The sequence below is a fragment of the Myotis daubentonii genome, chromosome X (assembly GCF_963259705.1).
Source record: "Myotis daubentonii chromosome X, mMyoDau2.1, whole genome shotgun sequence".
NCBI classification, from domain to species: Eukaryota; Metazoa; Chordata; class Mammalia; order Chiroptera; family Vespertilionidae; genus Myotis; species Myotis daubentonii.
In genome coordinates, this window is record NC_081861.1 from 9,342,986 (window position 1) to 9,487,164 (window position 144,179).

Sequence of the window (144,179 nt, forward strand, 5' to 3'; positions counted from 1 at the left end):
TAAGACCCATTAACATCAATGGATCTTCCAGACAGAAAATCAACAAGGAAACAGCTACCTTAAATGACGCACTAGATCAGATAGATTTAATTGATATCTTCAGAGCATTTCACCACAAAGCAGCAGAATATACATTCTTTTCAAGTGCACATGAACATTTTCTAGGGTAGACCACATGTTAGGACAGAAAACAAGCCTCAATAATTTTAAGAAGATTGAAATCATATCAAGCCACTTTTCTGACCATAATGGTATGAAACTAGAAATCAACCACAAGAAAAACACTGGAAAACACACAAATTTGGTGAGGCTAAAAACATGTTACTAAACAATGAATGAGTTAATAATGAGATCAAGGAAAAAAAATCAAAAGATAACTTGAAACAAATGAAAAAGAGAACACAAAACCCCCAAATCTATGGGACACAGTGAAAGCAGTCCTATGAGGGAAATGCATAGCATTATAGGCCTATCAAAAAAAACAAAACAACAAGAAAAATCTTAAAGAAACAAACTTTATACTAGAAAAACACAACAAAGCCCAAAGTGAGCAGAAGAAAGGAAATAATAAAAATCAGAGCAGAAATAAAATAGTCTTTAAAAAAAACACAATGAATAAGATAAGTAAAATCAAGAGTTGTTTCAGTGGTCGGCAAACTCATTAGTCAACAGAGCCAAATATCAACAGTACAACGATTGAACTTTCTTTTGAAAATCAAAATTTTTAAACTTAAACTATATAGGTGGGTACATTGTTATTAACTTAATTAGGGTACTCCTAAGGCTTAGGAAGAGCCACACTCAAGGGGCCAGAGAGCCGCATGTGGCTCATGAGCCGCAGTTTGCTGACCACAGCTTGGCTCAGTGGATAGCGTGTCAGTCAGCCTATGGACCTAAGGGTCCAGGGTTTGATTCAGGTCAAGGGCATGTACCTCCATTGCAGGCTCCTCCCCAGCCTGGGCCCTGGTCGGGGCTCGTGCAGGAGGCAACCAATCCATGTATTTCTCTCACATCTATATTTCTCTGTCTTTCCCTCTCTCTTCCACTCTCTTTACTAGTAAAATCAATGGAAAAATATCCTCAGGTGAGGATTTAAAAAAAAAAAAAAAGAAGACTTGGTTCTTTGAAAAGATAAACAAGATTGATAAACATTTATCCAGACTCATCAAGATAAAAGGAGAGAGAACCCAAATAAATAAAATCAGAAATGAAAGAGGAGCAGTAACAACTGACTCTACAGAAATTCAAAGGATTATAAGAAAATATTACGAAAAACTAAATGCTAACAAACAGACAATCTGGATGAAGTGGATAAATTCGTAAAACTATACAGTCTTCCAAAATTGAATCAGAAAAAAAAATCAGAAAATCTGAATGGACAGATTATAGCTAATGAAATTGAAGCAGCAATTTTTTAAAAAAAACCCCACAACAAACAAAGTTCTGGACGTGGCTTCACAGGTGAATTTTATCAAATATTCAAAGAAGAACTAACATCTATCTTTCTCAAACTATTTCAAAGTATTCAAGAGGGAGGAACACACCCAAGCTCATTTTATGAGGCCAGCATTATCCTAATTCCAAAACCAGATAAAGACACTACAAAGAAAGAGAATTATAGGCCATTATCCCTGATGAACATAGATGCTAAAATGCTCCACAAAATATTAGCAAAATAGATCCAACAATACATCAAAAAGGTCACACACCATGACCAAGTGAGCTTTATTCCTGGGATGCAAGGTTGGTACAATATCCACAAATCAATTAACGTGACATAAACAAAATGAAGGAGAAAAATTACACGATCATATCAATAGATGCAGAAAAAGCACTTGATAAAATCCACCACCTAATTATCAGAAAACAAAACTAAGTAAGTAATCCCATTTACAATTGCATCAAAGAAAAAATAAAACACCTAGGAATAAATTTAACAAAGAATGTAAAAGACCTGTACTCAGAAAATTATAAGACACTGAAGGAAAAAATTGAGGAAGATACAAATATTCATGGATAGGAAGAAATAACATGATTAAAATGTTCATCCTACCCAAAGCAATCTATAGATTTAATGCATTTCCTATCAAGATAAAAATGGCGTATTTCACAGAATTAGAACAAATATTACAAAAATTTATATGGAACCACAAAAGACCCTGAATAGCAACAGAAATCTTGAGAAAGAATAACCAAGTTGGAGGTATCATGTCACCTGATGTCAAACCATATTACAAGGCCATAGGAATCAAAACAGCATGGTACTGGCATAAAATCAGACATGGAGATCAATGGAACAGAATAGAGAGCCCAGAAATACACTCATGCCTGTATGGTCAATTAATATTTGACAAAGGAGTCAAGAACATACAATGGAATAAAGATTGTCTGTTCAATAAATGGTGTTGGGAAAATTGGACAGATACATGCAAAAATGAAATTAGACAACTTCTTACACCATACACAAGAATAAACGCAAAAAGGATTAAAGACTTAAATGTAAGACCTGAAGCTATAAAAGTTCTAGAAGAAAACATAGGCAGTAACATCTTTGACATAACTCTTCATAATATTTTTTCTGATATATCTCCTTGAGCAAGGAAAACAAAAGAAAAAAATTAACAAATGGGACTACATCAAACTAGACAAAAAACCAATCAATCCAATTAAAAAATGGGCAAAGGACCTAAATAAATACTTCTCCAAAGAGGACATGCAGATGACCAATAGACATATGAAAAGCTGCTCAATGTCACTAATCATCAGAGAAATGCAAATTAACACCACATTGAGATTCACCTCACACCTGGCAGAATGGCTATCATCAACAAATCAACAAATAAGTGTTGGTGAGGATGTGGAGAAAAGGCGACCCTTGTGCACTGTTGTTGGAAATGTAGACTGGTGCAGCCACTGTGGAAAATAGTATGGAGGCTTCTCAAAAAAAATAAAAATGGAACTGCCTTATGACCTCATGATCCACTTCTGGAAATATATCTGAAGAAACCTGAAACACTGATTAGAAATAATAAATGCACCCCTCTGTTCATTGTAGCATTATTTGCAACAGCTAAGACTTGGAAGCAGCCCAAGTGCCCATCAGTAGATGAGTGGATAAAAAAGCTGCTGTGCATTTACACAATGGAATACTACTCAGCCATAAAAAAGAAGGAAATCTTACCTTTAGCAATAGCATGGATGGACCTAGGAAGTATTGTGCCAAGTGAAATAAGCCAGTCATAGAAAGACAAATATCATATGATTTCACTTAAATGTGGAATCTAATGAACAAAATAAGTTAACAAACAAAATTTAAACAGACTCATAGATACAGAGAACAGACTGACAGCTGTTAGGAGGGAGGGAGTTTGAGAGGCTGGGTGAAAAAAAGTGAAGGGACTAAGCAAAAAAAAAAATACAATAACTCATAGATGCATACAAGAGTATGGTGATTACCAGAGGGAAAGAGGGGTGGGGTGGTAAAAGCGGGAAAAGGGGGGATAAATGGTGACGGAAGGAGACGTGACTGAGTGTTGAACACACAATACGGCATACAGATGATGTATTATAGAACTGTACACCTTGAACCTATATAATTTTATTAATCAATGTCACCCCAGTAAATTTTAAGAAGTTATCTGACATTTAAAAGGAGATGACTGTTAATTAATTCAAGAGCTAATCTTAAACTCTGACAGGCTGAACAATGGAAAAATCCAGGATTATTATCTTGGTGTAAACATAATGTGATTGAGTTGAAAACCACAACAAAAGAGAGATTTCAGCTGTATACAAGTATCTGTATGCACATGTATTTAATGTAGCCAAACTTTCAGAAGGCATCATTAAATTAAATAAATATTATTTCCTTTCTTTAAAAAAAAAAAAGCACAATAGTTTTAGCCATAGTTCCTGGGTCAAAACCAGACACAGAAAGCCTTAAGTAATTTACCAAAGGCCCATAGCACATGGTGTAGCAAAGTATAATCCTTTGGATGAAATTCATCAAGGCTGTCTCCTCCTATTTTATATTGTCTTGTGTGCTTTTATATTTATTTTTTTAAAATTCAATGTTGCTTCTGGACTTTTAGGTTATGCTCTAGCCTTTTATGCAGTAATTGCCCTTTACTCTCTCGGTTCCAATCTCCATTCTGTTTATTTGATGTTCTCTTGAAATAGATTTCAATGTTCCTACTGTTAATGCTTGATACCACAACCACATTTGACCCTTCTTTTAGAACTACAGACATTCTGATTTCTCTGTACACATGCTATTTTATGCAGCTCATCCTAGGATCTTGTGGAAATTGTTGTTGGGCAAAGTACAATCACTCCATTGGCAGTGTAGCTATTAGCAAGGAGCTTTTTGAGTTATATTTTCTAGGAAAATCATAGATCTCTAAAACATGGCCTCTAACAACCCAATTTTTTCATTGCCTCTTAATTGTTACCTGAAAGGCAGCCCTGCCTGAGGCAGGTCAGGATTATAAGTGCCCATCACTGTATTTTTAGGCTTCTTGATTCCCGTAAGTTGCTTGTCTCTGTACCTCCCCCATACAAAAGAAGGCATTTCAAGATGAAATTATTACTAAGTAGATTTTTCTTAACTAGCTTGCAATGTGACATATAGAAATACCTAGCTTATTCATGGCTTGTTCTTAATTTGTTAACATGGCTCAGATAAGAGGAATAAAGGAGTGCTTTGTTAAATAAATATATTTTTGTATTTAAAAATAACTTTCAAATAAATACTTAAAAATTGTTGGCAAAATGAATGATGAATTAGGAATGTGTATTATACTTTCAAAATAAGGAAGACACAAGAGGTCCATTTTATAAATGGTACAGAATTCCATTTTTACCAAATAAACAAGTAGCCAGATGTATGGCTCTTAGGGGAATAGAAGTGGCCCCCTCTGGAAATTTCTAATATCTGGGATGGACAGGACAGGAATGGGTCTGGGTAATCCGTTCTGGGGCCCTGGAGTTCAGGAAATGTGTTCCTTGCAGTTACAGATCATTCTGAGGACACTAGATCCTCAAATAAACTACTTCCTCAGATTAGCCACATCAGAAAGCCCCTTCCCTTCTTTCTGGCTTTTATAGCAGCAGCTCTTCCTAATAGGCAGCCCTCCCCCCCCCTGGCTTCCTGTACATACTGCCTTTCAGAAGAGACATCCTTTTTTGACTCCCTCTCCCCACCCCCACCACATCCCCCCCCCCCGCCCCGCCCTCCGCTCTAACCTATGATAGGCCTCAGGAATGGTCCCAAAGAAACTGTGGGCTAATTCAGTCCTAAGGCCATGCAGATTGAGTATAAGAAGTCCAGAGATCCCATTACTTTTATATATTTTTAAAGAACTTTCTCAGTGAGGGCAAAAAGAAAGAAAAGAATGATCTCTGTCCTCAACTCCTAATTTCTTTGATCGTCATTAAGGCCAAGTTCAGTTTAAAGGTACGTACAACCCACCCAAGTGTTAAGCCTTGATGCATGTTACCAGGCAGACACAACACAGAAATGATTGTTATTAAAATAAAAACAACTTTTATTATGTTGTTTTAGAGACTCAGCCTCACATATGTGTTTTACATTAATTCCCTCAAGTATAACATTCCTTTGTATTTGTGCACAACCTCAGACGTTAAAAAATGCTTCTGCTTTAATGACTCTCACAACATCTCTAGCCTTTATTATCTCCATTTTACATATGAGAAAAGCAAAGGTCCAGGGAGGCCACAGAGGAGAGAAAGAAGCAACATGGTATAAAGGCAAGACCTCTGGCATAGGAGTTAGAACACTTGAATTCCCATACTCCTAACTGTCCCTAACTCACTGTGTGTTTATGAGCAAGTCACTTTCCCTCTCTGAGCTTCAGTGTCTGCATTTATAGAATGAGATGATTGGGCTTTCTCCACGCTGTTTCAGTATTACAATCACCTGGGGGCTTTAAGAAACTCCATTCCTCGGCTCCACCTCCAAAGATTCTGATTTCATTTGAGGAGACTGTGATTTGCACAACACCACACTGACTCAGAAGATGCCAATCCGAGGAAAGTCACAAATCCAGTCTGGTATTTCTCTCTGAAGGAGAGAAACCTTGTCATTTAGTATAAGATCCAAATACTGTGGGGGCATGTCCTAGAAGGGAGTTTGAAAGGCTGAGAGTGTTAGCAGGCATATTCTAACTTTGAACCTCTAGGGGTGAGCTCAAGGGCCCCATTCCATCCACCTCTCTCTCTCTCCCTCTCATGTGCAAACACACACACACACACACACACACACACACACACACACACACACACACACACACACAGAATCATTCCAGTGGAAGTGCTGTAGGAATTTGGAAAAAAAAAAAGAGTGCTGATATAAGTCAAGGACAAAATGGAGTTCAAGGATACAACTGCACTGAGAGGTTAGTGGAATGGAGTTTTAGGTGAGAGAAACAAACTGATTTCTTTCACATGGCTATCTTTTCTTAACTTTTGTTTTTCTTCCTGGACCCACATTTACCCACTACTTTTTTTCCTCTCTCTTTCCATCAATAGAGCTTATATATTAAGATGGGCTTGGAGGCTTTTTCTTCTTGGGAGGTCTTCACTCCCATTGGAAGGGGACCTTTTAGAAGAAAATTCACAGTAAAATTGTTTAAGCCAACTCATCTCTGGTATTATAAAAATAGTGGTTTTCCCCTACTATTTCCCTTTTACTGTTTCTTTTTGTTCATCAGAGTGGCAAAATTTTGAAGGCTAAGCTTAAAGTGTAGGCCTAGGATAAAAGGGACATAGACTTCAAAATGAGCCTCAGGATGCATTTATGATTCACCTCAGCTTGTCACAATAGGAGAACATACAGGTGACTTGAGGTTAAAGCCCTGTATTAATAAAACTTCGGTGTTTGCCTGAGAAACTGTATCTGTTTTTGTTTTTTTACCCTTAGTAACTAGCAACAGCAGTGTTAGTCACTTCTATGACTTGGGGGCTTCCTGATTCTTGTCATCTGTGTCTCTTACCATCAGAGATATGACCATTATCTGGTACAGTCACTTAAAAGAATTGCTTGAATAGTTGGAGAATGACAACTCATGGGTCAGGATTATCCCCTTCTTCTCCAGAGGCCTGGTCATCAAACACATTTGGGAGCAACACATATAACTTTGTAATGACAGCAAGATCCCTGAACAATGAGCAGTGTCATTCCAAAGATGTCCTTTGAAGGGCTATGTGTCTTGTCCATCCTGGTCTTTGAAAGATGCAGCACTGCTAGTGTTGTGATAAATTTGAGGGTCAAGATAAGGATACCGGCCTAGATTAGGATAAAGGGAACAAGGATTTCACTCTTATCAAACCTTAGGCCAGAGGTTCAAAAGGGGTACTAATGAGCGCATGTGATCCAGCCCAAGTTACCAGAGTAGAAGACTAATTTAGGGTTCAGAGGCTGAGAATTTTGGCTACATTCACAACTAATAAAAAGTCTAGTGGATTACTACAAAGGTTTTGATCTGAGAAACTAGAAGTTGGGAACTGGAATTAAAGGAGAGAGGAGAGGCCGAAAAGGTCAGGCTTAAGGAGAGAAAGATCAAGAGCTTGGTTTGAACACGTTATGTTTGAAATCTCTATAGATATCATAGTAGGGATGCGAAGTAGGCAGCTGAATATATGAGTGGGAAGTACAGGGGAGCAGTCAGGCTGGAGATATAACTTTGAGTCATCATGTAAATGGTGCCCAAAAGCAGATTCCAAGGATCAGTCCATGGGGTACTTGAATATGAAAAGGTGAGGGAGATGAGGGGATCCCGCAAAGAATACAGAGAAGGAGCAGACAGTGAAGTGGGAGGAAAACCAGCAGAGTCAGTTATCCTGGAAGCCAAGTGGTAAAAGTGCTTTTTAGGAGGACAGTGTAGGCAATTGTGTCAAATGCTGCTTGTAGGTCAGGTACAATGCGAACTGAGAAGTAATCAATAGACTCACTAAATGGAGGTCACTGGAGTACAGTTTTGGTAGATTGTTTGAAATGATAGCATGATTTCATTATTCACCTTGGAAATTTTTCAGAATTCCCTTATGCTAATCGTTTCCTTTTTTAATAATATATTTTTTATTGATTTCAGAGAGGAAGGGAGAGGGAGAGAGAGATAGAAACATCAATGATGAGAGAGAATCATTGATCGGCTGCCTCCTGCACGCCCCTGACTGGGGATCGAGCCTGCAACCCGGGCATGTGCCCTGACCAGGAATCAAACCGTGACCTCCATGTTCATAGGTCAATGCTCAACCTCTGAGCCACACCAGCCATGCTCACTTTTTCTTATATGAAAAAAGGAATTAAGCCAGTGGTATGCATTCAGTGTTTTTTTTTTGTTTGTTTGTTTGTTTTTATGATTTGACCATAGATATGAAACCACATCAATGGGGTGTTTTTTTAATCAACTAGATACTTGACTTCAGGTAAGAATTCCCTGTAGGGCACAGGGAATTATTGTGTATGAGAATAAAAGATAGTATAACTCTTAGCATGTGTCTAGGCTCCCCCTCTGAGAGCATGCCCCAGCCTTTCCCCTCCCTCTTCTTCCCCCATCGGCAATGTGCATCTCCTAAACTCTAAGAGTCCCCACAGACTTGCAACTAAGGGAGCAGTGGGCAGAGGGCACTCATCCCAGGCTAACCCCCTGAACCTGTCCTGAAGACCTCCTTTTCTCAGACTTCTCAGTGAGCCAAAGCAGCCCAGCCTAGGATCACTTCTTTCCTATAACATTTTTAGGGAACCAGAGCAGGCCCACCTAGTCTCTCTCCTCTTGCTTCTTCTATCCTAGGCCCTTCCTTGTTTCACTGTCCCTAGCTTTAATAAATGTACTCTCAAAATCACCCGTGTTGTGAATTTTTTCCTGCACCAAGTCAAGAATCCACACACTACAGGCCAGCCGGAGGCAGACGTGCTCCAGGCCGGGTTCCTATCGGTAGCACTAATAGCCTAAGCCCTGCCCTCGCTGAACTTCAGTTTTTTCACCTGTATAAGTGGGAAGACTCGACTGGATGTTGTCAGAGGGCTTGTCTAAATGTAATATTCTGAGAGTGCAGGTTAAGAATTAGATGAGGCTGAGAGGAGAAACATGAAATGTGAACAGTGAAGGCTGAGGAAATGGATTGATCTGTAAAATTAGTGTTTGGTCTGATAGCAACAAACCCCATGATCTACTTCTAAGTTTCTTTGAATTTTATAAACCTCCCAGTAGTTAAAATAGTAGGAACTTGGTACACCCTCCCATCATCCAGATGTGAGAGAAAAAAGATTGTGTCTATAGGGTACCATCACAATTAGTTGAAATATAAAAAATTCAGTCAACCAACATAGTATTTTATTTCCATGTTACAAAATAACTTGTTTAACCATTTTTTCCTGAATTTATTAACTTGACCAGTTTTTCTGTTATTGTGCTGATGGAGCCTAAATGAACATATGTGAATTGCTGTACTGTACATGCATTGGCTTAGACATGCTTTTTGAAGAGCTCAGTACAATAAAGTTTCTTTTTATACTAAGAAGGCTATCTGGAGACCTTTTTACTCCTCTAGTTGTACTAGAACTTAATTTCCATGTAGAAGGAAGCCCTTCAAAGCATGTCAGAGAACACATATATTCAGAAAGGCAAATTTAGTACATTTCTGAGCACCACAATAAAGCCTTATGTTCTTTAAAGATATAGTAGGTTATCTCTAAGTCATTTTGAATGAATGTGATCAAAGACATAAGGAGAAAGCACCAGCCTAGTGTGCACTTTAAGTTCATGTGTCTCCCTCTATCCACACACTTGCCTTGCTGTCGGTAGTGGAGCCACAGTGCTATCCCATTGCTCCTGAGGCAGGAGAAGCCATGGTAAATGCTTGGGCACCCACACATGCGCTACCCAGAAGTAAAGGGGAAATGATATCCCACGTGGGAAGTATTTGAGTAATGGAATGGGAGATATGAGATAAATTCTTCTTCTTTCCTTCCTCAGATGGGCTGTGGAGATGTAGTAGGCCTGTCACATGAGCTTGAGAAATTAGCTTATCATGAAACAGATTGTGGCCAACATAGTAATACACTCCTTTAAGTTTGTCCTCTTTCCTTCCCTACCTCACTACTATTTCTCCCTACTCCTACTTCCCTGGGTATTGCATGAAAGCTTTTGCTCTAAACTCTAAGAAACTCAGACAAAGACATCTGGATATGGAATTAAGTCATAACTCCACCCAAACTCAGAACTACATGACTCTGGACAGGTTGTTTTCCTTTCTGTGCATCTTTTTCTCCAACTATAAAATGTTGATGTTGAAGCAGATGTTTTTACATCTACTGGCTCTGAAATAATGTCAGACTAGAAGATTGTCAGTGTGAGGGATGGGAAAGGTAGGGTATTATACTGCCCAATGGTCATCAGTGGATTGCTTACATTTGAATGAGAAAAATGCACTCAATGTTAATAGCTCCAACCAAACTCAAGTTTCAAAAAATAGTTTTAGTTCTACTTTCTGCAGAAAAATACCATTAGGTTTCCTGGGTCTATAAAGAGAAGGCCAACTAAACTATTACCCTCTCTGTCACAAGTGAAAATACTTCTCTACTAGCTCTACAACATAAGCTGTCTGAGAAATGGCAACTGACTGAAAGAATATTTTCAAAGGGAGTAGTGAAAAATTTTGTAATGTCACCACATCGGGAAGCAAGACAGCTAAGATATGATGTCCATAACTATTGCTTCACTCTTAACATAGGAGCACATTTGTTTCAGCTCTTAGGTTGGAGATGGACTGGAGTTAGGGAAATGACTATTCACCATTGGAGGCTTGTTATACCAGCAGAGTTTACATCATGCTCCAGACTCCTAGGAGTCAGACAGCATAGGTTCAAATCTTAGCTCAACCATGTACAAGCTTTGTTACCTTTTGTAAGTCACTTAGCTTCTCTTGTGTTCCAGTTTTCTCATCTGTAAAATGGCTATCATAACAGTATCTACATCATAGAATTATTGTGAGCATTAAATTAGCTAATATTGGTAATGTGCTTAAGATCATGCTTAGCACATAGTAAGCACTATGTACGTGTTCACTATATTTATTATAGCTATTGTGATGAAGGAAGATGGGCTGGAACCAAAGAAAAACTCTTGGCTAAAGCCATATGAAATGTATCAAGGGACCAATATGTAGAAAGCAGTAGAGTTAGGGGGTAACAGATGACTTAACTACAAAAAAATGCTAAGCAGGAAACACCCTCTAAATATTCTTGTTTATACAGTACATGACACAAAGTCGAAAAATAATGAAAACAGAGCCTCTCTGCAGGATTTAGAGTTCTTTCGTATATATTTTAAATATACATGTGCAATACATTAAAATATATAGAGATGTGTGAATATATATATTTACAAAGGTTATATATATATATATATATATATATATATATATATATATATAATCACAGAAGGGATACATATGCACACTCACTCACACGTCCGTGCGCGTACCCCAACAGGACCCATCTATACGTAAACCAGATGCAGTCCACATCAGGCCAACTTGGACACAAGTGAAAGCCCTGACTCAGCAGCAGATTGCAGATTGCAACTGCATTTGAGTAACCCTTCAGTTTCTTCTACCAAGTGTAAGGCCATTTAGAAACACACTGAGAAGAGCTCGTCTGGGTATATGGCAGAGCCCAGGGCCCCTCTGGCAGTGCACAATTTGCCTGAGTAAGGACTGCAGGATTGGGTTATCAAGGAGCTATCAAGGAGGAGGGACTTGCATTGCTTTGGGCCCTGAAACTAATAAGCAAACATCCATAGAATAACATTAGCTCCAGGAACAAAGCACTAGTGTCATAGAATCCTTATATATCTCAGCACTAAGCAAATATCAGGCAGAAGCGGAGAGAAGTGTGTGTTGCTACTCATCACCATCCAGCTTGACCCAGAGAACTGGGCACAGCTTTTAAAGGGTATATAAGTTCAAAGTTCAATCAGGCAAATTTATAAGATTAACAAAAAAGTACTTAAAAATTAAAGGATCTGAAAGCAACATAAGAGGTTACAGGTATTGGTTTGGGTTTATAAATTTTCCAAGAAGCCAAACCTTATATATGGCACCATTTGCAGCAATATCATTAACATTATTAATAATCATCATAACATATTTATATATACAAAAATAGAGCAAAGCAATTCTAGAAGAGGAGGTGAACATGAAGGCGTGGAGCTGTGCGCAACCCAAATGTCAGTACACTTCAGGAAGATTCAGAACCAACAATGACTGAGTGGCACATATTTCTATAGTACACATCCAACAGGGGGACATAGATGTTCCCTTCTTTTTCGTCCCCCTGTGTTTTATGACTATACATCTCTCCCTACCTCTCCACCCTGCGATACACATCCATGCACACTTTCAAAGAGATGATATATAAAGTTAGAGTCTGGAAGTCTTAAACTAAGTTGGAGCACCTTCATTTCAAGCAAGTGCCCTCAATCTCTGAATTCTGTAGTGTTGGAATCACTTACAGAGGGAAACTGCATCTAGTTCTTGCGTCTTTTAGCATCAGTCTTTCGGAGCCTGCCATCACCACCGCAGCCATTTTCTATCCAAAGGTATTCACAGCACAGGCTCTCGGCACTTTGAAAAAGAGAAGTCAGTTCTCTGTATCATACACCTTTTTTGTCTCAGTTTTCCACTGTTGCTGAAATTTAGGTTCTCAGGCAACTGTCATTGTAAAGTCAGGAGCAAGCACAGTGTGTGCAGCAAAAGGAGGCGCGATGGCAAAGATACAGCTTGGTTAGGGCTTCCTTAAATGTTCTTTTCTTTTCCACACAAGCTTCTACAAGGTGACAGAGCCAAAGGTGATGTCCACTGGGGGCAGCCCCAACACCTGGTAGTTAATTAGCTACCCACCTTGCACTGTATAAAGATCACCACACTAACTTGCCATGGTTCCTGAAAGTTGAATGGGAATGGCTTTCTGTCATTGTTAATAGAGCCCTCAGAGAAAAGTCCCATGACTTAACATGGAACAGGGTAGAGAAAATGGAACTAGGAGTCAGAAGGCCTGCATTCCAGTCCCAACTCTGCTATTAACTCAGTGTGTGGCCTTGAGCAAATTCCCTTCCTATCTCCAGGTCTCAGTTTTCCCATCTGTAAAATAAGGGCATTAAACTAGATTAACTGTTAAGATTCCTTCCAGCTCTACAGTTTTATGACTTTTGATGTCCATTATTAAGGCCTGAGCCATGCAGTCTCAGGGCAGTTAGCTTCTAAGAGAGAACAGACCTCTTTGATATCCTTTGCTTTGTTCATTTAGCTATAAAGCACGTCTGCCTTTGGCACTTGGGTCAGACATACAAAGTTATGAGCATCCTGATTTACTATCCTACTCAGCATGCTAGTGGAATCTGTCAGTACTATAAGTTCATTATTGGGAAAGGGAGTAAAACTCCAACCAATTAAACCTGGAAATGTAAGATACTTTTGCTTCATATGCTCACAAACCAGTTAAGTGTGGTTATGAGTGCACACACACGTCAGGATATAGACTATTGCTAGTGATCAGTCCGTTACAGTAATCCATTTCCCTTAATGAAAATTAGTAAATAGTATAGCATAGCAAAGTTTGGCGTCAAAGGAAACACCTACGGAAAAACAGCACTTTGGGACGTGTTAGAGAAAGAGGGACAGGTAGAGAGAGCAAAGACAGATCAAACAAGACAGAAATACAAGCAGAAAAAGGATTCGACTGAGAGAGAGAGAGGGAAGGGAGGAGTAAAAAAAAGGGAGGGAGAGAGAAGGAAAGGAGGGAAAGCAGAGTGGGTGAGAATGAAAGGGGAAGGAGTCCAGAACAGTGATGAAAGAAGAGGAGAGAGGAGAAAAAAGAAGACTAAAGAAGAGAAGGGCACTCAACAGGGAGAAAGGGTGAGATTCCCTGGAATAGTGAATGTTGTTCCACATGGGCCTGTGAAAACCATCTAGAAGAAAGCTTTCAAAGGCACAGTGGAAAGCAGAGTGACGCTCAGAGCCTGCATCGAGAGGCTTTGCATTGGGGAGCCCCTAAACCTCCACGTTGCTGGCTCTGCCAGTCCTCAGTGTTCAAATCTCACGCCGATATATCACCTGAATTTGTCATGACAGCCATAAGGGCTGAGATGGTGGGGTGCGAAAAGGTTGGAGAGGGGTGGGGTAGATACTTTGAGAAAGAACAAGGCATCCTGCACCAGGATGTACTTGGCCATTCCCCTGACACTGCAGGAACAAAATTGGTGAGGCCCTAGCTTTGGCTACTTTACTCCTCCTTCCCCTCTTCAAAGATGAGGCGTTTGCATTACTGATGGGGGCTAGAAGGAGAAAGCTCTGGATCCATTTGGTGAGGAGGTCATACAGACTTCTCCTGGGCCTTGGGGAAGGGCGCACTACCAGAAGAGATTTTTCTGCACACAGTGTTGGTGTGCCTCTTACAGCGGCAGCCTGGTCGCCGGAGGCTATCATAGCCCTGCTGGCAGAGATGGAGGCATCCACGGGTAGGCAGGTAGCAGCACAGGCAGGGTAAGAAGAGGGAGATGAGGCTCATGGCTGCCCAGCGGACAAAGCAGGAGCTAGGCCCACAGGAGCAGGGCTCATCAGCGCAGTTGTCTTCATCATCAGTGGAGCAGTGGTAGAAGAGGCCCTTAACACAGCAGAGACAAGTGCCATAATCGAGGAGGCTCTCGGCAGAGCAAAGGCAACGCTGGTTGCACAGCCAGCAGGAGGGGAGAGGGCGAGATGCTGTGCAGAGGACACATTTGCAGCGCCCACACTCCTCACAGATAAAGAGGTGCTCACTGGGGTGCATTGCAGATTGCTCATCTTCTCCCTTCAGAGCACCATCAACCTTCGGGTGGGCCCCTGTTCCAGGCTGGGTTCGGATGATGGACTGGCCTGAAGGTGAGGGCGTAATGCTGGCCAGGAGCCTTTGATCAGAGGCAGTGGTGCTATGGGACATCGAGCTGGCAATGCTAGATTGGCTCAGATGCTGAGGCAAGGGCTGCAATTGATGGCACTGGCTGAGACTGCGGGGGAGAGCAGTAGGCATGGTAGCCAAGGACCAATCAGATTTGTGGGTTTGCACAATCAGGGAAGGGCTGGAGAGGGCCTGTTTACAGGGGGCTGGAGGCCGGTCCACATAATCATTGCTAGCATGAGTAGAGCGCAGCTGTTCAATAGGCAGGATTTGTTGGAAGTCATCTGTCACTGCAGCATCCATTTTGCCTTGATTCTTGAGTTCTGAGTGGCTTTGGGTCAGGATGGCACTTACGGTGATAAAGAGCCCTTGTATTTACATAGACCTTAGGGAACATCAGAAAATCCTAGGAGAGAAGAAATAGAAACAATTAATGAGAACACACAGGCATGAGTACTTTGCAGGGAACCTATAAAGCTCAGGCCCTATCACCACCACTACCTTGGATCACTTTATGGTAGATTTCATGTCACATATTTATTCTGTAATGACCTCACCTACCTCTTTACAGGCAAGTCTGATCTTCCCATTCCGACTATAAAGCACTTTGGGAGCAAAGATCAGATCATTGATTTCTTTTGTGTTCCATCATATGACTAGGGTCACAGGAGCAGCTAGTTCATTCAGATGTTTGCTAACAGAGAAATCTAGGCCTTCAGCATCAAAATTCTAATAAAAACGGACCCTAATTTCAAACATAAAGGCCACTCCCTGAGGCAATGCTGATGTGATGTCAAAGAGAAAGCCTCAAAAGTCTTCTGTGAATTTTTATATATAAATTCTCCTTTCATTGAAATCTGTGAGAAGCATAAATAAACAAGTGAGAAATGACATTGCTTGATTCAATGGATAGAGGCAAGCAAGCAAGATGCAATGATGGCAGAGATGTGGCAGAGACGCAGAGGGCAGAGATTAGGCTATCTGCAGAATAACAGGAAAAAGGGCTTCCCAAGGGTGCAAGGATGCCAAGACTAATCATCCTGCAGCTCTCCTCATCTAATAGGCTGATTTAACTTATTGAGGAGGTAATTCTTTCTAAATGGGAGTGTGGCTCCAGAATCAAATTTTTTCTATATACATGGAAGTAATACTGGGGCTGAAAGAACCATACAAGATGATCCCCAAATTATTTTAAATATCACCTATGATTATACTTATTACCACCCCAAATCAAGTTTTATTGATGGGATTTACTTGGCAGAATTGGCTTGGGGTATTTTTCTCTATCTTTACCTTACACAATACAATAAACTGGCTTTCTTAAAGAACAGTTATGTTCTTATATCAGATTTAAGCTAAGAAAGCATGTGCTCTATCTCCATTTTACTACAATCCAGAATAATTGTTGGTTATTCCCTAAAGGATTTGATTGAGCCTAGTATTGTTAACGGTGACCATGAGGAAAACATTGTATACATAGCAGTTTACTGTAATGCACCACCGGAAGACTGAACAGCCAAAAAGGTGCACACAAGGAAAAAACACAAATCTAAGAGTCATCCTGGAGGCATTAAGACCTAGGAAACAACATCACGAACAAAGTACATATTTGAAATCCATCAGATTTCAGGCCGTCTCAAAATAGATTGATTACTCACACAACTGTATGGGATGGAAAGCTTGAATGAGTAATAGAATGAACAAGTGAAAGAGCATAGCGCTTGATTAGGCTTCCATAAGCAAGCAAACGTGATACTAAAATATGCCCAAAGTTCAATAACAGGAAAAATAAGGATGCAGTTCATAAAGGACTCCGTGGCTAATAATACGACCAGACTCATTGCCTTTTGAGGCTATATGCCCAAGCAAACCTGTTTAGTTGAATTTACATCTGTTCATTTTTTGAAAAGAAGATTTAATTTGGTTAAAAATAACTTTTCTGGCACATAACATCACAGAACCAGTGTGAGTATAATTTCACTGTTTAGCGAGTTCTTTCAGTGTTATTTAACGCAGCACGGAGAGTGCAGATAAACACTGTGGAGAGTCTAAGACAAATATCTATATAACTTTTGTCAAATCACTTGCTTTGCTTGGACCACAGTTTCACTATCCATATAATTATAGGGATGGACGAGGTGATTCTGAAGGACTGTGCCCCATTATTGTTTATGATTATATAACCACATCATTAGACAAAAGAATTATCTTCATCTATACCTTCTACACCTTCCATCCTTGAGGGAAAACTAAGCAGCATGGCCTTGTTTATATATCTGGACATTCAAAGGCAAAATGTCTCTTTTATTCACTTGGACTCACAGCCTCCTGAAGCCTCCCACCTCTACCTTTGTTGTATCTTTATTAAGCTTCATAATCTTAGCATTAGAAAAGAACAGGTAGTTTTCATTTGAATACTCAAATAAACAAGGACACATTGTTCAGCTGACTTGCAGGGTATGTGGATGTAGGAGCTTTGGTTTGGGAAGAATCTTTTGACAAACTTATAAGAAATAGATTTGTTCACCATATATCAGGCAAAGAAGGTGTTGGGCCCTTCAAATCCTTTACACTGTAAGAACCACATATACTCTGGATTCATTAGACTTGTTGGTTTCCCAAAGGAAACCAGATTCAAAACATACTGAAGATTCCAAGAATCAGTGACTCAAAGGAAGGCACACAAGGTCTCAAAGCTACAGGAAATTATCATATGGGATTCCAGGGATGTCACCAGGTATCTCAGAAACATGATCAGAAGGTTGAAAGCTAAGCTTAGGGGAATATAGGTCATAATAGAAATGACTCAGAACTATGTCCCAAAGGGATTCTGTCTGGGCAGAAGGGCATGTGGTGTTTAGGCTGAAAAGGTGTATTTGGGTATTGATTAGATTGCTGCAAGATTGAGGAGTTGAGATGATTGGTTAAATGATTAAAGGAAGCTTTGGGTATCAATCTGGGATGATGAGGCACTACTGTCTTGATTACAGGTAAGGGGATTGACAGGATACATTCAGAAGGTTTTTTTCTTGCTCTGTAAAATCTTTTTTTTAAGAATGGACCGTGGAAGATCTGCAATATGGTGGGCAGTAGGACCTGGGTAAATTCGGGGTGTTGAGTAGGATAAAACAGGATTGGATGACAATAAATTGTTTGCCATTCTGGACGTGCTGAATCCGATCTGGCTAACAGGATGAACTGAAATAGATACTGTAGGGGAAGGTAAGAGGGGGGAAAAGTGTTGAGAAATGAATAGGCAAGAGACTGTTTGCAGTACCTAGATTAGATGAAAAACTACGACTACATGCATGTTTATGATTTAGAAATCCACCCATTAAAGGCCCATTCATTGTGAGCAGCAACAGTTAAGAAACTGACTATGCTGTTAGTCAATTGCATTTTCTAGTAAATGAGAGACAGAATATACATATCACATATTATTAAGTAGGAGCCAAGGTGATTAAAAGTCTTGGCTGTACATTGATGGGATCTAGTGATTTCTGTCACGTAGTGCCTCTGCAGTAATGAATGATGCATTGTAAACCCACTCCCATCTCAGTCCCTCTGGCCAGGTGCTCAGAGCTTTCTCAACAGTTTTTCTGTAGCCCTGAAATTTGCTATGTTCAACCTAAACAGAAATTCCTTTTCTTATGTCAATTTAGGGACGAGAAAGCGAAATCCATTCAAGAAATCCTGCTTGTTAATGAAAGAAAAAAGTGTATTTTCTCCCTGGAACCTAAAATCTGCCATGTTGAGACTAAAGTTGAAAACTTTCCTATCTAAAGCCCTTCTAGGCTAACACCTTAAGACAGTCCTGATTTCTGTGATAAATCCTTTCTGATACAATATGATTCATCCTCAATTTCAAAGAAGAGGGGGGAAGAGAAGGAGAGCCTGGCTTCTGTTTGCTCCCACTCCCTTGGGTTCAATGCTGTTTTGTGCCTCACTGTGTAACGGCTCTGGGGTGTGTTGCCTTTTTCTGTGCTCTGCTGTTATATACACTCCTTCTCAGAATAACTGAAAGCAAACATAGGGGGAATTTCTGCTATGGCTTTATATGTTTTCTTAGTTCTACTGTTCCAAAGTCTGCTCTCTCAAAATCCCTCTCTGTGCAAAAGCATTTGCATCTCTATCACAGCACTCCCCCCTTACAAATACCAAGTTGTATATAGTTTACATTACTAACCTCTCAGCCACTGACTGGGCCTCCCTCCTACCGCATACATCTTGCTGGAGCTGCCAGGTTCTCACCACATTTAACTCTTAACTTGTCACTTTGCTCCCCTAGTCCTATTCATGACTCTAATCGTTTCATTAAGAATCACAGCGATTTCTTTCAAACCAGGGAGTCTTGCAGTTTTAAGCCCTTGCATTTGTAAAGATCTAGGTGTTTTAGTCATGAGCAATACAGGAAAATGGTAATATCAAATGCATCCACACACTTCTAATCCTGAAGAAAATGATAGTTGTTCATTTAAGAAGTAAAAAAATCTTCCTTTGGACCACAAATCATGTTATAGGAAGCATGAAACTTAAGATCTAGTCCTAGCTCTAGCTCTGCTTTGCTGTGTGACTATGGGCAAGTGACTTTTGTTCCAGGCCTCAGTTTCTTCATCTGCAAAACGAGGGGATATGAAAGGAAGGTTGTAAAAGCCCCTTCTTTTTCCGACGCTCTCAATTTTTTATGCTGGCTTTTTAGGTTGCGTTTCTCTGTCTCAAAGGTCTTTCATGAAGAATTAGTCTCCCTTCCTTTAAATTATTTCCTTTCTCACTACTCAGCTCCTCAACGCTGAATAAAATACCTCCAAATCCAAGTCACTCAGATCACTATCTTGATTGTTTCATAGCCAGAGAGACCAAAAACCAGAACACACACACACACACACACGCACACGCACACGCACATGCACACGCACACGCACGCACACACACACACACAAAATGTGCAGAATATTACAGTCAAGTCTTAGTAAATGTTTACTTAGAGGTACAGGGGGAAAGACTAATACTTCCTTGTGGATCAACTGTTAGCCTGTACCTTATTTGTATGCATGTATGCTGCTCACTTGTTGGGAACGTGATTTAACACCTGGTATATCTAAATTCATGTGATAGCCCATTAGGTTACAGTGAAGTTTTAATGCACCCAGTAAAGCAACAGTAGTTTGCATTTCAAAATAGATTTTCTGTTTAAGAGTTCAAGGTCTGTTTTCTGTTCGTCCGACTTGGTTTGCAGCATGCAGAGGTGATCATTATACTCAGAAGAATGGAGAGGACTGGAAATCACGGCCTTAGGTCCTATCGAACGCCCATTGGCTAACTAGACATGCTCACAGGTTCTCACTTTGGACAACATTTCCATATGCCACATAGAGACATGTGCCCATACCCCCCAGGCACGGATCCAGAGATTTCTAAATCATTGCTCTGACTCAATGTAAGTAGGGGGTTATGCCGTGTCAGCTTGCGCCATTTCTACCCAGGGCAAGGTGATGTGATGAAATCTGAACGATGCACAGCCCAGACTTGTGAACCAATAGCTGACTAGCCCCACGCTGACAGGATACCCGCTGGGCAGCCAGACTGGCCTCAGCATGGGCTCTCCCTATATCCTCAGTTTGCGTGGTTAGGCTGCGCTATAAGGGACCCAGGCAAGCATCAAAATGCATGGAAAGGTCAACAGGCTAGAAACGAAATTGACATTTGGCCACAAAAGGGTTATTTGGAAGTTCCATTTTGATTTATAAATATCCAGTAAGAATAGTGTTCTGCAGAAGCCGATTCATTTAAATCTCATTTAAATGGTTTTCATTTCATTTTACCCACGCGCTTGCGTTTGTGCTCGTGCACACGCGTGCACACACACACATACACACGAACACACACACACGCACACGCACACACAGACGATGGCTGGAATGAATGGCAATCTGTGCATAGAAAGAATTCTGGGGTCCTTAAGATCTAATCGGTATGGCTTACCTTGAGGAAAGGATCTATCCATGCTGAGAAAAGCAGAAGAATTAATGCCCCATCTGGCTCAAAAGACCTCTTCTGATTCTTTAGGCTTCTCCAACCTCTTTTCAGAAAGTCTTGAATGAAAACTCCTTCACCGGCAGTGGAGCCAGAAACAGAGATAGTTCTGTCTCGGTCTGGTCTTTCTGACACAGCAGAGAAAACGGAAAGGGAAAAAAAAACGGTGGTGGGGGGAGGAGAGTCAGACCTGTAGTGGCAGATACTTTGTATAGATTTTCCTTGCAGATCTAAATCTTGATGCACGTATTCCCCAAAGAAAGCTCAGCAGGGTAAGTTGTTCGCCTCCTCCTCCTCTTCTTTCTCCTCCTCCTTCTCCTATTTCTCCTCCTCCTCCTCCTCCGCCTCTTTCTCCTCCCCCTTCTCCCCCTCCTCCTCTTTCTTTTTCCCCTCCTCCTCCAGCGTTTTCCTTCCCCTCCTCTTCCCCTCCCCCTTCCCTCCTCCCCTTCCTCCTCCTTTACCTCCTCCCCCTCCTCTTCTGCCTCCGCCTCCACCTCCGCCTCTGTCTCCTCCAATCTGACAGATGAACCGAAGCTGCAGAAACTGCAGTTGTAGACACAGGGTATCTCAACAGAGCAATAGATACCGATAGTGTGTGATTATTTATATAGCGCAGGGTGTGTTGGTATATAATCTGCAGAGAGCAGGGGGGGTGGGGAGGGAGGCGAGATTGCAGCGCGTTCAGCTGAGCTAGCTGGCTGTTTTGTGAATGTAGATGATTTCTGGAGGTCTTGTGAATGGGTTAGAGGGGAGGAGGGGAGGGAAGGGATTTATTGCTCCTTGTTATAATTTCTTTCTCTCCCTCTCTCAGTGTCGTTTGTTTTCCCGGAGCTGTAGCTCTTAATGCTTGGCTAAGTGGCGTCATCCAGTTGAAATTGAATCGACCCATTAGAACTCCCCATAGGAATCTCTGTATCCGGTCCCTGGGTAATGACTGAAACAGGATTTAAAGGGGAATGGGGGCGGGGTGGAGAGTAACAATTTTAAGGAGGCCTTATTTAAATATCTCTGCCAACCACAGTCCTACAGAGCCACTCAGCCCTTGCTGAGTGATTGCAGCTTCAATCAGATGGAGACAGAGCTTCTCCTTTGTTTAAGGGTTTCTCCCACGTCTTTTCTACATTCATTCCCACTTTTTTCAGCGCTAATAAAGATTATCCATCCATCATCCATTGGGAAACCATTAACCAACCTACTTTCCCTTTCTGCCTTTAGTATGTCATATATTCAACAAATATGTTTGAGAGCCTTCCTTTGTGCTAGGTGTTGCGGATTCAGTAAGGAAGACAGAATCCCTGTTTCCAGGGGAGCCTCGTTGGGGCCGCCAGGCTTCTGAAAATAAAGCAGCTTTGGACATTTTCTCTGAAACCAAAGGACGGAGTTTTCTGTAAATTATCCTCAGTTCACCGTTTAATTCAATAGGAAGGGGTCTTCCTTCTGGGCACCCAGACAGAAGCACTTAGATGAAAACAAGCCTCATATTTAAAATAAAAGAGATCTGATTTCAAGTCCTGCTTCAATAGACAAGTAGCAGGAGCTTGACCATCAACATTCTTAGGATGCTTTGGTTATCCCATCGATAAAATTGAGAAGGTAAATGGTGACAGTTAAGAGTAAAACAAACCTGTGAGTCAGGAAACTCAGATTCTTAATCTTACTCTAATTCCTTGTGTGACCTTTGCAATTTACTTTACCTCTATCTAGTGCCTCAATTTCTACATACAGGAGGTGATCTGATTAGGTAATTGCTAAGATACCTTCTAGCTCTGACATTCTATTTACACCCTCTCAGGAGGGTAAAGAAAACACGAGATTAAAAACATGAATGCTTACATGGGTCTGCATGTGCATGTGAGTGCATGCGTGGCAAAGTTGTTCCACACTGTTTTGTTGATGTGTATGTGTGTGTGAATGTATATACAATGTACATATCCATTATGTGTGTGTGTGTGTGTGTGTGTAATTTCTAAACAAATCAGAATTTCCAGAGTCAAAAGATTTTCCTTTGTAAATTCTTCTCTTTTGTGGCTCAAACCTCTTCCTTACTCTTAACATTGACTTGAGCTTATCAAAATTATAAAAACTATTAAAGCTAATCTGTAAATTCATCCACACAAGAGGATAGATTTGCTGATATTTCATCCACCATTTTTTAGCGGGTATTGATTGTACATCAACTTTGTGCCAAGCACTGTACTTACTAGATTCAGGTCAAACAGACCAGGGTTCCAATTTTGTGTCTCACTTTATGAGCTGTCTGACTTTGAGCAACTCAATTCATCTCTCTCAACCTGTTTCTTCATCTTTAAAATGGAAGTACTTACATCATAGGATTATGCTAATTCCTATAGATTGAATACAGTCTTGCATTTAAAAGGTATATCATGTGTCTGGAATATAATAAGTGCTCAATGAACAGTAGATGTGAATATTAAGAACTTTTTCTCACCCTAATGTAGCCTATAGGAGAGGCAAGAGATTCTTTCTATTTGAAATTCCTTTGTTTTTTAAAGTCCAGCTTTAAATTTGAACAGATATGTGCTAAATATATCTTCCTTAAATATGGTTTATTTTCATGCTTTATTCCATTATATCAAAAACTTATTTCTAATTTCTAAAGCATTAAGTCTAAATTACTCTGCCTGTCAATCAAGTTATTCTCCAACTCTATACATTCCACTTCTCTCCTCTTAACATAAGACAGGTTGAATGTTTTGATAAATACCTGTACTGTTTTTGATCTGTGGCTGGGTGTCTGTGGATACAGAGAGCTGATTGTATGCATTGTTCTATTTCATTTTATATAGGGGACTTGATCATCTGTGGATTTTGGTATCTGTGGGAATTTCAGTAACCAAACTCCTCATTGATACTGAGGAACAACTTAAGTTTTGGGGGAGTCATAAGTTATACAAGGATTTTCAACTGTTCAGGGGGTCAGTGCATTGTTCAAGGGTCAAATGTATAATTAGATATTATTTATTAATACATAATTAATAAATGAATCCTTGCTCCCCAGGGGCTCATACTTTGGCAGGGAAGATAACAAATAGACAAATATAATAAAGAATAAGTGCAATGGAAAGAAGCAGAGAGAAAATACACCTCATCCAGTATTGAGGGGGTTATGGAATGCTTCCTAGAAAAGGTGACATTGAAATATAAATTTGAAGGATGAGAAGGACATTACAGCCAGTGGGAATAGCATGTGCAGAAGTCAAGAGGTAGCATAAAGGATGACAGGATGAACTGCAAATAGAACCATCACTGGATCTCCCAAACTCAGTATAATTCCTGGAAAAGAAAAGATACTCAAAAGAACAAATAAAAATGATTGCAAGCAGAGATAGCATAATGAACAAAGACACAAAGATGTGACAACAACATGTTTTGTAAACCATTCTAAGGAGGGTACCCTACACTCATAGCCTTAGCAAGTCAAGAGCAGAAATTTTCTCTAGAAGGCACCACCCACATGTTTTATTCATATTCCTGGAATGTACTAAGCTTATTTAGGTTTTCCTAAATTGTAGCAAGTGGAAATAGATTATATATGAAAAACCAAGTTTGTATGATAGTCCAATTCAGTGTCTAAAATAATCATTATCAGAATCTTCATCCATAAACCAAATCAAATATCAAATTCTCTCAGCCTATAATTACAACCAATTCTCTCTTATTTTGTCTGCATGAAACACGTATTCTGCACAAATTCTGAAAATATTTCCTTATTCTCTTTTTCCCAGAATAGAGCCCAAATACATTTGAGAGCCTGTAAGTTCCTATATGAGGCCAGTTCTATCCTTTCATTACTGTCTACTGGAGTCAAGAGTAGCTCTTTAGAAGTAACAGATGAGCCCTAGCCGATTTTGGATAAAGCGTGGGCCTGTGGACAGAAAGGTCCCAGGTTCGATTCCAGTCAAGGGCAAGTACCTAGTTTGCAGGCTTCTCCTTGGCCCGGGCCCTGGTCAGGGCACATGCAGGAGGCAACCAATCAATGTGTTTCTCTCATATCAATATTTTTCTCTCTCTTTCCCTCTCTTTTCCACTTTCTCTAAAAATCAATGGAAAAATATCCTCAGGTGAGGATAAAAAAGAAGAAGAAGTACCAGATGAAAATCTATGGGCATCCTGACTCAGCAGTGGTGATGCCAGAAGAAGTAAATAATGCCAAGGAAATGGAATTTCTTAACCAAAAACCTATAGGGCTGGTGATAATTATTTTCTTTTCCAAAGAAACTGGCAAACAATATAGGAGCAATATCATCAATAATAAGATCATGGTATAGAAAAGTCAGAGAGAAAAAAATGACCTGGGAGAGTATAGAATTGTAGACTGGAGGGACAATGTGGTCCTGTGGAAAGAAAGCTGCACTAAGAGTAAGGAACTGTAAATCCCAGTATCCTAACCTGCCGTGTGGGTTTGGAAGGTCATTTCTCATCTCTAGGCCCCATTTTTTTATCTGTAACATAGTATGCTTCAATGTAATTAAATAAAACAAACATTTACTGAGTACCTACTCAGTATCAGGCAATATATTTGATGTAAAGAAAGACACAGAGATGAATTGTGACATAATATGTCATCTACTAGGCCCTCAATACATACTGGTTGAATGAATGAATGAGTAGTCTTATCCTCTCATTACTCAGTCTAGTAGAATAACTATACATACAAACACATAAACTGCAATATAATTGATCATTAAATCAGATGACAGGTAATTGTGGCTTGAATGAAGATAGGGACAGTGTGGATAAAGAAAAGTGGATGATCAGTAGAATATAGAATCACCAAGACTTTGACCTATTAGATGTGGTGTGTTAATTGCATCATTTACTGAAATTTGGAGGGAACACTTAAAATACCTTTGAGTACATTGGGATTGAGATGCCTATGTAATATCTAAATGGTAATGCAGGTAATATTAAACACGGGTTTTGAGCTTAACAGAGGATATGGATCAAGAATAGAAATATGGGCACTCATAGTGTACAGATTTACGTCATGTGAATAGATGAGTCTAGTCAGAGAGAGTGTGCAGAATGTTAGAGTGACAGAAAGGTAGAAGTCAAAACCCCAGAGAGCGCAGGTATTTAAGGGATTGGCAGGAAAGAAGTCTATAACATAGACTGAGAAGGGATGACCATATATGAGTCAGGAGAATCATGAGTGTGTGGTATCTGGCAGCTAAGAAAGTATATTTGAAGTTGAATGATCAACTATCAATTGCAACAGATTGGTCAAGTGAGATACATAAAAGATATGAAGTATCTACTGGTTTGGCAATTTGGAGATTGCTAGTAAATTTGGTGGAGAGAATAGAATTGTACCTTTTAAGCAGTGATTCTCAACCAGGACTGCACATCAGCATCATATGTGAAATTTTATCAATCTACATATTGCTAAGCCTTACTTCCAGAGATTCTTACTCAGGAGATATTGGGTAAGACCCAGAGAATCTGCGTTTTCAAAGAATCCCATATGGCTCCTGAATGTACCATGCTTTCTCTTACCTCTAGATCCATTACAAGCACTATTTTCCTTGCCTGGAGTAATGGAAACTCCCAAATCTATATCTCTGGGCCAGACTTCCTAGCTTAACTCTAGACCCAAATATCCAACAGCCGATCAGAAATTCCCACCCATCATCTTCATTTATCCACCAAAGGTGATGTAGGGTAATGGGGATTGCTATTTTATGTATGGTGGTTATGGAAAGTCTCTCTCATTAGGTGTCATTTGAGCTGAGTCTCGAATAAACTATATGGGGACAGCAACTTCCACATGGAGGGAACAGTACATGCAAATCTCTGAGGCCAGCATGTGCTTGGCATGTTCTAGGAAGAACAAAGAGATTAGCATGTGTAGAGTGGAAGGAGTAAGGGGAGAAAATGAAACCAGCACAGAACTGGATCATGTGGAGTCTCATAGGCCATGTTAACAATTTTGCATTTAGAGAAGATATTGTAGGTTTTTGTCTAGAGGAGTGATGTAATATGATTGGTAATTTTAAAAAGATCACCGTGGCTGTCCTATGGAGTACGTATTTGGGAGAGGGACTTGGGGTGGAAGCAGAGAGAATAAGTAGGAGGTTATTGCAACAGGTCAGATGAGAGAGGAGTAACAGTGGGAGTGATGAGAAGATAGAATTGGAAGTTAGAATTCTGGAACTCTATTTATATTTTCTGCCATCAAAATACCTGTTTTTTTCTGATTTTTTTTTCCATTTCAGTGAAAAGCATCACCTATATTTTCCCAACACAAAATGTGTGTGTGTGTGTGTGTGTGTGTGTGTGTGTGTGTGTGTGTGTGTAAATGTCTCTGTCTTTTCTGAATGTATGTATACTGACTTTGGCCTGTCTGCATGCCCTAAGTTGCACAGGCATGCCATCACCACAGAACTTACCTCTAGGCCACTTATAGTGTGCCTCAAGTACGTATTTTTATATGGCCTGTCACACTTCCTACTGGGCCCCTGTGTCCACATTCATGTACCAAAAGTGTACCATGGTGGTGGTGAATATTTTATTGAGCATCTGGCCACATGGTGTTTAGATTCTGGTATTTACTTAGCGGAACATTTCCCTGCTTTACATATATACCAGCATACCCTTCACTTTTTTCAGCTATGCAACTTTTTTCTCCATCTTAATAACAAGGTTTAAAACAGCAATGAGATAAAGAGACAAAGCTGGGAATGGCAGGAGCTTTGAGGTCACTAATGTGTCCATGTTCCACACTCTCCTACAAGGGAGGACAGCCTGTTACAGGTGACAACAGCACAGAGGATTACATTCGGTTCTGGGAGCAGTTTATTTTCAGAACTGACATCCTACCCAGTACTAAATATAGCCAGTCTCTTCCTTTCAAACAAGGGTTTCTTTTCTGTTAAACTTCAATAAAGCTCTTAGCTCTGTATTACAAAGTCAGTCTCCCTCCCTCCTACCCTTTCCCCACCCCTCTCCACTACCTTTATGAAACTTATTATTGTTATACTCCCTCTCCCCAACCACCTACTTTCCTTTCTCTGGCCTCCTTGGTTTCTTCTCCTTCTAAATATCTCCTCTTTCCTAGTTCTCTCCTCTGATTTCTTGATGTACTTCACTATCCCTTCTGAGCACTTTCCTCTTCATGTCCCCAATTTTTAAAAACACAGTCTCTTACAAATGCCCTCCCCCAATAGGTGAAGAGAATACAGATGTCTTAAGATTAAAATGAGATATTTTATTTGTTTTTGAATCTCCCCAGGCTGAAGATAGCCATGTTTGTCTCCTTATGTGCCAACTGATTGTCATGTAATATTAATGACATGCCAGCATTTATTGAGCATTAACACTGTATTTTTCTAAGTATGTTATACATATAACCCTAATAAAAAAAATCCTCCAAGTAAGGAATGTCCTCCCCATTTTAGGATGGGACAATTGGGGCCAAGAGAGGTAATGGTAAGCTTCCTTAGGCCAAATAGTGACTATGCCATAAATGGAATTTGAACTTAGGCAGTCTGACTCCAGAGCTCACACCTTTAACTCCCATGCCATACTACTTCTCTATAGTAGGATTAGTGTCTATTGTATGCCTACTAAATAAACAGGGAGCAGAAGGGTAACAGCTTCTAAAATAGCTTTCAGCTGACTGAGAAGATTGTACTCTTGTTAACTTTGCTTTTACTAAAGCAAAATGTGAAGGTGAAAGAATTCAGAGAAACTGGGATAAAACATGAAAAGAACTAGAAAGGGTTTTTGCTTTCCCTTTTTCCTGCTTGGTTTGAACTATAATTCTGAGTTTTAGGCACTAATAATGTCTTCGTTCTTTAGTTAGACTATGTGAATTCATCAAGACCCAAACAATTTTTACAGTTATATTGCAAATTCTGCACCAATTACAGCGAATGAATGGTTATATTCATACAATGGATTACTACTTACCAATACAAATGACTTGTTTTAGTCTATTACTATTACTCAACAGTCAGTCCATGATTATTATTTGTAGAAAACTTCCTGAGCAACTTCTCTAAATCACACGTTTTTATACACTAGCTACTATGTGTTATCTGAAAATGAAATGAAGAAACCTAATTCATTTGCAATATCATCATAAAAGATAAAATACTTAGGTTTAAATTTAATAAAAGTGCAAGACTTGTCCAGTGAAAATTATAAAATGTTGAAAGAAATTAAAGAAGACCTAAATAAGTGGAAGAACATTCATGTTCATGAATTAGAGCAGTGTCAGGACAATTTAATGGGGGAACGAATAGTCTTTTGAACAAATAGTGACGGAACAACTGGATAGCTACAGACAAAAGAATGAAGTTGGACCTCTACTTCAAACCATATACACAAATTAACTCAAAATGGATCATAGACCCAATGAAGGATATGAGTAAAACTCTGTGACCTTGGATTAGGCAAAGTCTTCTTAGATATAATAACAAAAGCACACATGACAAAAAGAAGAAATAGATAAATTGTACTTCTTTAAAATTAAAACCTTTTTTGCTGCCAAACATATCATCAAGAAAATGAAACTACAACCAATAGAATGGGAGAAAATGTTCATAAGTCACATATCTGATTAGAAACTTGTTTCCACAATGGACAGAGAAACCTTCCAACTCAACAACACAAAAGCCACACAAATAACTGAATTGAAAAATGGGCAAAGGATTTGAATAAAGATTTATCCAAAGAAGACATAGAAATGGCCAGTGTGTGATGGAATATTACATGGTGGTAAAAAAGAAGGAAATCCTACCATTTGCAAGAGCATGGATGGATTTGGAGAGTATTATGCTAAGTGAAATAAGCCAGTAAGAGAAAAACCAGTATCATATGATTTCACTCATATGTGGAATGTAATGAACAAAATAAACTAACAAACAAAATAGAAACAGACTCACAGATACAGAGAACAGACTAACAGCTGTCAGAGGGGAGGGAGGTTTGGGGGGGGGTTATAGGTGAAGGAATTAAGCAAAAAATAAATAAAACCTCATAGACACAGACAACAGTATGGTGATTGCCAGAGGGAAAGTAGGGTAGAGGTAGGTAGAAGAGGGTAAACAGGAGATAAATGGTGATGGAAGGAAACTTGACTTGGGATGGTGAACACACGATACAATATACAGATGATATATTATAGAATTGTGCATCTGGAACCTATAAAATTTTATTAACCAATGTCACTCCAATAAATTCAATTAAATATTTTTTAAAAGCATGAAGGCAGTTAGACCTCTGGCATAAACATTATTTTTTTTAGCACTTTGCCATTGGCCTTTTAACTTTATTTATAATACTTCATGCTTTGCAAATGTTTTAAATTGTTAGGTAGTTAAACTGATCAATCTTTTCCATTATGAGATTGACATCTAGCTTTAGGCCATATCTCCCCATGTTTTCTTCTAGTACTTCTTATATTTTGATAATTTCATTTTTTCAATAAATCTCCAATGCATCTGAGTTTATTTTGGTGGAGGGATATGTTAGTAATCCAGCAGAGCTACCTCACAGGGATGTGTAGTTTATGCACTGTACAAAGGTGCCTTGGGGATATTTTCTTTGACTTTAAAGCTTAATTTTTTTTTTTTTACAAAGATCTGTCTAGGCACGTGTCATTCTTCCCATTATTCCCGCTTAATGGGCTCCTTAAATCTGAACACTGAAGTCATTCTTCAGTTTAAGGAAATTTTAGTTTAGTATTTCTTTTATTCCTTCTCCTCCCTCACATTCTTTTCTTCTTTTCTGTCTCTGTTTCTATCTTTGCATCTCCCTTCTCTTCCCTTCCCTTCCTTTTCTTTCTGGAACTTTCATTAAACAGACACGGAGTTTTTCATAAAGATCTCTATGGCTCGTAAGTTTTCTTACCTTTTGTTTGATGGTTTTTTTGTATTGAATCCTGGGAGAACGTATTCAATCTTCAACTAAGTTATTCTTGTTTTAGTGTACTGCTACTCACCCCTTTAGTAATGGGTAAATTTTTGGCAATTATGTTTTTCATTTCTAAAACCTCTATAGTAGACATTTGTCATATTTGTGTCTGACCAAAATATAATGAATAGCCTTTCTATAGTTGAGAAAATCTTACATTATAATTTTTACCTCTCAAATGTTGAAGTCAAAACTCACACTTCTAGTCTGTACTGAAACTAAGATGTAGAAATATGACTTAGGTCTACCAATCAGATGCCCTAACATGACACTTTGATTTGGAATTGAAGACATGCATAAAGTAATACTGTGTGGTTTTTATTTTTGCTGGAATAGGTGGTAGTGAAGGAACTTGGCTTTGGAGGATGGCAGAGATTGCAAGGTCAAGTTCTTAATTAAAGTAGTGGCATCAGTGCTGGCATCAGTAGCTGTTGCAGCAAAGTCAATTTCTTGGCATCTAATGCGGAGCAACAGTTTTTCTTATCAGGCAGATTCTGTGGCATTAGTCCTAGGCAATTGTTTCTGGAAAATGAGCTTTAAGATTGGTTTTCCAGCCTTTCCTTAATAAATAACTGCACCATGTACATAATCCCAATTTTAGCATCCCCTTTGCAAACCATTTCTTTCTATCTTTTCTGCTCACTGCTTCTAATGCCAGATTCCTAACATTTTCTTCACCCTACTGGGACCTCCAATCCATTAACCCTGCTACTTTTTACTGCTACTTGTCTTCTTATTTGACTTGGTATTTCATGGCACATCATTATAAGCACTCCCAGGCATATACCATTAATTCTTTTGCTGCTCTTTCCATTCATCTTACTCACCTGGGAAAACCCAAACCTGATTAAATTCAAGTCTCCATTTATTCTGTTCCCATATCAACTGGTTTGATCCATTTAATTTTAGTCTTCAAATTTATGGCCATTAACCTCAGAGGGCCTTTAGTGCTGCCTGGCAATGTTATGACATTTTATGCCCACTCCCTAGATGACTATTTTATACTATCTACTCTCTCCTTAATCCTCCAATATCTAATACATACTCCATTCTCACGCTCACCTGATGACCCCTTGTTAAGGTTACCAATGACTTCCATATTGCTAATTTCAAAGGTTAATTAACAGTCTTCATCATACTTGACCTGCCAGTATTTTAACTTTATTTTTATTGTTGACACTGTTACAGATGTCTCTATACTCTCCCTACCTCCATCCAGCCTCAGCACCCCCTTCCCTTGGGCCATCACCACACTATTGTCTGTGTCTGTGGGTTATGTATATATGTTCTCTGGCTATCCTCTCCTTGAAACACTTCTTTTAGTTGGCTTCCAGGACACCTCTTTATACTTCTTCTCCTATCTCACTGGTTATTTCTTCTCAGTATTCTTTGGTGATATTTTAGTATCCAGTTGCAAAATATTGAAGTAATGCAAGACTCAATCTTTGGTCCTCTTTTCTTCTCTACACTCATTCTTTAGCTGATCTCATCCAGTCTCATGACTTTAAATGCCTTCTATATATAGAGGACTCTCAAATTAATATCTATAGCCTAAGATCCCTCCCTTGAACTCCAGAATAATATATTCCACTGCTTACTCAACATCTCCACTTAGATGTTCAATAGACATCTCCTACTTAACATGTCAAAAAACTCAGCTCTTCTTTCTCCAACAAAATAAATTAGTTCTGCAATTTTTTTTATTAGAATAAATAGCTCCTTAGTTATTCTAGTTCTTCAGGCAAAAATCTTCGAGTTATCTTTGTTCTCTCTCTCTCTCTCTCTCTCTCTCTCTCTCTCTCTCTCTCTCTCCCCCTTTCATGCCCCAAATTCAATCCACTAGCAAATCCTGTCCATATTTCCTTTTAAATATATCCAGAGTCTGACCATAAATCCTTCTCCCCACTCCTAAGACCCTGCTCCAAGCCACAGTCATCTCATTCCTGTATCACTGTAGTAGCCTACTAACTGGTCTCTCCACTTTACCTTTGCCCTCTCTAGTCTATTGTCTACACAACCACCAGAGTGAAATTGTTAAAATGTAAGCCTGATTGCATCAGTCTTCTGCTCGTAACCCTACAATGGCTTTTCATACATCTTACTGAAATCCAAACTACAGTGGTCTACAAGATCCCATATAATTTAGCCTATTCTTGTCACTTTCTTTTTAACATCCACCATTCTTCCTCACTCACCCCACTGAAGCCACACTGGTCTCTTTACTATTAATAAAACAAACTCATAAATACAACAGAATGGTGGTTACCAGAGAGGAGGGGGGTAGGAGAGGGCAAAGAGGGTAAAGGGGATCAAATGCATGGTGACAAAAGAAGACTAGGCTTTGGGTGTGAGTACACAATAGAGTATGCAGATGTCATTTTATAAAGTTGTACACCTTAGACTTATAGAATATTATTAACCAGTGTTACTGCAATAAATTTAATAAAGTTTCTACAGATATTATAATTAAAATAGATACATATTTTTAAAACCTAGACACTCCTTTTGCTTGGAACATTCTTCCTCTATCCTCTTGGTTCATGTCATCACTTCCTTTAATTCCTAGTTCAAATATTATCTTTTTAGAGAGGCCTTCTCTGATCACACCAACTACAATAGCGTGCACGAGCGCACACACACACACACACACACACGCACATCCTTGTTATTTGCTGTCTCCTTTATTCAGCTTGATATCATTTCCTGAGTCATATAGTTCTTTATTGTCTCTTGTATCCTGGTGAAATATAAGCTCCTTAGGACAGGGATTTGTCTGTTTTGCTTTCTTCTGTATCCCCAAAATCTAAAAGACTAGTTGGCACATAGTAGCCACTCAATAAATATTTGCTTATGCTTAAGCTAGCCTGTATGAATTAGATTGCTTACAAATAAGAAACCTGCTTTCCTTTTTTGAACAGAAGATTTTTTTATTTTATGAATGTGAGATATTAATAATATAAGAGTATTATAAGTCTTTCTCTAAAACCTGTTTATCCATATTTATGAATTCTTTTTCTTTCTCTATTTACTATTTCCTTAGACTTAGTTATTGTGTTGGTTGAGTGTGGTGACCTTTCACGGTTTGTTTGTTTTTTACTTTTCACTAAATATTTGGTGATTCTTTATTACCTATTTATATTTACACATGAAGACCTAGATTTAAAAATGTCTGTGTCTTTCCCTGTCTGGGTGGCTCAGTTGGTTGGAGCATCATCCAGTGCACCAAAAGGGTTGCAGGTTCAATTCCCAGTGAGGGTGCATACAGGTGGCAACCAATCAATGTTTCTCTCTCACATCGATGTTTCTCTCTCCCTCTCCCTCTCTCTCTCTTTCTCCCTTCCTCTCTCTCTAAAATCAATGAATACATCTTCAGGTAAGGAATCAAAAATAAAAATAAATAAAAGCGTCTGTGTCTTGAATTCATATTCTCTGCGCATGTGAAAATTCTTTTTTTAAATATTTTTTCTTTATTGATTACTAGAAGCCTGGTGCATGAATTCGTGCATGGGTGGCATCCCTTGGCCTGGCCAGTGATCATGGCCTATCAGGGCGCCCGGCCAGCATGGGGGGAGGGGCTGCAGGAGGTTGGCTGTGGGAGCGCACTGACTACTAGGGGGCAGCTCCTGCATTGAGCATCTGTCCTGTGGTGGTCAGTGCCCGTCATAGCCACTGGTCGACTGGTCATTCGGGTCATTCTGTCATAATGGTCACTTAGGCTTTTATATACATATATAGAAGATATTACGTATGTGTCCTTGTCCCCCCAATCCCCCCCCCCACTCATGCCCTCACCCCTCTGGTATCTGTGTCCATTGGTTAGGCTTATATGCATGCATACAAGTCCTTTGGTTGATCTCTCCCCCTTACCCCCACCCTCCCCTACCTTCCCTCTGAGGTTTGACGGTCTGATCGATGCTTCTCTGAAAATTCTTGTTCTCGTGGCAGTTAATGCAGAATCGGATTGCTATATCCCTAGTTCATTGTACATAAGAGCAGGGTAAAACCAGAAAGTTCCCTCTTCATGGTAGATGGTGCTCTCCTAATTAGTCTTGAGTCCATGTAGCAGCCAGACATTTCCTAATGCCCAATCTGTTATTCAGCCTTCAATATCAGAATTCTTTTGTTTAAAGTCTTCATCCTGTATCAAACACCAGTGACGGGGAGGATTCATGTCACTGTTCCTCAGTCTTTTAATGAAATCTACCATCTGTCATCCTATGACCCATTCCCTTTCTCTTCTTGCTACCTCTGACTTAGGGTATTCCAAGGTTCTACTAGCAAAATTACTGTTTTTGGAGGTCTCTCTTTTGTCTGTGTGGCCACGCCATTACCTAAACACTATTTCTTATAATTACTTAACTATGAAAACATGATATTTGATACAACTACAAATATGTGCCAAACATACTTTTTCCATATGCTTATGATTAGCCAAGATTTCATCATTAAACTATTTTAAGTTTGATTTATAATTGGCAAGTGGCCTTATTGATATGCTCTGCATAACCAGGTGTTTGGTACCTCCTTAAGCATAGCCACCAATTTGTATTTAACATACACACATATCTGGTGCTTACCAGCAGCAGGGATGCTTGAACTAGCATGCCACTTGAACTATACTCAAAGGACTAAGTTGCCAAATGTAATCCTCATCCTTCCTTATTCAGCATGTGTTCCACAGACCAATACCTGTCTTAAGACTGTGTGTTACCAATACCTGATGAAATAAGTATGGTAAACATACAAATCACACAAGTATTATTAGTATACTGAACAAATATACAGATGTTAAGTAAGCAGTTAAATATTTTTAGAGCATTTTAACATTGCTGCTACACCCAAATGCATGATTTCCTATTTTACAAAAGTCTATGGCAGATTGGAATTTTAAAAAATGGCTCTTCACCACAGAGAGCTCAGAAGCCCTGCTTTAGAGTGTCTCAATAATGCTTTTGGTCAGGTGGCACAGTTTCCCTTCTTGTATTACCTTTGTCTTCCTCATGGTTGGCCTTTAAGCCAAAGGACCTGGCTGCCTTCCAAGCAGTCGTTTCCGCATAGTATAATAGCTATAGCCAGTGAACTGAAAGTGCATTTCCTGCCACCATACTGTAAAATTATTATTAATGTAATAGGAGAATGCACTTCTGGTTTTGGCACTGATGTTTGGGATGCTGCATCAGGGCTGGTAGCTTGAAAGAGTGGACAATATTATGGACTATGGATTAACATAGACAAAACCACAAAGAATACTTCCTGTTAAAATATTCTACATTTGATCCATTTAGAGATAATTTGATAGAAAAACATTTTAAATGAAAATATGTAAAGATCTTATATGGGACCATGAACTTTTGCTCAAAGAAAAATTTAGGGAGGTGGACCTTAGCTCATTTTAAGAAATACTTTTTAAACAAAAATAGCAGTCTTCCTTATCAGGTAAATACTCAATCAGATACTGATTTACAAACTATCATTGATTCTGTAATAATGAATCATGCAATGAGTTGAAAATTATATTAAGCTCTAGGGCCTTTTCCAAAGAAAGATTCTGTAATTATGAGCTGGGATAATTTAGGCATCTAAGGAAAGAAAATTAACTTTAAATCAAGAGCCATTATGTGTGAGGCCCTGTCATTCCCCTTTAATTTAGAGAAACATTCTGTTATGCTTCAGAAAGGTTGTAATACTGAGGGCACTTGAGGGCTGAAAGTTTGCTTGGAGTTATATAGGGTCTCACACCCACAGTTCAGAGCCAAGAGGAGAGAATGAGGATTCAAAAAAGGAATACATGGAAATATAGGCAGAAATACAGAAATATAGTACTACCTGGAAACATTGCATATAGAATGAACACTTCCAGTAGCCTTCTTACATAGATCAATCCTGACCATTAAATCATTCATCCTGCAAAAACTACCTATTCCCATGCTCCTATTCTAGATTAGTTGCATATTTTGCAGGAGTTCATTTATTGGGGCCATGCAGCAGTCCACTGTAGATCAACCAGGTTAGTCCCTCCAGAATTTGAGGGTACCTTAGGGAGGAAAGACTAATGTAGATATACAGTTATTTATTAAAGTTAGATAATGTAAAACTCCAAACACAACCAGGATAAAGCAAAGAGTGAAAAGTAGTTGGTCGCTATTAGAACCACCTTAAAACTTGACAGATATAAAAATAAAAATGTTTGTCTCCCCTTTGTAGTTATAAATTGAGGATTCAAAGCTATCCAAGTTACTGTTGGAGATAGGAAACCCTGGAGAATAGAAAAGTTAATTGAGAGTGAGAAGATTTTCCAATTTTTATAAGGTCTTTATATTGTCCTTCATTTATTAAAATAAAAATGTAATAACATTAAAAAGTTAATATGTTGCTAACTAGGCTCTCCTCTACTGAAACCAGTTCTTAAAAATCAAGTCCATAGGAAGAATTTAATGTCAAACTACCTATCAGTTTATTTTTGTAAATTATTTTTGACCAAATGTCCCAGAAACAAATCAATGTAAAAGATTGTTAATATTTATTTGCTTACAGGTATAAAAGAAAGTAATGTGCAATGTGTTTTTTTTAAGAAAAGAGAAGAATTTTGTTATGAGCCAATTCATACTGCTGCAAATATCTTGGAACCAAGACTGAAAGGCAGAAATGTAAATAATGATAGCACTGCTGCTGCTGCCCTAGATTAAATTACAAAACAAGCAGCACATTTAGAAATTTATGCTGGAAAAATCTTTCAAATGTGTCTGAATACAGAACAGTTACAGTGTTTGTGCAGTCATGCAGTTTGGACTTGTGCCAAGTGTAACGCTCTTACTCCTGGTCCCACCCTCCTGATGAGGAATCTGAAGGCCAGGTTACAATTCAAGGTTTCTATGGCTGGCTCAAGTTCTTACCCAGTGTTACTGAGCTTTCAGCCCTACTATATTCGCTAGTGAAAATAATAATATTCAGAATCCTTGGTGCTTATTATGTACCAAGCATTATGCAAGGTTAATTATACATTTTTATCTCAATTAGGTTTCACAACAGATTTATGAGGTAAGTACTCTTATGCTCAGATGGGGAAATTGATGCTCAATGGAGGTTAAGAAAAATTGATCAAGGTCAAATTGTTTTATCTGCTCATTTAGAGGTTTAGTGAAATGTCAGTAGTCTCTCCTGATGACAAGAATGATTTTTATGTTGAACGACAAGGCCAAGTATCTTAGAACATCACAGAAACGTCTCCCAAGCCTGAATATTTAGCTTCTGTCCTCAGAGATGACTTCTATCAACAGAAGTTTTGTCTGTTGTTCTTGCCGGTTGCTTTCAGTCACACCAATAAAAAGTTGTCAGTGGTCCTTAGTAGCTATGCTTCATGACAGTCCTGTACCAGCCCCCAGCCTTATGGGCTGCACAGTAGCAATGTAACTTAATATTACTACAAGGTCTCCAATGTGCCCTTAGTGACAGAAACAGTTAAGTAATAAGTCAAACTTCTGCTTCAAGGAAACCATTCTATGAAACACCAACTAGCTTACTCATTCTAATTGCCTATCTTTGATTTAAACAGAATTTAGGGAATTAAAATTGTGTGCAATGAGGTGAATTTCTACAGCTTGGAGAAAAATGGTTTTCTCTAGAGCTATTCCTGTGACTGGAGTCACATTGAATCTCTGTTCTCCATAAGGAATGTTTGAGTGGTGGGAAGAGACTAGGAATTGAAAGGGGCTTCTATGTTCCTTACACACGAGTTCAGACATGATTGGAAATTACTAAAGGGGCTTTGCACTCAGTACTTTACTATCCTACTATTCTTCCTTGATCCTATGTTTTTCTAAAATAAAATCTGAATCAGATACACATAAGAAAGAGTCCCTGAGGCTCAACCCAATGAATTAGAGGAGATTGAAAATCTAGGTATCACCTGGAAAGGCTGCTACAAAATAATCCACAGGTAGAATGACCCTAGGCTAAATGAAAAGAATCCATTGCTAAGACTGGTGTAGCAGGTTTCCTGTGGAAGACTTTGTTTCCCGCTAGTAATGCTCTAAACATTGTGAGCAATGGTTGTGTGCGGCTGTGGCCCCGGCTCTCTGACTTCAGTTTTCTGGATTGTACATTTTCTCCTGTGTTGTGTGTGTGTGTGTGTGTGTGTGTGTCTAATTCTCTCCATGTGATTAATGTTTTTCTATACAACACAACATTGAGAGAAACATTTTAAACCGCGTTTGCCAGGAAATGTCCCTTCTCCTTGAAATTCAAAGCGAAACCAACACCACACTTAGCAGAGATATAGATGGTAGGATTGTTGAAGGGAAATGTCACCCCAATTGCCCCTGGAAGCAGGAGTGCTTTTGTTGCTGCTTAACCACTTCTTGCCCATTACTGTGCTAGGTTGTCTCCTTTCACACAAATCACCTCAGGAGATCTTTCAGATAGCATCGTGTCTGCCCTGTTCAAGCTGTTCCTGTTTGTCCAAGACTCTTGCTTATTCTTAGCATTTGGCGGGAATTTCTACTATAGGATTATTGTAGAACACACACACACACACACACACACACACACACACGGTTTCAGAGTTGTATGGAATTATATTTGGTGAACATTAAGACTTAATTTTCCCCAACCTCCACCTGGCTCACAAGTGGGCTTACTCCAAAGTCCTAGAGTGGCAAGATGCCTTGAATCAGACTCTCTTCCCTCTGTGCCTTCTCCTGCCAAAGACATCAGGCCACACTAAATTGCATGCCTTGCTATGTTGCTTGCTTCCTATGGGCAGTCTAGCTCCAAAAAGAGAAGAGAAAATTGGGCTATGTAAACACTTTTTTCTTAATATAATATAAACATATAAGATATATATAAGTGGAATCAGACAATATTTGTCCTTTAGCGTCTGGTTTATTTCACTTTACTTAATGTTTTCAGGGTTCATCCATATTGTAGCATGTAGCATGTAGAATTATATACCTTAAAGCTGAATACTATATCATTGTATGACTAGACCACATTTTGTTTTTCCATTTGTCTCTTGGTGGACATTTATGTTTCCTCCCCCACCCTTTTTGGCTACTGTGAAAAGGAATCTTATGAACTTTCATGTCAAAGTTTTTGCTTGAAAACCTGTTTAACTTCTTTTGTAGATATAGTTAGGAGTGCACATTTTTTTGTCATACGGTAACTATGTTTAACACTTTGAAGAATCGTCAAACTTGTTTTCCACCGTGGTTGCAGCATTTTACATTCCCACCAGCAATGTACAAGGGTTTTAATTTCTCTACAGCCTCTTCAACCCTCGCTATTTTCCATTAATTTTTTTTTGTTATGGCTATCCTCGTGGGTGTGAAGTGGTATCTCATTGTGGTTTTGATTTGTGTTTTCCTGATGAAGGAGTGAATGAGGATCAGATAAAAGACATGTTTCTGTTTACCCTCTACATAAGATATACCAGGAATAGGAAAAACTCTTTCTTTCCGAACAGATATATGAGATAGGTACTATTATTATTTTCATACATGAAAAAAAGGAGATTCAGAGAGCTAAACTAGCCGAGGTCACACAAGTAGGTGGCGAAGTCATGTCACCATGAAGTTTGACCTCAGAGTCTGTACGTTTAGCCCAGTGACACTCTAAAACTAAACTAAAAGGTATCAAAGAGCAGATACCATATCTCTTGGGTCTTCTATGCTTGCTCCCCCTCTGTCACAAACTACACAATATTGCACTTTGTACACAGGAGGAACTCTAGAAATATCTGCTAATCAATCATGGGAATATTCAAAGCCCTGCTTGAAAGGCTCAGAATTTTTAAAGCAGAAACTATGTGAGTAGAATAATCATAACTAGAAAGGGTTTTATTAATGCTACTTGCTGCAGCTGTTCTGATCTGAGCACTCCTTATCTGTTTTCTCCCTGGAAGCTATGTTTTCTTTTCTTCAGTATCTACATTTTTCTGTGTACTGTGTACATAAAAGAGGAATTTTAAAACCCCTCTTGTGGAAAGACATTCTTCCTGCTTAAAGTTCAAACTTAAAACTAATCTTGCATTTTGCACAAGCACATATGCTAGGAAAAAGAATTAAAATAAAAGTATTTACAACCTCTAATCCTCACAAATCCACTAAAGGGAATTCTGTCCTTGCATTTCTTGGACTTTGTTTCAAAGACCAGGATAATGGTTAAAAGATAGAAATGGAATAAACCAGGATTTGTTTGATTTACGCTGGAAAGTTTAGACAATTACTAAAAGAAGAAAAATTAGCTTAGGTTAGATATAAGTGTTTTTACATAATTTTGAGAGAGATAGAAAGGGATTAGTTTATCTTCTACGCCAGATGAGTGGGAATTTTGGAAAGTAAATAAGTGAAAATTATTTTTTTAAAGATAGTTTGCTATGTGTTGTGAAAGGAATATTAAGAGGGGGAAAACTTAAGGGGTTTTTTTTTACAGTTCTTTTTGGATTTTAGACAAGTATTTATTGATATTGACACCATGCTGAGACCGCTACAGGTAGATTGATTTTGTACAGGTTACATTTGAAAGCTATATCTAATTTTAGCAAGGTTGTGAGAGTCTAAATTGTTATAGCCATTTTGGAGTATATTCTGGCTGTTTTAATAAAATTAAAAATGTTAATAATCTATGACACCCATTCCATTTCTTCCCTGGAGGAAAACATACACATGTATTAGGAGACATGTAAAATAATATTTTTCTACAACACTGCAAAAAAATGTGAAAACAGGCTAACTGTTCAATAATAAAGACAGTTAAATAAAAAATTGTATATTTGGCTTTTCTGCTGTCAGCATCACGGTCGAGTGAGAAGACCCCTTTGTATCTCCTTTTAAATTTACAACAAGTTGGACAACTATTATTCAACAAAGGTTCCTTTGCTCAACACACTAACATACCTGAGAGATCCATGTATCACTACATCTGAAGGTGGGCATATTAGAATGCATAGGAGAGGTGGAATTGGGGACAGGATAAAGATGGTATCCACAGAAACAGTTTGGTACTGCCCTGACCCCAGTCAACATAGTAGTAATTGAAGTGTCAGGCTTTTGACCCCACATTATGGTTCAATGGAAGGTAATAGGGACAGAAGCAGCCTTGGTGCCCAAGAAGCTGGCTCCTCTCATTATGGCAGAACCTGGTATCAGCAGCGCAGATGCCACTAAAAACACAGCAGGCCTATGGCCATTAGTAACTACGAGACAGCACCGTCAGCTTGCAAACCCAGTTCTTCTCCGCCCCCCCTCATCCCACCCCACCATGGTGGTGGTGCCCCAAAACTGAGGCAACCCAGACTCAGCAGGGACAATCACTACCCTGTTCACTCAGGAGTTGATTTACATCCAACCACACTCCCCCACCCCTGTGACCCCAGAAGCACTGGTAGTATAGGTAAGAGGAAAAAACTTGTGCTATTGCACCATCTGCTGGAAAACAAAAGATAGAGCTCTAATTACCAACCTGCTGAATTGTTAAGTTCAAAATGTTACCTAAATAAGAAAAGAGCCCAATACTTCAACTGCTCTGGCAGAGGAACAATATATGAAGTAACATTAACAAAGAAAACACGGTAACACAGAAAGATAGTGACAAATCCTCAGAAACCAAACTCTAAGTCACGGAGGATTTTGATTTAAATGATACAGAATTCAAGATAGCAGTTTTGAGGAAACTCAAAGAGATACAAGGAAACTCAGAAAGGCAGAACAATGAACTCAGGAATAAAATTAATGAACAAAAGAAGGACTTTATTAAAGAGATTGAAACTATTTAAAAAAAAACACAGAAATTCTGGAGCTCAAGAACTCAATGAATGAGATGAAGAATGCATTATAAAGAATTGGAAATAGAGCAGATCAAATGGAAGAGAGAATTAGCAAACTTGAAGAAAGATATCCAGAAATGATTCAGATAGAAGAAGAGAGTGAACTAACATTAAAAAAATTAGAAGAACTCTAAAAGATCTGACTCCATTAGAAAAAAAACAATATAAGGATAATGGGTATCCCATAAGGAGAAGAGAGGGAGAAGAAAACAGAGAGCTTATTCAAAGAAATAATTGATGAGGACTTTTGAAACCTAGGGAATGAAATGGTCATTTAAATGCAAAAGGCTAACAGAACACATAATTATTTCAAAGCAAAAACATCTCCGAGACACATTATATTAAAACTATCTGAGGTTAATGATAAAGAAAAAATTCTCAAGGCATCCAGGGGAAAAAACACAGTAACCTGCAAAGTAAGCCCCATTAGATTGTCATCAGATTTCTCAGGCCAGGAGAGAATGGAATGACATGTTTAAAATATTAAAAGAGAGAAAACACCAACCAAAAAAATGATATGTACAGCAAATTATCTTATAGCTATGAAGGAGAAATAAATGTTTTCCCAGACAAACAAAAGCTGGAGGAACTTATTGTCACAAGACCTGCATTATAAGAAATGTTGAAAGAAATTCTTCTACCTAAAACAAAAAGACAAAAGTTTACAAAACTTCGAGTAAGGTGACGAACAGACAGAAGAAAATGCAACTCTATGTCAGAATAAGATAATAAACAATTATAACATAAAGGTTAAAGGGGGGAAAGTGTTAAAATAACATAGATATTGCAATTTGGTAACGAACATAGAACATAAAAAGGGATAATTGGTGACAACAAAACACAAAAAGGGAGGAGGAAAAAGCCTCAACTTGTCTAAGAAAATAAAGATAAGATGCTACTGAAGAAAAAAGAATATTCTTTTAAAATATGTTTTTATTGATTTCAGAGAGAGAAAGGGAGAGGGAGAGAAAGATAGAAAAATTAATGATGAGAGAGAATCATGGATCGGCTTCTTCCTGCACACCTCACACTGGGGATCGAGCCCGCAACCCAGGCATGTGCCCTGACCGGGAATCAAACGTGACCTCCTAGTTCATAGATCAACGCTCAACCACTGAGCCACACAAGCCAGGTGGAAAAGGACTATTTTATCGATCAGACATTTTATACAAACCTCATGGTAACTATGTGTTGCCTTCAGAAGACACATCTCAGCTTCAAAGACAAACAGGCTCAACGTGAAGGGGTAGAAGATGATACTCCAAGTAAATGGTATACAGAGGGAAAAAGCTGGTGTAGCCATACTTATGTCAGACAAAATAGACTTCAAGACAAAAAAAAAAAAGATAGCAAGAGAAAAAAGTGGACATTTTATAATGAAGAGGACAATCTATCAAGAAGATATAACAGTTATTAACATGTATACACCCAACATAGTAGCATCAAAATATATAAAGAAATTATTAAAAGACCTAAAGGAAGCAACTGACAATAATACAATAACAGTGGAGGATTTTAATACCCAACTAACATCAATGGGCTGCTAATCCAGAAAGAAAATCAACAAGAAAACATTGTCCTTAAATGACACATTATACCAAATAGACTAAATTGATATTCACAAAACTTTCCATCCTAAAATGACAGAATACACATTTTTCTCAAATGCACAAGGAATATTCTCAAGGACAGGTGTTGGGACACTAAACAAGCCTCAATAAACTCAAGAAGACTGAAATCATACCAAGCATACCCTCCAAACACAATCATATGAAACTGGAAATCAACTATAAGAATAAAGCTGGGACCATCATACGCATGTGCAGATTAAACAACATGTTACTGAACAACTATTAGGTCAATGAAGAAATAAAAGAAGAAATCAAAAGATATATAAAGACAAATGAAAATGAACATACAACAATACCAAAAATTTGGGGATGCAGCAAAAGTGATTTAATAAGAGGGAAGTTTATAGCAATACAGAAAAAAACCTCCAGAAAAAAAAAAACTTTAAACAAAAACAATCTAAGATTATATCTGAAGTAACAAAACAACTAAAGCTCAAAGTCAGTAGAAGGAAGGAAATAATAAAAACCAGAGCAAAAATAAATGAAATAGAAAATAAAGAGACAATAGGAAAAATTAATAAAATGGAGAGCTGGTTCATTGAAAAGATAAACAAAGTTGACAAATCTTTAGCTAGACACATTAAGGAAAAAAGAGAGAAAACAAAACCAGAAATAAAAGGGAAGTTACAATGGACACGACAGAAATATAAAGGATTATACAAGAATACTATGAAAAGCTATACGCCACCAAATTGGACAACCTAGAAGAAATGGACAAGTTCTTAGATGCATACAGCTTTCCTAGACTGATTTACGAAGAATTATAAATCCTGAATAGAGCTGTGGACCCCATGAAGAAAGATTTTTTTGATGTGTATACCAAGAAGGAATTTACCAGTACCTGCTGAGATGGTCAACTGAGGGCCCAAATTTTGTAAATAATAAGAGCCAAGTAGCCAGTTGCTCACAGGGGCTTTTTACAAACTCTGTATACCTGGAAGAACCTCAGGCTGAACTCACGGCTTTCTACATTATGCCCCCCCCCCCCTTTTTTGTATGCTATCTGAGTCAACCACTGCAGGGAAAACTTGGTTTCATCTTTCTACCAACGGACTGAGACCTACTCCATCCAATCAGAACTGCAAATTTGGATACCTTATTTACATTAAACAGACTTAATTGAGAACCTGGGTGGGAGCTTTCACTATAAAAGGCAGCCTTCCTTTTGCCTGGAGGAAACATAATTAAGGTTGCTACCTTAATCTGTGTCTCCAAATCGGCAACTTCTTTTGCTTGAATAAATGCTTTTTTATTCTTTATTTTAGTCTAAAATTAATTTTGATTTACAGAGCAATCACTAATCAGGAAATTGGAATAGTAATTTTTAAAAACAAAAACAAAAGCCCAGGACAAAAAGGCTTCACTGGTGAATTCTACAAAATCATCTCTCAAATTCTTCCAAAAAGTTGAAAACAAGAGAATGCTTCTTAACTCATTTTTACAAAGCCAACATTATCCTGATACCAAAATCAGGCAAGCACATTACAAAAAAAAGAAATCATGGGCCAATATCTCTGATAAACATGGATGAAAAAAATCCTCAACAAAATACTAGTTAGCTGAATAAAACAATACATTAAGAGGATCTTATACCACAATCAAGTGGGATTGGTTTCAGTGATGCAAGTATGGATTAACATCCTCAAATCAATCAATGTGATACAAAACATTAACAAAATGAAAGTTAAAAGTCACATGATTATATCAATAGATGCATAGAAAGCATTTGACAAGATGCAGCATCCATTTATGACATAAAAACTCTCAATAAAATGAGTATATAAGGAAAGTACCTCAACATAATGAAGGCTGTATATGTCAAACCCTCAGCTGATATCATACTCAATGATGAGAAACTGAAAGCCTTTTCTCTAAGATCAAGAACAAGACAATAATACCCACTCTCACCAGAGTTATTTAACCTAGTACTAGGAGTTATAAGAAAAGAAAAAGAAAAAGGGCATTTAAATTGGAAAGGTAGAAGTAAAGCTGTCACTATTTGTTTATGACAATTTTATACAGAGAAAACTCTAACGACTACCAAAAACACTATTAGAAATAATAAAAAATACAGTAAAATTGCAGAATGCAAAATCCATATAAAAATATCTGTTGTGCTTCTATATACTAACAAAATATCAGAAAGAGAAATGAAGAAAATCCTATTAATAATTGAAACAGAAAAAAATAAAGTATGTAGGAACAAACTTAACAAAGGAAGCGAAATATTTGTATGCTGAAAACCACAAGATGCTGTTGAAAGAAAGTGAAGAAGACACAAAGAAATGGAAAGATATTCTGTGTTCATGGACTGGAAGAACTAACATTGGTACAATGTCCATATTATATAAAGCAATCTGCAAGTCAAAACAATGAAAATCACAATGATATCTTTATAGAAATAGAACAAAAATCCTAAAAATAGTATGGAACCACAAAAGACACTGAATAGCCAAAGAATCCCAAATAAAAAAAAATTCAAACTATACTCAAAGCTATAGTAATCAAAAACAGTATAGTATCACAAGAAAACACACACACAAACCAATGGGGCAGAATTGAAAGTCCAGAAATAAACCCACAGATTTATGAACAACTAATGTAATGACAAAAGAGCCAAGAATATACAATGAAGAAAATAAGACTCTTCAATAAATGGTGTTGCAAAAACTGGCCAGCCATATACAGAAGAATGAAACTACATCACAATCTTACATCATCCACAAAATTTAACTCAAAATGGATTAAAGACTTGAATGTAAGACCTCTTAAAACTCAACAATAAAGAAACCAAACATCCCAATTAAATGGTATTATCGACTAATGTAATAAAATGTACCTATGCAACTAAATTAGAGGAGGCTATTATGAAATAGTCAGGAAAGAAGATATAATAGGAGTGAAACAAAATGAAGACATCAAGAAAGAAATATTAGAATACACCATTCCTGAGTTGAATAAAACAAGACTTATTGAAATTCTAAAGCACACCTTGATAACCAGGAGACACACACACACAAAACCCCACAAAAAAACCCTACACAAACAAACAAACAAACAAACAAATACCTAGACTTAAACACCAAAGAATGAGAGCACATCTTCTACCTCCCAATGAGAAATTATGCTCTTAGCATTTTAAAGCACAGAGGAAAATCTCTGTGGATGTCGTTTATTCTAGCTCAGTAGAAAAACTACCCAAAAGGTAAAAGCATAGCTACTGCTAGAAGGGGATCAAGATAGAAAATTTCCTAGTTTGTCTGCTTTCATATAGCCGGAAACAAAGGCAGAAAGAGTAAACTTAAAAGGCTCACTCAACAAGATTAAAAGAGGATAATGGAGATTTCAGGTAATCAAAATAAACTCAGTTTTTTTCAAATGTGAAAAGGAAGGAATATCCCTATACAGTCATGTGCATTGCTTAATGACAAGGATGCATTCTGAGAAATGCATGGTTAGGTGATTTCATCATTGTGTAAAAACCACAGGGTGTACTGACACAAACCTACATGGCATAGCCTACTACATGTATACCTAGGCTATATGCTCCTAGGCTAAAACCTGTACAGTATGTTACTGTACTGAATACTGTAGGCAATCATAATAACATGGTTAGTATTTATGTATCTAACCATAGAAAAGGTACAGTTATAATACAGTTAAAAAGATAAAAAATGGTATACTTCTAGAGGGCATTTACCATGAACTTGCAGGATTGGAAGTTGCTTTGGGAGAGTCAGTCAGTGAGTGGTGAGTGAACATGAAGGTCTAGGGCAGTAGTCGGCAAACTGTGGCTTGCGAGTCACATGTGGCTCTTTGGCCCCTTGAGTGTGGCTCTTCCACAAAATACCACGTGCGGGTGTGCAGTACAGTGCAATTGAAACTTCGTGGCCCATGCGCAGAAGTCGGTTTTCGACCTGGGCGAGTCTATTTTGAAGAAGTGGCGTTAGAAGAAGTGGGGGTACGTTCGCTGAGGTCGACCCTTCAGATTGAGGACGTTTTTAACAAAGGCCAGCTTAGGAGTACCCTAATGAAGTTAATCACAATGTACCTACCTATATAGTTTAAGTTTAAAAAATTTGGCTCTCAAAAGAAATGTCAATCGTTGTACTGTTGATATTTGGCTCTGTTGACTGATGAGTTTGCCGACCACTGGCCTAGGGCATTACTATACACTACTGTAGACTTTATAAACACTGTCTCACAAGCCTCCCCCCCCCCCACTTCTATCCAACAGGGTCAGAAAGAGAACATCAACATGTCATGCTGTTCCACAAACAGGGATGTGATTGGAAATATTGAGGAGAAACTGGCTGGGTAAGGTATATATCACCTAATAGTGGCCATCAGGTGGGAGTGAAAGGTGACTTGAGGATCAGAAGGAATAAGAAATCAAAATGGAGAGATAAAGAAACATAGGGATTATCAGGAAAACGTGGTTTTGGCTATTGTATGTTGGAGCAGTAGTCAGATTAAGAAACATTGCGGTATTCATAGAAAAAGTGGGTGTTTAACATGGAGAGGTTATAAAAGTGAGGACCCAATATTTTGACTTTGGAAATTGTTCCATTGACCCTATCTGGCACAAAGGGCTCTCTCTGGCATTGAGTTGATGGAAGATAGAAAACTTTCCTACACTTCACATCATTACAACCTGAAAATATTTTCAAAATATGGGGATAGGCCCTAGCCAGTTTCGCTCAGTGGATAGAGCATTGGCCTGCAAACTGAAGGGTCCTAGGTTCGATTCCAGTCACAGGCATATGCCTGGGTTATGGGATCAATCCCCAGTAGGGGGTGTGCAGGAAGTAGCCAATCAATGCTTCTCTCTCATCATTGATGTTTCTATCTCTCTCTGCCCCTCTCTGAAATCAATACATATGTATATGTATATGTATATGTATATGTATATGTATATGTATATGTATATGTATTAATAATAAGGTAATATGCTAATTAGACCAGATGTCTTCCGGACGTCATTCCAGACATCCTTCCTAACAAAGCTGGGGGTGTGGCTGGCCTACAAACTTCCCATGGCCCCTCACTCAGACAGGGACCCCCCAGCCCTGATCAGAGGCATGGCCAGCCTGCAAACCCTTGGTGGCCTTAAGCCCAGGCCTGCCCCGACCTCCAGCATGGACACCCCTCCTGATCGGGGCATGGCCAGCCTGCAAACCCCCGGCAACCTCTCACCCAGGCCAGCCCCACACCCCAGCAGGGAACCCCACCCTGATCAGGGGCATGGCCAGCCTGCAAACCACCCGCAGCCCCTTGCCCAGGCCAGCCCCGCCCCAAGAGGGAACCCCCCACCCTGATCCGGGGCCCCCTTCAGAGCAGGCCAGCCAGCCCCCACCTGTGCACCAGGCCTCTATCCTATATAACAAAAGGGTAATATGCAAATTGACCCTAACAGCAGTACGACCACTGGACCAGTCACTATGAGGCGCACTGACCACCTCTTGGTCCCTTTCCCCGGCTGGCAGGTTCCGATCACCTGATGGCCACCCATGGAGGGGGTGGAGCCAGTGAGCAGGCGGGAACAGCCGACCTCTCAGTTCCTTCCCCCAGGCATCAGGCACCGATCACCCGATGGCAAACGGGGAACTGGGGGTGGGTGGCACGGGGGGTAGGGCCAGCTTCAGACAGCTGGAGAAGATGGCCTTGATTGCAGGCCAGGCCTAGCAACCATATCCGTGCACAAATTTTGGGCACCAGGCCTCTAGTATTTATATATATTTAAAAGTACAGGACAGGCTGGCTCCTCTCTACCACAGGAAGCTTTTACTTAAATGGCAGTGTCACCCAATACTTGTTAAGGTAGCTCCTGTTGACCTGTGTCCTTGTACAGGATCTTAGATCCTCCCCAGAGAATTTAAAGCAATGCCCCGTGAAGACCATCAAGCTGGATCTGGGAGGGCTGTAACACCCTCTTAATATGTAGTTCTGGGGGGGATAGGCCCCTCTGTGTTGAAACAGGTCAGTGGCTGACTGATTGGGATGTAATCTGTGCACTCAAAATTGAAGTGCTGTGAGTAAGATGGAATCTATTGTCAAGCCCCACAGGTATTGCTGCTATAAAGAAAAAAATTCCTCCTAAACCCACATATCCTTCCATGTATTACAGTAAATTCAGCTCCATTATAATCTTATGTTACCATCTTCATATGTGGTCCATCATTGACCGGTACATTGTTATTTGGCCCATGACTGTAATATAAAATAAAATACGAGAAGAAAAAGAGGATAAAAGGCCTGGCTGAAAGAGTAAAAATACAGCAGAAAAATCTAAGACAAAGATACATTTCTGTGTTTATTAATTACTAGTGACCTGGTGCATGGATTCGTGCACATTGAAAGGAAATTAATTAGAAGGTGGCCAGCGGGGTGGGATTGGGTGAGATGGGTTAGACATGCCCTGGAGCCAACCTCTCCTGGACCCTCCCCGGCATCTGCAGAGTGAGCAGGGTTCTTCTGGCAGGTGGGGTCCCTCGGCCTGGCCTGCAGGGATCAGGCCAAAACTGGCTCTCTGACATCCCCTGAGGGGTCCCAGAGTGTGAGAGGGCATGCTGCAAAGTTGCTGTTGTACAGGGTGTGGAATGCAAATGCAAGTGTGCAGTAAATCAGATTCGGGGCCGACAGTGCCCCAGCAACAACATAACCCATGGCTGAAGGTGGAATCATGTGGCCCCCCATGAGGAATTCGGCTCCCTCTTCTCTGGTTTCGGGGTCACCACTCGAGAACCGCCACTTCCAAGTCACTGCAGCTTGGCAGCTCCTGTGTTGAATGTCTGCCCCCTGGTGGTTAGTGCACATCATAGCGACTGGTCAGACCGTCAGACACTTAGCATAGCCTTTAATATATATAGATACTAGAGGCCCAGTGTACAGATTTGTGCACTGGTGGGGTCCCTCGGTCTGGCCTGTGGGGATCAGGCCAAAACCAGCTCTCTGACATCCCCCAAGGGGTCCCGGATTGCGAAAAGGTGATTCTCGGTGACACACCTTGGAATCGGGCTCCCTCCTCTCTGGTTCCGGGTGCATCACCCGAGAACCACAGCTGCCAAGTCACCACAGCTCAGCAGCTCTTGTGTTGAGTGTCTGCCCCCAGGTGGTCAGTGTGCATCATAACTACCGGTCGGATGGTTGGACGGTCGCTTAGGCTTTTATATATATAGATGTGATCAGGTTAGGGTTATCAAATATTAACAACAGATCTCACAGAGGTCATTTGTATAATTTTACAGTGTGATACTAGCTGATTGAAAGAACTAATCTCTATAGGCCTAACCAATGGACACAGACAACAAGGGGGTGAGGGCATGAGTAGGGGGATGGAGGGTAATGGGGGGATAAGGACACATATGTAATAACTTAATCAATAAAAAAAATTTTTTTAAGTAACTATATATTTAAACTAAAAGAAAGAAAGAAAGAAAGAAAGAAAGAAAGAAAGAAAGAAAGAAAGAAAGAATAAAGAACTAATCTCCTGTATCCCTATCCACAAAAAAAGCAGTTAGGGCAGCAAAGTCAGGGACTGGGGATTATGCACAAGTGATTGGCCTGCAAAGAGTTAGCTACTGCATTCATGAATAAAAAGTGACTTTGAACAATCACTTAATGACAAGTCTAAACTGAGGAAACTTAACTTTCAACATTGCAGTAGCTTTCTTCACAAAGAACCTTCATTCAGAGGCAAGACTACATCCAGGCTTTTGTGTAGCTGTAGGCTTGAAAGCTCTTGATTCTACTACTAACTCAATATATGACCTTATGAAATTCTCTTCCCCACTCTGGGTCTGTTTCCTCACATGTACAATAAAATTATACAGCTTCAATGGTTTACAAAGTTCTTTATAATTGATCTGAAATCTAATCCTGTGTAATTTCCACTTTTTGTTTGAATTTATGTTCTAGGATCCAATTGAATAAACTTATCTCTTACACAGGACAAACTTCCTTAATGTGAATTCTTCAGGCTACACAGCTCTATCTTCTTTATTTCCTAAATGTATTACTTTCAAGGCCATGGGCAAATCAATAGGCACTACAAGGATGATGTTACAGTAAAGGAAAGAAGGCCAAGGATGTGAGTGACATATTTATGAAAGTATAAGGATTAGAAGAGAAATTAATAGAGAATAAAAGAAGCAGAGCAAATTAATTCAAAGCGTGGATCTTTGAAAATATCAGCAAAATTGACGAACCTTTACATAGATTGATCAAGGGGGAAAAAGAGAAGACTCAAATAACGAATAAAAGAAAGAGACATTATCACTACCAACCATATAGAAATAAAAAGTATTATAAGGGAATATTATGAACAAGAATATGCCAACAAATTACATAAGTTAGATAAAGTGGACATATTCCTAGGAAAACACAAAACACTGAAAGAAATTTAAAAAGAAATTAAGCATCTTCATAGACTCATAAAAATAGATGAATTAATAACTTAAAAAAACATTACACTAAGAAGTGTCCAACCTAGAGGGCTTCACTAAAAATTCCACCACATTTTCAGTCCCTTACCAGTATAGATATTTTTTCTTTCTCACTTTTAGTCCTTTTTTTTTCTTCAATGGAAAGGACTGACTTGGGATCTCTAGCAAAGGGACACAGACTGTTAATTTGCTAAATATTCTATAAGGGATTTCTTCAGCCAGAAATATAGAACATTAGAATTGGATACTTTATAGATTAACATAACAAAATCACAAGATTTTTCTATCCATTCTGAAGGGTACTGGAGTCATTCTACTGTAGTCATCAAAGCGTGTTTTTTTTTTTTCTTCTGCAATAAGTTTATAGGAGCATTCTCTTAACTGCACTTTAGGAGGTTAGGAATAGAATGGTTTTCTCCTAAACTCAGAGCACAGATAATAAAAATAAGGAGAGAAAAATTTACACTAAGGGAAGTCCCTTTTGACAACTAGCCCATTCAGTCTAGAAGTAATAGTCCATTAGAGTGTGTAAGGATCCTCACATTTCAACCCAGGCCATCTCATTTAATGTGACAGTGCTGATATACCTCTGGACACATCTTTTCTTTATTCAAAAAAGCCTACAGGCTTATGTGGAAGGCCCCAGTATAGCCAAGCACAAGTCCATGTTTTTCATAAAACCAGATCTTGTGTGTGTGTGTGTGTGTGTGTGTGTGTGTGTGTGTGTGTGTGTGTGTGTGTGTGTGGCTTATTTCGCTTAGCATAATGCTCTCCAGTTCCATCCATGCTGTGTGTGTGTGTTTTGGTGGGAGTTTTCCAACATTACGGGAGTGCCCAGTACCAAATAGTCACTCAGCAGGCATTTCAGTCTATTCATGGGAATAATAAAAAAGTATTTCATCAGGCCATGAAGTCTTGGCCAGGAAAATAGATAACCTTTCTGCTCTGATAAGACATTTCTTGAAATGACTTCCCAGGTACACAATGGAGTCCACAGAGGTCGCATGTGTTTTCTACGTTTGTAGGAGCTCCATTTTCTGATTATAAGAGCTCTAGAGCAGCGGTTCTCAACCTGTGGGTCGCGACCCCTTTGGGGGTCAAATGACCCCTTTAACAGGGGTCGCCTAAGACCATCGGAAAACACATATATAATTACATATTATTTTTGTGATTAATCACTATGCTTTAATTATGTTCAATTTGTAACAATGAAATTGGGGGTCACCACAACATGAGGAACTGTATTAAAGGGTCATGGTATTAGGAAGGTTGAGAACCACTGCTCTAGAGGGTCACCATATAACTCCCCCTTTCTTAGCTTGAGTTTGGAACCAACTTAAAAATAGAGAAGTTATACACATGGAGATAAACACATCAACTTTATTACTGATTAAGCTAATTTGGAGAATGTGGCTTTCTTAATATTACACCAAATAATTAGTCACTTATCTATCCAATACTATACAACCATAGGTATGCTTATGTGAAAGCCTGTCCCTGTAAAACTTGGATAAAGAACTAGACAAGACCACATACTTCCCTATAGTCTGCTAACAACCAAGGGAAGAGAAGGGGAAAGAGGCTCAGTTACACATGCTCAGTTCATGTTCCCAAATTCATCAGTCAAGTAAGTCACCAGAATTAGTAGGTCAGGGAACAGACAAATAAAAGAAGAGTGCAGGGAAAATTTTTTTCTCTTGGAAACCAGAGGAGAGAGGAAAAGTTGGTCTCCACCTCCCAAAACATCAATTTTTCACCTGCAACATTTAACATTCTAATAGTCTATGTCTACAGGCGTAGCGATTAGATATGTCCAAACTTTACATCAGTATTTTTATTGATGAGTATTTATTTTTCACTTGATGTTACTCGTAGCTTTTTTATACCTTTGCAAATGACTGTAATTTGTTGGCTTTACTCACTGTGAATATGTTGTGAGAGATGCAACTATATAATCCTATGATTCAATTATCATCGATAATCACTGCCATGAATCTGCTAAAATACAACTAGAAATGTACAGGATGAAAGGAAAAAAATTGGAAGAACACAAAAGGAGCCTAAGATGTCTGTAGGGATAATGGGTAACATAAAAGCAGTGGGCATCTATGACTACACAGATTTCACATTCTAATAGACCTTTAGAACCGTATAATTTGTAAAAAAAAATATTAGGCATCATTTGCCCCAACTTATTCAACACTAGCATCCATAGAAGGTAAGCAACTTGCCAAAAATCATAAGAGCAAATGTGAGCACAAGGAGGGATGTGGAATTAAAATTCAGGTCTTCTGATTTCCATTACAAGATATCTTACCAAGATTTATCCTTTGAGAACCACTCACATATGCGATTCATGTGGGGGAAATGCTTGGGCCATATATTATGTTAACATCTGATTTTAAAAAAGATCAGAATTACTCAGATACCATTTGTCCCCCTACTCCTTGTCAAAGATATTGGTTTTTGTACTGGACTTAATAAAACTTTAGAAAGCAAGATTTTTAGCCCAATGAAAGTGATGAAAGAGAAGAAAGTATGTAGTTAACTCAATGGGCTCAAGTCTTCTAACCAGATGAATTATATTCATATTGAAAAAAGTTATGGATGAGATCCTTCTTGATGATCTTTGAAGACTTATAGAGTATGGGAGAGGAACTCTAAAAAGTGCATAACATCATTAATCATCAGAGAAATGCAAATCTAAACCATGATAAGATATCACCTCACACCTGGTAGGATGACTATTATTAAAAAAAAATAACAAGGTTTAGCCAAGATATATAGAATTGAAATACTTGTACACTGTTGGTGGGGTCATAAAATGGTGCAGCTGCTATGGAAAACATATGGAGATTCTTCAAAAATTAAAATTAAAACTATGATATGATTTGGCAATCCCACTCTGGGTATTTGTTTTAAAAAATAGAAATAAGGATCTCAACAATTAATCTACACTTGCATCTTCATTGCAGTATCGTGCACAATAGTCAAGAATGAAAACAACTTAAATGTTCATTAATAGATTAACAAATAAAATGTGGTATATACATACAATTGAATATTATTCAGCCTTAAATAGAAGGAAATCTTGCCATATACAACAACATGTATAAATTTGAAGTACATCATGCTAAGTGAAATAAGTCAGTCACAGAAGAACAAATACAGTATGATTCCACTTATAATGAGGAATCTAAAATAGTGAAACAGTGCTTGTCAGGGGCTGAGAAGAGGGAAAAGTGGGAGTTGTTCAATAGGCATAAAGTTTCAGTTACACAGGATGAATAAGTTCTAGAGACCTGCTACAATGTAGTACTTATAGTTAGAAATCCTGTATTATTCACTTAGATTTTTGTTGCAAGGGTAGATCTCATGTTACGTGTTCTTTTTTTAAAAAAAATCCTCCCCCAAGGATATTTTCCATTGATTTTTAGAGAGTGTATGGAAGAGAGGGGGAAAGACAGAGAAATATTGATGTGAGATAAACACATCGATTGGTTGACTCCGGCAGGAGCCCCGACCAGGCCTGGCCCTGGGAGGAGCCTGCAACCAAGGTACGTGCCCTTGACCAGAATCAAACCAAGACCCTTCAGTCCGCAGGCTGATGCTCTATCCACCGAGCCAAACTGGCTAGGGCCATGTTATGTGTTCTTACCACATTTTAAGAAACAGGAAAGAGAACTGAACAGATACTTGCTCAAAGAAGATAGTATATATAGACAGTAAATAAGCACATGAAAAGATGCTCAACATCATATGTCGTAAGGAATTGGATATTAAAAAAAACAAAGAGATACCACTACACACTGATTAAAATTATGAAAATCCAACAAGGACATGGAGCAACAGGAACTCTGATTGCTGATGGAAATGCAAAAATAGTACTTTGGAAGACAGTTTGTCAGTTTCCTAAAAACTAAACATACTCTTACCATACGATCCAGCAATTACACCCCTTGGTATTTACCCAGATGGGTTGAAAAGTTAATTATGCAAGAAACCTATACATGAATGTTTGTAAAACCTTTACTCATCCTTTCCAAAACTTAGAAGCAATCAAGGTATCCTTCAGTGGGTGGATGGATGAATAAACTGCGATACATACAGACAAAGCAATATTATTAGCACTAAAAAGAAATGCACTATCAAGCCCTGAAAAGACATGGAGAACTCTTAAATGCCTATTTTGAAGTGAAAGAAGCCAATCTAAAAAGGCTACATACTGTAGAATTCCAACTCTATGACACTTTGGAAAAGGCAAAATTATGGAGATAATAAAAACTACCAGTGGTGGAGCACAGGTTTTTAGGGCAGTGAAACTATTCTGTATGCTGCCATAATGGTAGATACATGTCTTTATACATTTGTTCAAACCCATAGAATTTGCAACACCAGCAAAGAATCCTAATGTAAACTATAAACTTTGGGTGATAATGGTGTGTCATTGATCATAACATATACCACTCTGGTAGGGAATGTTGATAGTTGGAGAGGCTACACATGTGCAGGGTCAGGTGGTATATAGAAATTCTTTGAATTTTCTATCCAATTTTGCTGTGAATATAAAACTGCTCTAGCCCTAACCTGGTTGGCTCAGTGGATAGAGTGTAGGCCTTCGGAATGAAGGGTCCCAGGTTCGATTCTGGTCAAGGGCATGTACTTGGTTGCAGGTTCGATACCCAGTAGGAGGTGTGCATGAGGAAGCTGATCAATGATTCTCTCCCACCATTGATGTTTCTATCTCTCTCTCCCTCTCCCTTCCTTTCTGAAATCAATAAAAATATATTTTAAAAAGATATAAAGTCTATTAAAATAGAGGTTGAAAATATAGTCCTTAGTTTCAAAATAATGAAGGGAAATTGAAAAACTTATCAAATGTGATTTTAATGTAAAGTTTGGTCAAGACTTTAGAACTAATTACCAAAAAATAATTATGGGTGAGAAGAAAAAAATGTAGTGATCACCAGGAACTGAGAGTTATGACCAACAGTTTTGACAGAATACTATTATTTCCTACTGAAAACTCTGTGCTGGTTTTTGATAGAACAAAAGATCCAAATTAAGTTACTGTGAATACTTTATTTTAGTATATATTACAGCTAGAAATATCTGTTGTACTGAGGCAAGTAGCTTGCTTTTCCCCTAAGCATCATATTTTTACACAATTTACACCCTTGCCACAGTGTTACATGAAGCTCAATTAACAGAAAACAATATATAACAACATTGTCAGTAGCTGGCAGATGCAGCTGACCAGCCACACCTTTCCTACCCTATCAATTCATGTTCTTTTGGATGTTCTGTTTCACTCATAATGACCAAAGTGGTGGAAAATATTCTTGTTTGGGAACCACTATCTTTGTTGTGTGTTTCCTAACACCTAAAATCTTGTCCCTCCCACCTTGGAGGTCCTCAACTAACTACTTCTTATTTTTGGAGTTACTTGCCTATCTTTAAGCCATGTGCTGGTCACTCTCCATTACTCTGATATATTTCCCTTCTCATTCCATGGCACTCCCCTCAAATTTTCCTCTTCTCTTTCCATGCAGAGACATATTTCTTGTTTCCCTTTCTCCTCAAGTAAGCCAGAAACACATCCACATAAATTCTTGTGTTCTTATTGGCAAGTGACAGCTAAGCTTCCAATTTTCAATTTCATATCTATTTAGAGACATGTTGCACTTTCTTCCTATGCTGTATCTGGATTGAATGATGCAGATATTTGACAAAGTTTCATATGATATAATTCTGAAAACAATAGAAAGGTGACAACACAATTAGATGGGCTCACAGCTAGTTGAACAATCAAACCAAAAGCTAGTTCGATATTTTTGCTGATGACTTAGATCGGGATAAAGAGACCTCAAATGGATTTAATATTTTAAAAAATGAAATGTGATCATGATCAACGGAAATGTTCTTCAAATACACAGGAAGGAGCAGACTTGGCTTAAGAGCTTCATATATGAAAAAAGACTTATGGGATTTAATTGACAGCCTATGAACCTGATCGGCATGGCTCAGTGGTTGAGCATCAACCTATGAACCAAGAAGGTCAAGGTTTGATTCCCAGTCAAGGCACATGCTCAGCCTTGTGAGCTTGATTCCCAGTGTGGAGCGTGCAGGAGGCAGCTGATCAGTAATGCTCTCTCATCATTGATGTTTCTATCTCTTTCTCCCTCTCCCTTCCTCCCTGAAATAAATAAAAAATATTTTTTAAAAATTGACAGCCTATGAGTCAACAATGTGTAATTAATAGAAAATCGAGCAAAATCGCAGTCTCTTTTTTAAAAATATTTTTATTGATTTCAGAGAGGAAGGGAGAGGGAGAGAGAGAAACATCAATGATGAGAGAGAATCATTGATTGGCTGCCTCCTGCAGGTCCCCTACTGGGGATCGAGCCTGCAACCCAAGCATGTGCCCTTGACCAGAATCGAACCTGGGACCCTTCAGTTCTCTGACGCTCTCTCTATCCACTGAGCCAAACCAGATAGAGTAAAATCTCAGTCTTAATTAAGAAAAGTATAGTATACAGAGGAAGGAAGGTGTAAAAATTCTACTGAAATTTGCTCTGACCAAATCCCACCTGAAGGAATGTGCTCCGAGAGGCAAAACTTACTTTGATAAAAGTAGAACCATATAACCATTAGGTTTAGCCAATTAGGGAACATACTTCCTTCCTTGAGAGGCAGTGTATTTTTCAACTCTGGAAGCTTTCAAGAAGAGAATGGAAATTTAATTGGAAAGACTTCATACAAGAAATTTATCTTCAATATGAGAAGATGGTAAAAAAAAAAAAAAAAAAGGCAATCTTAAAACCTCCCAATTGGTGTGTTGTCTTTGGCACTGGTTTTCCACAAATGGACTATGGGTAGACAATAAGATACTGATTCCTTCAGCCTACAGAGTTACCAGACAGAACTCTGGGAGGCTGGAACTTCCAGGCCAGTTGCTTCTGGCTGCAAGCAACCTTACCTGTTTGTCCCAGTTAGATAGACAAATACTGTTTTCATTTTGAGTTATGATGCCAAAAAGATTGGAATCACTATCAAAAATGAACTCTGGGTCTGGGTTCCTCTCAACTATGGTGACTGAATTGTCCAAGTTAGTGTTAGAGTTGTCATTAGAAATTAGTCCAAGGGTCTTTGTAAAATATATCACCCACTGAAAGTCTGGGGCTGGGGGCAAGGGCTGGCTTGAGGGGGTTAGTGGGGGTAAAGGGGGGAAAATATAATACTTTCAACAATAAAGATATAGATATATGATTAGTGACTAATCATATATATATCACCCTTAATAGAGAGTAAAATACACATATAATCTTGAATTGAAGCAAAATAAAGATAGCTGTTGTTGTGGAATTAGACTTAGAGAAAGATGATAAGACAAGTGGACTACATTAAAATAAAAAGCTTCTGCACTGCAAAAGAAACCATCAACAAAATACCAAGAAATCCCACTACATGGGAGAACATATTTGCCAATGATACATCCAATAAGGGGTTAATCTCCAAAATATATAGGGAACTCATAACAAAAGGAAGACAAACAATCCAATTAAAAAATGGGCAAAGGACCTAAATAGACACTTCTCCAAAGTGGACATACAGAAAGCCAAGAGACATGAAAAAATGCTCAAAGTCACTAATCATCCGAGAGATACAAATCAAAACAACAATGAGGTATCACCTCACACCTGTCAGAATGGCTATCATTAACAAATCAACAAAAGACAAGTGCTGGTGAGGTTGTGGAGAAAAAGGAACCCTCGTGCACTGCTAGTGGGAATGCAGACTGGTACAGCCACTGTGGAAAACAGTATGAATTTTCCTCAAAAAATTAAAAATGGAACTTCCATTGGACCCAGTGATCCCACTTCTAGGAATATACCCTAAGAAACCCAAAACACCAATCAGAAAGAATATGCGCGCCCCTATGTTCGTAGCAGCACAATTTACAATAGCTAAGATTTGGAAACAACCTAAGTGCCCATCAGGAAATGAGTGGGTAAAAAAAAACCAACTGTGGTACATCTACACAATGAAATACTACATGGCAATAAAAAAGAAAGAACTCTTACCATTTGCAACAGCATGGATGGACCTGGAGAGTATTACGCTGAGCGAAATAAGCTAGTCAGAGAAAGATAAGTATCACATGATCTCACTCATATGTGGAATATAATGAACCAAATAAACTGATGATCAAAAATAGACCCAGAGACATAGAAGCATGAACAGACTGTTGAACCTCAGAGGGAAGGCAGGGGAGAGTGGGTGGGAAGAGATCAACCAATGAACTTGTATGCATATATGCATAGCCCGTGGACACAGACAATGGGGTGGTGAGGGCCTAGGGGGGAGAGAGGGGAGTGGGCTGGAAGAGGTTAATGGGGGGTGGGGGTGGGAAGGAGGACCTATGTAATACTTTCAACAATAAAGATTTAAAAAGTAAAAATAAATAAAAAAGAAGACAAGTGGGATAGGCTACAGTTCTAATGGTCTAGTACCATGGTTGGCAAACTGTGGCTCGCGAGCCACATGCGGATCTTTGGCCCCTTGAGTGTGGCTCTTCCTAAGCCTTAGGAGTACTCTAATGAAGTTAATAACAATGTACCTACCTATATAGTTTAAGTTTAAAAAATTTGGCTCTCAAAAGAAATTTCAATCGTTGTACTGTTGATATTTGGCTCTGTTGACTAATGAGTTTGCCGACCACTGGCCTAGTACAAGGAGAAATCCCATCCTTGATGCATTGATAGAATTGACCAGAGGTGAATAGGGCTGCCCTCTATTTAACTGTATCCTGAATCAGTGTCTGTTTCCATAACGTTAGCCTCTCACAGTCCATGGCCTTCTGAAAAAGAGTATAGATACATTTTACCCAGCAAAAGACTGAATAGAAAAACTCCAAGCATGAACTGCCCAAGTAAGAAAGATCTGGGTAAAATGCAGTAAGAAGAGAGTTGGAAAGCTGGGGGACAATGTGAAGGCCTTAGAGAGTTGAGAGGCAGTAGTCAGGGAGGTTGGAAGGGCACCAGAGAAACCTTGGCTGATTTCACACTTTGGCAGCATTTCTGACAAACTTTGGCCAGAAACCTGTCCCACTGCAATGTCCCCTTTTGAGAATACCAGGAAGGATTTACTAAAACCAACAAATGCTTTTCACAGGAGAAATACCAACATCTTTTCACATCTATGTCATATCTTATGAACAAAGAAGAAAAAAGTTATATAGATATAGTAGTTTGAAAGCATATCACTTTCAGTCATATGTTGTGCTCATGACATAAGGCCCTTAAAGGCAGAAACTGTTATGAGCTTTTGTATTTGTATTCTTATGCTGGTGCCTAAGATATAGCACCTAGATAGATAGATATACATGATAGTTATATACTAGATAGATAGATAGATAGATAGATAGATAGATAGATAGACTATGAATAACTGTTCAAAACAAATGTTTGAATGAAATAGTTGGATAATTGCTAAGACTTGGAATGGTAGCTATAAGAAGACAGAGAATGATTTGTCCTAGCCCTTGGCACGCCCTTCCTGCTTCCTCACCAAGCCCAAATACCAACCCTTAAGATATCCCCATCCCCCAGGCATTTGGATAAGCAATAACCTTCCTGCAGAAGAAAACTGGCTCCTTGCCTCAAGGATCAGAATGACTCAGGGGAGAGAGAGAGTGATTAACAAAAATGTTAGGCTAAAAGATCACTGTTTAAATCATGAGCAGTCTACAAGAAAAAAATTTAAAATAAATAATTGTATTTCTCTTTCCAGCCCATCATTCCCCTATGTCAACTAGTTTTATATCCTCCAGCCCCCAGCTTCCTCATTATGTCTATTGCCTCAGCACCTTCCAAAGCCTTAGAAAGTGGGAGTACAATGATTCAGCAAGAGATAAAGGTAAATGGTACAGAATATGCCAAGTATGCTCTATGAAAGGAAAAGGTTACCCTGGGCTCATATCTGAGGACAAGGAAAGACCATGGACTAGTGATGGGATGACTTCCCTCAGGTAACTCTGAGGATGATCAGTGGTTCTGGTCCCCAACAGGCTTTTAAAAGCCAGTATGGTAGTATGGAAAGAACATTGTTGCAGGAAGGTTCTAGCTCCAGTTCTGTCCTGTTGCCCTGTTTGACCTTGAACAAGTCCTTTTGCCACCCTGGCCCTAATATATAAAATTAGAGAAAATAATGCCTACTTTGTATAACTCATAGGTTGCTATGAGGTCAGATAAGATAGTTCTTATAAAGAAATTTTTAAAACTATAAAGCAAAATGCAAATAAAAGGAATTTTATACTCTAAGCGGTTCAACTTACAGAATAGACAAGCCTAAAGCCAAGAGATAGGGAGCCGGGTAGAGGGAGGCAAAGGGGGAGGGGGAGGATGGGGGACATCTGTATTACTCTCAACAATAAAAATAAACTTAAAAAATACATAGCTACTTAGTAACAGAGCCAAAACAAGACCTCACTCTCCTGACTACAAGTCGGGTGCTTTCTCCACTACACTATTTTACCACTAATAGGATAAGTGAGAATTCAATTGACAGAGCATGCAAGCATGGGGTACCTAATTCATTCAGAATAATAATCTACACATTTGCATTCACACTTCAATGGAACTTATTGAGAAAAATCTAGATATTGTCACTGTAGATTTAGGTCTTTTCTGTGGATTTTAACTTAGGAAAAAAATGGTAATGGTAAGCATGTCCAGCCATTAATTGAAACAGTACTGTGGTCTGTGTTGTGATTAGCTGATAATGTATTAGCATAGGGATTGTAAATATGCTTATGATTCATCTTTCTAGAAGGTATGAGATTTTCAGTTTAAGGTCAGTTTCTTAAAGACACGGGTACTAATGTGGGCGATTAATTTGACTTATACATATTGTACACCTTAAATAGTTCAATATTTAGACCATGGCGGGGGGTGAGAGGTCCAAGGATAAATTTTAAAAGGCTTTGTGGAAGATGACTGAGGAATACAATAGTATAAGTAGTTAAGATGGATAGCATGATGTGAAAGAATAAGAACATCAGGATAGAGGAAGGAGGAATAAAGAGGGCGAAGGATAATTAGCTTAAAGGTAACTCTATAAAAGCCATTGATGATTATTTAGAGACACATTAGAAATTATTCAGTGGGTACTTAATGCCAAGAAAGAATCCCTTTATTACTTGTTTGATCTAGGTTGTTTATCTCCAAAAGCAAATCATTGGAATGGGGCCAGTATTGCATTAGGGTTACTAATGGCTCACTGTCTATGATGGCCTACTTTTTTATTTGAAAGACACTTTAAGAACAAATCTTCCATAAGTCTCCCCCTGAGCCCTTGGACCTTTACAACATGGACAATCCTAAATCATGGAACAGGGAAGAGGGTAGAAGTACACTATCCTAGAGCTGGTAATTATGGATTAGAACATAGCGACTAGAATATTCTATAAGATTGGTCTAACCAGAAGAGAATGGAGGAAAAGCACCAGCAACAGAACAGAAAAGGCACAGAGACAATATGGGTCCCAAAGAGAGGTACTTACTCTAGAAGCCCAAGGGTAGGGTTGAGCTTCTAGAGGCTCAAAGAAAGGAGAGGAAGTGAGGAAAGATGTAATATAAGAATTACCTAGGAGCTTAAAAAATTTATTAATATAATATGCACAAAATGCACAAAGAAGAATAATCTTAAGTGTACAGCTAAATAAAATTGCACATATGTGTATATGCCTGTGTAACCTCTATAGAGATAAAGCTATCGAACACATCTAACATCTAAGAAAGTTTCCACTGGTCCTTTCTGATTCTATATTCCACCTGTCCCTTCCCAGGAAGCAACCCCCATTTTGATTTTTCTTACAGATTAGGTCAGCCTTTTCTAAAAATCGGTACAAGTGGGATGATACACTATGCATTCTATTGTATCTGGATATTTTGCTCAGCAAACTGTTTTTGAGACTCATTCATATCGTTACATGTGTCAGTAGTTTCCAATGGCATTCAAATAAAAGTTTTATTCATTCTACTATTGATGGATTTTTGGGTAGTTTCCAGGTTGGGGCTATTACAAATGATGCTTTTCTTATCAGTCATATACATGTCTTTGGGTAAACATGCACATTTGCTTCTATTAGATATACATTCAGGCGTGAAATTGCTAGGTCTTAGGGTATTCATACTTTCAGCTTCAATAGATACTGTTAATTTTTGTAAATAGTTTGTTCTAATTTATACGCCCATCAGCAGTGTATAAGACTCCAATTGTTCAACAACCTTGACAACACTTTGCATTGTCTACTCTATAAGCCATTCAGGTGGATGAGCAGTAGACACATTGTAGACTTAATATGCATTTCCTGATTGGTAATTATGTTAACCATATTTTCATATGCTCATATTGGTCATCTGGATATCCTCTTTTGTGATGTGTCTTGACAGGTCTTTTGACCATTTATTAAATTTATTATTTTTATTTTTCAATTACAGTTTATATTCAATATTATTCTGTATTAGTGTCAGATGTACAGCAAAGTGGTTAGACAATCATGTACTTTACAGAGAGGTCCCCCCACCCCCACTGCTTCAAGTACCCACCTAGCCCCATACATAGCTGTCACAATAGTATTGACTACATTTACTATACTATAACCTACATCTCTGTGACTATTCTGTGACTACCCATTTGTACTGCTTAATCCCTTCAGCATTTTCACCCAGACTCTGAACCTCCCACCCCTCTGACAATTGTCAGTCTATTCTCTATATCTATGAGTCTGTTTCTGTTGTGTTTATTTTGTTAATTAGATTCTACATATAAGTGAAATCATATGGTATTTGTCTTTCTCAATGCTCATTTTAATTGGGCTATTGTCCATTGTAATTGATTTAGAGGAGTTCTTCATATAATCTAAACATGAGCCCTTTGTCATGTATATGCATTGCAATTATTTTCTGTGGCTTTCCTTTCCCCTCTACTAATGGTATCTTTTGATGAACAGAATACACCCACCACCATCACCACCATTATCTCCCCAGCAGAAAAACTTACTTCCTATTCCAACCTTAGAGGAATAACAAAAGCCACCAGATAAGAGTTCCTTCATTTTCTTGCCACAAACCCTTCACTTCTATTTCTGCCCCTATTCTATCTTCCTTTCAACTTATTATCCTATCTAATAAAAGAGAAACATGGTAATTAGCATACGACCGCTACCCTTCTCATTGGCTAATCAGGGCGATATGCAAATTAACTGCCAGCCAAGATGGCGGATGGCAGCCAGGCAGCTTGAAACTAATATGAGGCTTGCTTGCTTCAGTGACAGAGGACTCCAACGTTCCCCACCTGCCGCTGCAGGCCTCTGAGCTGGCAGTTTGAAACATAGTTACAAAAAGAGAAGCTAAACAAAACCCCAGAAACCAGCTTTCAGCTAGCTGGGATCTCAGACCTGGAGTTGATACAGAGTTTCGATTGTAGAACCTAAACAAACCAGATACCTGCTTTCAGGAGCAGAGGCCTAAGAGCTGGAGCCTCAGAGCTAAAGCTGGCTCAGAATAAAAAAAAAGAAAAAAGAAAAAAAGGAGTGGTTGGGAGCTTCCGTCACCCACCAGCCTGAAAACAGCCCTCAGCCCCTCATCCAGGCTGGCCAGGCACCCCAGTGGGGAACCCCACCCAGAAGGGTGTGTGACCAGCTGCAAACAGCCATCATCCCCTCATCCAGGATGGCCAGGCACCCCAGTGGGGACCCCCACCCTGATCCAGGACACCCTTCAGGGCAAACCAGCCGGCCCCCACCCGTGCACCAGGCCTCTATCCTATATAGTAAAAGGGTAATATGCCTCCTGGCACCGGGATCAGCATGACAGGGGGCAGCGCCCAAACCCCCTGATCACCCTGTGGCTCTGTGGGTGACAGGGGGCGGGGCCACAACCTCCCTATCCGCCCTGCTCTGTTCCTGACAGGGGAAGGCGCCTCAACCCCCTGATCGGCCCTGCTCTGTGCCTGATAGGGGGAGCTCCCCAACCCCCTGATTGCCCTGCAGCTTTGTGTGACAGGGTGCGGCGCCCCAACCCCCCCCCACCCCACGGGCCCTGCTCTGTGTGTGACGGGGTAGAGCCATAACCTCCCCATCGGCCCTGCCCTGAGTGTGACAGTGGCGGCGCCCCAACCCCCTGATCGGCCCTGCTCTGTGGGTGACAGGGGGCGGTGCCCCAACTCCCCTATCGGCCCTACTCTCTGAGTGACAGGGGGGAGCTCCCCAACCCCCTGATGGGCCCTGCTCTGTGCGTGACAGGGTACAGAGCCCCAACCCCCCTGATGGGCCCTGCTCTATACATGACAGGGGGCAGCGCCCCAACCCCCTGATCTGCCCTGTTCTGTGCGTGACAGGGGGCAGCGCCCCAACCCCCTGATTGGCCCTGCTCTGTGTGTGACAGGGGGTGGCGCCGCAACCTCCCCATCGACCCTGCCTTGAGTGTGACAGGGGGCAGTGCCCCTACCCCCCAATCGGCCCTACCCTGAGCATGACTGAGGGTGGCATCGCAACCTCCCAATCCGCCCTGCTCTGTGCATGACAGGGGGCGGCGCCCCAATTCCCCAATCGGCCCTGCTCTGAGCCCGACCAGGGGCTGCACCTAGAGATTGGGCCTGCCCTCTGCCACCCGGGAGCAGGCCTAAGCCAGCAGGTTGTTATCTCCCGAGGGGTCCCAGACTGAGAGAGGGCACAGGCCGGGCTGAGGGAACCCCCCTCCCCCCTGAGTGCACAAATTTTTGTGCACCGGGCCTCTAGTCCTATCTAATAAAAGAGAAACATGGTAATTAGCATACAACTGCTACCCTTCCCATTGGCTAATCAGGGAGATATGCAAATTAACTGCCAGCCAAGATGGTGGCCGGCAGCCAGGCAGCTTGAAACTAACATGAGGCTTGCTTGCTTCAGTGACGGAGGACTCCAACGTTCCCCACCTGCCGCTGCCAGCCTCTGAGCTGCAACTCTAAGCAACTATGTTACTAATATAGAAGCTAAACAAAACCCCAGAAACCTGCTTTAGTCGCCGGGCTTCAGTCAGCAGGATCGCAACATTGTTTCAAATACAGAAGGTAAACAAAGGCCAGAAACCTGCTTTCAGTAGCAGAGGCCTAAGAGCTGGAGCCAAGCCTCAAAGCTAAAGCTGGCCCAGAATAAAAAAAGACAAAAGAAAAAAAGGAGTGGTTGGGAGCTTCAGTCACCCGCCAGCCTGAAAACAGCCCTCAGCCCCTCACCCAGACTGGCCAGCCACCCTAGTGGGGACCCCCACCCTGAAAGGTGTGTGACCAGCTGCAAACAGCCATCACCCCCTCACCCAGGCTGGCCAGGCACCCCAGTGGGGACCCCCACCCTGATCCAGGACACCCTTCAGGGCAAACCAGCCGGCACCCACCCATGCACCAGGCCTCTATCCTATATAGTAAAAGGATAATATGGCTCCCAGCACCGGGATCAGCGGATCCGTGAGGCCTCCCGGCACTGGGATCAGTGTGACAGGGGGCAGCGCCCAAACCCCCTGATCGCCCTGTGGCTCTGTGTGTGACAGGGGGCGGGGCCACAACCTCCCTATCTGCCCTGCTCTGTTAGTGACAGGGGAAGGCACCCCAACTCCCTGATCAGCCCTGCTCTGTGCCTGATAGGGGGGAGCTTCCCAACCCCCTGAAGGGCCCTGCTCTGTGCGTGACAGGGGGTGGTGCCGCAACTTCCCCATCGACCCTGCCTTGAGTGTGACAGGGGGCGGTGCCCCAACCCCCCAATCGGCCCTACCCTGAGGGTGACTGAGGGTGGCGTCGCAACCTCCCAATCCGCCCTGCTCTGTGCATGACAGGGGGCGGCGCCCCAACTCCCCAATGGGCCCTGCTCTGAGCCCGACCAGGGGCTGCACCTAGGGATTGGGCCTGCCCTCTGCCACCTGGGAGCAGGCCTAAGCCAGCAGGTCGTTATCTCCCGAGGGGTCCCAGACTGCGAGAGGGCACAGGCTGGGCTGAGGGACCCCCCCTCCCCCCTGAGTGCACAAATTTTTGTGCACCGGGCCTCTAGTAAGTTCTTCCTCCTGGCTAAGGCCAATCTCTTCTTCCATCTCATCCAGTCTTACCATTTCAGGAACTAGACATTATCAATTGCCCTCTATTTGTCCTGCACCTTCAAATTCTACTTTGAATGAACTCTTTCTCATAAGTATTTAAGTATTTATTTATCCATTTCTCTAATGAGGGATAATTAAGTACATTCCAATATTTTCCTATACAAATACTTTGCAATTAACTTCCTTTATCATATCTCTTTTTGCATATGTACAATTTTCTACAGGGTATATGCCTAAACATGGGTCTGTGTATCTTCAATATTTACTAGATATTGCCAAATTCTTTCCAAAGCAGTTTTACCAATTTAAAATTACCAGCAATTTACTGTAAAAGTTCCTAATTCTTGCCTGGCTAGTGTGACTCAGTGATTGAGCATCAGTCATCATGAAAGCAAGAAGAGGGTAGAGTGAAATATTGAGATTACTGGGGGGGAAAAAAAACACCAGCTAGAATTTTATATCTAGTAAAATTATCCTTCAAAAGTAAAGGAGAAATAAAGACTTTCTCAGACAGACAAAAACTGAGGAAATTCATCGCCAGCTGATTCGATTCCTGGTCAGAGCACATGCCTGGGTTGCAGGCTCTTCTGTAGGGGGCATGCAAGAGGCAGCCAGTCGATGTTTCTCACTCATCGATGTTTCTATCTCTCTCTACAAAATCAATAAAAACATATTCTTTTTAAAAATAAAGAAAATGTGGTACGTCCTAACTGGTTTGGCTCAGTGGATAGAGCATCGGCCTGCAGACTCAAGGGTCCCAGGTTCGATTCCGGTCAAGGGCATGTACCTTGGTTGCAGGCACATTCTCAATAGGGGTTGTGCAGGAGGCAGCTGATCAATGTTTCTCTCTCATCGATGTTTCTAACTCTCTATCCCTACCCCTTCCTCTCTGTAAAAAATCAATAAAATATATTTTTTAAAAATGTGGTACATAATACAATGAAATATTATTTGGCCATAAAAAGAAGGAAATCTTGCCATTTGTGGCAACATGAATGGACCTCGAGGGCATTATGCAAAGGGAAATAAGTCAGACAGAGAAACACAAATACCATATGATCTCACTTATATGTGGATGCTTAAAAAGGGGTTATAATATAGTGAACAGATTGGTGGTTGCCAGAGGTGGGGGTGCGGGTGGGTGATATGGTGAAGGAGCTCAACCAGTACAAACTTCCAGTTATAAAAGAAATAAGTCATGGGGATGTAATGTACAGCACGGTGATTGTAGTTAATAATACTGTAATGTATATCTGGCAGTTGCTAAGGGAGTAGATTTTTTTTTTTTTGGTTTTTTTTGTATTGCTTAAAGTATTACAAAGAGTATTACATATGTCTCCTTTTTTTTTCCCCGCCCTTGACAATCCCCTGTCCTCCCCTACCCCGCAGTGTCTTATGTCCATTGGTTATGCTTATGTGCATGCATACAAGTAAGGGAGTAGATCTTAAAACTCATTACAAGGAAAAAAATTTTGTAACGATGTATAGATCATAAATGTTAACTATAATAATTGTGGTGATCTTTCACAATATATACAAATATGGAATCATTACATTGTATACCTGAAACTGATATAATGTCATATATCAATTAAACCTCAATAAAAATTAATTTTAGGAAAATAAATTTTTAAAAGTAACAAATATTTTCTGCAAGTCAGAGATGGCTGTTCTGACTTCTGATGAAAGATCTTTGAGGTAGAAGGATTATGAAGCTTTAGCTACCTAAAAAATATTAATGATATCTCAGGTTACATTGAGATGAGAAAACTAAACTGAAGGAGAACTTACTTGTGTGATAATTTTGGCCTAAAAAACAAGACATTAAAAACATCCCCACAATGCAAAAAAAAAAAAAATGAACTTGGACCTCTATATCACACCATATACAAAAACTAATTCAAAATGGATGAAAGATCTATGTGTAAGAGCAAAAAAGAAAACATAGGTGTAAATCTTCATGATTTTGGCTGAAGCAATAGTTTCTTATGACAACAAAAGCAACAAAAGAAAAAAATAAACTGCACATCATCAAAATTAAAAATCTTTGTCCTTCAAAGGACACCATCAAGACAGTGAAAAAAAACTACTCACAGACTGGGAGAACATTTTTGCAAATCATATATCTCCTAAGGTCTTGTATCCAGAATATGTAAAGCATTCTTACAACTCACTAATAAAATGACAAGTAACCCAACTTTAAAATAGGCAAAGGATTTGAATAGAAATTTCTCCAAGGAATATATGTAAATAGCCAATCAACACATAAAAGGTCTCAACATCATTAGTCCTTAAGGAACAGCAATTCCGAACCACTTTACCCCCCAGTAGGATGGCCATAATTAAAAATAATAATAACAGCCTGGCCAACATGGCTGGGGGTTGCGTGTCGACCTATGAACCAGGAGATCGTGGTTTGATTCCCAGTCAGGCACATACCCTGGTTTCAGACTCAATCCCTGGTGGGGTGTGTGTGCAGGAGGCAGCCAATAGATGAGTCTCCCTCATCATTGATGTTTCCATTTCTCTCTCCCTCTCCCTTCCTCTCTGAAAACAATAAAAATATTTAAAAAAAAAAAAACAAGTGTTGGCTAAGATGTGAAAAAATTGGAACCCTCAGACATTGCTAGTGAGAATGTAAAATGGTGGAGCTGTTGTGGAAAACAGTCTGCCAGACCCTCAATAACTAATGGATGCTACCATATGACCCAGAAATTCCACTATTAGAGAAATGAGAATATATCTCCACATAAAAACTTGTACCCACATAGTCACAGAAGTATTATTCACAAAAGCCAAAAGTGAAAAAAATATAAATGTCCATCAACTGACAAATGAATAAACAAAACCTGGTAAATTCATACAAGAGAATATGATTCAGTCATATCAAGAAATGAAGTATTGATACATGCTACAACATGAATTGACCTTAAAAAAAAAGGCTAAGTGAAATAATCCAGTTACAAAGGACCACACATTGTATGATTTTATTTATACTAAATGACCGGTACAGGCAATATATAGAGATATAAAGTGGATTAGTGGTTCCCAGTAGCAGGGCTGGGGGTCAGGAGATTAAGCGTGTGAGGTTTCTTTTTTTGTTAATCCTCACCTGAAGATATATTTTCATTGATTTTTAGAGGCAGTGGAAAGGAGAGGGAGAGACAGAGAGAGAAACATCAATGTGAGAGAGACACATCGATTGGTTGCCTCCCAGGTCGAGCCTGCAACCAAGGCATGTGCCCTCGACCAGAATTGAACCTGGGACCCTTCAGTCCGCAGGCCGATCCTCTATCCACTGAGCCAAACCAGCTAGGGCCATGAGATTTATTTTGGGGGTAATGAAAATATTCTAAACTTGATGATGATGATGAATGCACAACTCTGTGAATGTATTAAAATTCATTGAATTTTAAATGTGTGAACTGTATGGTATGTGAATTATATCTCAATAAATCTGTTTTTAAATCATGCCCAGAGAAGGAGAAACCAAGATGGCGGCATAGGTAAACACCGGAAATTGCTGCCTCGCACAACCACTTCAAAAATACAACTAAAAGACAGAACAGACATCATCCAGAACCACAGGAAGGTTGGCTGAGTGGAAATTCTACAACTAGAAGGAAAAAGAAAAGCATACCGAGACTCAGAGGAGGCGCGGTGCGGAAGTAAAATACTAAGGTGCGGAGGTGCATGCGGAGAGGGCTGGCGGCTGAGGACACGATTGTCTTTTTCAATCGGGAGGGAGTCTCAAGCTCTGAGTTCCAGTGTTGGGAGAGTCTCTGGGGACCCAGACTCATACGGGAGAAATGGGACTGTCTGGCATCTGTCGAACTCAAGGGCAGCTTTCTCTTGGAGGTGCTCGCAGCGATTGCCGGGGCCTCTGAGGGCAGGACTAAGAGCAGCCATACTGCTTGCTCCGCCCACCCTGTTGATCCCCAGGACCCCAGCACGCCCAAGCCATGCACGAAGGCTTTTGCATATGAAAGGCCCGGCCCCTTTGTAATCTGAAAATTACTTATCAAACTGCAGCTGCCCCAAGGCCCCAGGGCAACTTGCATTGCTTTACAGCTGGATTCTGCTGGGTAGCCTCAGGCAGAGGCTAGATTAGCACCTCCTTAGATCCAAGAGCCAGTGTACCCAGTGGTCAGAGTGGGACCATCCAATTACAACTCCTCGGATCCATAAGAGACACACTCAGGGGGCAGACTCAGTGAGCACCAAAGCCCCACTGAAGCAAGTCTTGACCCATAAAGGTGTCTTCAGCACGGAAGTTCTCCCACTATAGACACAGCAGATTCTCACAGCCAATTGGCCTGGAGGTCAAATCCTCCCAGTGTTACCTACAACAATCAAGGCTTAACTACAACAAGACTGTGCGCAAAGCCCACAAGGGGGTGCACCAAGAGTGTCCACCTCAGGTAATTGGGGAAGCTGAGCCACTGGGCCCTATAGGACACTTAGCACAGAAAGCCACTCTATCGACACAGCAAAGCATAAAAAATGCCGAGACAAAGAAACAGGACACAAATGACAGAAATGGAGGAAAGCAAACTACTGGATATAGAGTTCAAAACCACACTTTTAAGGTTTTTCAAGAATTTTCTAGAAACCACCGATAAACTTAATGAGACCCTCAAGAAATCTAGTGAGACCCTCAATGTTGTGATAAAGGACCAACTAGAAATTGAGCATACACTGACTGAAATAAAGAACATTATACAGACTCCCAACAGCAGACCAGAGGATCGCAAGAATCAAGTCAAAGATTTGAAATACAAAGAAGCAAAAAACACCCAACCGGGAAAGCAAAATGAAAAAAGAATCCAAAAATATGAAGATAGTGTAAGGAGCCTCTGGGACAGCTTCAAGCGTACCAATATCCGAATTATAGGGGTGCCAGAAGAAGAGAGAGCGCAAGATATTGAAAACCTATTTGAAGAAATAATGACAGAAAACTTCCCCTACCTGGTCAAAGAAATAGACTTACAAGTCCAGGAAGCGCAGAGAACCCCAAACGAAAGGAATCCAAAGAGGACCACACCAAGACACATCATAATTAAAATGCCAAGAGCAAAAGACAAAGAGAGAATCTTAAAAGCAGCAAGAGAAAGACAGTCAATTACCTACAAGGGAGTACCCATATGACTGTCAGCTGATTTCTCAACAGAAACTTTGCAGGCCAGAAGGGAGTGGCAAGAAATATTCAAAGTGATGAATACCAAGAACCTACAACCAAGATTACTTTACCCAGCAAAGCTATCATTCAGAATTGAAGGTCAGATAAAGAGCTTCACAGATAAGGAAAAGCTAAAGGGGTTCATCACCACTAAACCAGTATTATATGAAAGGCTGAAAGGTATCTTTTAAGAAGAGGAAGCAGAAGTAAAAGGTAAAGATACAAATTATGAACAACAAATACACATCCATCAACAAGTGAATCTAAAAATCAAGTGAATAAATAATCTGATGATCAGAATAAACTGGTGATTATAATAGAATCAGGGGCATATAAAGGGAGTAGACTGACTATTCTTGTGGGGGAAAGGGATGTGGGGGATGCAGGAAGAGACTGGACAAAAATCGTGCACCTATGAATGAGGACAGTGGTGGGGGGGTGAGGGCAGAGGGTGGGAGGGGAACCGGGTGGAGGGGAGTTATGGGGGGAAAAAAGAGGAACAACTGTAATAATCTGAACAATAAAGATTTAATAAAAAACATGCCCAGAAATAGTCAGCAAAATTGAGACTTTGGAAAAATACAGATAAGCAATCCTTCAATAAACATATGACAAGGAAAAAGTAAAACAGAAGAAAGAGAGATGAAGTCGACATTTAAAAAGATTTAAAAGATAAACTGACCAATTTCAGATTCTGTACATTACTGGGGTCAAATCAAACAAACTGAAAAACAGAAAAGATTTGTCATATGTATGAGACAATTAGAAATTAGGATATTGACTGAATATTAGTTTATATTAGGGATATATTATTTGGTGCAATAATGGTATTGTGGTTATGGCAAATAAAAAAGTTCTTAAACTTTAAAACAGTGGTTCTCAACCTTCCTAATGCCACGATCCTTTAATACAGTTCCTCATGTTGTGGTGACCCCCAACCATAAAATTATTTTCGTTGCTACTTCATAACTGTAATTTTACTACTGTTATGAATCGTCATGTAAATATCTGATATGCAGGATGTATTTTCATTGTTACAAATTGAACATAATTAAAGCATAGTGATTAATCACAAAAACAATATGTAATTATATATGTGTTTTTGATGGTCTTAGGTGACCCCTGTGAAAGGGTCGTTCAACCCCCAAAGGGGTCGCTACCCACAGGTTGAGAACCGCTGCTTTAAAGCTACCTACTGGAAAATTTACAGATGAAATGATAAATTATAAGAGACTTGCTTCAGAATATCTAGATGAAACAAAACTTGGCATGAATTGAGTAGTCAAAGCTGGGGGTAAGGTATGTGGGAATCATAACATTCTTTCTACTTTGGTGTAGATTTCAAATTTGCCATCAATAACAATTTTTTGAAAGGAAAAAAAATGCCTCAAAACTAGATGTGATGTCCCTATACCCTAGAGAGGCTGACTTTATAATGGGGGCCACCAACCTGCACTTCAAGGTGGTCTTTGGCTGCTGAGAGTTTGTAGTAAAAGTATGGGCAGAGCAGGTGCAGTGCAAGGGTTTCTTGCACTGCTCTGTTGGAGAAGTCTCTCTCAGATGTATAGAAATTGTGACATCAGGTGGGGTATAAACAAAGAGCATCCTGAATGCTCGGGCTGCTCTGGAGTTCCAGAAATCCTGAGTCTCTTGCCCAGGAAGTCAGTAATAACAGAAGTTGAGCCCAGCACTACTGCTTATACCCTAATGAAGCCCATACTGGAAGGAGGAGACCTTGGCTGCCATCAATCTGACTCTCTGAGTGGACAGGATACCATTTGAGAACTTGGCCTCCAGACTCTTGAAGACAATGTTTCCTGTTGGCATGTGATGGAAGTCCAACTCATTTTATGAGAAACAGTTTAAGTTTCTCATAAAATGTTTAATCTAGGGAAGACTTGTGGAAGTCGGGGAGTGGTAAAACAAAGGAAAATCCAAGAAGGGTTTGGTGGGCAATACAAGAGGACCAGGATAGAATCCTAGGTTTGTCAGACTGCAGAGTCTTTGCCTTACCAGCAGTGAGACTGGAAAGGAAGTAATAGGTAATAAGAGAAAAAGTAATATGCCTTTGTGACTAGAATATACTTTTTCATTGTTTTATGCATTTCTTGACTCAAATCCAAAATGGATTTAAAGTCATTTATAATACAGGATATGCATGGAATAAATCTTCTAAAATAAAGGTTAAAAACTATTTACTTTTCCAAACTCACTTTGTGTGTCTCTTTCTTCCTCTTCAGATATCATTATTAATTCATTTTCTTTTATATAAGTCCACTGTAGACTCTGGCTACAAGTGATTGCCCAAGGGGCTTCAGTGTCAAAATCTTTTCATCTCCAAATGTCAATTATATTACTTCCTTTTTTTAGTTTTTAAAAATGTATTGGGGTGACATAGGTTAATAACATTTATAGGTTTCAGGGGTACAATTCTCTAATACATCATCTGTAGACTCACATAACGTCAGAAGAATAACTAAACTGACAATAATGACTGGCAGAGTTTGATCACAAAATTTAGTTGTTTGTACATGCTTACATTCATAATTTCTCTGTGAGCAGCCATGATAGTTGCCAGATTGAGTCCAGTATAGAAGTGGCAGCCATCAACATTACTGACTACAGGAAAGTTTCTGTTACAGCAGTAGCAGTGGTATAAATAGTGGTACCTAGTGTTTTGTGATATCAAAAGAGCACTCCTCACCCACCAGTTGTGCAGTGAATTTTTGGTTGTTGAACCTGGAAACAGCCCTATGCCTCTTTCTCCAGGCCTCATGATGATGCTGTTAGCTTCCAAATATCCTTTCTTCCAATTTACTTTTTATCAAAGTTATTTTATACACAGTTAAATATACAAATCTTAACTGTACAGGCCAATGAATTTGACAAATGTATACAGTGTGGGACCAACATCACAATCAAGACATACAACATCATCATCACTCCGAATGCTGAATGATGCTGAGTTTGTGCTGAATCATATTTCTGTTGAGAGTCAGAAATGCTCACATCCTGCTCATATCCTCAGACACAAATTAATATACTTTCAGCTTTTAACACATTTTTTTTCCCATTGGTAGATGAGGAACATTTTGCATGGCCTAGATGATTTTTTTTAAATGTCAGTGTTTATTTGTTTCTGTATAGAGTTAGTAGTAGAATTGTCATAGACCAAAGCCTCCACCAAATTCAACATTGTGTTGTGTCCAGAATATTTATTTTCTGGCTAAGAGTCACTTTCAGTTGCATAACCAAAGTTCATTTTATTATAAATCTTCATTTTTCCCTTTCCTTCTTTTTTTAACCTTTTTAAAGATTGCTCTTAGTCGGTTCTTTTTAGGACCATTATAGCACACTGTTTTAACCGCTTTTCAACTCAAGGTTATGAACAGGATTAGAGAGCATGGCATCTTCATTAAGATGCTGGACAAACCAAGATGTAGATGTTGGCCAAAGATGACAGTTGCCAGACATCATCTGTATACAATAGTCCACGCAAGAGATGGTGCTAATTTGGTCTAGAGCAGGGGTTGTCAAATTATAAGCCCACAGGCCAAATTCTGCCTCCTGCCTCTTTTTGTAAATAAAGTTTTATTGGAACACATCCACACTCTCATTTAAGTGTTGACTGTAGCTGCTTTTGCTCAATAAACGTAGAATTGAGTAGTAGCAGACAGAGAATGGATGCACCTCACGAAGCCTGAAGTATTTATTATCTGACCCTTTATAGGAAAAAAAAATGCCAATTCTTGGCCCCTAGTGCTATCCGGGCAAGTGGAGACAAATAGATGAGCAGATTGTATTATTGGAAGTAGAGCAGGAATAAGCCTGGCATGTTCTAGAAACACAGGAAGGCCATAAACGGATCCAGATACTATCATCTCTCCCCTTATTTTGTAGCACATTTGTACCTGTTGATATTTATTTGGACATTAATTCACTCATTCAGTGAATATTCTTTAAGTTCCCACTGTGGGCCAGACACTGTTAGCTGCTACACACACACACACACACACACACACACACACACACACACACACAGATCGTATAAGGGGAACCAACAAGTAAACAATTACGACACAAAATAGTAAGTGCTAACTAGAAATGAGGGGGAAAGGATGCAATTGATACAGAGGAGGCAATACACTTTTCTTTTACCACCTAGTCAGCGTCTGCTATTACATGTAACCTTCCTCAAATTATACCCGAACCACATCTCTCCTGGTTGGTCATGCCTCCCCTCCTTCAGTCACTAAACTACATCATATAATAGTAATAATCATCATCGTAGCAGCTAATCCCCATTGAGCATTTACTGGGTGTAAGATATAGCCAGGTACTGGACACACATTGTCTCATTTACTCATCACAATCCTGATATAAATATTACTATGCCCATTTGTGAAATAGGAAATTAAGGGTCAGAGAGGTGAAGTCCTTTGTTCAAGTTCTCATGTGTGTTCCACAAAGTAGCGCTCAGGGCATCTGCTATTTTCTTCCTCCTCTGCTCTGGCTTGCTGCTGATGCCTAATGTTAAGATTGCTGCTTGATGGTATCACCTACCGAAGGCGCCAATACCAACCAATGTGTATGCCAAAGTCTTATGTCTAGAGCATTAATGTTCGAGTCCAGGGTATTGTTTCTCATAGATGCTAAATATCTGGGAACAATGACCATATTTTGTGAAAGAGTTCTTTGTCGTTTTTACTTGTGCTTTTATTACAGTTCCTGCCCTTGGGTCTGGTGCCAAATTACCTAGGTTTGAATCTCAGCCCTGAAACTTAAGTGCTGTGTGATCCTGGCGAAATTGCTTAACTTCTTCATTCCCCCGTTTCCCTATCCTTAAAGCAGGAATAACAATATTATCTACCTTTAGTGTCTGTTATAAAACACTTAGCCCAGCGTTATTGCGAAGAAAACTGGCTTCTTTTTCCAACTCTTAAACAGGCCTCTATCTATCAACTTCTTGCCTCTTTCTGGGTACTTTCTATCTGTTCATTTCATCTTACGTTTATTGATTTTATTCACTTTAATTGCTACTGTCATGCTCCTTCCTATTACAGGAACTTTGATTATGCTGTTCACTGTCTGAAATATTCCTTTTCCTGTTTGCCTGGCCAATTCTTATGTGTTCTTTAAACTCCATAAGGGTGAGGACTCTACCTGTTTTTGTTTGCTGTTTTATACCCAGAGTTTCATATGGCACTTGGTGCACAGTAGGCCCTCATTAATGTTTGTTGCATGAAAACCAACCTGAGTCAGCCTAGTAGCTCACCTTATTCAGGTATTGCTCTGTATATGAATTCACATCCTAGCTACAGCTTTTTTTCTGTCTACTCACTGGTTCTAGACAATTTTCAATACATAAATAAATGCTATATGTTAGGTTCTGGGCTAGGGTCTTGGAAAATAAAATTTTAAAATAAAAACTTTCACCCAGCCAGTGTGGCTCAGTGGTTGAGTGTCAACCTATGAACCAGGAGGTCATGGTTTGATTCAGGGCACATGCCCTGGTTGTAGGCTCCGTCCCTAGTGGGGGGCATGCGGGAGGCAGCGAATCAATGATTCTCTTTCATCATTGATGTTTCTGTCTCTCTCTCCCTCTCCTTTCCTCTCTGAAATCAATAAAAATATTTTTTTAAAAAAAATAAAATACACATTTTCTGCTCTCAAAAAGCTACTCTTTCATTGGAGGACACAAGCATTCAAAGAGAGAGGCTATAATCTAGAATGATGTGGTATACTTAAGGCCTGTACTGGACTCACTGGGCATAATGGACCCATGGAAAATGAGAAAATAAATTTATTTGGGAAATACATGAAAGGATTTACAGATGAAGTAACATGTAAATTGAGTTAAAAAAAATGAGTAGCAGTTTTTCCAATAGACAAGTAGGGGCAAAGCATGAATGCCTTTTCTTCTTTTGTTGATCCTAACTTTTACAAGCTGTTACCCCTTTGACATTAGCCTAATATTTTTCATCTCCAATAACTACAATGCTGCTCAGTTTCCCATTTTCCAGTGTCTCTATAGATTATGTATGTTGTTTATTCTCGCTCTCAATGTGTTCCTCTGCCCTGGATTGCCCTTGCACTGCTAATTTGGTGCACTTTTTGGTCCTTCTTTGTAATATGTATTGTTCATTAATTTTTACGCGCATAAAATATGCTTTCCTAATGGTGACTTCCCTTCTAGTGCTCACTGGATTTAGCGCTCTACCTGCACCCTGAATTCAAGGTGCTCAACTGAATTAGTGGGAGTCCCGCATTGAGTGATATGTGACGTCAGTTCAAGAAAGTGCTGGAAGGATAGTGAAAGAATTTTAGATCCAGCAAACCTTGCTAAGCCACCATGAATAGGAGCGTAGTGAGAAGACCAGGTAGGCGCATTGAAAAGGCAAGGACCCGCGTTTTACACGCAGCGTAGTTTACGGGTCCGCCTATTCTCTCTGAGCCTGTGGCTCCAACATCTTTTAAACAGACTAGTCCGCCCCATTCCCATCCTTCTGGATCGGAGGCTCTGCTACGCCGCCGCCGTGGGCCAAGTCCCGGGCGCGCGAGGAGCCCACCCGGCACGGCCGGAAGGAGCGGGGCGGGGCCTCCAGGCTCCCAGCTGGGCCTGAACCCGCTCGGGGAAGCCAGTGTGGGGCCGACTGTTTTTTAGGCAAAAGCCAAGGGCGGGCGCGCCAGGCTGCCTCCCCAGGCTCTCCTTACTTGCAATTCCTTCCGCTTTGCTGAATTGGGAGTCGCGATCTCCAGCACAGGTGGGTCCCGCCCCGTGGATCCGGGAAGGGGTGTCCCGGGTGGGTGCGATGGGTGGGGTTTGCCCGGGCGCTTGCATGCAGGCCTGGCGCAGTGCGGGATGGCACGGCGGCTCCCACCCCAGCTGCTCGGGCCCGTGGGCGGCGGTACTCACCTGAACCCTGGCAGAGAAAGAGGCCACTCGCGCCTTGCTGCAGGGCCGTCCGTCGTCACGGTTCGTGCCAGTTGCGCGACAAAGAGTCCGCCCCGAGATCAGCGCAGGGCCAGATGGGCCTAACGCTGGAAAACAGCTGCAAGATCTGGAGCAAGCCCGCCTTGGGACTTGCGCCCAGTATACATTGTTTTAAACTCGATCGGACTTCCCAGTCCTGGATCTGAAACTGATTTGGTGTCGAGCTTTCAGCAAGTCCCTGCCCTCTCTGCTTCGCTCTGCTTGGCAGTGGAGAGGAAGGTGGCTGCCTGCACGACCTTGCAGCACTGATTTTTCTTTCGTTCTAATATCCACTAATGTTCTCTGCCCAGATTTTACCCTTTGTCTGCCCCTCCTGAGCGAGGATGCCTTGCAAGTCAGGAGTGGCAGGGCAAGGCGTTGCGGAAGCTAGGCAAGGAAGTTCTCTCTCTAATGAAAACAACTCTGAAAAGCCTTTTTAATACTACTGCCTGCCCTGAACACTGGAGACAACATCCATTCAATGCTTAGTTTGAATGGCAACTCTGAAGAATGCTCTTGTGAATGCTTTACTATTAAAGATTTTAACTGGATGATTGTTTGACCAAAATGTTTTGTGCTCAATGAACATAATACACTGCTTAGCGTGTCTCATCAGAAAAGACCTGCGTGACTTTAGGGTGCCTACCCAATCGCTGAAAGAAAACCTTCAGCTCTCACATGTAGGAATACTTCCATAATCCATTCCCATACAGCAGTTTTTAGAGTTGCTTCTTACCTTGGTATTGCCCTTTCAGGAATCACGGGAGTAAAAATTACATACAATTTATTTTACATGAACTTAACTGTAAAGGCAAAGAAGAATTATAATCACCATGACCCAACATTGTGGGGTCATTCTGACTCCTCTGCATGAAGGAACTGGTGATAATGAGAATGACAACCATATATTATGCAAAGCACTATAATCTGCAAAATGAGAGGTGAATGTGTTTATTGACCACCATACATAGAGAGGTTATACTTTATTTCATAACCAGTGTGATGAAGGGAATGTTCACTGAGGTGGTTGAGTCTGGGGGCATCTTTTGGGTACCCACCGCATTCTTTATCTGCGAAGTGTGGACTGGGATGGATCACTTCCTTGCTTTGGCATCTGTGTTAGGAACCACAAGCAGTTGTGTATCTCTGCTTGGCAACCCTGGGAACAGCAGTAAAATATCCAAACATCACTCAGCAACTGCAGTGCTTCTAGCAGCTGTGTTTTCTGCCTGCCAGGAAGGGGGGCGGGGAGGTGGTGCTGGATTAATGCACCTTTCTGGTAGGAAGAGTCTCTGATTAGAGCCAAAGTGAACATAGATCCACCAGTTGGACACCTTCGTGACCCTCTTTCTACAACACGAAATAGTTCCCCTGCTCATATAGGCGGTACATGCACCTGCCGTGGACCTCATGTAAGAATTTACAGAAGAAGGGGCTCTTGACAAAACCCATCTGTGCACACCGGCAGGTTCCATGTCAGGAGTGGCTGAGATGAGGTGGGTGTCCTTCAGGGCACGGGACCTGATGGTTTCCCAAACGGCTGATAAATGAGAGGGAAGTGGTGGTAGACGTCTGCTGAGTCATCCTTGAGGGCGAGTCTAGGACTGGCTGTTTGGCAGGACCAGGGGGATGCTTCGGTCATATTTTTACTCTGTTCATTCATTCTTTTATTCCAAAGTCAATCAATAAATGCTTACTTTGTGCCAGGATGCTGATGCACTCGCTGCGATTGGCAGCACAGGGGACAGTAAGTTCGGGAGGACAACAGGAATTCAACTTGAAGCATGCGGAGTGGGAGGCATCCTCACTCTTCCCCATTCCCTGAATCCAATCAGTGCAAAATCTTGTCACTGCTGCCTCCTGGGTATTTTTAAACCCCACCCACTTCTGTTTGCCTGCCACTGCTACTCCAGATTTCAAGCCAGAATCATTCTTTTTTGGTGATTTTTAAACAATATGTTTTGGGGAGAGAGGGAGAAAAACATTGATGAGAGAGGAACATCAATCAGCTGCCTCCTGCACGCCCCCTACTGGGGATTGGGCCCACAACCCAGGTATGTACCATCGAACCAGTGACCTCTCGGTGCATGGGAGGACTGAGCCACACTGGCCAGGGTATTTAGTGATTTTAAAATTTTTGTTTTAGAAGATCTAAATCATTGCTGGACCCTCAGTCTTAATGGGAAAACCACCACTCCTACCATCACCACAGCAGCAGCAACAACAACATACAAGAGCCTAACGAGCTCTGTGTTATTCCTAATATAATGTCCAAGAGACAAACTCTTTTTCCTCTGCTTTCTAGGGTGTTTTTAAAATTGTGTATCAACACTAATAAAAGAGAAAAATGGTAATTGGCGTACGACGATACCCTTTTCATTGGCTAATCAGGGCTATATGCAAATTAACTGCCAACTATGATTGGCAGTTAACTGCCAACTAAGATTGGCAGTTAACTGCCAACAAGATGGCGGTTAATTTGCATATGTAGGCACAATGCAGGGAGGCGAAAGGGAAAGCAGGAAGAAGCCCCCTGCCACTGACAGTGATCGGAAACCCAGAGGGGAGCTAAGAGCTGGGGGGCAGGGCAAAGGCGGCCCTGGGGCCGCCTTTGCCCTGCCCCTCAGCCATGATCGGAGAATCAGGCGCCTTTGCCGCCCTGGCCAGTGATAGCAGGAAGTAGGGGTGGAGCCAGCGATGGGAGCTGGGCACGGTCGAAGCTGGCAGTCCCAGGAGCTAGGGGCCCCTTGCCTGGGCCTAAAGCGGAGCCCATGATCGCGGGGCCGCTGCAGCTGCGGGTCCCCGCTGCCCGAGCCGGATGCCTAGGCCAGAGGCGTTAGGCCTGGGCAGGGGCGGAGCCTGCAACCACGGGGAGCTGGGGGTCCCCTGCCCAGGCCTGACACCTCTGCCGGAGGCCTCAGGCCTGGTCAAGGGGCCGATCCGGTGATTGGTGATCAGAGGGTGATGAGGGTCAACTCCTCTGGCCGAGGCATCAGGCCTGGGTGGGGGGTGGAGCCGGGGATTGGGGGGATATGATGGTCCCCTTGCCCAGGCCTGAAGCCTGGGTCAGAGGCGTCAGGCTTGGGCGGGGGGTGGAGCAAGCAATCAGAGGGAGATGGGGGTCCCCTGCCCAGGCATGATTCCTGGGCCAGAGGCCTCAGGCCTGGGCGGGGGCCAGAGCCAGTGATCGGGGGGAGATGGGGGTCCCCTGTCCAAGCCTGACACCTCTGGTGGAGGCATCAGGCCTGGGCAAGGGGCCAATCAGGCGATTGGAGGGTGATGGGGGTCTACGCCTCTGGCTGAGGCATCAGGCCTGGGCAAGGGGCAGAGCCAGCAATCGGAGGGGTCTGGGGGTCTCCTGCCCAGGCCTGATGCCTGGGCCAGAGGCATCAGGCCTGGGCTGGGGGCAGAACCAGTGATGGGGGGAAATGAGGGTCCCCTGCCCAGGCCTGACACCTCTGTCAGAGGCGTCAGGCCTGGGCAAGGGGCCGATCCTGCGATTGGAGGGTGATGGGGGTCAACGCCTGAGGGCTCCCAGTATGTGAGAGGGGGCAGGCTGGGCTGAGGGACACTCCCCCCCACACACACCCAGTGCACGAATTTCGTGCACCGGGCCCCTAGTTAAGATATAATTTAAACACCATAAAATTGACTCATTTTAAGTGTACACCTTTAAGGATTTTTAGTAAATTTGTTGAGTGGTGCAACCACGACCACAGTCCAGTTTTAGACATTTCCATCACCTCAGTGACATCTCTCTCTTACCCATTCGCACTTAATCCTTGTTACCACCCCCAGCCCCTAGCAACCATTAATCTGCTTTCTGTGCCTACGGATTTGCCTCTTCTGAACATGTTATACATGCAGTCATACAGTATGTGGTCTTTTGTGACTTAGCGTAATGATTTTAGGCCTTGTTTTCTTTTTTAATATATGCATTCAATGCTGTAAATTTCCCCCTAAGCACTAAAATTGCTACATCCAACAAATTTTGATAAGCTGTGTTTTTCTTTTTATTTATTTCAAAGCAGTTTTACATTTCTCTTGAGATTTTTTCTTTGACCATGGGTTAAGAGTGGGTTGTTTAATCTCCACATATTTGGGGATCTCCAGTTATATTTCTGTACACATTGTATGGTTCCTATTCTTTAAAATTGTTAAGGTGTGTTTTTATGACCCAGAATGTGATCTATCTTGGTGAATGATTCATGGGAGCTTGAGAAAAAGATACATTCTGCCATTTTTGGATGAAGCAGACTATAGATTTCAATTATGTACAATTGGTTGATGGTGTTGAGTTCAGCTATGTTCTTACTGATTTTATGCCTTCTGTATCTGTCATTTGTCTTTTTTAATATATTTTTATTGATTTCAGAGAGGAATGGAGAGGGAGAGAGAGATAGAAACATCAATGATGAGAGAGAGTCATTGATTGGCTGCCTCCTGGACACCCCACACTGGGATCGAGCCTGCAACCTGGGCATGTGCCCTGACCGGGAATCAAACCGTGACCTCCTGGTTCATAGATTGACTCTCAACCACTGAGCCATGCCTGGCTGGACAGATTTCATTCTTTTAGTGACCCTATACCAGTTGGATAATTTGTTTTGCTTTGTTTTACAGTTGAAGCTAAAACATAGACATTTGTGGTTTCAATTTCTTAGCATGATTCTTGTGCTTCAGAAAAGGAGAGGCAAAGTCATTGTTTTTCCCAATCCCTAATGTAGTCATTCTCCTGAGATGTCACTGCCAGTCATTCAGGAATCAAAATGCCTAGTTTTTTGGCTTGTAGATTTTCAGAAGAGGATGTTTCTTTGTAGTAAACATGAAGAGATTGAAGTTGACACATGTGATTACCTACTCCGACTAGAATTTCTAGCTGTGGCCATTGCCCAAGTGTTTGTGAATATTTTGTAATCAATGATTTTTGGGTCTTGACTTAATTTAACTAACATAAAAACGCATTGAGTCTTTAGTATATGTTTGGCCTGTGGGGATTACAAAGAAATTTGTTCTGTGACCTCATGGAATTTACAGTCTATCTGGAGAATCAAAGCTTACATTCTTGAATCAATTAGGTCAATTCACTCAAGATAATACCCTCATGTTTGGTTCCAACAATATGTGTTGTTGATCGTCAGGAAAGAATAAATCTGTGTAGTCCGGGAAAGGTAAGGAAGGCTTCTTTCAATGAATAGGACTTGAAATGGCCTTTGAAAAGTCAATAGAGATTTTACATAAAGAGAACATTCTAAGTAAAGTATTATGAGCAATACCATGGTCAGGACATTGAAACACCCCCCCCCCCCAACTAGAATAGTTTGTCTCCTTGAATCACACATACCCACTTCTTCATCATGTACTTCAAACCACAAAAAAGGGGAGTCCTGGTGCATAAGTGGCCATTCACAGGGAAATCATAAGTCATTCCATTTGACTAACACTGGCCCATCTCCCACTTGACTCTCCAGAAACTCTCTTGTTTCTCCTGTTGGAACCTTTTCCTCATCCTTCATATGGAACACTCATGGTAACCTTCTTTGTCTCCTGACCACAATCTTATCTTTTCATATTAGTAGGTCATCCTTGGACTATCTCTGATGGTTTCTATTTTGGTTTTGTCAATGCTTACAACCTTCCACCTAGACACTAATGGAAATCCTCCTTGGGTTGCAATACCTGACCTTCATAAAGTCTATCCTTCAATCGGTAATTCCAGTAGCACCATGGTGTGATGTTGGAAGAGATAATGGTGCACCAGTAGACAATATATATGGCAAGTATGGCCCTGAGGAAAGAAGCTGCCTCCTTTCATATTAAGGATGCCAACTGATAAACCAGCTAACAGAACACAAAAGTTCAGTAGCTAGCCTTGGAGTCATCTTGCTCCACTTACTCTCCCTGAAAAACATATACATGCACAGATACATGAATAAAGCCTTAGTTCCGTTTTCACTAGAAGGCACTAACACTAACACGTATGCTTCTATTGGAACTTTTTTTTTTAAAATATATTTTATTGATTTTTTACAGAGAGGAAGGGAGAGAGATAGAGAGTTAGAAACATCGATGAGAGAGAAACATCGATCAGCTGCCTCCTGCACATCTCCTACTGGGGATGTGCCCGCAACCCAGGTACATGCCCTTGACCGGAATCGAACCTGGGACCTTTCAGTCCGCAAGCCGAAGCTCTATCCACTGAGCCAAACCGGTTTCGGCTGGAACTTTTTTTTTTTTTTTCTAACAATGCATCACAGCCGCCCAGATTTCATAATGATCCCAAGGCACTTAGGGGTGCTCTTCATTTATCCCACATCTTATCCCACAGCATTTATGCATCTTGAAAAGGGTCTTCTCCAACACACCAGTACAGGAGACTCCACATGGGTGATGGGGTGCCTTGTCCATACGTATACTACAAGTCCTCAGCAGCCAAAGGCCACTCCCAAAGTATAGGTCGGTAGTCCCTGCTGTAAAGTCATTCTCTCTAGGGCAGTGGTTCTCAGCCTTCCTAATGCCGCAACCCTTTAATACAGTTCCTCATGTTGTGGTGACCCCCAATTTCATTGTTACCAAGTGAACATAATTAAAGCATACTGATTAATCACAAAAATAATATGTAATTATATATGTGTTTTCCGATGGTCTTAGGCGACCCCTGTGAAAGGGTCGTTCGACCCCCAAAGGGGTAGCGACCTACATGTTGAGAACCGCTGCTCTAGGGTGTAAGGGTGCCCCCTCCAGTGCGTACCAGGGTCAGTAGGCTTCATCCAGAAGCAACACCAGACCAACACCTGTGCTCAGCAGACTTACCAAATGGACATAGAATGTGTGGTTGATGTGTGTATGTGAGTATACTTAAGTATACTAAAAGAAGTATACTTAAGTTGCCAGTTGTAAGTCCTGATGGAAGTATACTTGTGTTGCCAAATCCAATCCCAAATTCTCTGCCTGTACCATAATACCATCCCAGTGAGCCTCTGTGACTCATGGAATAAGTCACTTAAAGATGTTTTGTGGCACTGCATTTGACATTATGTCTTGTGGCATGCATAAACATGAGGTCTGTTCACTGTAGACAAGGACACACCAGGAAAACCAAAAGGGAAGATCCCCATACTCTTGACCCTAGACCCATGGTCGGCAAACTGTGGCTTGAGAGCCACATGCGGCTCTTTGGCCCCTTCAGTGTGACTCTTCCACAAAATACCACGTGCAGGCGCGCACGTACAGTGCGATTGAAACTTCGTGGCCCATGAGCAGAAGTCGGTATTTTGTGGAAGAGCCACACTGAAGGGGCCAAAGAGCCGCATGTGGCTCGCGAGCCACGGTTTGCCGAGCCGCAGTTTGCCGACCACTGCCCTAGACCACCCTTGTTAGACATAAACTTTACCTCAACCTGTCCTGCCTGCCTCCCAGAACCACAAGCCATACTCTTTACAATAGGTGCACTGATGAAATTGGCCATGTCCTGCTTGACATTGTTGTTTTTCACCAAGGGCCACAGTTGTCAATGCTTTTTAAACCCCACATTCTTTAAACTCTTGCTTCTGTCTTACAGGATACTAAATAAAGTATATGTAACAGTGTTCATCTCCTTTCATGTAAAAAAAGATCTGCAACGTTTTCACCAGCACGGAGCCCAGTGGAAGGTCAGCAAAATGTCTAAAGCACCTCATAATTCACCTCCACCTGCCTCCACCTGCCTCCACCTACCAGTTGCCTGTTAGGCTCAGTCACTAAAAGGGCCTTTGGTGGTATGTGAGTTGCGTGAGATAGGTTCTCAGTGAGTCACTAGGTAGGGGTGAGTGGTGTTCACCAGATTGATACAAATTCAAACTCGGTACCAGTGCTAAGTCTGAGGCCACTCAGCAAAAGTCCCAGGGTACACCACGGCCAGCTGTCACCCGCTGGGTGAACACAGACCTTTGAGGTAAGTAGGGCAGGGTCTTAGGGAGTCGTCTGGAGGAGGACAGCAGCGCTCATCAGGCTAAAAGATTTGGACATTTGAAGGGAGGGTTCTGTACAGGAATAGTAGTGCTGGTCAGACAAGTGAGGGAAAAATGGCCCCTTCCCTAGATCCACACAATTAAGCCTTTCTCTCTTCATCTCTGCCACCTGTAGTCTGCCCAGACCTCCTTGAGAGCCTTCCAAGAAAGTCTGCACCATGGGCCCAGTCTGGCCAGAGGCAACAAGTTCCTCCACAACTTGAGAGCTCAGCAGAGTGGGGCCATGGGGAGTCTGGAGGGTGGGGCTGGTGCATTCCCCTATGCTGATGCGGAATGGAAGGGAGTGTTCAACCCAGGAAAGATGGCATCTGTGAGTGGTGTGGGAGAAGGACTCAGCACAGGGACCTTGGTGGCTGTCCTTCCTCGCCTCTCCCAAGAGCCACACTACTCAATCTCTCCCTGTAGGATTCCAGTCCATTCTTACCTCTGCTGGAGCCCAGCAGAGTTAATCAGACCCAAACAGACCAAGGTTTGACCATGGGAAGTGAGCGTTCTGCACTGGTTGGGCATGTGAGGGATAAGTGGCCCTTGACCTGGAGCCACACAAGTCAATCTTTCTGAAATTCTACCCAGACCTCCTGGAGAGTTGGAGTTTGGCAGCGAGAAGTCAGGAGAGTGGGGATAGTGGATGTCCCATGAAGTGGTGGCACTGGTCAGGCCATTGGGAAGGCAGATGGAATAGTCCCCACCCCAGAGCCACACAACTCAGTCTCTGACACCTCTTGAGTCCACCCAAACCTCTATACCCTGGGCCCAGTCAGCTGACTTCTTCTCAGGGCATGAGCTCTGAAGGGCAAGGTGACAAGGAGCCAGGCCATTGCATTCCTCCAGGCTAATGCCATTTGGAGGGAAGGGCTAGACCCAGGAAAGATGGCATCTTTGGTGTGGAAGAGGGCCTCAGCACAGTGACCCTGGTGGTTGTCCCTTCAACTCTCCCCAAGGCCACACAATCCAGTCTTCTCACACAATTCCACTCTGCTTTGAGCCTCCCTCCCTCCACTGGAGCTCAGGGTGAGTGGCTGCCAATGAGATTCTGTGCACTGACCCATTAGTAGGGTGTCTGGCTTTCTAGCAGATCGGCATCTCCCTGGTGGACAGAAATGCCGCTGATTTTCACAGCCAGATGTTATATAGGCTCCACTTCCCAGTTCTGGCGCTCTAGGCAGGGAAGCCTGGTTTGGGGTTGAGACCTCAGGCTCCCCAGGAGGGACCTTTGCAGCTGAGATAGCCCATTGGATTCTCAGACACTGCACATGGGTATAGAGCCAGCCCTTTTCATGATACCATCCTTCCTACTAGTCTCGAGGTGGCTTCTTCTTTAAATCATTGGTTATAAGACTTCTGTTAAGCTAGTCTTCAGCTGATTATTCAGATTGATTGTTTCATATTTTAGTTTTAATTCCAATTTGGTCCTAGGAGGAGGTGAAAGTAACTTCCACCTATCTGCTGCCATCTTGGATCTCAGTTTGTCATTTTTATCAGAGTAAAAATCTAAGTTTTTATGTTTTAGTATAGAAGGCCCTTTGTGATCTGCTCCTTTCTGACATCACCTCCTATTAGTTTTCCCTTTGATTACTCAGCTCCAGCCACACTGCCTTTAAAATATACATATATATGATTTCAGAGAAGGGAGAGAGCTAGAAACAATGATGAGAGAGAATCATTGATTGGCTGCCTCATGCACGCCCCACACTAGGGATCAAGCCCACAACCCCGGCATGTGCCCTGACTAGGAATCAAACCTTGACCTCTCAGTTCCATAGGTCAACAATCAACCACTGAGCCATGCTGGCTGGGCCACACTGCTTTTTATACTGTTCTACTGGTCTACTTTACACCAGATATTTTCATGACAAGCTACCTCTCTGTTCAAATATTATCTTTCTCAATGAACTCTACCCTGACCACCATGTTAAAAAGTCCTGCTACTTAACAGCATACACCTTTACTTTGCTGGGTTTTTTGCAGCTCTTATTACCTTTAATATACTATATCATTTCCTTTATATTGTTTATCTTTAATTGTCTACCTCCTCCCACTAGAAGATAAACTCCATGAAAACAGGAAATTTGTCTGTTTTGTTCACTGATATATCTATGCCAAGGGCCTAAAATAGTGCCTGGCAGAAAGTTGGCACCTAATAAATATTTCTTAAATGAATTGATTAGCTAGTTAATTCATTAATAAGGATGTCAGGGAAGGTTTTTAAAATGAATTTATATTTAATTCGAGACCTGAAAACTGAATAGGAAAAGAATGAGAGGGACAACATGGTTGGCAGAGGAAACAACATATGTGAAGGCCTTGAGGCAGTGAGGGCAAGATCAATAAGGCCAATTATATAAAGCCTTGAGTGTCATTGGAAAGAGATGACTTAATCCTTTTGCCTGCCCTCTAGAGTCTCTCACCAAATGGGGAAGGAAAAATGAACAGCCAATTATTATACGTGTTGTAAGTGTACTAGTAAGAGAATGCAAAAAGAGCTGTGAAAACACTGAGTGGTCAGCTGCTAACTCTTCCTAGAGGAGTTAGGAATATTTTACAAAGAAGGTGACATTAGAGCTAGGTCTCAGGCAGGAGAGTGACATGATGAAAGTGTTTTAAGAAGATTAATCTGGCAATAGTATGGAAAGGGGATGGGAATATGGATGGACTGAAGGCAAAGAAACCATCTAGCCTATGGCAGTAGTCCAGGCATGAAGTGATGAAGGCATCTATAGGAATGGAAAGAGAAGGACAAATCTGAGAGACATTTGGAAGGAAAAATTGACAGGAGCTAAATGGACTCTTGGCTTTAAGCCTCTTGAGAGGTAATGCTTCTTCCTTAGTAATAACCATGAAAAGATTCAGACTGACCTATTATGTAATTGCCTACTCTGACTAGAATTTCTAGCTATGGCTGGCCTCCAAAAGTTTGTTATTGTGATTGATACTTGTTGGACCTTAATTTACATTAAGATGGCTTAGACTCTTAAGGTTGGGATGCTCTCAAAAACATAATTTTGACTATGAAACAGCAAATTATTCCATTAAAAAAGAAACGAGTGAAACCATGGGACTGCATAGGAAGTTTTACAATGAGCTCATAGTTCCTTTTTTAAAAGTATAATATTACATATGGAAAAGAAGAATGGCTGTAACAGGTGGCATGTGCCTAAAGGATTAGTATTTGGAAAAATAAGGCCCCAAATTACCTCTGGCTTGGATAAATATATATTTACAAAAACAATAAGAACAACATTTTAACTATGTTCTCAGAAAGAAAAAAAGTATGTGTGTCCTGGATAAGTTGCAACTCAGATGATATTCTTAAACTACTCTCAATGATCAAGGAATTAAAAAGATGAAATATTGCCATTATGCTAAGTGAAATAAATCAGACAGAAAAGGACAAAACTCATATGACTTCACTCATATTTGAAATATGCAGCAAACAAAAATTAAAACAAAATAAAAGCAAATTCATTATCAAATATATGGACATCAGATTGGTGGTTACTAGTGGGGAATGGGGGCATAATAGGTCAAAATGGGAAAAGGGAGTCAAATATATGGTGATGGATGGAAACTACACTTTTGGTTAGTGAGTACACAGATGTCAAATTATAATGTTGTACACCTGAAACGTAATGTTATAAACCAATGTGACCTCAATAATAATAAAAATGTGTTTAGTTTATCCTTACCTTGATTGATAGTTGGACTTGATATAAAATTATGGGTTACAAATAAAGTACAGAAGTCTTAAAGAAAAAAAATTGGGTTAATGTAAATACATTACCATTTATAACAAAGAAAAAGAAGGGAAAGTTTTCAAGTAAGTGAGTACTTAGAAAGTTACAAAGTTATCAACAAAGAGATTCCACACAAATATAATTTTTACTTCTGACAAGATCATTAGATGTAGTTTATGGAAGTATAGAAGAAATATGGAATGAGAAAATGACTGCTATTTCATCAAAATTTTAACATCTTTTATGACACACTTATGAAAAATAATTATGAACCCATATTGATGGTTTAGATAATTAAAACAATTGTATATTAATTAATTGTTATTAGCATACTCAAAGAGTAACGATTAACAGACCATAGGCAAAGGAAGAGTTTTGATAGGCTGTTTCAAACCTACATTTAGCTTGACCTAGGCAATATTTTTATTATTTTTTTATTTAAACCTTTATTGTTCAGATTATTACAGTTGTTCCTCTTTTTTCCCCCCATAGCTCCCCTCCCCCAGTTCCCACCCCCTCCTCCGCCCTCACCCCCCGCCACTGTCCTCATCCATAGGTGTACGATTTTTGTCCAGTCTCTTCCTGCACCCCCACACCCATTTCCCCCCGAGAATTGACAGTCCACTCCCTTTCTATGCCCCTCATTCTATTATAATCACCAGTTTATTCTGATCATCAGATTATTTATTCACTTGATTTTTAGATTCACTTGTTGATGGATGTGTACTTGTTGTTCATAATTTTTATCTTTACTTGTTTCTTCTTCCTCCTCTTCTTAAAGGATAGCTTTCAGCATTTCATATAATACTGGTTTCATGGTGATGAACTCCTTTACTTTCTTTTATCTGTGAAGCTCTTTATCTGACCTTCAATCTGAATGATAGCTTTGCTGGGTAAAGAAATCTTGGTTGTAGGTTCTTGCTATTCATCACTTTGAATATTTCTTGCCACTCCCTTCTGGCCTGCGAAGTTTCTGTTGAGAAATCAGCTGACAGTCATATGGGTACTCCCTTGTAGGTAATTGACTGTCTTTCTCTTGCTGCTTTTAAGATTCTCTCTTTGTCTTTTGCTCTTGGCATTTTAATTATGATGTGTCTTGGTGTGGTCCTCTTTGGATTCCTTTAGTTTGGGGTTCTCTGTGCTTCCTGGACTTGTCAGTGTATTTCTTTGACCAGGTAGGGGAAGTTTTCTGTCATTGTTTCTTCAAATAGGTTTTCAATATCTTGCTCTCTCCCTTCTTCTGGCACCCCCATAATTCGGAATTTGGGTCGCTTGAAGTTGTCCCAGAGGCTCCTTACACTATCTTCATATTTTTGGATTCTTTTTTCTTTTTGCTTTTCTGGTTGGGTGTTTTTTGCTTCTTCGTATTTCAAATCTTTGACTTGATTCTTGGGATCCTCTAGTCTGCTGTTAGATCTCTGTATATTATTCTTTATTTCAGTCAGTGTATGCTTAATTTCTAGTTGGTCTTTTGTCATATCCTCCAGGGTCTCACTAAATTTATCAGCGGTTTCTAGAAAATTCTTGAAAAATCTTATAACCATGGTTTTGAACTCTATATCCAGTGGTTTGCTTTCCTCCATTTCTGTCATTTGTGACCTGTTTCTTTGTCTCCGCATTTTTTATGCTTTGCTGTGTTGGTAGAGTGGCTTTGTGTGCTAGGTGTCCTATAGGGCCCTGTGGCTCAGCCTCCCCAATTACCTGAGGTGGACACTCTTGGTGCACCCCTTTGTGGGCTTTGAGCACAGTCTTGTTGTAGTTAAGCCTTGATTGTTGTTGGTATCACTGGGAGGAATTGACCTCCAGGCCAATTGGCTGTGAGAATCAGCTGTGTCTACAGTGGGAGAACTTCTGTGTTGGAGACACACTTATGGGGTAAGACTTGCTTCAGTGTGGCTTTGGTGCTCACTATGTCTGCCCCCTGAGTGTGTCCCATATGGATCTGAGGAGTTGTAATCTGGATGGTCCCACTCTGACCACTGGGTACACTGGCTCTTGGATCTCTAAGGAGGTGCTAATTTAGCCTCTGCCTGAGGCTACCCCACAGGAGCTATAGAGAGATCTGCAGATGCCTCTTCTTTGTTTGGGGTTTGGAGGTTCCCAGATGAGGCCCTGCTGTGAAGCAATGTAAGCTGCTGTGGGGCCTTGGGCTTTCTTTTGGATGTTCTGGGTCTCTCTGAGCCAGCTGCAGTTTGTTAGGTAATTTTAGTTTGCAAAGGGCCAGGCCATTCATATGCAAAAGCCTCTGCACACAGCTAGGGTGGGGCAGGGTCTCAGGAAATCAACAGGGCAGAGCAAACAGCTATGGCTGATCCTCAGCCCTCCTCTAAGAAGCCCCAGGTCTCAGTGTCCCTCGGTAATCGCTGCAAGCACCTCTGAGAGAAAACCACCCTCGAGTTCCGCGTGATGCCATACAGTCCAGTTTCTCCCTGTATGAGTCTGGGTCCCCAGAGACTCGCCCGGAACTGGAGTTCAGAGTAGTCAGGAGCCTGAGACTCCCTCTGGATTGAAAAAGACAACTGCGTCCTCAGTTGCCAGCCCTTTCTGCGTGCACCTCCGTACCTCTGCACCTTACTTCCACACCTCCTCTGAGTCTCAGTGTGCTTTTCTCTTTCCTTCTAGTTGTAGAATTTACACTCAGCCAGCCTTCCTGTGGTTCTGGATGATGTCCATTTTGTCTTTTAGTTGTAGTTTTGAAGTGGTTGTGCGAGGCAGCAATTTCAGGTGTTTACCTATGCCGCCATCTTGGTTTCTCAATATTTTTATTATTGAAGTAAAGATTCAGAACAAGCAGCTTACCAGATTTAAAGAGACTATGAAGCTGGAAGAAAATTAATTTAATCCAATTCCCACAAACATTTATGCAGTTATACTATGTCTAGAAACCATGCTAGATATTAGAGTATAAAAATTAATGAGACCTATGTCTTTCTATTGTGGAGCAGCTAAGTATTTCTAGGAGGAAAGACATAAAAACATAATTCTAGCAAAATGTATTAAGAAAAAAGATAGAGACATAAACAGTATTATGAGAGAACAAAAGAGATACAACTTTATTCTGGGAGTTTAGAGAAGACTTCTTATAGGAGATGATTCTTGAGGATGAATAAAAGATAAAGTAGGAAGGGCTTCCAGTTTGAGGGAATAAAAACATGAACATGAGTTTCTTAGAATCATGAAAGCATTAAGTGGGTCTGGGAAACTATAAGCAATAATGTACAAAGACATAAATAGCAGAAAGTAAGGCTGAGAAGTAGCTCAGGACCAGGTAATGGAAGGCATTGCATAACATGATAAGGAAACTGGACTTTACCCTGAAGAACCTAGCAATCCATTCAAAGGGAATGACATACTGACATATCTGTTTTCTTTTCATTCAATCCCTACAGTGTGCACAATAGTTTGAGTTGAAGGTGTGTGTATATGGATAGATTAATTAAGAGTCTATTACAGCCTTTGAGTGAGAAATAATAGTGGACCTGAACTTAGATGGTGATAAGTAGAGATATAATGTAGTACATGGGGTTTAAGAATCATTTAGGTCAGGGGTGGGGAATATCCAGCACAAAAGCCATATAAGGTCCACAAAATCATTTGGTCTGGCCCTGCCAAAGCATTAGGGGTGAGTTAATTAAATGTTTGAGCAAATATAGTAGGCTAATTTTTAAGTTCTACAAAGAACTCTGATCACATGGAGTCCTCCCAGTTTTGCCAGGCATAGTTAACTGCTTTTTCCTTTGTGCCTTTTCACTGTACTCTGTGATTACAACTATCATAGATAGTATTGGTTATCACCCTATATCTGTCTTTCTTCCTCATTAGATTGTGAGGTGTTTTTTTAAAAATATATTTTATTGATTTTTTACAGAGAAGAAGGGAGAGGGATAGAGAGTTAGAAACATCGATGAGAGAAGAGAGATCGATCAGCTGCCTCCTGCACACCCTGCAGTGGGGATGTGCCCACAACCAAGATACATGCCCTTGACCGGAATCAAACCTGGGATCCTTGAGTCCGCAGGCCGACGCTCTATCCACTGAGCCAAACCGGTTCAGCGATTGTGAAGTTCTTGAATGGTGGCTGGGGTTGCTGACTTATTTATGTTTATATCTCCAGTACGCAGTAATATATGTTGGGTGAAATAATGAATAAATGAATTAATATACTTGCTTAAGAGTGGTTTGGGGTGGGGAGTAATCTATACTAATAAAAGGGTAATATGCTAATTAGACTGGACATCCTTCTGGACAAAGCCACGGTGGCAGGGGCCAAGGCAGAGGTGGTTAGGGGCAATCAGGCCGGCAGGAGGGAGCAGTTAGTAGCCAGCAGTCCCAGATTGCGAGAGGGATGGCCAACTGCCGGCTTAGGCCAATCCCACAGGGGTCCTGGATTGGAGAGGGTGCAGGCCAGGCTGAGGGACCCACCCACCCCCATGCACAAATTTCATGCACTGGGCCTCTAGTCCAATATAAAAGAATAAGAGTATTTGATTAAGAATTGAGCATTAGACCAGGGGTTGGAATTTTATTATCCTTCGAAGGGCCAGATAAGAAATATTGTACACTTTGGAGGCCACATATGGTCTTGGTCTCATAGTCTTCATTATTTTTGTTTACAACCCTTTAAAAATGTAAAATTCATTTTTAGCTTGTAGGCCATATAAAAATAGGCATGGGCCATAGTTCGATAGCCTCTGTAATAGACAATACCCATAGGTAGGAGTTTGGAAAACAAGAGTCTATGGAAAAATAAACATAACCCAGATATCAGCAGAGGCCACTCTATGCTCTTCTCCTTGCCACCACCCACACACTCTCAATAAATTTGAGTTTAGCTCTTGATTTCCAAACCTGTTATTTCAGAACATTCCCTTCGTCATCAGCAAATTCTATTATGTCTTTAGCTATGGCCTCTGGTATGTGATTGGTTTCATCCCACATCAATATGAAATTTAGTCCCCTCATCAGCTTACATCACACACACACATCCACTCAAAATTGGCATTTTGTGCCCGGCCGGTGTGGCTCAGTAGTTGAGCACTGACCCATGCACCAAGAGGTCCCTAGTTTGATTGTCGGTCAGGGCACATGCCTGGGTTGTGTGCTTGATCCCCAGTGCAGGGCATGCGGGAGGCAGCCAATCAATGTGTCTCTTTCACTAATGTTTCTGTCTGTCTAACTCTCCCCCCCCCTCTCTAAAATCAATAAAAACATATTTTACCAAAAAATAAGCATTTTGTGGGTTTAGTGACGTTAGGGGTTTATTGACACGGTTCACATCAAGCACCATTCAACTTCTCTGCAGTTGCATATCTTCTCTTTTCCCACAAGACAAATTAATTCCTTTTAAGGCCTTATTCAAATGAAGTTGTTTTATTAACCTTTCTGAAACCATCACACTCAGGGAGTTCCCAACTCCAAGCAGGTTTATCAAGAGATATAGTTTATTCCTAACAACAACCATAATAATGGTGATGATGATAATGATAATAGCAGCTAACATACATAGGTCTTAGTATGGGACAGACACAGTTCTAAGTGCTTTAGTGCTCATATTAAACCCAGGAGGGAAGTGTTATTATTGTCCTCATTTTACAAAATAGGAAATTGAGTCACTGGAAGTTTAAGTAACTTGCCCACAGTCACACATAATCAGTGGGAAAGAAAGCTCCAAGGAGCCAGGGTGAGGGCAATCAATACTGTCGTAAGTAAAGAGGCCCAGAAGGATGGAACCTGAAAACCAACGCTTATATGTGGTGGGAAGGTTAAAATTAATGAAATTTAGCCCTACCCAGTTTGGCTCAGTGGCTAGAGCGTTGGCCTGTGGCCCAAAGGGTCCCGGGTTCGATTCCAGTCAAGGGCATGTACCTTGGTTGCAGGCTCCTCCCTAGCCTGGGCCCTGGTTGGGGCCCTAGTTGGGACACGTGAAAGGTTCAACTAATTGATGTGTTTCTCTCACATCAATGTTTCTCTCTGTCTTCCCCTCTCTCTTCCACTCTCCCTAAAAATCAATGGAAAAATATCCTTGAATGAGCATTAACAAAAAGAAAAAAAATAGTGAATTTTCAAAGAACTACCTCAGATTTTTTGTTCTTTTGGGGATTTTTTGCTTCATATAGACACAGACAACATTATGGTGATTACCAGAGGGAAGAGGAGGTGGGGTGGTGAGAGATAGAGGACAGTAAAGGGGGAATAAATGGTGATAGAAGGAGACTTGACTTTGGGGGTGAACACAATCCTATCTAATAATAGAGAAACATGGTAATTAGCCGTATGACCGCTACCCTTCCCATTGGCTAATCAGTGAGATATGCAAATTAACTGCCAACTAAGATGGAGGTTAACCGCCAACAAAGATGGTGGTTAATTTGCATATGTAGGCACAATGCTGGGAGGCGAAAGAGAAAGGACAGAAGAAGCCCCCTGCCACTGACGGTGATCTGAAACCCAGGGGGGAGCTAAGAGCCGGGGGCAGGGCAAAGGTGGCCCTGGGGGCCGCCTTTGCCCTGCCCCCAGCCATGATCAGAGAAACCGGCGCCTTTGCCACCCTCGACCAGTGATCGCGGGAAGCAGGGGTGGAGCCCGCGATGGGAGCTGGGCAGGGGTGGAGCCAGCATTCCAGGGAGCTAGGGGTCCCTTGTCCAGGCCTAAAGCCTTGGTCAAAGATGTTAGGCCTGGGCAGGGGTGGAGCCTGCAATCCGGGGAGCTGGGGGTCCCCTGCACAGACCTAACACCTTGGCCAGAGGCGTTAGGCCTGGGCAGGGGCGGAACCAGCCATTGTGGGGCGGAGTCAGCGATCCTGGGCAGCTGGGGGTCCCCTGCCCAGGCCTAAGGCCTCGGTCAGAGGCATTAGATCTAGGCAGGGGCAGGGTGGGAGATCGCGGGGAGCTGGGGGTCCCCTGCTCAGGCCTAATGCCTTGGCCAGAGGCATTAGGCCTGGGCAGGGGCAGAGCCTGCAACTGTGGGGAGCTGGGGGTCCCCTGCCCAGGCCTAACGCCTGGGTCAGAGGCGTTAGGCCTGGGCAGGGGCGGAGTCAGCAATGGTGAGCAGCTGGGGGTCCCCTGCCCATGCCTAATGCCTTGGCCAGAGGCATTAGGTCTAGGCCGGGGCAGAGCAGGAGATCGCGGGGAGCTGGGGGTCTCCTGCCCAGGACTAATGCCTCCACCAGAGGCATTAGGTCTGGGCAGGGGCAGAGCCGGGGATGGTGGGAGCTGGGGGTCCCCTGCCCACGCCTGACACCTCTGCCGGAGGCCTCAGATCTGGGCAAGGGGCTGATCTGGCCATCGGAGGGTGATGAGGGTCAACTCCTCTGGCCGAGGCATCAGGCCTGGGCAGGGGGCGGAGCCAGCAATCAGAAGGGGCTGGGGGTCCCCTGCCCAGGCCTGACTCCTGGGCCAGAGGCATCATGCCTGGGCGGGGAGCAAAGCCAGTGATGGGGGGAAATGAGGGTCCCCTGCCCAGGCCTGACGCCTCTGGCAGAGGCATCAGGCCTGGGCAAGGGGCCGATCCTGCAATTGGAGGGTGATGGGGGTCAACACCTTTGGCCCAGGCATCAGGCTTGGGCGGGGGTGGAGCCATCAATCGGAGGTGTGTGCGGGTCCCCTGCTCAGGCCTGATACCTGGGCCAGAGGCATCAAGAATGGGGCAGGGGTGGGTGGGGTGCCAAGCCGCAGATTGGTGTGAACTACAGAGGAAGCACCTTTTCTGACCGCTCATTGGTTAAGCTCCCTGTATGCCACTGGTAATATTCTTAGTAACTTGGGTAATAAGAATCCAAAACGGTGATCTAGGGTTTTTCACCACACTCCTGGTGAAAAAAATGAAGGTCCGCTGCTGGAGGGCTAAGAAATGTCATATCCTGCCCTAGCCGGTTTGGCTCAGTGGATAATGCCTTGGCCTGCCAATGGCAGGGTCTGGGTTCAATTCTGACCAAGGGCATGTACCTAGGTTGCAGGCTCCTCCCTGGCCAGGGCCCAGGTCAGGGCTCATGCAGGTGGCAACCAATCAAAGTGTTCCTCTCACTTTGATGTTTCTCTCTGTCTTTCCCTTTCTCTTTCACATTCTCTAAAAATCAATGGAAACATATCCTCAGGTGAGGATAAAAAAATAATAAAGAAATTATTATTATATGAAAGACACATCTTGAAAATGCCTAAAGAAAGTTGTCTTTTTTTCATGGTGATGGGACTGGAGTCTGTGTTGATGAAAAAACCTTGCTGGCTGCGGTGACTGGCGGTGGCTGCAGCAGCAGTGTGATGGGGCTGGTGACTTCCCCTGATCAGCCCGGTCACCTCCCACAAAGGGAGGCCAGACTGCGGCTTAGGCCCGCTCCCCAAGGGGAGCTGGGAGCGGGCCTAAGCTGTCAATAGGACATCCCCTGAGGGCTCCCAGTATGTGAGAGGGGGCAGGCTGGGCTGAGGGACACTCCCCCCCACCCAGTGCACGAAATACGTGCACTGGGCCCCTAGTACAATATACAAAGGATGTAGCATAGAACTGTATACCTGAAACCCATATGTTATTAACCAATGTCACCTCAATAAATTCAATACACATTAAAAATTAATAAAAGAACCACTTCTTAGATAGTGGGGTAAAAGCAACATTGCAAGGCATAAAATCAGAATGGCTGGTGAATAAGTAGAAGTAATGGTTATAGACCAGTTATGCTTAGCTGTTTGGAATTTCTTCCTTGTTTAATCCTGTGTAGTTGAGATCACAAAATCTATTCTTTTACACAGTTTTTTATGTAGTCTTATTCTCTTGGGCTCATAAAAGTTGTTTTATGTTGCTACTAACTCTTTCTTCTCATTATTGAATGTTTTAGGATGTGCCACAGTTTGTCCTACCTGCAAAGCAGGATCCAGGACCTGCTGAGGGGAAGAGTCATTCACTGGGCCCTTCAACAGCCCAACTTCAAAAGCTTACTTCCATTAACCATCCATTGACACCATACAGACTCCAAGCCTCTGAATTGTGCTTGACAACAACATGGAGATGATTTTGGTAAGATGTGTGGGAAAAAATACTTTCTTTTTAATTGTGATAAAAAACAACATAAAATTTAACATAACCATTTTTAAGTGTACAGTTCAATAGTGTTCAATATATTCACATTGTTTTGCAATAACAGATACTTTTTATGTGGACTGAAAATACTTTCTAAGGACCTCTAGCCATTTATTTCCAAGGTTATCCTACAGGTTGCAAGAAAGACAAAAACAATTTGGGCAATAGTAAAATGTCATCCCAGCTAGAAAAAGGGAACACTGTTCCAGCCCCACTCTTATCTCCCTGTATCACATAAGGAAAAATAGGAAAGTAAAGAAAGCCTCATTGTACAAGAGAGAGGTTCAAAGGCATAGACTGGAAATGCTACCACCAGGAAAAGTATTACGTGGAAGAGGGGGCAGGGAAGCTTTATCCCAGTGTATTAGTTTCATAACACTGCTATAACAAATTACCACAAACTAGTTGGCTTTCAACAACATAAATTTATTCTCTCTCAATTCTGGAGGCTAGAAATCTGAAATCAAGGTATTGGCAAGGCCATGCTCCCTCCAAAGACTTTGGGAGAGAGCTCTTCCTTGTCTCTTATAGATTCTGGTTATCATTAAATCTATTCTGGTGGTTGCCAACAATCCTTCATGTTCCTTGGCCTGTGGCAACATCACTACATTCTCTGTCTCCATCATCACATGACCTTCTTCTCTGTGTCTCTTCTGTGCCTTCAAATCTCTCTTTCCTTACAAGGACATCAATTGTTGGATTTAGGGCCATCCTAATCCAGTATGACCTCCACTTATCTTGGTTACCTCCAAAGACCCTATTTCCAAATATAAGGCCTTATTCACAGGTACTAGGAATTAGGATATTAACATATCTTTTGGGGGCATACAGTTCAAACCATAACACCTGAGAAAGGGACTAAAAGACTTGTGAAGGCCACACTTCCAAGACATAGGCCCACTGTTCACTCTAAAGATTGAAACATAATTCAAAGATTAGAGAATGTCCTCCTCCCACATATAATACAACCAATAAGCCTCTGGTTAAAATAAAAGTGGGCTACAGCTGGGAGAGCTGCAAGAGGCAGACTGTCTCTGATGTGCAGCACAAAGGAATGGGGAGACAAAAACAAGACACCAGAGAAGTTTACTGCCTCTGTTATTCATAGAGGCAAACATCAGATAGAAACCATCTTTGGCCAGACTGATGTAAATATTCACCCTGAAGTTCTATTTACCTCAGAATCTACTGTCCTATACAGCATGCCTGGCCAACAACAACAACAACAAATTTTAAAAACATGCTAAAAGGCAAGAAATAATACAATTTGAAGAGACAAAGCACCATGAGAACTAGGTTCACATATGATACAGGTGTTGAAATTATCAGTCAAGAAACTCAAATTAACTATGATTACTATGTTAAGGACTCTCATGGAAAAGATAGACAAGATGGAAAATATAAGAATCCAAAAGATATCTCTCTCTCTCTCTCTCTCTCTCTCTCTCTCTCTCTCTCTCTCTCCTCTTTTTAAAATATATATTGTTTACTGATTTCAGAGAGGAAGGGAGAGGGAGAGAGATATAGAAACATCAATGATGCGAGAGAATCATTGATTGGCTGCCTCCTGCATGCCACTACTGGGGATTGAGCCCACAACCCGGGCATGTGCCCTTGACCAGAATCAAACCTGTGACCCTTCAGTCCTAAGGCCAACACTCTATCCAAGCCGGCTAGGGTAAAATCTGTCTTTTTCTGACCCCCTGCTCTTTTCTTTCTGGTTTGATTCTCTCTCAGTCCTCTCTTATCTGTGCAGATACTCATTCAGTCTCCTTCCAAGAATTTTCTTCTTTTTCTGGCCGCTTAAAAGAAGTCATCCTTAGTCCCCTTCTATGTTCTCTCTATACACTTTCCCTGTACGATCTCACTACAGTAGGTCCTTGGGTTCCGGGAGATCCGTTCCTATGGTGCAACGAAATACGATTTTCACCATAAGTCGGAACCCACCTACATAAGCACCTATGTCACTCACATGGAGCACATACACAGCAGTAATGAAGTGAAATAGTAAAAAAATAAAAAAAAATTAAAAGAAATATAACAGTTCCTGACCTTTACTTGTGGTAAATAAAAAAACATAAAGCACATATGTACATACGTCGAAATGACAGAACTTGTTTTTTTAATTAAATAAATGGGAGATAGCGACGTAACCACGAAACCCCGAGGACTGCCTTTACATCATGTCCACCAGAATTATCCTAATGACTCCCAAATCTATATCTGCAGCCCTGACCTCGATCTCTCTTTAATTCCCACACCATTTATCCTTTATCTCCATCTGAATATCACACAGGCATCGCAAACTGACATACTCCAAACTGAACTCATCTTCCAACCAATATCAAGGCCCTTCATCTTTAGCCCATATCTCCAGTAATGGCTCCCAAATCCGTAGTCATCTCACCCTGCACTCGAGGAGTTATACCAGAGCTTTCGTCCGCTCCTCCACTAATGCTCTACTCTTTCACTCAGCTAACTTCTATTTGTTCTTCAGCGTGGACACAAATGTCTCCAGGAATATGTCCCAAACAGCAGAATCCGTGTAAATTATTCCTAAATGTTCCTATAGCATCTTGAACTTCCCTTCTCATAGCACATATCACAATATAGTGTTTTCATTGTCAGGTTCCTTGTCTATATATCTTCCATCATACTACTTGCAGGAACCTGATGAACATTGCTCATCGGTATTTATTCAATGCCTACCGCAGTCCCAGATGTATAGTAGGCATTCAATAAATTGAAGGAATGAATAAAAGAATCACCAAGTCACCCTGGCTGGTTTTGCTCAGTGGATAGAGCGTCGGCCTGTGGACTGAAGGGTCCCAGGTTCGATTCTGGTCAAGGGCATGTACCTTGGTTGTGGGCACATCCCCAGTAGGGGGTGTGTAGGAGGCAGCTGATCAATGTTTCTCTCTCATCGATGTTTCTAACTCTCTATCCCTCTCCCTTCCTCTCTGTAAAAAATCAATAAAATATAGTAAAAAAAAAGAATCACTAAGTCTCCACCTAGGGTCAACAGTATCATAAATATGTCTGAAGCACCTATTATGTGTCATTTTACTAACCAAATTATTATTTTTTTTGTTGACAGTAATACAGATGTCCCCTATTCCCCCCCCCGCTTTTACCCCATCCACCCAACACACACCCCACCCAGGCCTTCACCACCCTATTGTCTGTGTCCATGGGCTATGCATATAAGCATATATGTACTTTGCTTAATCTCCTCTAACATGCCCCCCCCAACATCCTCCCCTCTGAGATCTGTCAGCCAAATTATTTTTTAAATTGAATTTGTCCCCTGGAGTTATTTACCAATGCCATCATCTTAGTTAAGTATCTATCATTTCTTGATTAAGTTACTGCAGTAGCTTTTTAACTTCAATCTCAGGCCTCTCTATCCTATTTGCCACACAGCTGCCAGAATGAGCTTTCTGGAAACAAATCAGGCCATGCCACTCCACAGCTTAATGACCACAGTGAGCTCATAATAGCCTACAAGGTATTCCAAAACCTGAGCATAGCAGACCAGAACCTATGTATCTTGGCTCCTGCAGCCTCTACTCTAGCCACATCAACAGCCACGCCCCCATGGGCACCCTACTCTCCAGTCTTAGTAAACTAATTGAAGGTACCCCCAAATGCCTCGGCTTCTCATGATGATACAGATCCCTTCTCTCACACACACTTGCCATCAAGCAGCTTGCCTGGTCCACACCTATGCTTTCAACAAAAGGTGTGTGGACCCTTTGTTAGACACTATGACCAAGTGGGATTTCTCCCATGAATGTAACATATGAAAGGCAATTAATGTAATGCACCCTACTAATAGAATGCAGGGGGTGGGGGGGATCTCATGCTCATTTATTTCATAGATGTAGGGGGAAGGGAAGCATTGGACAAAATCCAACACCCTTTCATGAAAATAAATTCAACAAAATAGGAATAGAAGAGAACTTCCTCAACCTGATAAAGGGCATCCCATTGACAATGGTGAAAGACTGGGTACTTTCCCCCAGGCATCAGGAGGAAGATAAGAATGTTTGTTCTTGACATTCTATGCAACATTATACTCAAAGTTCTAGCCAGGCCAGCTAGATAAAATGCATTCCAATTGGAAAGGAACAAGTAAAACCATCTTATCCACAGACATGTTCATATATATATATATATATATATATATATATATATATATATGTAAAACACTAAAGAATATAGTAAAACACAACTGCCTATTCAAATATGCAATAAAGGAGCTCAGCAAAGTTGCAGGAGCCCGGATCAATGTGCAAGCATCAGTTGTATTTCTATACACTAGCAACGAACATTCCAAAAATGAGGTTAAGAAAATCATGGCTTTTACAGTATCATCCAAAAGAAAATACAATACTGAGGAATAAATTTAACAAAAGACATGTCAGACTTGTACTCTGAAAACTGCAAACCATTGCTGAAGGAAATGAAAGAGGACTGAAATACATGGAAAGGCATCCCGTGTTAGTGGCTTGAGCATTTAATATTGCTAAGATGGCCACAATCCCCAAGGCAATATTCAGACTCAGTGCCATGCCTGTTACAATCTGACTTGGTTTCCTTGTGAAAATTGACAAGATGACCCTTAAATTCACATGGAAATGTAAGGAATACGGACAGCCAAAACACTCTCACAAAGAAGAACAAAGTGGTAGGACTCTCACTTCCCAATTTCAGAGCTAACTACAAAGCTATAGCAATCTTACAGAGTGTGGCCCTGGCATAACAATAGGCCTGTTGTAGGTCAATGTTTTAGAATTTAGAATCATAAACAAACTCATATATGTATAAATAATTGATTTCCAATAAGGGTACCAAGACCATTCAATGGAACAATGAAACATCTCTTCAAAAAAAGGGGTGCAGGGACATCTCAATATCCACAGATATAAGAATGAATATGGACCCCAAACTCACACCAGGTACAAATATTAAATCTGATGGACCACAGACCTAAACTTAAGGGCTGAAACAATATAACTCTTGAAATAAAGCATAGGTGCGAATCCCCATGACCTTGGATTAGGCAATGGGTACAAAATATGAGAGCAAAAGCAAAGTCACAAAAGACAAAGAAAAAAAAAACCAGATAAATTGTATAGCATCCAAATACTAAACTTTTATGCACCAAACGACTCTATCTAGAAAGTAAAAGGACAACCTCCAGTATGGGAGAGACATTTGCAAATTACATATCTGATAGTGGCCTACTTTCCAGACTGCATCAAGAACCTTAAAACTCAGCAACAGAAAAGACAAGCAGCCCAGTTTTAGGAAATGGGCAAAGCAGTTGAAAGTACATCTGCTTCCTCCAAAGCAGATGTACAAATGGCCAAGAGGCACGTGAAAGGATGCTCAACATCACTAGCCATTAGGGAAATGCAAATCAAAACCATGAGGTACCACTTCACACCCACTGGGATGAGATTATAACCAAACCAAAAGGGAAATAAGTTTTGATGAGGATATGGAGCAATTGGGGCCTCAGACACTGTTGTCAGAACTGTAAAATGGAACCATCACTATGGAAACCAGTAGGCGGTTCCTCAGGAAGTTAAACACAGAATTACCACATGGGCTGGCAATTCCGCTCCTAGATGTACACACAGAAGAACTGAAAACAGGTGTTCAAACAGAACCCTGTGCAGGAATGTTCACTGCGGTGCTATTCACAACAGCCAGAAGGTGAAAATGACCCAAACATCCATCCACTGAGGAACTGATGCCCAACATGTAGTCCACCCATACAATGGAATATTACTCAGGCATGAAAAGGGAATGAAGTGCTGATTCATGCTACCACCGGGGTGAACCATAATGAGACCATTATGTTCAGTGAAGGTAGGCAGACACAAAAAGCCACCCATTTATCCTATGATTACATCCCTAGAAATTTCCAGAATAGGCGAGCCTCTATGGACAGGAAGCAGGTTCATGGTTGCCTGGGGTCTAGGGGAGGAGGAGAGGGCATGTGGGGGTGGGGAGAGGAGGAGGGCAGTGGGAGTGACTGCCACACAGGGTACAGGGGTTTCTTTTGGGGGAGGTTCCAACGTTTTGGAAGTAGTTATGCTGGCTGTCCAACATCACCAGTTATACCTGGTGCCACTGGATCCCACATGTTTTTTCTCTACAACATTCCTGTCCAGTGGACAGTGAGAGTTCCCTCAAAGAGAGGGTCCCATGAGCAAGGGTGAGCAGGGCGCTGCCAGCACCCCTTCTTTGCAGGCCCCGGCCCACCAGGGCCAATGGGAAAGCAGTGACCTCACCGAACTTATGTGTCATACAGCCTGTACCTGGACCAATGAGGGGTCGGTCCATGGTCGCGAGGATACAGAGCAGGAGCCTCTGTACTGGCCATCTTGAGCGGTTGAGACCAACTGGCATCTTCCTGAACCTAACCGCACTGAACCGCACCGCAGCACACCACAGCGCACTGTAGATCTAGGCGGGTCGGAGACAGTGCACCCCAGCGCCCATCATGTCTGGGCAAAGGAGCCGCGGAGGGTCTTCTGATCACCAGAGGCGGAACCGCACCCGAAGCCGCACCAGCAGAGCTGAATTGACCTTCTCTGTGAGCCACCTGGAGCACCTCCTGCGGGACGGCCACTACACCCAGCGTCTCAGCGCCAACGCACCTGTGTACCTGGCGGCCATCATCCAGTACCTGACGGCCACGATCCTGGAGCTGGCGGGCAACGAGGCCCAGAAAATCGGCTGCAGGCGCATCACCCCGGCTCTGCTGGACATGGCGATCCACAACAACGCACTGCTCAGCGGCTTCTTCGAGAACACCACCATTTCCCAAGTGGCCCCGGGCAGGCGGTAGCTTCCCAACATGACCTGGGCTCCCCGGGCCTCGGCCCACTCACAGCCCAGGCAGCCCGGGCCTGTCTGGCGCCTTGGGCCAAGTTATTGAAAATAAAGTGTTGAAGGAAACCCCTGTGCCTGCTTCAGTCACTCTGTGTGGGAGGTGGTTGGAGGGATGGGCTGGTGGTGGTGTGTTCCTGGGAGCGGGGGTGGAGTCGGGGGTGACAGGACAGGAGCAGCCCCCATGGTGACAGTGCAGGGGGTGGTCCAGGGTGGGAGAGGCCGGCTGGGTGGGGGCAGGCTGGGGTCTGGAAAACTCCCCCATCGCCTCTGAGCAAGTCAGAGCCTGGCAACGTCCCCAGGAGGCTGGTGTTCACTGGGCTGGAGTGCAAGATCATGACTCAGGCATCGTGATAGGGTGAAGGTGCAATGCCAACCCGCCTGCAGAATGGAGGGGTGGGCGGAGTGGTTGGCATCGACTCCCAGAGTGCTTTGACAGGAAGATTGAGGAGTGAAGGGGAGCGGGGACAAGGAGAAAGATGCAAAATCAGAATGAGCGTCACGCCTGGTCACGAGTTTATTTTTGGTCCTGTTCCCTTAGAGATGCTGGAGACACCCTTAGCAACCTGGGTAAACAAGCTGTCACCTAGCAACAGAGGGCTTGTGGCCAGGCCCCGCCCCAGGACCCATGATTCGTTCATACTCATTGTACCAGACCAGGCCCCGCCCAGGGCATCTTATATTTACATATCACCAGGGCAACGATAGGGCGTGGGATGCCTGTGCCTGCTCTGTGGGAGGGAGGCCGATGGGGGACGCAGGGCACGTCGCTGTCAGCTGCCTGCACCCACAAAGTCCGCCCAGAGGAAGCACTTGGGCTAGGAACATGGCGGCGTCCTCCAGCGGCCTGGGTGGCTTTTCCGGACTGGGGATGGATGCCGGGGACTTCCTGGCCAGGTACCGGCAGGTGTTGAACAAGCTGAAGAAGCGGTTCCTGCGGAAGCCGAACGTGGCGGAGGCCGGCGAGCAGTTCGCCCAGCTGGGCCGCGAGCTGCGCGCCCAGGAGTGCCTGCCCTACGCGGCCTGGTGCCAGCTGGCCGTGGCGCGCTGCCACCAGGCGCTGTTCCACGGGCCGGGGGAGGCCCTGGCGCTCACCGAGGCCGCCCGTCTCTTCCTGCAGCAGGAGCTCGAGGCGCGCCAGCGGCTCGCCTGCCCCGCCGCCTACGGGGAGCCCCTGCAGGCGGCCGCCAGCGCCCTGGGCGCCGCCGTGCGCCTGCACCTCGAGCTGGGCCAGCCGGTGGCCGCCGCCGCCCTCTGCCTGGAGCTGGCCGCCGCCCTGCGCGACCTGGGCCAGCCGGCCGCCGCCGCCGGCCACTTCCAGCGCGCCGCCCAGCTGCAGCTGTCGCAGCTGCCCCTGGCCGCGCTGCAGGCGCTCGGGGACGCCGCCTCCTGCCTGCTGCTGGCGCGCGACTACAACGGCGCCCTGGCCATCTTCACGCGCATGCAGCGCCTGGCGCAGGAGCACGGCAGCCACCCGGTGCCGCCGCCGCCGCCGCCGCCGCCGCTCCCGCTGCCGCCGCCACCGCAGGTACACGGACCCGGCGCGGCCCCCGCCCCGCCCGCCCTGCCGCTCCCTCCCCACGCCGCCGGCTCTGCGGCCGCGCCCTCCCCCGCCGTGCTGGGCGCCTTCTCGGACGTCCTGGTCCGCTGCGAGGTGTCCCGCGTGCTGCTGCTGCTGCTCCTGCAGCCGCCGCCCGCCAAGCTGCTCCCGGAGCACGCGCACACCCTGGAGAAGTACTCCTGGGAGGCTTTTGACAGCCAGGGCCAGGAGGGCAGCGGCCAGCTCCCCGAAGACCTCTTCCTGCTGCTCCAGTCCCTGGTCATGGCCACCCACGAGAAGGACACGGAAGCCGTCAAGGCGCTGCAGGTGGAGATGTGGCCGCTGCTGAGCGCCGAGCAGAACCACCTGCTTCACCTCGTGCTGCAAGAAACCGTCTCCCCCTCGGGACAGGGGATCGGATGACTCGCATTAGCCTGGTGACTGCCTGCTGCCAGACCCCCGGCACCCGCCTCTGCATTTGGAGGGAAATAAAAGATACTGATCGCCGCCGTTCTACCTTTGTTAGCTTATTCCTCTTGCCACCACAGAAATCTCGTTGACTGAAAGTTACCTGTACCCCAAAGACTTCTTTCCATAATAGTGGGAGAAAAAAACAGTGTGATGGGATCGGAGCAGAGCACATGGCTCGCTTCCCCAAAAACTGCAACATAAAAATGAGACTCCTTTTACCCCGTTTCTCTTCCACCCAAGTCGCCTCACTCCATACCCCAATCTTTGTTTCATTATCAGGATTTTATTTTGCACTGCTGTCTAAATACTTAAGCTATGTGGGGTTTTTTTTTATCATGACTAATTTCTTGATGCATTTTTATATCTATCTAGTATCTATGTGATCACCCCATTTCTCCTGTTTTATCTACCCCATACATATTCATGGGAACCATTTGGTTCCATACATCGTTGTTGCTACAGCTCTAAATCTATGATAAAGCCATTCCAAAAGTCCTGACATGTGGTTTAGATTTACTTCATCTATAAAATGGGAATAATTTATCTACTTGTCAGGCCCCAGAAAGCAGAAACAGTTCTCTTTCAGTTCCAAGATGTATTCATTCATTTGAAATTGACGGTGTACTTAGTATGCAAGTAGGCTGGACAATGAGTCTACAGAGATCATTTACCCGGATAGCTGCAATGCAAATGTATCAGGTGCAACGTGGGGTTGGGGGATGTGGTTGGAGGGGGGTCCAAGGCAAAGGTGTCAGGTGTGCATTGGAATTCACATGTGTGCTTCTATTCTGAGAGGTACCTATAATCCACAAATTATCATGACTAATTTCTTGGCGCATTTCTATATTTGTAGTAGGAATCTTTCTACAGCTCTTACATAACTCGACTATGTAAAATCAGCATGGTGCTTTGGTGTTGTGTGATCATGTATATGACCAAAGTATGATGGCGTTCCATTTAAAAACTCTAAATTTTCAAGGCTTTTTCGTCCAGATGTTACATTCAAACTGATTTGGCTGTGTGGTGTTTTTTGTTGTTTTTTTAATTCAAATTTATTTTATTTACAGTTTCAAGAGTGATAATTCTTCAGAGTATACTCTCATTCTCAATCATTCAGCTTTGGGAAAATGCATCCCAAACCAATGCAAAATAACATTGAATGTAAACTGTAACTGGAAAAAAAATTGAAAAGACCAGTTTGCAACAGTACTCGGACATAATAAGGAGAGAACCAAATTAAGTAAAAAGGAAATGTGTGAATAAAGTTGATATACACTGGCTGAAAAAAAATTGAGTCTTAAATAATTTAAGAATAATGTATTTGTATATAAAACCAAGTTGTTAATAAAAATGAACTGGAAAATACTTGATAGACAATGGAAAGCTAACATGTTGATATTTGATGTGCCTCAGGAAAAGCCCACCATTCAAAGAACAGAAGAAATAATCAGATTTAAAGCTGGAAATAAAAAGTTCCTGAGTTGATGAAAGACATGTGCTTAAGAATGCACAAGTTAAAATGGGAACAAATTAGGAAGTAAAACTAAGAAGTAAAAGGATTAGAGAAATAAGGTAAGGGAAAAAATAAGACTATTGAATATAACAGATTAAACCAACAGAAGCAACAAAGATAAGTCAACATTACAAAAATCATATAAATTATAAGGAGGGGTAGCATGAAAAAAAATGCTTTCAGAATACAGGGAATCAGCAAAAAGGTAAAGGTGATTAGAGAAAAACATGTTATGGAGCTAGAAGTCAAATCCAGGCTTATCTGACTTCAAAGTCTGCACCGTTGTCTTCTGCCCTTGGATACATGCACAACCACTCGCCTTCAACTTTCTTGCTACATTTAGCTTATTTTAATTCCACCTTACACTCTAGACCACTATCTATTCAAATGACCAGAATATGTATACTCTGTTGAGAATCACATGTCATTAAAGCCATTTCTGATGTATGATCTAATAGGAAAAGATATAAGCCTATGACTGAATAAGAAAGGTATGTATATGAGTTCACAGAACTCAGACCCTACCTAAAATCTGCTCCAGAATACAATGTAGCCTTTCACGGGGAAAATCTGGGAAGGAGTTCATCTATGACCTGCACACCAGGGAAGGCCCGCAGGGAGAAGGTAGAGTCCAGCGCAGCTTGCAATCTTTTGCTTGTAAAATGTAAACATCTCCCAGTCAGGAGAGACCATGGCCCTCAGCTCCTTTTTTTGTTTGTTTGTTAATGCTCACCCAAGGATATTTTTCCATTGATTTTTTTAGGGAGAGTAGAAGAAAGAGGGAAAGACAGAGAGAAACATTGATGTGAGAGAAACACATCGATTGGTTGCCTCCTGCACACACCAAGGTACATGCCCTTGACTGGAATTGAACCCAGGACCCTTTGGACCACAGGCCGACACTCTATCCACTGAGCCAAACCAGCTAGGGCAGTCCTGAGGTCCTTGCATCCTCTGTCCTGAACAGGTAAACTCCATTCTTTGTGCTCTCCACCTTCTAACCTACTTCTAAACTTCTTAGCTGCAGACCCCTCAACTCATCTCTTATTTTCTATATTCTGATGCCCTCCTCACGTCTGCTAATTGTTACTAGATCTCAAGCACTGACGTCCACCTTTCTTCCCCCATCAATTACTTAACTTATCTGTGTCTTAAGTTCTTCTTCTACAAAAACAAAATAATAGTATGAATTTGTCTGTGGACCCTAGTGACGTTGGGTATCATCATATTTTCTAGAGTTGGAATAAGAACCTTATTAAACTTTCAATAACAACAAAAATGCAATAATCAAAAATTAAACAAAAGAGAATAGGTAATAGCATTAAATTTGGCATCTAAACTATTGACTCAACTAATCAACAGGAGCAATAAGTTTCCAACATTAAATCATGGACCAGGGTCTTGCTTCAGCATTAACTGAAAAACAGTTAAACATTCAGTGGTCTCATAAGCTGCAAGTGATGCTGTGGATAATCCTAATCATCATATTGTCCAAAGTACTAGATTTGGCTTTTCCACTTACTGGCTCCAGTGGTCAAATATAGGGGTGGGCAAAAGTGGTTTTACAGTTGTGAGTGTATGAAACGCAGAGTTTATTTATTAATTATTATATTATTTATTTGTTACTATTATTGTTTTTATTTCATATCCTTTCTTATTATTTAACCTTAGGGTAATAAGGGCTGGTTATTTAACCTACTTTTGCCCACCCCTATATCTGCCATTTATTCCACCAGTTTCCCTATCTGTGCCATAGGCCAGTGTCACTTTATGTAATGTCCCCAAGAGACCTCTGGAGGGCGGCAGAGGGAAGGATGTCAAGAGCTGTGGTACATAAACCAACTGGAAAGACAAATTGTAGTCTATTTTATTACTATAGGCATGAAATCTTCAAATCAAATAAAATCTGCAAATTTGTCCCCCACCGACAAGACATCTGGACTAAGGTAATTGTGTTGAAGGTCTACTTTGCTCTACTAGTGTAGACTCCATCTTTCTGTTCTCTAGAAAAGTCTTTGGTCTTGAACCCAATCTTTTTCTGTACCCTGAGCTGTGGGGCTATTTTCAGTAACAGGAAGAGACCTGCCCCAGCAACATTACATTCCCAAAAGCCAAACAATACTTAGACCCCTGGGGAAAAAGAAGTATTCAGTATGTCTCTCAGAAGACCTCATAGGCTGTTTATTCTTGACTTCCTTTTCTTGCTTTACCAGTTCTCTGACACCATGCACCTTCCTCTTGCAAATAAACATAAAACCCTCATATTCCCAGAACAGCAAGAAATACTTGGGAAACATGGTCTTTTGTCAAGTGAATCTCTTGGGTTTATAATAAAAACAAATTCTCTACTCATATTCTATCCTCTTCTAACATCAATTTTATTATTCTCCCTTACATTTCACTCCCAAATTAGCTCCATTGTCTGTGCTCTAAGAATACTTTGGCTCAGTGTAGCCCCCTTCCACTTCAGTGGTGCTGATGAGTGATGTCAGGAAATATCAGCTCACACATGTTTTCTCTATAAACTCACAGATATTGTTTTCTATACAATAGTAATAAGTAATATCTAAATAAGTAAATGTCATAACTAATAATAAAAATAACTAAATGTGTAGTGGGTAGGGATAGGGACTGTCCTAGTGTCAAAAGAAGAGAGAGCATCAGAAATTATGAGCTCACCTGAAAATTCTGGGGCTGCTTCCAGCACAATGCCAGACATAGGCAACTCAGCTCTAGTAGAAAATGCAAGCCTGTACAGCTCAGAAATTGTCCCAGAATAGCCATTTGGTACTGTGCTTCCTCAATTACCTGCATCCAGCTCACAGTGGCACTGGGTTTTAGAATTACTAGCTTCAAACTCATTCAAGACTCTCATTGTCCATACACAAAGAGTCTACTGAGAGAGAGAGAGAGAGAGAGAGAGAGAGAGAGAGAGAGAGAGAGAGAGATCCACACCCAGAAAAAAGAGGGAAAAAAGATAAGAAAAAGCAAATGGGCTATTTCTCTAGTCACAGGGATGTAAAGCACAGTATAGGGAATACAGTCAATAATATTGCAATAACTTTGTATGGTGTCAGATGGGCACTACTAGACTTATTAGGGTGATCACTTAGTAAGTCATGCAAATGTCTAATCACTGTGCTGTACACCTGAAACTAATATAATATTGTATACCAACTGTAATAGAAAAAAATTTAAATTTATCTTTATTGTTAAAAGTATTACAGATGTCCCCCCTTTTCTCCCATTGATCCCCTCCACCCTGGGCCCACCCACCCCAGGCCTTCGCCACTCTATTGTCTGTTCCATGCTTCTATGTTCCTGGATCTATTTTGTTCATCAGTTTATTTTGTTCATTAGATTCCACATATGAGTGAGATCATGTGATACTTGTCTTTATCTAGCTTATTTCGCTTAGCACAATACTCTCCAGGCCCCTCCATGCTGTCTCAAAGGGTAAGAGTTCCTTCCTTTTTACAGATGCATAGCATTCCACTGTGTAAATATACCAAAGCTTTTTTTATCCATTCATCTACTGATGGGCACTTGGGCTGTTTCCAGATCTTAGCTATTGTAAATTGTGCTGCTTTGAACATAGGGGTACATATATTCTTTTTGATTGGTGTTTTGGGTTTCATATGATATATTCATAGAAATGGAATCACTGGGTCATAAGGTAGTTACTTTTTTTTCTCTTAGGAAACTCCACTGTTTTCCACAGTGGCTGTACCAGTCTGCGTTCCCACCAACAGTGCATGAGGGTTTTCTTTTCTCTACATCCTCACCAACACTTGTTTGTGGATTTATTGATGGTAGCCATTCTGACAGGAGTGAGGTGAATCTCATTGTGGTTTTAATTTGTCTCTCTCTGATGATGAGTGACATTGAGCATTTTTTCATATGTCTATTGGCCATCTGTGTGTCCTCTAGAAAATTATCTATTCAGATCCTTTGCCCATTTTGTTCATTAAAATATTATTTCATTGATTTTTTTACAGAGAGGAAGTGAGAGGGATAGAGAGCCAGAAACATAGATGAGAGAGAAACATCGATCAGCTACCACCTGCACACCCCCCACTGGGGATCAAGCCCGCAACCAAAGTACATGCCCTCGACCAGAATCAAACCTGGGACCTTTCAGTCCATGGCCTAATGCTATATCCACTGAGTCAAACCAGTCAGGACCCTTTGCCCATTTTTAAAAATTGGAATTTTTTGTGTGTGCTGAGTTGTATAAATTATATATTTTGGAAATTAACCCCTTATCAGATGTATCATTGGCAAATATGTTCTCCCATACAGTGGGTTGTCTCTTCATTTTGTTGGTTTCCTTTGCTGTACAAAAGCTTTTTAGCTTGGTATAGTCCCATTTTTTATATTTTCCTTTGTTTCCCTTTCCTGGGGAGACACATCGGTAAAAATATTGCTGTGAGAAATGTCTGAAATTTTACTACCTATGTTTTCTTCTAGGATTTTTATGATTTTGTGACTTACATTTAAACCTTTAATCCATTTTGAGTTTATTCTTATGTAGACTTTTTAAAGAACCCTTCCCTTTATCTTTGGATCTTGAGTCCTAGGTAGGCATAAAGAAACACTATTAATTTAAAAAAAAAACATTCAGGATCTTAACTAGGATTTTTAAGTGTCATGAACCATTGTACTAGTAAAAAAAAAAATCTGGAATAAAAGGTAGAATGGGTAACTAGATGTTGATTCCCAGATTTCTAGTACATGAACTTGTGGAAACCTTCCATTATGCAAAGTCTGTTGGGGAAAGGGGAGAAAAGAGCATTTTGAGCTTGAATTCCAACTAAAACTTGCCTTACTTTCAGTTCTGGCAACATAGAAGACTAATCTGATAATCACACTGTAAATAAAAGCAAGATTCAACTTCATGCTGTCTATAAAAGATGTTCTTTAACCATACAGATGAATATTGAGGACATTATGCTAAGTGCCCTCCCACACTCACAAAAAGAGAAATACTGCACAATCCCACTTACATGAGGTATCTAAAATGGTCAAATTCACAGAATCCAAGAGTGTAATGGCAGTTTCTAGGTTCAAAGGGGAGGGAGAAATGGAGAGTTACTAATCAATGGGCATAAATTTTCAGATAAGCAAGATGAATTAATTCTAGAGATCTACTGTAAATATTGTACCTATCCAACAATAATGTATTGCACACTAAATTTTTATTGAGGATGAACCTCATTTTAAATGTTATCACAATACTTACATGTATGAATCCATTAATCTGAAGTTCTAGAACAGGCCAAACTATTATGTGGTGTAAAAAATAAGAACATTGGTTGCCTCTAGGGTATGAGGATAAGGCTAATTGGGTAGGTGCTTGAGAAATCTTTTCATATGATCCAGCAGTCCAACTCATGGGTATTTACCCTAGAGCAGTGGTCGGCAAACTGCGGCCCCTTGAGTGTGGCTCTTCCACAAAATACCACGTGCGGGCACACACATACAGTGTGATTGAAACTTCGTGGCTACACTCAAGGGGTCAAAGAGCCGCATGTGGCTCGCGAGCCGCAGTTTGCCAACCACTGCACTAGAGAAATGAAAATTTATGTTCATACAGAAACTTATCCATGACTGTGTTGAACTAAAAAACAACAGTAAGTTAAGTCAGTTATTTTACCAACAAAAATGGGCTCATTGGGGGAACAGCAAAGAATTGCAATTCAGAACAAACTATGGCAAAACCATAGGCAAGTGCAGAGAACAAAGGAGAGGAACTGTTCCATTATAGAGGAATGGGGGAAGTTGGGAGGGGCTGTTACAAATAGAGTCCATTGGAGAAAATTGGGAGTTGGAAGTGTAGTGGATTTTCACTGGATGGGCTGTGACAGTTTCTCATTGGTTGCCCGGCAATGAGAAAATCTTCCTTGTAGTTCAGTGAAAGACTAGTACACTGGCATAGAAGCAGTAGCCATAATCAAAATCAAACTACATAGGACAAAAAGAAGTCTCATTCACTTTAAATTATGGGTATCAGAGTCAGTTATTAATCTGGCTTTCAGGAACTAAGGCCCCCTTCCCTAGGTATATGTAAATCGAGTGATTTGATGAAGAACCTGGTCGAGCACAGGTTATACACGCCAACTAGGGGTTGGGGAAAAGCCTTTCCAGGGGCACAGTTCCCATGCAAAAATGTTGAGGGGCTTGCCTGGTACAAGCAGCATATGCAAATAGAGAATCCAGGGTCAGCCCTGGCCAGGCACCCTCTGTTGCTAGGTGACAGCTTGTTTACCTAGGTTGCTAAGGGTGTCTCCAGCATCTCTAAGGGAACAGGACCAAAAAAACCTGATCCTTCATGACCCTCATCCCGATTTTGCATCTTTCTCCGTGTCTTTCCCTCGGCCCCCGCATCAGACCTCAATCTCACCGTCAAAGCCACTGCCCCATGGGAGTCGATGCCAACCACTCCGCCCACCCCTCCATTCTGCAGGCGGGTTGGCATTGCACCTTCACCCTATCACGATGCCTGAGTCATGGTCTTGCACTCCACCCCAGTGAACACCAGCCTCCTGGGGACGTCGCCAGGCTCTGACTTGCTCAGAGGCGATGGGGGAGTTTTCCAGACCCCAGCCTGCCCCCACCCAGCCGGCCTCTCCCACCCTGGACCACCCCCTGCACTGTCACCATGGGGGCTGCTCCTGTCCTGTCACCCCCGACTCCACCCCCGCTCCCAGGAACACACCACCACCAGCCCATCCCTCCAACCACCTCCCACACAGAGTGACTGAAGCAGGCACAGGGGTTTCCTTCAACACTTTATTTTCAATAACTTGGCCCAAGGCGCCAGACAGGCCCGGGCTGCCTGGGCTGTGAGTGGGCCGAGGCCCGGGGAGCCCAGGTCATGTTGGGAAGCTACCGCCTGCCCGGGGCCACTTGGGAAATGGTGGTGTTCTCGAAGAAACCGCTGAGCAGTGCGTTGTTGTGGATCGCCATGTCCAGCAGCTCCGGGGTGATGCGCCTGCAGCCGATTTTCTGGGCCTCGTTGCCCGCCAGCTCCAGGATCGTGGCCGTCAGGTACTGGATGATGGCCGCCAGGTACACAGGTGCGTTAGCGCTGAGACGCTGGGTGTAGTGGCCGTCCAGCAGGAGGTGCTCCAGGTGGCTCACAGAGAAGGTCAATTCAGCTCTGCTGGTGCGGCTTCGGGTGCGGTTCCGCCTCTGGTGACCAGAAGACCCTCCGCGGCTCCTTTGCTCAGACATGCTGGGCGCTGGGGTGCGCTGAATCTGACCCGTCTAGCTCTGCCGTGCGGTTCAGTGCGGTTAGGTTCAGTTAGGTGCCAGTTGGTCTCAACCGCTCAAGATGGCCAGTACAGAGGCTCCTGCTCTGTATCCTCGCGACCATGGACCGACCCCTCATTGGTCCAGGTACAGGCTGTATGACACATAAGTTCGGTGAGGTCACTGCTTTCCCATTGGCCCTGGTGGGCCGGGGCCTGCAAAGAAGGGGTGCTGGCAGCGCCCTGCTCACCCTTGCTCATGGGACCCTCTCTTTGAGGGAACTCTCACTGTCCACTGGACAGGAATGTTGTAGAGAAAAAACATGTGGGATCCAGTGGCACCAGGTATAACTGGTGATGTTGGACAGCCAGCATAACTACTTCCAAAACGTTGGAACCTCCCCCAAAAGAAACCCCTGTACCCTGTGTGGCAGTCACTCCCACTGCCCTCCTCCTCTCCCCACCCCCACATGCCCTCTCCTCCTCCCCTAGACCCCAGGCAACCATGAACCTGCTTCCTGTCCATAGAGGCTCGCCTATTCTGGAAATTTCTAGGGATGTAATCATAGGATAAATGGGTGGCTTTTTGTGTCTGCCTACCTTCACTGAACATAATGGTCTCATTATGGTTCACCCCGGTGGTAGCATGAATCAGCACTTCATTCCCTTTTCATGCCTGAGTAATATTCCATTGTATGGGTGGACTACATGTTGGGCATCAGTTCCTCAGTGGATGGATGTTTGGGTCATTTTCACCTTCTGGCTGTTGTGAATAGCACCGCAGTGAACATTCCTGCACAGGGTTCTGTTTGAACACCTGTTTTCAGTTCTTCTGTGTGTACATCTAGGAGAGGAATTGCCAGCCCATGTGGTAATTCTATGTTTAACTTCCTGAGGAACCGCCCACTGGTTTCCATAGTGATGGTTCCATTTTACAGTTCTGACAACAGTGTCTGAGGCCCCAATTGCTCCATATCCTCATCAAAACTTATTTCCCTTTTGGTTTGGTTATAATCTCATCCCAGTGGGTGTGAAGTGGTACCTCATGGTTTTGATTTGCATTTCCCTAATGGCTAGTGATGTTGAGCATCCTTTCACGTGCCTCTTGGCCATTTGTACATCTGCTTTGGAGGAAGCAGATGTACTTTCAACTGCTTTGCCCATTTCCTAAAACTGGGCTGCTTGTCTTTTCTGTTGCTGAGTTTTAAGGTTCTTGATGCAGTCTGGAAAGTAGGCCACTATCAGATATGTAATTTGCAAATGTCTCTCCCATACTGGAGGTTGTCCTTTCACTTTCTAGATAGAGTCCTTTGAGGCACAAATGTTTTGCATTTGGATGGCATACAATTTATTTGTTTTACAGTGCAGAATGGGGATTGGAAATGCTTCTACTTCTTAAACAGTTTTCACCCTCATTGTTTTGGTGCCCACCCCCTCCCCCTCCACTTCCAGAGTTAGCCTTTGCAGCCTTTGAAGATTCTTCTGGTGGGCAGAAGGACAGTAGTAAATCAGGACGGTTTGGGGCTTTTCCTACTTAGGGCTTAGGATTCCTAGTTTGTGGCCTTCTGGGGTCTGTTCAGTTAATTACTACTCATCTATCTCCTTTCCTGCATTTTCAATCTTGTCAAATATAATTTTTGAGTAATTTCAGTAGATTTGGGGGACTTGATAAAGTTATATGTGGAAGTATGTGTTCCGCTTCAACTATACCTCATGGAGAGCATGGAGGTCTGCTTGTCTGCCTCATTCACCCTGTGCGCTTTTTTTTTTTTTTAATCAAGCCACTCTCCCTAAAATACTCCAGACTCAGATGGTCTCGTCGGGTTCTTTCATCCATTCTGTGACCTTTTTTGCCCTTTCAGCTCTCAGCCCCAAGACCATGTACTCCAAACCAACTTCCTAACCATAAACCCTCAGGCCATGCTTGAAGTTCAGATGCCTTGCCAATATGTGTCTGCTTCATAACCTGTCAACTCTCTCTCTGACCCCTAGTGTTTCCACACACTTTTCCAGTTCTGATCCTCATAACTCTACTCCTTCTCACTAAGTATAATGCTGACTCCTATCAGACACAGGCTAGCCCTGGTCCCTCCTATTTATTCAAATTATGATATTGGTGACAGTGATAACTACTAAGTGCTAAATGTTTCTTATTTGATGCTCACTATGGTAGACACTTTATACACATGACCTTGTTTCATTCTTCATCAAAGCTTTACCTGATAGATGGCATTTATTAGACCCATTTTGTAGATTCTACCTGATAGATGGCATTTATTAGACCCATTTTGTAGATGAAGAATCAGAGGCTCAAGGAGGGAGAGCAGCTTCCCAGAATTCACCAGGCTGGTAAGAAACAGAGATGGAATTTAAATCCAGATCAGGCCAAGCTCATGCTCTTCTTAGGACACTATCCTGCTTCAGTCAAGGCATCAGAGAGGGAGCTGGTAAGCAGAAGGTGAGAAGGTACTTCGTGCCTGAACTGGAAAAATGGCCACCATCAATGGGACAAAAGGTAGACCATGAAGAAAGATGGGGCTAACAAAGACAAAGCTTCACTGACTTCACAAGTTTGAATAGCATTGACCCTGTGATCTTCATTTGTGCACAGGATAAATTACCATGCTTATCTACCCACACAGACAAAGTTAGTACACCACTATAAATCAATATACTCACCAACATGGGTTAACACATTGCGGGCAGATCACGAGCATTCTTGTGTTTTCATATTACACAGTATTTTGCATAAATGTTAAAGGCACGCCTTAAAATTAAATACGCATTGCATTTTGAAGTTATTTATTGCATGTTCTTACAAGCTAATATCTTTTTAAAATATGATACTTTGTAAAACGTTTTTTGTACTCGTTCAATAGCAACTTATCTGGCCACTGGGTAAAGCTAGCAATAAAACTACTGGTGCGCAATGTGTTAGGATGATTTATCACAATTGTAAAAGATGCTTGATTATTTTTGTCCAGAAAGAAAGCTTGAATTCTATTAATAAAGCTAAGACTTTTACTGCTTCCTAGCCTGGCACAAAAATGAAGTCATAACAATAAGCCTGAGTTGTCAAGAAAGCATGTAGTCATATTTTACAAACCAAATTTAGGGAATTATGGCCCTAGCTGGTTTGTCTCAATGGATAGAGTGTCGGCCTGTGGACTGAAGGGTCCCGGGTTCGATTCCTTTCAAGGGCATATGCTCAGTTTGCAGATTCGACCCCCAGTGTGGGGCCTACAGGAGGTAGCCAATCAATGATTCTCTCTTATCATTGCTATTTCTTTTTAAAAAGAATATATTTTATTGAATTTTTACAGAGAGGGAGAGGGATACACAGAAATGTTGATGAGAGAGAAACATCGATCAGCTGCCTCCTGCGCACCCCCTACTGGGGATGTGCCCGCACCCAAGGTACATGCCCTTGACCGGAATCGAACCCGGGACTATTTCTCTCTCTCTCTCTCTCTCTCTCTCTCTCTCTCTCTCTCTCTCTCTCTCTTCCTCTCTGAAATTAATTAAAAAATATATATTTAAAAAAACAAATTTAGGGAATTAGGGAAGAGGAAAATCCACATGGAAAGATTTACATTGATTTCCCACTCAAGATGGTAGAGTGAGTTCATACTATGGAAAGCCTGCCACTCCAAACACATGGCAATGATGGAAAAAAATATTAACAGGTAAAATAAAAAATGAACAGCCAAGACAAAAAAAAATGGTCTGTGTTGAAATGGCAGGCTTTGTAGACTGGAAGAAATTACTGATCGCAAGAAGTTGAGCTCCTTGCAGAGTATAACATTCCAAAAGTACTCTGAGTAAGATGAAGCACGAAAGCCAGGCTTATTGCTTCAACCCAAAGACTAGCATCAAACTATCCAAAACCCCACTAACTCCTGAATGTATATCTGACAGAAAAAGAACTACTATCAAATCTATCAGGGTCATTGGCTCTTGTGAGTTCCAGGCCTACAGAGATGAGAACAAAGACATTGCCTGACATCACAACTAGGAGCTGAGCTAAGTAACCAGCTGGCTCTGTGAGTGGATCCCCTAAGATGCCCAGGAGCTCTCTGGGGAAGTGATATGAATATGTCCTATAAAATGGTTTTAATCCTAACAACTGACTGGTATTTTGCAAGAGTGCAGTAAGAAGGAAAGGGTGCTGAATAGAATGATTTCCTTCTATCACAAAGCTTCTACCTTTGCAACAAGTAAAATTAGAGAAATTGGAAAACACTTTTTAGAAAGGGGGGGTGGTTGATGTTTGCAAACTATTTATAAAACTAATCTAGCTATTCTTGTGTGTGTTTTTATGGAATTTCCATGCAAGCAGGAAGACAATGGAGTCACACCTTTAAATTATTGAACAATTTAACCCATAATTCTATACCAATTGAAAATATCCCTAGAAAAATAAAGAAGAAATACTTATTAGATGAAAAAAAACTGAAAAGAATTGTCAGCATACCTACCCTGCCAGATATGTTAAAAGAAGTTCTTTCAGAAGAAATACAATAGAGTTTAGAAACTTGGATTAGACAAAGAAATGAACAACTTTGTATATGATATAAAGGAATGTAAAATACAACATATTTCTCTCATTTTAATGGTATTGAAAAATAACTATTTGTTTAAAGCATTAATGGCAGTAATATATGGGCTGTTTATAACATATGCAAAATGAAATGTAGGAGAACAATGGCACAAAAATGGATACAATTCTTACATTACACAAGAAGTGGTATAATATAACTGGAAAATAAACAGTCTACTTACTGAAAACTCAAGATAATGACTGAACTAGTTTAAGAAAAGATACATAAATTATGTCAATGGAGGAGATAAAATGGGGTCATATAAACTGCCCAATTAAAACCAGAGAAGGCAGAAAAAGAGGGAAAATAACGCAGCAGACCTACAATAAAAATAAAACAGCTAGAAATATGATAGATGTTTATCTAATTATATTAGTAACTTTTAATATGAGACTAATAGTAGACTAAATACACCGGTAGAAAGAACTTGTCAGATTGCGTTAAAAATTACAACTCAACTAAATCTTCAATAAACCCAATTAGAATATAAACTTATGTAGATTAAAAGTAAAGAGATGAGAAAGGCATAGCCTGCAAATGTTAACAAAAAGAAACCTGGATGGGTGTGCCATCAGCATCATGGCAAAGTGTGACACCCTCTTAGTGTTTCCCCATAAGCCTACAGCTTGTCAGACATCTATAATACAACAAAAGTTTCTCTGTTCAACACACTAGGATCCCTGAGAGATCCATGCACTGGCATATCTGAAGTTGAGCATACTGTAATGCATGGGAGAGAAAGGATGGGGGGGCGCGGGAATAGGAACAATGCCCACAGACACGGTTTCTCAAACACCGTGACTATTACCATGATCCCAGTGACCACGGTAGTGTTAGAGGATCCCCAACACCACTTCACCATGAAGGGTAAGATGGGCAGCAGCAGAGTCAGTGCCAGAGAATCTGGTTCCCTCCCCCAATGATGGCAGAGCCCCCTGGCAGCAGAAATAAGTCTAAGGTTTGCCATGGTACCAGCAGCCATAGGGAACCAGACAGCAGCACAGAAGGCTTGCAAACCTGGCTCCTCCCACCTGCCATATCTCCTTACCATGGTGATGATGCCCCAACAACCAGGAGACCCATCACCCTAATTACCCATAGGTTGACTTCCAGTTCCACAGAGAGCATCCCCACCCCTCACTGGGACATTGGAGGTGCAAGCAGTGCAGGTAAGAGGAAACAAAAACTTGCACTATAGCACCATCTACTGGAAAATGTAAAGAAAGACCTCTAATTACCAACCTGATGAATGGCTAAAATCACAATGGTACCTAAATAAGAAAACTGTTCACTGCTTCAAATGTGCCAACAGAGAAACAACCCATAAGCACTGTGAAAACTAAGGCGACATGGTAACGTGGAAAGAAAATGACAATTCTCCAGAAATCAAACTCAAACACATGGATTGTGATCTAGAGGATTCCAAATAGCAGTCATGAAAAAAAACTCAATGATAATGAAGAAAACTCAGAAAAGCAGTTCAATGGGATTGGGAATAAAAATAATAAACAGAAGGAATATGTTACCAAGAGATTGAAACTCTGAAAAATACCCAGAAATCTTGGAGCTGAAGAACTCAGTAAATAAGATTAAGAATGTATTGGAAAGTAATTGAAATTGAACAGACCATATGAAAGAGAGAATTAGCAAGCTGGAAGATAAAAATCTAAAAATTATTCAGGTGGAGGGGAGAGGGAACTATTTTTAAAAATTAATGAACTATACAATAGCTGATTTCTTTAGAAAGGGCAATATAAGGATGATTGGTATCCCAAAAGGAGAAGAGAAGGAGAAGGGAACAGAGACTAGTCAAAGAACTAACTAATGAGAACTTTCCGAACCTGGGGAAGGAAAGTTAATGATAAAAAAGAATTATCAATGCAGTCAAGGAACAAAGACAGTAACGCACACACACACACATCCATTAGGTAATCATCAGATTTCTCAGCAGAAACCCAATGGATCAGGAGAGAGTTAAATGATATATTCAAAATATTTAAAGAGAGGAAACACCAACCCAAAATAATATATGCAACGAAGTTATCCTTCAGATATAAAGGATACATAAAGGCTTTACAGACAAGTAGAAGCTGAGGGTATTTACCACCACAGGGCCTGCATTATAAGAAATGTTGAACGGAGCTCTTATACCTGAAACAAAAAGGCAAAATACACAAAACTTTGAGTAAGATGACAAACAGACAGGAGCAGAAAAGAACAGCATGTAAACACTTAATTATACCATAAAGGTTAAAGAAAAAATAAAAATATCTATAGCTACTTCAATTTGGTAATGAATGCACAACATAAAAAGGGATATTTTTTAAAATACATTTTTATTTGTTTCAGAGAGGAAGGGAGATGGAGAGAGAGATAGAAACATCAATGATGACAGAGAATAATTGACCAGCTGCCTCCTTCACGACCCACACTGGGGATGGAGCCTGCAATCTGGGCATGTGTCCTGACTAGGAATCAAACCATGACCTCTTGGTTCATAGGTCAACATTCAACCATTGAGCCACTACGGCTGGGCAGGGGATAATCCTATCTAATAACAGACAAACATGGTAATTAACCGTAGCTCCGACATGCTTCCCATTGGCTAATCAGGGTAATATGCAAATTAACTGCCAACCAAGATGGCGGTTAACCGCCAACAAAGATAGCGGTTAATTTGCATATGTAGGCTCAATGCTGGGAGGCCAAAGGGGAAGGACGGAAGAAGCCACCTGCCGCTGCAGGTGATCGAAACTGAGGAGGCAGCTAAGAGCCAGGGGACCCTGGGGGCCGCCTTTGCCCTGCCCCATGATTGGAGAACCAGGTGCCTTTGCCCACCCCTGGCCAGTGATCACGGGAGGCAGGGGCAGAGTCAGCAATCGTGGGCAGCTGGGAGTCCCCTGCCCAGGCCTAACACCTTGGCCAGAGGCATTAGGCCTGGGCAGGGGCGGAACCAGCCATCGCTGGGAGCAGGGCCAGAGTCAGCCATCAGGGGGAGCTGGGGGTCCCCTGTCTATGCCTAATGCCTTGACCAGAGGCGCTAGGCCTGGGCATGGGCGGAACCAGCAATTGTGGGGAGCTGGAGGTCCCCTGCCCAGGCCTAATGCCTTGGCCAGAGGCTTTAGGCCTGGGCATGGGTGGAGCCAGCCATCATAGGGAGCTGGGGGTCCCCTGCCCAGGCCTAACACCTTGGCCAGAGGTATTAGGTCTGGGTAGTGGCAGAGTCAGAAATCGCAGGGAGCAGGGGCGGTGTCAGCCATCGTGGGCAGCTGGGGGTCCCCTGCCCAGGCCTAATGCCTTGGCCAGAGGCCTTAGGCCGGGGCCAGCCATCGCTGGGAGCAGGGGCGGAGTCAGTGATGGGGGGGAGCTGGGGGTCCCCTGTCCATGCCTAATGCTTCCGCCAGAGGCATTAGGCCTAGGCAGGGACGGAGAAGGAGATCGTGGGGAGCTGGGGGTCCCCTGCCCAGGCCTAATGCCTTGGCCAGAGGTATTAGGTCTGGGTAGGGGCGTAGGCAATGGTGGGAGCTGGGGGTCCTCTGCCGAGGCCTAATGCCTTAGTCAGAGGCATTAGGCCTGGGCAGGTGCGGAGCCCACAATCATGGGGAACAGGGGCAGAGTCAACAATCATGGGCAGCTGGGGGCCCCTGCCCAGGCCTAATGCTTCCGCCAGAGGCATTGGGCCTAGGCAGGGGCGGAGAAGGAGATCGTGGGGAGCTGGGGGTCCCCTGCCCAGGCCTAACGCCTTGGCCAGAGGCGTTAGGCCAGGGCAGGGGCGGAACCAGCCATCGCTGGGAGCAGGGGTGGAGTCAGCGATCGTGGGCAGCTGGGGGTCCCCTGCCCAGGCCTAACACCTTGGCCAGAGGCATTAGGCCAGGGCAGGGGCGGAACCAGCCATCGCTGGGAGCAGGGGTGGAGTCAGCATTAGGCCTGGTCATGGGCGGAGCCGGCAATCGCGGGGAGCTGGGGATCCCCTGCCCAGGCCTAATGCCTTGGCCAGAGGCGTTAGGCCTGGGCGGGGGCCAAGCGGGCAATTGATGTGAACTACAGAGGAAACACCTTTTCTGACCGCTCATTGGCTTAGCTCCCTGTATGCCACTGGTAATATTCTTAGTAACTTGGGTAATAAGAATCCAAAAAGGTGATCTAGGGTTTTTTACCACACTCCTGGAGAAAAAAAGGAAGGTCTGCTGCTGGAGGGTTAAGAAATGTCATATCCTGTCCTAGCTGGTTTTGCTCAGTGGATAATGCCTCAGCCTGCCCACTGTTGGGTCTGGGTTCAATTCTGACCAAGGGTATGTACCTAGGTTGCAGGCTCCTCCCTGGCCTGGGCCCAGGTCAGGGCTCATGCAGGAGGCAACCAATCAAAGTGTTCCTCTCACTTTGATGTTACTCTCTGTCTTTCACTTTCTCTTCCACATTCTCTAAAAATCAATGGAAACATATCCTCAGGTGAGGATAAAAAATATAATAAAGAAATGTCATATCCTATGAAAGACACATCTTGAAAATGCCTAAAGAAAGTTGTCATTTTTCCACAGTAAAGGGACTGGAGTCCGTGTTGATGAAAACACCTTGGTGGCTGCAGTGACTGGCAGTGGCTGCAACAGCGGGGTGATGGGGCTGGTGCCTTCCCCTGACCAGCCCGGTCGCCTCCCAAAAAGGGAAGCCAGACTGTGGCTTAGGCCCGCTCCCCAAGGGGATCAGGGAGCAGGACATCCCCTGAGGGCTCCCAGTATGTGATAGGGGGCAAGCTGGGCTGAGGTACCCCTTCTCCAGTGCACAAATTTTTGTGCACTTGGCCTCTAGTTTTTTATAATAAAAACATAAAAGGAAAGGGGGAAAGAATTGAAATTAAGTAAGTAAATGAAGATGCTCTCAGGGGAAAAAAGGAATTATTTTATCTAAAATGTTTTATTACAAACCACATGGTAACCACAAAACAAAAATCCAGATCTGAAACACAAAACATAAAAAAAGATGAAACAGAAAAAAGATCATAGAAAAGCACCAAACACATGGATTAGAGAGAAAAAACTCATAGACACAGACAATAGTGTGGTGATTGCGGGGGGATGGTGGAGGGAGGTGGAGGAGGGTATAGGGAGGATAAATGGTGATGGAAAAAGACTTACTTGGGGTGGTGAACACACAATACAGTGTACAGATGATACGTTGTAGAATTGTGCCCCTGAAACCTGTATAATTTTGTTAACCAGTGTCACCTCAATAAATTCAATAAAAAGGAAAAAATATTTTTTTAAAAAAGAAACAATGGAGGTACATGGCAATCAGAAAACAAAAGATAAAATGGTGGTAGTAAATCCTCACATATGAATAATCATTCTAAATTTACATAAATTAAACTCATTAATTAAATGCCAGAGTAGCTGAATGGACAAGATCCAAATATATCCTGTCTTCTGAAAACCAATTTCAGAGCTAAAGATAAATATAGGCTCAAACTGAAGGGGTGGAAGATGATGCACTAAGCAAATGGAACTAAGAGAAAAGATGGGCCCTAGCTGGTTTGGCTCAGTGGATATAGAGTTGGCCAGGATTGTCCTGGGTTCAATTCTGGTCAAGGGTACGTACCTCGTACCTCAGTTGCAGGCTTGATCCCTGGCACTGGTCCGGGTGAGTGCAGGAGGCAACTAATCGATGTGTCTCTCTCACATAAATGTTTCTCTCTCTCTCTCTCTCTCTCTCTCTCTCTCTCTCTCTCTCTTCCACTCTCTCTAATATATATATATATAATTATAATCTCCTTGGGTGAGGATTAACAAAAAAACCTTTTTTTAAAGAAAAAACATAGTGTAGCCATACTTATATCAGACAAAATAGACTTCAAAACAAAAAAGTTAACAAGAGGCAAAGATGGATATTCTAAGAATAAAGGGAACAATATATTAAGAAAATATAACATTTATTTATGCATATGCACTCAACTTGGGAGCACCAAAATATATAAAGCAATTATTAAAAGACCTAAAAGGGGAAATAGACGTCAACACAATAATAAAATACTTTAAAACCCCACTTACAACAATGGAGAACTCATCCAAACAGAAATTCAACAAGGGAACATTAGCCTGATATGACATATTAGACCGGATAGACTTAATAGATATTTAAAGAATTCTTCATCCCAAAGTAACAAAATGCACATTCTTTCAAGTGCACATGGAACATTCTCAAGAATCGAAAATATGTTGGACACAAAGAAGTCTTAATAAGTTTAAGAAGATCGAGATCATATCAAGTATCTTCTGACCACAAAGGTGTGAAACTATAAGTCAACTACAAGAAGAAAACTAAAAAAAAAATTACAAAGATGTGGAGATTAAACAACATATTACCCAGCAATTATTGGGTCAATGAAGAAACAAAATAAGTCAAGAGACCAATGAAAATGAAAATATAACATATCAAAGTCTTTGTAATGTAGCAAAAGTGATACTAAGAGGGAAGTTTACAGACCTATCTCAAGAAACAATAAAAAAACTTATATAAACAATCTATTATTACACATTAAGGAACTATAAAAAGAACAAAGGAAGCCCAACATTGTTATAAGGAAAGAACATATAAAAATCAGAGCGAAAATTAATAAAATACAGAATAAAAAGACAATCGATATAAATTATTAAAATTTTAGAAGGAAATATTGGAAAAAAATCTTCATGACCTTGGGCTAGGTAAAGAGTTCTTAAATACAACACCAAAAAACCCCACAACCCATAAAAAATGATAAATTGAACTTTATAAAAATTCAAACCTTTGCCCTTTAAAAGATACTATTAAGAAAATTAAAAGACAAGCCATAGACTGGAAGAAAATATTTGTAAATCATATATCTGATAAGTCTAGTATCCAGAAGAACTCTTACAACTCAAAAGCAAAAAGACAATTCAAATTAAAAATGAGCAAATGGCATGAGTAGATATTTCTCCAAATCAGATATACAAATGATCAAACAGAACATAAAAATATGCTCATCTTCATTAGTTTTTAAGGAAATGAAAATCAAAACCACAATGAGTTTCCACTTCACACCCATTAGGATGGCTATAATTTTTAAAAAGAAAACCAAAAATAGAAAATAACAAGTATTGGTGAAGATGTGGATAAATTTGAATTTTCATATATTGCTGGAAGGAATGTAAAATGGTGCAGCACTGTGAAAAACAATTTAGCAGTTACTCAACAAGTTCAACATAGAGTTACCACATGACCGAAAAATTCAATATCTAGGTACATACTCAAAAGAACTGAAAATGAGTGTTCAAACAAAAGCTTGCATACACATGTTCATAGCAGTACTATTCGCAGTAGTAAAGAAAGATGGTAACAATCAACTGATGAATGGATAAACAAAATGTGATATATACATATGACTGAACATTCTTCAGCCATCAAGAGTAATATACATACTACAATATGGCTGAACCTTAAAAATATCATGATGAGGCCCAGCTAGCATGGCTCAGTGGTTGAGCATTGACTTATGAACCAGTAGGTCATGGTTTTTGTTTGTTTGCTTGTTTTTCATAGATGGCTAAAATATTTTATTAAGGGCATTTAATTTAAAAAACACAAGAAAAGGGATCGTGATTTTTAGAAAGATTTACAACAAAAATAGTTACAATTCTTTCCCTTATTTTATGAGTTGCTTTTCACACTTTAAAGGTGTCCTTTGATGAGTAATGTGTTAATCTTTTTGTTCTTGGTTAGTGTTTTTCCATTCTGTTTAAAAAATAGTTCCATATTTTAAGGTTATGAAAATATTCTTATATTATCTTCTGAAAGCTCTACTCTTTTGATTTTGACACTTAGGTCAAGAATCCACTGGGAACTGATTTTTCCATTATGTACATTCATTTGTCCCAGAGCTTTTTATTGAGAAGACAGCCCTTTTTCCACAAACTCTTCAGGGTCACTTTTGCTATATAGTAAGTTTCTGGCTGTATCTGCTGTAGTTCCAGTTAGCCTTGATATCTGGTAGAATAAGTCAGCATTTCTCTTCCTCCCACTCTCCCCCCACCCCCTTCTTCTTGTTCTACTTCTTCAAAAATATCTTGGCTATCTATGTTTTTTTAAAAAAAAATTTATTAAGTTATTACATATGTGTCTTTATCCCCACATTACCCCCTATCCCCCCCATTCATGCCCTCACCCCCCTGTTGTCTGTATCCATTGGTTAGGCCTATATGCTAGCATATAAGTCCTTTGGTTGATCTCTCCCCCTTACCCCCGCCCTCCCCTACCTTCCCTCTGAGGTTTCACGGTCTAATTGATGCTTCTCTGTCTCTGGATCTGTTTTTGTTCATCAGTCTATGTTGTTCATTATATTCCATAAATGAGTGAGATCATGTGATATTTATCTTTCTCTGACTGGCTTATTTCACTTAGCATAATGCTCTCCAGTTCCATCCATGCCATTGCAAATGGTAAGAATTCCTTCTTTTTTACCACATAGTATTCCATTGTGTAGATGTACCACAGTTTTCTAATCCACTCATCCATTGATGGGCACTTAGGCTGTTTCCAAATCTTAGCTATGGTGAATTGTGCTGCTATGAACATAGAGGTGCATATATCCTTTCTGATTGGTGTTTCTGGTTTCCTGGGATATAGTCCTAGAAGTGGGATCACAGGGTCAAGTGGGAGTTCCATTTTTAGTTTTTTGAGGAAACTCCACACTGTTCTCCACAGTGGCGGCACCAGTCTGCATTCCCACCAGCAGTGCACGAGGGTTCCTTTTTCTCCGCATCCTCGCCAGCACTTGACGTTTTTTGATTTGTTGATGATCACCATTCTGACAGGTGTGAGATGGTAGGAGGTCATGGTTTGATTCCCGGTCAGGGCACATGCCCGGGTTGTGGGTTGGATCCCCAGTGTGGGGGAGTGCAGGAGGCAGCCGATCAATGATTCTCTCTCATCATTGATATTTCTTTCTTTCCCTCTCCCTTCCTTTCTGAAATCAATAAAAAATATATATTTTTAAAGAAAATATCATGATGAGTAAAAGAAGAAAGTCACAAAAGACCACATACTGTATGACTGCATGTATAACATGTTCAAAATAGGCAAATCCGTAGGCACAGAAAGCAGATTAATGGCTGCTAGGGGCTGGGGGTGGTAACAGGGATTAAGTGCGAATGACTAAGAGAGAGATGTCACTGAGGTGATGGAAATGTCTAAAACTGGACTCTGGTCGTGGTTGCACCACTCAACAAATTTACTAAGAATCCTTAAAGGTGTGCACTTAAAATGAGTCAATTTTATGGTGTGTAAATTGTATCTCCAAACGAGATTTTTTTAAATACCCTGAAAAGCAGAGGAAAAAGATTCAGAAGCAGCCAAGCGTCCATCAATAGAAGAATGAATAAAACAGCTGTGGTACATTTACACAATGGAATACTACTCGGCCTTAAAAAGGTTGAAAATTTTCCCCTTTGCAACAGCCTGGATGGATCTGGAAAATATTATGCTAAGTGAAATAAGCCAGTCAGAGAAAGACAAGTATCATATGATTTCACTCATATGTGGAATTTAATGAACAAACTGAACTAAGAAACAAAATAGAGACTGACTCATAGAGAGCAGGCAGACAGCTCTAGCAGGAGGGAGTGTTGGGGGGTTAGAGGGATTGAGCAAAAGAAGAGAAAGAATTTATGGTATGGTGACTGTCAGGGGAGGGGTCTGGAAGTGGAAGAGGTATATGGGGGGATAAATGGTGATGGGAAAAACAAAATAAAATAAAGAAAAAATAGTTCATCACTTTGACAGTTTATTAGGCATCATACAGAGCTCCTTGGGCTGTTGTATGTTGTTGGTGTTGCTGCTGCTGTGGTGATGGTGGGAGTGGTGCTTTTCCCATGAGGACTGAGGGCCTAGCAATGATTTGGATCTTCTAAAATAAATTTTTTTTTAAATCACCAAAAAAGAATGATCCTGGCTTGAAATCTGGAGTAGCAGTGGCAGGCAAACAGAAGTGGGTGGGGTTTAAAAATACCCAGGAGGCAGCAGTGACAAGATTTTGCACTGATTGGATTCAGGGAATGGGGAAGAGTGAGGATGCCTCCCACTCCGCATGCTTCAAGTTGAATTCCTGTTGTCCTCCCGAACTTACTGTCCCCTGTGCTGCCAATCGCAGCGAGTGCATCAGCATCCTGGCACAAAGTAAGCATTTATTGATTGACTTTGGAATAAAAGAATGAATGAACAGAGTAAAAATATGACCGAAGCATCCCCCTGGTCCTGCCAAACAGCCAGTCCTAGACTCACCCTCAAGGATGACTCAGCAGACGTCTACCACCACTTCCCTCTCATTTATCAGCCGTTTGGGAAACCATCAGGTCCCGTGCCCTGAAGGACACCCACCTCATCTCAGCCACTCCTGACATGGAACCTGCCGGTGTGCACAGATGGGTTTTGTCAAGAGCCCCTTCTTCTGTAAATTCTTACATGAGGTCCACGGCAGGTGCATGTACCGCCTATATGAGCAGGGGAAATATTTCGTGTTGTAGAAAGAGGGTCACGAAGGTGTCCACCTGGTGGATCTATGTTCACTTTGGCTCTAATCGGAGACTCTTCCTACCAGAAAGGTGCATTAATCCAGCACCACCTCCGCCCCCCCCCCTTCCTGGCACGCAGAAAACACAGCTGCTAGAAGCACTGCAGTTGCTGAGTGATGTTTGGATATTTTACTGCTGTTCCCAGGGTTGCCAAGCAGAGATACACAACTGCTTGTGGTTCCTAACACAGATGCCAAAGCAAGGAATGATCTGTCCCAGTCCACACTTCCCAGATAAAGAATGAGGTGGGACATTCAGAAGATGTCCCCCAGACTCAACCTCCCCAGCAAACATTCCCTGGGTAAGAAGAGAGAAGTGAAATTTGCAACCCAGAAGGGAAATCTCACAGTGGAAGCAGTAGAATCGGGGGTGGGGGACATTTGATGAAGTACATACACTTTTGTAACCCCCTTTTAGTCAGTATTGTTAGATAAACATCCTTTTCAATGATAAAACCCAAGTCACTTCTGGTCCTTTTCCTGGAAGAGCATTCTGTTGCTGTCAGGTTACAGGAACAGTAATAAGAGGCCATATTCTGGGCATAGAGCCCAGGACTCAAAGGGAGGCTCGAGAGAACATCTGGTGTACTTGATATATAGAAGCCAGAACTGCATGTGTGTGTTTGTGTGTGTTTGTTTCTCCTCTGCTGACTCATGGCGTTGAAACATCGGTGGGAACACCCTCATCTTGCTAGCTAGCCAGTTTAAACACACCCCTTTGGCTCCTCCTTGATTCAAATGATAGGTCAAGAGGAAGAAGGAAAACAAATTCAAGAGGTGCTCTCAAGCATCTAGAATTCTCGGCCTCCCACCTCTTGAGAAGAAAATTTGGCCCCAGCTCTGACTCACTCCATTAAAAACTGGACTCTTCTCTTAAAGCACCAACTGTATTTGAGCCTTTGGGTGAAACTGGAAGAAAGAAGTTCACAAGTGCTGTGGGCTGTGCAGGAGTCAGGGGCTGCCAACTAGCAGTGAAAACAGAAAGATGGCAGGCCTGAGGCCCAACATTCAAGCAGATCCTGAGATTGAGCTTTTCGTGAAGGTAAGTTTTCTAGCTATAACAACAGAATATTTTCTTTCTTGACCGTGGGCCTCAGCTTCATCTTAAAAGGGCATCATTGGAGCTAGAGATAGGAAAGAATTTTCTAAATGTAGTTCTATTCTGAGTCCCAGAAGGATGCCTGGGTGTGTGGTTGTTCTTAGATAACAACGGGAAAACATCTCACCTGGAAAAGGCACGGAGACATAGTGGAAGGAACACTAGACTGCTTGGTAGTCAGAGCAACTAAATTGTATTCTTAGTAGTTTCCTATGTAACCTTGGCCAAACCCCTTCCTCCCTCTCCACTCTCTCCATCTATGCCATGCAGGAGGCTGACAAAATGATCCGTAAGAGTTTTCCAGCTCTCACACTGTGTTTTATGTGATAGGTTTTAGAAGGCCTAAATGGGGGGAGAAGAGGTGCAAGAATAGCCGGAGAGCCCCATTCCCACACATGGCCCAGACCGAGCTTTCTAAAATGCTCCCACAATGGACAAACATCACAGCAGGCTCACATGGACACTATAGGAGAACAAAGCCAAGGGTCTGTGTGCCTGTTATGTGAGAAGGAGGCATTTCAGAATGCTATGTTACCTTTATGGTCTGCTTTGGTGGTGCTTTTTTTTTTTTTTTTTTTTTGGCCTTAACTTTTCAGAAAAGCCCTTTGGAAAACCCCTAAAGCAGGAGAAAGGAACATGTGTTTCTAAATTAACTCATCAAGAGAAAAAGAGAAATAATTGTGCGTGGGTTATTCCAAGTAGAAATTACATAATTTCCTAAATCCTTGCTTATATTAACTATTTGTTCTCTATACTTTCATTGACTATTGGAGGTATTCGGGATGCTAATGGTAGCAAACTCTTATATCATGCTTGATGCTTTTTAACAACTTACATATATTGTCTCATTTAGTGCTACCAAAAACTTAGGAGCTATAGTATTATAGTGATAGTAGATCAGTAATAATAGTGGTAACAGTATTCATCATTGTAGTAATAGTGTCACCATTTCTAGATAAGTAAGCTCAGGTAATAAAGTATAAGTAACTTACCTCTAAAAGTATATAGCCCCTTGATGGCATACAAAGACATAAAATAACGTATGCTTACCAAATGTTACCTTAAACTTCAGTTAGCCAAAGTAATATTTTTCCAATCATTTAAAAATTTTTAACAACTGGTTGTATATATACACCAAAGACATAATCAACCTTCCTTTTCAAAATTGTGGCAGAGAAACCCTTGAATTCTTGCATTGCAAAGCAATCCAAACAAATGATCGCTGGACCATGGAGCATAAGAACTACTTGTCCTATCTCTGGATTCTAGCAAAACATGTGACTGCTCAGAAATGTTATAAATAAGCCTTAATTTTCTAACTGGCCTTTCACATATACCAATTCCAAACCAGAGGTAATGTCTTTTCATAGGATAACAAAAGTGCTTCTTTTATCTAAACAGTGTATTCAATCTAATCACACCATAACCAGTGGTTGCCATTGATCTGTGTGTTTATCTTCATAGTTTGCCCATATTTGGGTGGTAATCTGGACAGGAGAAGTTAGGAAAGCATATTTTGGATGAACAAATGTTGAGTTAAATAATAACTTTCAGGTTAAAATAACTAAGCACTTATTTACTATATGGCAGGCACTGTGCTAAGTGGTTTATTAGTAACCATATTTTATGGATACAGAAATTAAAGCAAAGAGAAACTAACTTTATGCAAAGTCACATGGCCAGTGAATGACAGGGTTCCAATTCCTTAGCATAGCTATGTCTGTGGACAACAGTGTGGTGATTACGGGATGAAGGAGGTTGAGGGGAGGTGGTAGAGGGCATAAAGGGGATAAAAGGTGATGGGTAAATTTAAATTTAATTTTAAAAATAAAATAGCTATGTCTAATTTTATTTGATTGTTTTCAATTTGGCAAGTTTTTCAAAAATTTTCCAGAATTTCATCAGATGGAATCCTTTAGGTATATGCTTATCTAATGACACTGATACAGATGAAAGGTTTCCTGGTAGAATCTTGAGTATCATCTGGTCCAGGTTTTTGTTTTGCTTTGCTTTAAGATGTGATCCTCAGATATCTAGAAGTTTAATAGAAGATGGTGGAAGGGGACACAGAAATTGAGAGGGATGAAAAATATTGATGAGTAACTTTTAAAAGCACTGCTCTTCACTAGTGGTATCTCATTTATAGATAATGAGGTATCGTTCTAAAGATTAAATGAGTCTGTGATTTCCCCAGATACCTTTGGTTGTAGCTTAAAAACCCTACCACAACTTCTTCCCCAGGCCCTGATGAGATTCCTGTAAGAGATTAAGCACTTCCCTATCATAATTAAGAATTTATATCACATCACCTATGTGTTAATATAGTCAATGAAACATTGCCTTGCAGTTCTGTATGATTTGGGCAAGATTTATATCCAGATACTAAAAACAAAAGATTTTCTAACACATTTTATTTTATCTAACTGCAGCATTTATCTTACTGGTTTGTTGTTCATTGTTAAATGAAGTTTTTGTGTTTTCTACCAAACAGTCTAAAATTAACTTTTAGTAGGTCTGTACATAACATGATAGCATCTAACATTTGGCCAAAATTCTATATGTAATGTTTGTCTAAAACATGTTGTCTATGTGGGAAAGAAGAAAGAGATGATACTCTACTCTGAATGTTCAGACCATTTTCAAACTCTCTTAGAACTAACATAACAACCAATTAATTTTTTTAAATCCAACAAAACTATTAGATGAGAGAAAGCTGCATTAAAGAATATAAGTTCTGGAGTAGATAGTCCTGGATTTGCTACATGAAAAGAGTACATATGTCACCCAGCTGGTATGGCTCAGTAGTTGAGTGTTGACCTATGAATCAGAAGGTCAGGGTACATGCCCAGATTGCGGGCTCAATCCCCAGTGTGGGGAGTGCAGGAGGCAGCTGATAAATAATTCTCTCTCATCATTGATGTTTCTATCCCTATCTCCCTCGCTCTAAAATCAATAAAAACATATTTTTATAAAAAAGAATACATATGTCATCAACTCTTGTCTAAATGAGGGTACTTAAGCAAGTCAGCTTCTCTGAGTTTCAATTTCCTCATCTGTAAAACATGAGTAACAACAGAACCTACCACACAGGATCATCTTCAATGTGAGGATTAAATAAAACAGATATGTAAAACAGAGGAGTTGTTAACATAGTTAACACTTAATAAATGTCAGGTATTGTGGCTATTATTATTTTTTTATGTTTAGAAACTTAGATCACAAAGACAAAGAGAAATAAGTTGTTTCAGTAAATGACCATGTCCTGGCTTTGCCAGCTAACGACACTTAAGAGGTAAATAATTCATCAATCAGGCTAGGAAATTTACATCCTAAAATTTTATGTGTTGGCACTTTAAATCAGCATATTATAAACAAGAAAAAAAAAACTACAGTTTTCCTGTAAAACTTTGCTGCATTCCCCCCCCTCCCACTTCACTGTTTTTGCCTTTCCTTTTGCCAAAGGCGGTCCACCCTTCCTGCTGTATCTATTATCAGAGGCCATTTTTCTTCCTGCTTCCCACCCCTAATCATGTTTCCACTCACTAACACTAGTTGTGACTGCATCCTCAGTCTGACTTCTGTTACAAAAGAAATCAGCTGCCAAGGTTGGTGGCTATTTCCCATACCTCTTCGTGACATCACAAAGAGCAACAATAAACATGATTTTCTGTGTCGCACCCACTGCCAGGGAAAGGAAAATTTACCTAAAAACTAGAATTGTACTCATGGCTTCTCAGGCCTTAATAGTACTAGTAGAAATGACAGATCAGAGCTGCTGTAAGATGAAGTCGCTTTTATTTCCTTCTACAGACTGAGGCAAAAGAGGAAATATAGATTCAAGAGATGAAGAGAGGCTGATGGGTTGGGCTTGGAAAGCTAGCGTTGGACATAGTAAGCATCAAATAAACATTGAATGAATGAATGAATGACATAATAGCCATGGAAAATGTGAGAACTGCACTTATTTGGAAATATTTATAGGTAAAAACTGACAAGAATTAGTAAATATTCAGAGTGAAACAAAAGGATTATTACCGAGTTTCTAGTTTGGTCTCCTGGGTGGAGAATGTCTTGTCTGCTCAGGCCGCCATAACAAAATACCATAAACTGGGTGGCTACAACAGCAGACATTTATTTCTCACAGTTATAGAGGCTGTATGTCCCAGATCCAGATGCCAGCATGGTTGGTTTCTGGTGAGAACTCTTTTTTTGTTTATTTTATATATATATATATATATATATATATATATATATATATATATATATATATATATTTTTTTTTTTTTTTTTTTTTTTTTTACAGAGAGGAAGGGAGAGGGATAGAGAGTTAGAAACATCGATCAGCTGCTTCCTGCACACCCTCCACTGGGGATGTCCCCGCAACCAAGGTACATGCCCTTGACCGGAACCGAACCTGGGACCCTTCAGTCCGCAGGCCAACGCTCCATCCACTGAGCTAAACCGGTTAGGGCTGGTGAGAACTCTTTTCCTGGCTTATAGGTGGCTGCCTTCTTGAATTGGAGGGGAGAGAGAAAGAGAGAGAGAGTGTGTGTTTTGATCTCTTCTTATTCAGGCATAATACCAACATAAGAACCATCCTCAATGGATACAGAGGCAGAGCAGCATCGAACAGACTGTCAAACTACAGCAGGAAGGCTGTGGAGGGTTGGGAGGTGGGGGGCGGGGTAAGAGATCAACCGAAGGACTTGTATGCATGCATATAAGCATAACCAATGGACATAAGACACTGGGGGATAGGGGAGGCCGGGGGAATGTCAAGGGGGGGGGAGGAGACATATGTTATACTCTTTGTAATACTTTAAGCAATAAATAAAAATAAAAAATAAAAAAAGAACCATCCTCATGCCCTCATGTAAACCTAATTACTTCCCGAAGACCTCACCTCCAAATACGATCACATTGAATGTTAGAGTTTCAACATATGAATGGGGGCGGGAGGGCGGACACAATTCAGTCCATACCAAATGATAGTGACTTTCACTGGATTAGGAGCCTTAAAGAAAAAGTAGGTCAGTGTATGGAGTAAAGAACAGGGAAAGAATTTAGTTTGGGGCATTGTTTATTTTATTTTTTGAATATAATTTTATTGATTTCAGAGAAGAAGAGAGATAAAAACATCATTGATGAGAATCATTGGTCAGCTGCCTCCTACACATCCCCCACTGGGGATTGAGCTTGCAACCTGGGCATGTGACCTGACCAGGAATCGAACCATGACCTCCTGGTTTGCCAACACTCACCACTGAGCTATGGCAAGTTTGCTGGCCAGGCAAGATTGAGGTGTCTAAAACCTGGTTCTCCCATGAGGATACTACATCAGCTATAATCCTCTCAAGAAAGTGGCTGCCTTTTCTTCCTCATTCCTCTTGCCACTGTGCCTGGAGATGGGATGGGTGTTCTTTAGGTATCCTTGCTCCTCATTCCTGTTTTCAGACCATTCTGCCACCTCCATCCAGAGAAATACCTAGGTTGACTCTCAGAAAATCAGACTACACCACTCATTACCCCTCCTTGTTATAGTAATCATCCAAACCCCTGGTCATTATCCCTTATTTCTCGAAGATTTTAGCTCCTGGATCATTGTCACTCTCTTCAACACTATTCCTAATTCTTGGTGACTTTAATATCTACACAGATAACCCTTCCAATACTATGGTCTCTCAGATCCTTGACTTCCTCCCCTCCAGTGATCTCATTCTTCACCATCTCTCAGGCACCTCCTTCCATGTCCATACCCTTACCTTTGTCATTGCAATGTCTGCAAACCCTTCATAATTATTTATTTGAGGGTTTTTTCCTCTTTTTGAACATCTCTATTTTAATACATTTTATTGAGGTATAATTTGCATAAAATAGAAACTGTCATTTGATCCAGAAATCCTACTTCTGGGAATATATCCTAGGAATCCTGAAACACCAACCAGAAAGAATATATGCACCCCTATGTTCATAGCAGCACAACTTACCAATCGCTAAGATCTGGGAACAGCCCAAGTGCCCATCAGTAGATTAGTGGGTAAAAAAGCTGTGGTACATCTACACAATGGAATACTAAGCAGATGGAAAAAGGATCTCTTATCTTTTGCAACAGCATGGAGGGGCCTAGAAATTATTATGCAAAGTGAAATAACCCAGTCAGAGAAAGACAAATATCACATGATCTCACTTACATGTGGAATCTAATGAACAAAATAAACTGACCAAAAAAAAAAAAATAAGACCATCAACGCGGAAGCTTGGAACAGACTGACAGATCTCAGAGGGCAGGTGGGAGGGAGGGTTGGATGAGATAAATAAAAAAAACTTATATGTATATATGCACAATACTTGGTATGGCCAGTCTTTTTAATTTCAGCTATTCTAATGTGTGTGTAATGGCAATCCATTGTGGGTTTCGTTTGCATTTTCCCAATGACCAATGATGCTGAACATCTTTTCATGCCCTTATTTACTATCTATATAGCTTCTATAAAGTGTTTAAAAAATAAAATGCCACTTCCTCAGAAAACACCTCCCTGACAAACCCCATATAAACTATATTTCTCTCTTACACATTCTCATAACATGCATGTCCTTCCTTCAAAGAATTTTCAAAGGCTTTATTTCAGTTTAAAACAGTGTGAATTTGGGGAACTATTTTTTATTTTAATATCTGTTTTTGCATATATAATGTCTATTCTATGTTAAAAACATAATTATTTCTTCAGTAAATATTTATTGGGAGAACGAATAAATGAATGAAAAATAGAGTCCACAGATAAACTCAAGTGTATATAAAATTTTAAAGCTGAAAGTGTGTTGTTTTTAATCAGTGGGAGAAGGATGGGGTTTATTATTATTATTATATATTTCAGGTGTACAGCATAATGGTTAGACAATTATACAACTTACAAAGTGGGTTTTTTTATAAATATATTTTTATTGATTTCAGAGAGAAAGGGAGAGAGAGATAGAAACATTAACGATGAGATAGAACACACACCGGCTGCCTCCTGGACGCCCCACACTAGGGATTAAGCATGTGCCCTGACTGAGAATTTAACCATGACCTCCTGGTTCATAAGTTGACACTCAACCACTGCTCCACACCACTGGGCAATGAAGTGGTTTTAACAACTGGTGTTAAGACAACTATTAATTATTTGTAAAAAATAATAAAGCTGGAGTCCCTCTACACTTCTTATACCAAAATAAGTTCCAAATAGATTAAACAAATGCAAATATTAAACTGCAAAGGTACTAGAAAAAAATACAAGAGAACATCTTTATTTAAAAAATAACAAAGTAAATTTTGTAATCTTGAATATATATATACTGTATAAGCATATCAGAAAAACCAGACTGCATAGAGGAAAAGAATGATGGATTTTATGTAAAATTTAAATTTTACATGAGACATGCATTTGTAAAATTACCTGTAATGTGTACTAAAACAGTTACTATCTTTAGTATACAAATAATTTTTCCAAATCGATAAGCAAAAAGTCATCACCTTAATATCACCTTAATAGAAAAATGTAAAATTTTCATGAACACTTCATAAAATAAGGAAATCAAATAGCCAATGGAATACCTTTCAGGAAAGAAATTTGGCAAGATCTATCAAAATTGGAAATATACATACTTTTTACTCAGCACTCCCATTTTAAAGATTAACTCTAAAGATATAATCTCAGAGGTACAACAAGTTATATGACAAAAAATATTTGTTGCTGAAGTAGAGTAGCAAAAATTTTGGAATATTTAAAATGTCTGTTGTAGGAAATGGTTATAAAAATCTTGGTACTATATATACTTTATGATGATGATGATGATGATGTCATCACACTTGTAATTTTACATACAATGAGGTTATTTGATTCATTGTTTCTCTCTGCCCACTAATGGTAGAATCCATAAGATTAAGTATTTTTAACTTTGTCTCTAGCAACTAGCTCATTTCCCAGTAGGCACTCAATACATACTTGTTGAGCAAATGAATGAATGAGGCCTTTCTTTATCTTAATAGGCTGGAAGTGATGGGGAGAGTATTGGAAACTGTCCTTTTTGCCAACGCCTTTTCATGATCCTCTGGCTTAAAGGAGTTAAATTCAATGTGACTACTGTTGACATGACCAGGTAAGAGAAATCAGGACAGGTTTCATTCGAAGGATTGAAATCGGCAGGTAGCCATACAGTGTTAGTGTGTGTATGCTGTGTGCCTGATCTACAGGCCTAACTCTGCTTATTTTTAATAATCACAGAAAGCCGGAAGAGCTGAAGGACTTAGCTCCAGGTGCCA

The 144,179-nt window shown here is 41.3% G+C and overlaps 5 protein-coding genes across 11 annotated transcripts in view; 3 read left to right on the forward strand and 2 right to left on the reverse strand.

Annotated features, from left to right (window-relative positions):
• Positions 1-8,597: 8,597 nt before the first annotated feature.
• SPRY3 (sprouty RTK signaling antagonist 3) lies at positions 8,598-81,418 on the reverse strand. 4 transcript variants are annotated; one of them, XM_059680374.1, is made up of 3 exons: positions 81,050-81,418; positions 20,942-21,116; positions 8,598-15,365 (listed from the first exon to the last, which is right to left on the reverse strand). In XM_059680374.1, exon 3 carries the CDS (start codon positions 15,260-15,262, stop codon positions 14,396-14,398), a length of 867 nt encoding a protein of 288 aa, XP_059536357.1. In that variant the 5' UTR covers positions 15,263-15,365; positions 20,942-21,116; positions 81,050-81,418; the 3' UTR covers positions 8,598-14,395. The 4 variants fall into 4 exon arrangements, with proteins under 4 accessions (XP_059536357.1, XP_059536356.1, XP_059536358.1 ...); XM_059680373.1 differs by having other exon boundaries at positions 20,942-21,120; XM_059680375.1 differs by lacking the exon at positions 20,942-21,116.
• LOC132225127 (histone H2A-Bbd type 2/3-like) lies at positions 80,581-108,880 on the forward strand. 4 transcript variants are annotated; one of them, XM_059680378.1, is made up of 4 exons: positions 80,606-80,897; positions 82,490-82,602; positions 101,677-101,855; positions 108,244-108,880. In XM_059680378.1, the coding sequence occupies exon 4, from the start codon at positions 108,436-108,438 to the stop codon at positions 108,781-108,783; it is 348 nt and encodes a 115-aa protein (XP_059536361.1). In that variant the 5' UTR covers positions 80,606-80,897; positions 82,490-82,602; positions 101,677-101,855; positions 108,244-108,435; the 3' UTR covers positions 108,784-108,880. The 4 variants fall into 4 exon arrangements, 3 of the variants coding, with proteins under 3 accessions (XP_059536361.1, XP_059536360.1, XP_059536359.1); XM_059680377.1 differs by lacking the exon at positions 82,490-82,602 and adding an exon at positions 88,668-88,758; XM_059680376.1 differs by lacking the exon at positions 82,490-82,602.
• Positions 108,881-109,548: 668 nt separating this feature from the next.
• LOC132225288 (40-kDa huntingtin-associated protein-like) lies at positions 109,549-111,053 on the forward strand. Its single transcript, XM_059680593.1, has one exon. The coding sequence runs from the start codon at positions 109,573-109,575 to the stop codon at positions 110,785-110,787; it is 1,215 nt and encodes a 404-aa protein (XP_059536576.1). The 5' UTR covers positions 109,549-109,572; the 3' UTR covers positions 110,788-111,053.
• An 8,086-nt stretch (positions 111,054-119,139) lies between these two features.
• LOC132223893 (histone H2A-Bbd type 2/3-like) lies at positions 119,140-119,584 on the reverse strand. Its single transcript, XM_059678921.1, has one exon. The coding sequence runs from the start codon at positions 119,582-119,584 to the stop codon at positions 119,237-119,239; it is 348 nt and encodes a 115-aa protein (XP_059534904.1). The 3' UTR covers positions 119,140-119,236.
• Positions 119,585-135,506: 15,922 nt separating this feature from the next.
• The window catches only part of CLIC2 (chloride intracellular channel 2), an 18,272-nt gene continuing 9,599 nt past the window's right edge, over positions 135,507-144,179 (forward strand). The window contains exons 1-3 of the mRNA XM_059680469.1: positions 135,507-135,820; positions 143,907-144,016; positions 144,142-144,179. The exon at positions 144,142-144,179 is cut by the window's right edge and continues 88 nt beyond it. Coding sequence (XP_059536452.1) covers positions 135,764-135,820; positions 143,907-144,016; positions 144,142-144,179 — 205 coding nt within the window. The 5' untranslated portion in view covers positions 135,507-135,763. The remainder of the gene's footprint in view (positions 135,821-143,906; positions 144,017-144,141) is intronic.

Excerpts from the sequence above, each read along its gene's own strand:
- LOC132225127 (XM_059680378.1), top strand. The coding sequence starts at position 108,436 with ATGTCTGGGCAAAGGAGCCGCGGAGGGTCTTCTGATCACCAGAGGCGG.
- SPRY3 (XM_059680375.1), bottom strand. The coding sequence starts at position 15,262 with ATGGATGCTGCAGTGACAGATGACTTCCAACAAATCCTGCCTATTGAA.
- LOC132225288 (XM_059680593.1), top strand. The coding sequence starts at position 109,573 with ATGGGGGACGCAGGGCACGTCGCTGTCAGCTGCCTGCACCCACAAAGT.
- LOC132223893 (XM_059678921.1), bottom strand. The coding sequence starts at position 119,584 with ATGTCTGAGCAAAGGAGCCGCGGAGGGTCTTCTGGTCACCAGAGGCGG.